The sequence below is a fragment of the Bombina bombina genome, chromosome 6 (assembly GCF_027579735.1).
Source record: "Bombina bombina isolate aBomBom1 chromosome 6, aBomBom1.pri, whole genome shotgun sequence".
Lineage (NCBI taxonomy): Eukaryota > Metazoa > Chordata > Amphibia > Anura > Bombinatoridae > Bombina > Bombina bombina.
This window is the reverse complement of record NC_069504.1, coordinates 585680693-585819040: the sequence shown is the minus strand read 5'-3', so window position 1 is coordinate 585819040 and position 138348 is coordinate 585680693. Positions and strand designations below refer to the sequence as shown.

General features: G+C 37.8%; 2 protein-coding genes across 3 annotated transcripts; both read right to left on the bottom strand.

Annotated features, from left to right (window-relative positions):
• Positions 1–18875: 18875 nt before the first annotated feature.
• On the bottom strand, positions 18876–44142 carry LOC128663302 (uncharacterized). Its single transcript, XM_053717562.1, has 2 exons — positions 44067–44142; positions 18876–19845 (listed from the first exon to the last, which is right to left on the bottom strand). The coding sequence occupies exons 1-2, from the start codon at positions 44118–44120 to the stop codon at positions 19255–19257; spliced, it is 645 nt and encodes a 214-aa protein (XP_053573537.1). The 5' UTR covers positions 44121–44142; the 3' UTR covers positions 18876–19254.
• A 22246-nt stretch (positions 44143–66388) lies between these two features.
• Positions 66389–75575, bottom strand: LOC128663301 (E3 SUMO-protein ligase ZBED1-like). 2 transcript variants are annotated; one of them, XM_053717561.1, is made up of 4 exons: positions 75411–75575; positions 70389–70620; positions 68905–69578; positions 66389–68667 (listed from the first exon to the last, which is right to left on the bottom strand). In XM_053717561.1, the coding sequence occupies exons 2-4, from the start codon at positions 70572–70574 to the stop codon at positions 67545–67547; spliced, it is 1983 nt and encodes a 660-aa protein (XP_053573536.1). In that variant the 5' UTR covers positions 70575–70620; positions 75411–75575; the 3' UTR covers positions 66389–67544. The 2 variants fall into 2 exon arrangements, with proteins under 2 accessions (XP_053573536.1, XP_053573535.1); XM_053717560.1 differs by lacking the exon at positions 75411–75575 and adding an exon at positions 71076–72460.
• Between the last annotated feature and the right edge of the window lie 62773 nt (positions 75576–138348).

Genomic DNA, 138348 nt, shown 5'->3' with positions numbered 1-138348 from the left:
AGTTAACCCCAGACAGGTCTGGGTGCAAGAACCATAGGGAAAATTACAAAACAAATTAATACAACACACAGAGAAAACCCAGCACTCACTTACAAGCTCTCAGCTAAGATTTAAAAGCAAAAATGGAAAGGTTAGTCACCGCATCTGGCCAAATGGGACAAGATCAAGTACCACGTCAATGTCCTTTCCAATACCTGAGACCCTAAAACAGCCACACAATGCAAGCTTTCAAATCCAAACAAACTGAAAACAAGGGAAGGGTGCACAGGAATATGTAACCACCCTAGACATATACAAAACACGGAAGGGAACTGCACTCTCATACCGGACCGGGTACACATCCAATGACCCTGCAACATGCTCAGCCCTGGGTGCCACTGGCACTCACAGGAAGCTGTGCTGTCCCCAGAGCCACAAGCAGTTAACCCCAGACAGGTCTGGGTGCAAGAACCATAGGGAAAATTACAAAACAAATTAATACAACACACAGAGAAAACCCAGCACTCACTTACAAGCTCTCAGCTAAGATTTAAAAGCAAAAATGGAAAGGTGAGTCACCGCATCTGGCCAAATGGGACAAGCTCAGGTACCACGTCAAGGTCCTTTCCAATACCTGAGACCCTAAAACAGCCACACAATGCAAGCTTTCAAATCCAAACAAACTGAAAACAAGGGAAGGGTGCACAGGAATATGTAACCACCCTAGACATATACAAAACACGGAAGGGAACTGCACTCTCATACCGGACCGGGTACACCTCCCATAGCCCTAGGTAAGCACATGGAAAACAAATTAAAATCTATAACAAACAGGGACCTCATATGATGTTCAAGTATATTCTTGAAAAAATGTTTCAAGATCTTTATAAAAATAAAAGACAATAAAAATGAAATTAAGACCCGATAAACGATTAATTGAAGACTGATGAATAGCTACTATTTTGCTGAATATATTACCTGCTTAATTTTGCTGAATTCTATTGACATTATGGACTCATAAGCTGCTTTTGATTTCATGCGGGGCAGGCTCACACATGGGAGTCTACTTCCTGTAATGTAAGAAGCAGTGGTCATCAAACAACTTACACTCTACGCCACCTCAGAGGTGGCGGATTGAAATTATCCAGAGGAAACTCACTCAAAGTGATTGACAGGACCCTCTCTTGTGCGCATGAGGGAAGGGGGCGGCATCACACACTTGCTTGAGTGTGTAATGGTATATAAGAGCAGCGGACGTATAGGGTCGCTGCCCGTTCATCGCAAAGCCATGCAGACAGGATTAGAAGGTAAGAACCTGGTCTGTGCGGCCATAAATACAATGGGCCCACAATATTCATTAAAAATGTGTTCTCTATTATTTTCCATGAAGAACATGTAAAGGGCCTAAGAAGAGTAGCTGGCCAACAACACCAGGGCAGAAAGTCAAGAAACAGCAAGACATGATGGTATTCTTCAAGAAAGTGACAGCAAGGTGTGGACCTCATAATATATGCAACATCAAAGTGTTCCCTAAAATTGTCAAAGGTTGGAACAGCAGTAGTAGTACAAGTTGGCAAACAGTCACCTAGGGAAGCAGGTAATGATGGTAAATATGCATTAACAGCGAGGTTTGTATATCATACTTTGATACAGCATCAGAGTGTTCTTTAAAATTGTCACTAGTTATGAGCAACAAAAGAAGTTCAAATGTGTATGGAGCACCCATGAAGCATTGTATGAAGTAGGGCATGATGGTATATATACATCAAAAAAGTGGTACAAATGTGAAGTCAACAAAGTCACAGCGAGGGGACTTCACACCATGCTGCATCAGAGTGTTTCCTAAAAAAAATCAAGTTGGCGTAGCAGCTCCAGTAGAAATGGGTAGCTAGTTACCCAGGGCAGCTAACATTTTCCACATAATTGTTTATTATTATTATTTATATATATATATATATATATATATATATATATATATATATATATATATATATATATATATATATATATATATATATATATATATATATATATATATATATATACATATTGTATATAGTTTTATTATCAATCAGGAAGTGTTTGAGTTGAATAAAACATTTGCAAAGCATGAACAACTATATCATGCAAAGCCATATTTTAAAATAATGAATTAAAAGATAGCAAAAACGTCATCATAAAGAGGAAAAATGTGATTATCTGCAACCCTGTGTGTGTGTACATATGTGTTTATGTATTTATATGTGCATTTATGTATTTACAGACATACAGTATATACACATATAAACACATAAATACATATGTATATATATATATACATATGTATATATATATACAGGTATATATATATATATATATATATATATATATATATATATATATATATGTGTGTGTGTGCATTGGAGTCCTGTTGAGTCATAGGGGCCTATTTATCAAACCGTCAACTGTGCTGCATTCGTCGGCACCAATACGCTCGCCTGACATTGCCTAACTTCGCTGCCATGAACCTGAATACGTTCTCCATATTTAACAAAAAAGCTGTCAAAAGGCTGCGCACCAAGTACCGGGTGATGAGCAGCGGACTATTGTTAACTAACAGTCATCGCTCTCGCTGCTCTTTGGCTTATTCACAGCTTTATTTGTATACTGTCACTAAACACCCACACTATACAAAACTGTTTAATCCCTATTCCTCTGCTCCCGGAGCCCACCACCAACTACATTATACTTATTAACCCCTAATCTGCCGCCCCCTACACCGCCGCCACCTACATAAAGTTATTAACCCATATCTTGCTGCTCCCGGAGCCCACCACAACTAAATAAATGTATTAACCCCTAAACCGGCAGCCACCACATCGCCATAAACTAAATTAACCTATTAACCCCTAAACCTAACAACCCGCTAACTTTATATTAAATATTTACTCATCCCTATCTTATAATAAATTTAAACTTACCTTTAGATTTAAATTAAACTATATTAAACTAAAAATTAACCTATTCTAACTATTATAATAACATTACATTAAACTGTATTAAATTAATAATTAACCTACCCTAACTATTATAATAAAATTACATTAAACTATATTAAATTAATGATTAATCCAACCTAACTTTTAAACTAAAATTACATTAAACTATATTAAAATGAAAATTAATCTAACCTAACTTTTATATTAAAATTACATAAAACTACAAATTAAATTAAATATATTATATATTTAAACACCTAACCCTACTCAAATAATTTAAATCTACACTAAAAAATTACAAAGTTACAAAAAACTAACGCCTAGATTTAGAGTTCTGCGGCCAAAGGGGTGCGTTAGCTACGCATGCTTTTTCCCCCCGCACCTTTTAAATAACGCTGGTATTGAGAGTTCTCAGAAGGGCTGCGTTAGGCTCCAAAAAGGGAGCGTACAGGCATATTTACTGCCACTGCAACTCTCAATACCAGCGGTGCTTACGGACGTGGCCAGCTTCAAAAACGTGCTCGTGCACGATTCCCCCATAGGAAACAATGGGGCAGTTTGAGCTGAAAAAAAAAACCTAACACCTGCAAAAAAGCAGCATTCAGCTCCTAACGCAGCCCCATTGTTTCCTATGGGGAAACACTTCCTAAGTCTGCACCTAACACCCTAACATGAACCCCAAGTCTAAACACCCCTAACCTTACACTTATTAACCCCTAATCTGCCGCCCCCGCTATCGCTGACCCCTGCATATTATTTTTAACCCCTAATCTGCCGCTCCGTACACCGCCGCAACCTTCGTTATCCCTATGTACCCCTAATCTTCTGCCCCTAACACCGCCGACCCCTACATTATATTTATTAACCCCTAATCTGCTGCCCCCTACCTACAATTATTAACCCCTAATCTGCCGACCGGACCTCACCGCTACTCTAATAAATGTATTTACCCCTAAAGCTAAGTCTAACCCTAACACTAACACCCCCCTAAGTTAAATATAATTTAAATCTAACTAAATAAATTAATTCTTATTAAATAACTTATTTTAATTAATTAAATAAATTACCTACAATTACCAAAAAATTGAATCAACTAAACTAAATTACAAAAAAAAAACCCACTAAATTACAAAAACAAACAAACACTAAATTACAAAAAATAAAAAAAGATTTCAAGAATTTTAAACTAATTTACACCTACTCTAAGCCCCCTAAAAAAATAACAAAGCCCCCCAAAATCCCATGACCCTGCAACATGCTCAGCCATGGGTGCCACTGGCACTCACAGGAAGCTGTGCTGTCCCAGAGCCACAAGCAGTTAACCCCAGACAGGTCTGGGTGCAAGAACCATAGGGAAAATTACAAAACACAGAGAAAACCCAGCACTCACTTACAAGCTCTCAGCTAAGATTTAAAAGCAAAAATGGAAAGTTTAGTCACCGCATCTGGCCAAATGGGACAAGCTCAGGTACCACGTCAAGGTCCTTTCCAATACCTGAGACCCTAAAACAGCCACACAATGCAAGCTTTCAAATCCAAACAAACTGAAAACAAGGGAAGGGTGCATAGGAATATGTAACCACCCTAGACATATACAAAACACGGAAGGGAACTGCACTCTCATACCGGACCGGGTACACATCCAATGACCCTGCAACATGCTCAGCCCTGGGTGCCACTGGCACTCACAGGAAGCTGTGCTGTCCCCAGAGCCACAAGCAGTTAACCCCAGACAGGTCTGCGTGCAAGAACCATAGGGAAAATTACAAAACAAATTAATACAACACACAGAGAAAACCCAGCACTCACTTACAAGCTCTCAGCTAAGATTTAAAAGCAAAAATGGAAAGGTGAGTCACCGCATCTGGCCAAATGGGACAAGCTCAGGTACCACGTCAAGGTCCTTTCCAATACCTGAGACCCTAAAACAGCCACACAATGCAAGCTTTCAAATCCAAACAAACTGAAAACAAGGGAAGGGTGCACAGGAATATGTAACCACCCTAGACATATACAAAACACGGAAGGGAACTGCACTCTCATACCGGACCGGGTACACCTCCCATAGCCCTAGGTAAGCACATGGAAAACAAATTAAAATCTATAACAAACAGGGACCTCATATGATGTTCAAGTATATTCTTGAAAAAATGTTTAAAGATCTTTATAAAAATAAAAGACAATAAAAATGAAATTAAGACCCGATAAACGATTAATTGAAGACTGATGAATAGCTACTATTTTGCTGAATATATTACCTGCTTAATTTTGCTGAATTCTATTGACATTATGGACTCATAAGCTGCTTTTGATTTCATGCGGGGCAGGCTCACACATGGGAGTCTACTTCCTGTAATGTAAGAAGCAGTGGTCATCAAACAACTTACACTCTACGCCACCTCAGAGGTGGCGGATTGAAATTATCCAGAGGAAACTCACTCAAAGTGATTGACAGGACCCTCTCTTGTGCGCATGAGGGAAGGGGGCGGCATCACACACTTGCTTGAGTGTGTAATGGTATATAAGAGCAGCGGACATATAGGGTCCGCTGCCCGTTCATCGCAAAGCCATGTAGACAGGATTATAAGGTAAGAACCTGGTCTGTGCGGCCATAAATACAATGGGCCCACAATATTCATTAAAAATGTGTTCTCTATTATTTTCCATGAAGAACATGTAAAGGGCCTAAGAAGAGTAGCTGGCCAACAACACCAGGGCAGAAAGTCAAGAAACAGCAAGACATGATGGTATTCTTCAAGAAAGTGACAGCAAGGTGTGGACCTCATAATATATGCAACATCAAAGTGTTCCCTAAAATTGTCAAAGGTTGGAACAGCAGTAGTAGTACAAGTTGGCAAACAGTCACCTAGGGAAGCAGGTAATGATGGTAAATATGCATTAACAGCGAGGTTTGTATATCATACTTTGATACAGCATCAAAGTGTTCTTTAAAATTGTCACTAGTTATGAGCAACAAAAGAAGTTCAAATGTGTATGGAGCACCCATGAAGCATTGTATGAAGTAGGGCATGATGGTATATATACATCAAAAAAGTGGTACAAATGTGAAGTCAACAAAGTCACAGCGAGGGGACTTCACACCATGCTGCATCAGAGTGTTTCCTAAAAAAAATCAAGTTGGCGTAGCAGCTGCAGTAGAAATGGGTAGCTAGTTACCCAGGGCAGCTAACATTTTCCACATAATTGTTTATTATTATTATTTATATATATATATATATATATATATATATATATATATATATATATATATATATATATATATATATATATATATTGTATATAGTTTTATTATCAATCAGGAAGTGTTTGAGTTGAATAAAACATTTGCAAAGCATGAACAACTATATCATGCAAAGCCATATTTTAAAATAATGAATTAAAAGATAGCCAAAACGTCATCATAAAGAGGAAAAATGTGATTATCTGCAACCCTGTGTGTGTGTACATATGTGTTTATGTATTTATATGTGCATTTATGTATTTACAGACATACAGTATATACACATATAAACACATAAATACATATATATATATATATACATATGTATATATATATACAGGTATATATATATATATATATGTGTGTGTGCATTGGAGTCCTGTTGAGTCATAGGGGCCTATTTATCAAACCGTCAACTGTGCTGCATTCGTCGGCACCAATACGCTCGCCTGACATTGCCTAACTTCGCTGCCATGAACCTGAATACGTTCTCCATATTTAACAAAAAAGCTGTCAAAAGGCTGCGCACCAAGTACCGGGTGATGAGCAGCGGACTATTGTTAACTAACAGTCATCGCTCTCATCGCTCTCGCTGCTCTTTGGCTTATTCACAGCTTTATTTGTATACTGTCACTAAACACCCACACTATACAAAACTGTTTAATCCCTATTCCTCTGCTCCCGGAGCCCACCACCAACTACATTATACTTATTAACCCCTAATCTGCCGCCCCCTACACCGCCGCCACCTACATAAAGTTATTAACCCATATCTTGCTGCTCCCGGAGCCCACCACAACTAAATAAATGTATTAACCCCTAAACCGGCAGCCACCACATCGCCATAAACTAAATTAACCTATTAACCCCTAAACCTAACAACCCGCTAACTTTATATTAAATATTTACTCATCCCTATCTTATAATAAATTTAAACTTACCTTTAGATTTAAATTAAACTATATTAAACTAAAAATTAACCTATTCTAACTATTATAATAACATTACATTAAACTGTATTAAATTAATAATTAACCTACCCTAACTATTATAATAAAATTACATTAAACTATATTAAATTAATGATTAATCCAACCTAACTTTTAAACTAAAATTACATTAAACTATATTAAAATGAAAATTAATCTAACCTAACTTTTATATTAAAATTACATAAAACTACAAATTAAATTAAATATATTATATATTTAAACACCTAACCCTACTCAAATAATTTAAATCTACACTAAAAAATTACAAAGTTACAAAAAACTAACGCCTAGATTTAGAGTTCTGCGGCCAAAGGGGTGCGTTAGCTACGCATGCTTTTTCCCCCCGCACCTTTTAAATAACGCTGGTATTGAGAGTTCTCAGAAGGGCTGCGTTAGGCTCCAAAAAGGGAGCGTACAGGCATATTTACTGCCACTGCAACTCTCAATACCAGCGGTGCTTACGGACGTGGCCAGCTTAAAAAACGTGCTCATGCACGATTCCCCCATAGGAAACAATGGGGCAGTTTGAGCTGAAAAAAAAAACTTAACACCTGCAAAAAAGCAGCGTTCAGCTCCTAACGCAGCCCCATTGTTTCCTATGGGGAAACACTTCCTAAGTCTGCACCTAACACCCTAACATGAACCCCAAGTCTAAACACCCCTAACCTTACACTTATTAACCCCTAATCTGCCGCCCCCGCTATCGCTGACCCCTGCATATTATTTTTAACCCCTAATCTGCCGCTCCGTACACCGCCGCAACCTTCGTTATCCCTATGTACCCCTAATCTTCTGCCCCTAACACCGCCGACCCCTACATTATATTTATTAACCCCTAATCTGCTGCCCCCTACCTACAATTATTAACCCCTAATCTGCCGACCGGACCTCACCGCTACTCTAATAAATGTATTTACCCCTAAAGCTAAGTCTAACCCTAACACTAACACCCCCCTAAGTTAAATATAATTTTATTCTAACAAAATAAAATAATTCTTATTAAATAAATTAATCCTATTTAGAGCTAAATACTTACCTGTAAAATAAACCCTAATATAGCTACAATATAAATAATAATTATATTGTAGCTATTTTAGGATTAATATTTATTTTACAGGCAACTTTGTATTTATTTTAACCAGGTACAATAGCTATTAATTAGTTAATAACTATATAATAGCTACCTAGTTAAAATAATTACAAAATTACCTGTAAAATAAATCCTAACCTAAGTTACAATTAAACCTAACACTACACTATAAATAAATTAATTAAATAAATTACCTACAATTACCAAAAAATTAAATCAACTAAACTAAATTACAAAAAACCCCCCCCACTAAATTACAAAAACAAACAAACACTAAATTACAAAAAATAAAAAAAGATTTCAAGAATTTTAAACTAATTTACACCTACTCTAAGCCCCCTAAAAAAATAACAAAGCCCCCCAAAATAAAAAAATGCCCTACCCTATTCTAAAATAAAAATTGAACAGCTATTTTACCTTACCAGCCCTTAAAAATGCCCCAAAGAAAACAGCTCTTTTGCATTTAAATAAACATACAATACCCCCCCCTCAACATCGGAACAGCCAATAGAATGCAAGCTCAATCTGATTGGCTGATTGGATCAGCCAATCCGATTGAACTTGAATCTGATTGGCTGATTCAATCAGCCATTCAGATTTTTCCTACCTTAATTCTGATTGGCTGATAGAATCCTATTCAAAAATATAGGCACACTATATAAAAAACTAATTAGAAGTGTTCCTTTTTTTTTTTTTTTTTTTCTTCTCTTCTCCCTCTTCCCCCCCGCACCACCCTCACTCTGTGCAATAACGCATTCAACTCTTCTTCCCTTATCTCTTTTTCTTTGTTGCTTTTTCCTTTTCTTTTTTTTTTTTCTCTTCCTTTTCTTCTTTGCAAGATTTTTTTGATATTAAGTTAGGTCATGTGTTTATTGATAACTTGAGGGCAAATAAATACACGAAATGTTAGTTAAATTTGGAAAATATAACAGGAGACGTCCTAGCACATACTGAGGGCATAAAAGATGTTGTATAGGTGCAGAATTGATTCATACTGTACAATATTGGCCTTTTCAACGATGATATATAAAACAGGTGCTAGGAATTCTATATATTGTTGTGTTCTGCAATCTTTTGATGTAAAAATCAATTAATTTTCTGTTGTTGTCAAAGAACACCCTGTATTAATTTGTAACAGATTGTTAATGTCTCCGTTTTGAATATCCCTCAATAAAAATGATTATATAAAAAAAAAAAAAAAAAAAGAATCCTATCAGCCAATCGGAATTTGAGGGATGCCATCTTGGATGATGTCATTTAAAGGAACCTTCCTTCAGACTTAGGATGTTGTTAGAAGAGGATGGATCCGCGACGGCTGCTTCAAGATGGTCCCGCTCCGCGCCGGATGGAAGAAGATAGAAGATGCCGCTTGGATGAAGATGTTTGCCGGTCCGGATCTCCTCTTCTTGCCAGATAGGATGAAGACTTCGGACCCTCTTCTGGACCTCTTCTTGCCGGATAGGAGGAAGACTTCGGACCCTCTTCTTGACAGATCGGTGATACCCGGCGTGGTGAAGACAAGGTAGGAAGATCTTCAGGGGCTTAGTGTTAGGTTTTTTAAGGGGGGTTTGGGTTAGATTAGGGGTATGTGGGTGGTGGGTTGTAATCTTGGGGGGGTATTGTATGTTTATTTAAATGCAAAAGAGCTGTTTTCTTTGGGGCATGCCCCGCAAAAGGCCCTTTTAAGGGCTGGTAAGGTAAAAGAGCTGTTTAATTTTTATTTTAGAATAGGGTAGGGCATTTTTTTATTTTGGAGGGCTTTGTTATTTTTTTAGGGGGCTTAGAGTAGGTGTAATTAGTTTAAAATTCTTGTAATCTTTTTTTATTTTTTGTAATTTAGTGTTTGTTTTTTTGTAATTTAGTTTAGTTTATTTACTTGTATTTTAGTTTAGATATTTGTAGTTTATTTAATTTATTGATAGTGTAGGTGTATTTGTAACTTAGGTTAGGATTTATTTTACAGGTAAATTGGTAATTATTTTAACTAGGTAGCTATTAAATAGTTATTAAGTATTTAATAGCTATTGTACCTAGCTAAAATAAATACCAAGTTACCTGTAAAATAAATATAAACCCTAGTGGGTTTTTTTTTTTTTTTGTAATTTAGTGTTTGTTTTTTTGTGTAATTTAGTTTAGTTGATTTAATTGTAGATAATTGTAGGTAGTTTATTTAATTAGTGTATTGATAGTGTATTGTTAGGTTTAATTGTAACTTAGGTTAGGATTTATTTTACAGGTAATTTTGTACTTATTTTAACTAGGTAGCTATTAAATAGTTATTAACTATTTAATAGCTATTGTACCTAGTTAAAATAAATACAAAGTTGCATGTAAAATAAATATTAATCCTAAAATAGCTACAATTTAATTATTATTTATATTGTAGCTATATTAGGGTTTATTTTACAGGTAAGTATTTAGCTTTAAATAGAATTCATTTATTTAATAAGAATTATTTTATTTCCTTAGATTTAAATTATATTTAACTTAGGGGGGTGTTAGGGTTAGAGTTAGACTTAGCTTTAGGGGTTAATACATTTATTAGAGTAGCGGCGAGGTCCGGTCGGCAGATTAGGGGTTAATACTTGAAGTTAGGTGTCGGCGATGTTAGGGAGGGCAGATTAGGGGTTAATATTATTTATTATAGGGTTTGCGAGGCGGGAGTGAGGCGGTTTAGGGGTTAATACATTTATTATAGTAGCGGTGTAGAGTAGGGTTCTCTTATATATAGAATTTTTTCATATTTTATTAGACATGTGATGTGTTATACCCAGTACTTTGTGTGGAGTGGCTATATTCCTCCCATATAAAGTTTATAGCTAAGAAGTCATCAAGTCTCTTTGTAACAATGTTGTAGTTTATTGTATGAAGTGTTGCATATTGTATGTAGTGTTGTAGTGTATTGTATGTAGTGTTGAGTATTGTATGTAGTGTTGTAGTTTATTGTATGTAGTAGTGTAGTGTATTACATGTAGTGTATTGTATGTAGTGTTGTAGTTTATTGTATGTAGTGTTGTAGTTTATTGTATGTAGTAGTATAGTTTATTCTATGTAGTGTAGTGTATTGTATGTAGTGTTATAGTGTATTGTATGTAGTGTTGTGTATTGCATTTCGTATTGTGTATTGTATGTAGTGTTGTAGTGTATTGTATGTAGTGTTATGTATTGTATGTAGTATTGTAGTGCATTGTATGTAGTGTTGTAGTGTATTGTATGTAGTGTTATGTATTATATGTAGTGTTGTGTATTATATGTAGTGTATTGTATGCAGTGTTGTAGTGTATTGTATGTAGTGTTGTGTATTGTATGTAGTGTTGTAGTGTGTTGTATGTAGTGTTGTAGTGAATTGTATGTAGTGTTGTAGTGTGTTGTATGTAGTGTTGTAGTGTAATGTATGTAGTGTTGTGTACTGTATGTAGTGTTGTGTATTGTATGTAGTGATGTAGTGTATTCTATGTAGTGTTGTAGTGAATTGTATGTAGTGTTGTAGTAAATTGTATGTAGTGTTGTAGTGTGTTGTATGTAGTGCTGTAGTACATTGTATGTAGTGTTGTAGTGTGTTGTATGTAGTGTTGTAGTGTATTGTATATAGTGTTGTGTACTGTATGTAGTGTTGTGTACTGTATGTAGTGTTGTGTATTGTATGTAGCGTTGTGTAATGTATGTGGTGTTGTAGTGTATTGTAGATAGTAGTGTTGTAGTGTGTTGTATGTAGTTTTGTAGTGTGTTGTATGTAGTTTTGTGTATTGTATGTAGTGTTTTAGTGTTGTATTGTATGTAGTGTTGTAGTATGTTGTATGTAGTCTTATTATTATTATTATAATCGACAGATTCTGCAGCGCTGCCCATGGGTACAAGGATAACAGTACAGTGGAGAAACAATACGATAAGACACAAAATTTTACAGACAAATACAGGGGGAATTGATGGCCCTATTCCCGTGGGAACTTACAATCTAGATGGGTTGGAGGATGGGAAACAGGAGGTGGGGACTGCAGAGGTGAGAATGATATTAGTGAGGAGATAGAGGGGAACTGTTCATTAAGTGAAGTTAGTTTGTTGATAAGTTGGGTGATAAGCTTCCCTGAACAGAAAGGTCTTTAGGGAACGGAGGAGAGGTTAGGGGCAAGTCTGACATCTCGAGGAAGTGCGTTCCAGAGGGTTGGCGCCGCACGAGAGAAGTCCTGTAGTCTAGAATGAGAGGAGGTGATGGTATAGGGCGCAAGAAGCAGGTCGTTGTTGGATCTTAGGGGACGGACAGGAGAATATTTGTTGATGAGTGAGGACAGGTAGGATGGGGCAGCATTGGTGAGGGCTTTGTAGGTAAGGGTGAGAATTTTGAATTTAACTCTGTTATGAATGGGGAGCCAGTGAAGGGACTCACAGAGAGGTGCAGCAGAAACAGAGCGTTGAGAGAGGTGGATTAGCCGGGCAGATGCATTTAGGATGGATTGGAGGGGAGAGAGGTGGGAGAGAGGGAGGCCAGTTAGTAAGTTGCTACAGTAGTCAAGTAAAGAAATTACCAGGGAGTGGATGAGCTGTTTGGTACGGACAAATTTTGGAGGTATTGCGTAGGTGATTGCAGCAGGATGAAGAGAGCAGTTGGATGTGGGGAATGAAGGACAGATTTGAGTCAAGCGTGACTCCAAGGCAGCGGACTTGGGGTGATGGGGAGATAGTGGTGCCGGGCCCGTCAACAGTGATAGAAAAATTAGAGACTGGAGTGGAGCTAGAGGGGGGAATTAGAAGTAGTTCGGTCTTGGACATATTTATTTTTAGGTGTTGAGAAGCCATCCAGGAGGAAATGAGAGTTGACAGAAGGAGAGAGTGCAGGGGTGGAAAGGTAGATCTGGGTATCATCAGCATAGAGGTGATAGCTGAAGCCATAGCTGTTGATAAGTTTACCCAGTGAAGAAGTTTAAATAGAGAAGAGTAGAGGACCCAGTACAGAGCCTTGAGGTACTCCAACAGACAGGGGCAATAGAGAGGAGGAGTCACCAGCAAAAGAGACAGAGAAGGATCTGTTAGAGAGATAAGAGTGAATCCAGGAGAGGGCAGTGTCACAGAGACCAAGAGAACTGAGAGACCATAGGAGAAGGGGATGGTCAACAGTGTCAAAAACAGCAGATAGGTCAAGTAAGATGAGTATAGAGTAGTAGCCTTTGTTTTTAGCAGAAATTAGATCGTTAGTAACCTTGGTGAGGGCAGTCTCAGTTGAGTGTTGGGGAAGCCAGATTGCAGGGGTTTGAGCAATGAGTTGCAGGACAGGAAGTGGGTTAGGTGATTGAAAACTAGTTTTTCAAGGAGTTTTGAAGCTAGTGGGAGCAGTGATATGGGGCAGTAGTTTGCAGGGGAGTTAGGGTTGAGGGAGGGTTTTTTGAGGATGGGGGTGATCTTCGCATGTTTGAAGGAGGCAGGGAATGAGCTGGTAGAAAGGGATAGGTTAAATATGTGAGTAAGAGCCGGAGTGAGAGTGGTAGACAGAGGAGAAATTAGATGTGAAGGAATAGGTTCAAGTGGGCAGGTAGTGAGGTGTGAGGAAAACAAAAGGGAAGCCACTTCACTCTCAGTGGTTGGGAGGAGGGTGTAGAGAGTGGCAGAGGGGGGACTGGGAGCGGAGTTGGGAGATTGCAGGTTTATGTTGGGATGTTTCCTCATATTGCAAGTGTTTTATTGAGAAAATAGTCAGCAAGGTCTTGAGCACTGAATTCAGATGAGGGGGGTGGTACAGGTGGGTGGAGGAGAGAGTTGAAAATGCAGAAGAGTCTTTTAGGATTTCAGGAGTGATTGGATATAAGAGAAGTGTTGTATGCAGTGTTGTAGTGTATTGTATGTAGTGTTGTGTATTGTATGTAGTGTTGTAGTGTGTTGTATGCAGTGTTGTAGTGTATTGTCTATAGTGTTGTATCATATTGTATGTAGTGTATTGTATGTAGCGTTGTAGTGTATTGTATGTAGCGTTGTAGTGTATTGTATGTAGTGGTGTAGTGTTTTTATGTAGTGTCTTAGTGTGTTGTATGTGGTGTTGTAGTATGTGAAATGTAGTGTTGTAGTACCTAATAAAATGTATACCTAAATACATATGCTAAAAGCAATCATTGATCCAATCAGCCAATAGAATGCAAGCTCAATCCTAGAATTCTATCAGCCAATCGGAATTCAAGGGACACCATATTGGATGAAGTCATTTAAAGGAACCTTCATTCTGCAAGAAGACTTCAATTGAGGAGGATGCTCCGCGCCGGATATCTTGAAGATGGAGCCGCTCTGCACCGGATGGATGAAGATAGAAGATGCCTTCTGGATGAAAACTTCTGCGGGCTTGGATGAAGACTTTGGCTGCTTGGATGAAGACTTCTGCTGGCTTCGATGAGGACTTCTGTCGCTTCGTTGAGGATGGATTCGGGTCTTCAAAAACTGTAAGTGGATCTTTGGGGGTTAGTGTTAGGCTTTTTTAAGGGTTTATTGGGTGAGTTTTATTTTTAGATTAGGGGTCCGGGCACTTGAAAAAGAGCTAAATGCCCTTTTAAGGGTAATGCCCATCCAAATGACCTTTTCAGGGCAATGGGAAGCTTAGTTTTTTTTAGTAAGGATTTTATTTGGGGGGTTTATTGTGTGGGTGGTGGGTTTTACTGTTGGGGAGTTGTTTGTATTTTTTTTTTACAGTTAAAAGAGCTGATTTATTTGGGGCAATGCCCCACAAAAGGCCCATTTAAGGCCTATTGTTAATTTAGTTTAGGCTAGGGTTTTTTTTTTATTTTTTTATTTTTTTTATTTTGATAGGGCTATTAGATTAGGTGTAATTAGTTAAAATATCTGATAATTTCTTTTTTAATTTTGTTTAATTTAGTGTTAGTTTTTTTTGTAATTTAGGTAATTGTATTTAATTTAGGTAATTGATTTAATTGTAGTGTAAGGTTAGGTGTTAGTGTAAGACAGGTTAGGTTTTATTTTACAGGTAAATTTGTATTTATTTTAGCTAGGTAGTTAGTAAATAGTTAATAACTATTTAGTAACTATTCTACATAGTTAAAATAAATACAAACTTGCCTGTGAAATAAAAATAAATCCTAAGCTAGCTACAATATGACTATTAGTTATATTGTAGCTAGCTTAGGGTTTATTTTACAGCTAAGTATTTAGTTTTAAATAGGAATTATTTAGTTATTAAGATTTATTTTAATTACATTAAAGTTAGTGGGTGTTAGGGTTAGATTTAGGGGTTAATAACTTTAGTATAGTGTAAGATTAGGGGTGTTTAGACTCGGGGTTCATGTTAGGGTTTTTGGTGTAAACATAAATTTTGTTTCCCAATAGGAATCAATGGGGCTGTGTTACGGAGCTTTACGATGTTTTTTTGCAGGTGTTAGACTTTTTTTCAGCCAGCTCTCCCCATTGATGTCTATGGGGAAATCGTACACGAGCAGGTAAAACCAGCTCACCGTGGCTTTCAGCAGCGCTGGTATTGGAATGCGGTATGGAGCTCAATTTTGCTCTACGCTCACTTTTTGCCTGTTAATGCCGGGTTTTTGTAAAGCTGTAATACCAGCGCTGTAGGTAAGTGAGCGGTGACAATTACTTGCAAGTTAGCACTGCACCTCTCTTAACGCAAAAATCGTTATCTAGCCTTTAATTAATAATGTATAATAACAACTTATTTATATAAAAAATAAAAGAAATCACTACATCACCAGATCATGCATCATATACTGTATGTTCTTCTTTGGCTGGGGATTCCCATCAACTTCAGCCCGAACGATATAGAATATCTGGGAGTGTCAGCTTAATATCCAAATGGCACAACTGCCCTTGAATTGAGAAGTCCAATGAATCTAAGTCCCAGATCCTTTATATACACTCTAATAATACATTCGTTTTTGGAAAACTGTCTGTCTCTTATTTCTGTCCAGATGTATCCGGTCCAACAAATGTCTCAACCACGGATGAGTCATTTGTTCTTTTAGAATTCATATTGTTTTGTTCAGCATTTTTTCAATCAAAACAAGTTATATATAAGCTTCAAATCTATGCCATGTCAGCAACTAAGGATTTCTTTAATCACTACATAGATTCATATAGGCGAAGAAAACTGGTTAACAATAATCACAATCTATGGCCTGCCATATCACATTTGTATCATATTCGGTCCTTGAACCAATCTTATTGACCATATGAATAAGCCATGACTTTCAAAGGTCTGCAGAACATTCGATAAGCCAATTAGCAATTCCATAACGTTAATATACAAATTAGGATTGTTATCACCAATACTGGGTGAATAATCCAATTCAGCATCTGAGTAGCTGATGGTGAATATCCCATAAAAAAATCATACTAATGATGTTGTGTTGATGTTTCAATAGTTGAGCCTATTTTAAATAAATCCTGCCCAATTATAGTTGTGTATATAACTTGAGGTTGCAAAGTCTTATTCAACAATTTCATATGTGTCTTTACCAATTCTGATCTACTCATGATGTAATGTAATGCTGAAAAAGATAAATTCCAATTAGGAATCATCATTATATTTGGTAGCCATAGGGATCTCATATTTATATGAAGTACTGGATGTAATATATATGTCTTATCTTCCCATTTAAAAATAGTAAGATTAGATATACATCCAGCAAAAGGTAATTGCATATGAGGTATTACCTGATCATAAGTAATTAAACCTAGTGTTTGCGAAGCTATTTCAATCAACATTTTCCATTGTATAGGTAGGATTGTCCAATCACAGACGTTAATAGTATTTTGCAATCAACATGGTGTATATAGTCTGGAATGACAGTACATACCACTACTTCTATCATCTCTTCACATAAATTAAAATCATGTGTTAAATTATTAGTATCAATATGGGTACCTTTAAAACTGAGGCATCCAATATGCACCTCCTACAATCATAGGTAAAGCTATAAATTTGCACATATCTATGTCGGTAATCCTATATAATAAAAGGGCAGGTATGTTTTTTAGATGCAGTCATGCACAGTAGAGACTGCACAAGGACAAACATACCTGGCCTTGAGCAGCTGAGGAGTGCACACTGCAGAAGCTGCCTGGTGGGGGCATGGCCGGGTGTGCCATGATGGGGGCGTGGCCTGGCATGCCATGATGGGGGCTTGACTGGATGTGCCGTGATGGGGGCATGACCGGCGGGTGTGGCAAGGGTGTGTGGCCAGACTGGATTGCACATGAAGGGGCGTGGCCGACGGGAGAAGCCGTGGTGGCAGCGGCATGGTCAAGTGAGAGAGAAAAACAGAGGGGAGAGCAAAACAGAGGGGAGAATGGAGGGGGAGAGAGACCAAAAGAGAGGAGGAAAAGAGCAAAAGAGAGGGGGGAAAGAGAAAAAGCGAGCAAAAAAGAGGAGGGAAAGAGAAAAAGCGAGCAAAAAAGAGGAGGGAAAGAGAGAGAGAGCAAAAGAGAGGGGAGAGAGAGCAAAAGAGGGGAGATAGAGCAAAAGAGAGGAGGGAGAGAGAGAGAGCAAAAGATGGGGGAGAGAGAGTGTAAAAGAGGGGAGAGAGAGAGCAAAAGATAGGGGGAGAGAGAGAGCAAAAGAAGGGGGAGAGAGAGCAAAAGAGAGGGGGAAAGTGAGAGAGCAAAAGAGAGGGGGAGAGAGAGAGAGCAAAAGAGAGGAGAGAGAGAGCAAAGGGGGGGAGAGCAAAAGAGGGGGGAGAGAGCAAAAAGAGAGTGTAGAGAGAGAGCAAAAGAGAGGGGGAGAGCACAAAAGAGAGGGGAGAGAGAGTGCAAAAGAGAGAGGGGAGAGAGCACAAAAGAGAGGGGGGGAGAGTGCAAAAAAGAGGGGTGAGAAAGAGCAAAAGAGAGGGGGAGAGAGAGCAAAAGACAGAGGAAAGAGAGCAAAAGAGAGGGGGGAGGGATAGAGAGTGCAAAAGAGGGGGGAGAGAGAGAGAAAAAGAGGGGGAGAGAGAACAAAAGAGGTAGGAGAGAGAGCAAAATAGGGGAGAGAGAGCAAAAGAGGGGGAGAGAGCAAAAGAGGGGGAAAGAGCAAAAGAGGGCGAGAGAGAGTAAAAGAGTAGGAAGAGAGCAGAAGAGGGGGGAGAGAGCAAAAGAGGGGGAGAGAGATAGCACAAGAGGGGGAGAGAGAGAGCAAAAGAGGGGGAGAGAGAGAGCAAAATAGGGGGAGAGAGAGCAAAAGAGGTAGGAGAGAGAGCAAAATAGGGGAGAGAGAGCAAAAGAGGGAGAGAGAACAAAAGAGGGAGAGAGAGCAAAAGAGGGGGAGAAAGCAAAAGAGGGAGAGAGAGCAAAAGAGGGGCAGAGAGCAAAAGAGGGGGGAGAGAGCAAAAGAGGGGTAGAGAGAGAGCACAAGAGGTGGAGAGAGAGAGCAAAAGAGGGGGAGAGAGAGGAAAAGAGGGGGAGACAGAGTGCAAAAGAGGGGGGAGAGAGGGGGCAAGGGTTGGAACCGTAGTACTTTAAAAAATTGACCCATGTACACGGGCTTTAGGACTAGTATTATATAATTTTACATTTCCTTTACATACTGTATCATTAAAATTGATTAAAGCACTTTCCAACTGTTCAATTATTGTTTCCATAATTCTAAATTACCAGTCATCAATCTAGTTTGAGCAGCATTTTTTGTTGGATTTGATTTAATGTTTTAATACTAGATATTGTCCAATGAATAAAGGAAGATAAATTATTAGTCAAATACTCCCCCCAATAAGTCATGGCATTAACTAAATCTAATACATCAAAACTAATATCTAATTGTTTTTTTTGTGTCTTAAAAGTATTAGGCATCCATCTAGGCTGATATCTTAAAGCCTTGTTCATGCCTTGTCCCACATTATGTAATCTATTTGCTAAAGTTTCTATATCAAATTCATTCAGTGTTTCTGCAATTGTACCGTATGATCCTAAAAAGGTATCATACCATGTCCTTCGAGTTCATATTTTACACTCTTGTTGGTGGAAATTGAACTTCTACATCTACAAAGATCTCTTGTACATTTAATACAACCTTTCTACAAGTTGAATGTTTCCTGGATCAATAACTGTACTATTCTTATTAATTAAAATAATATATTGTGCCCATAAATTTCGATTACTTATTTCGGAAGCATTATAACACACACATACATTCAAGTTTGACATATTATACACAAGTATTTCCTCGGTAGACGTATACGATAGATCTGTGGTACTATTTTGTGCTAATGTTTGTATAGTTTGTATTCTTTCTTGAACAGTTGTCCATATATACCCCAAATGGATTCCAGCACAGCGTATTGTAGTCAGATTTTGGATATGTATAGTTCCAGTATCATTATATAAACAGTAATTCGGTTGATACTTTTGTCCTGATGGGGGTTTCCAAAGATATTGTGGATTAACAGTCACATTGGCTATATTACAAAAGGTGTTGTCATCACACGTGTAATCATCCTGTTTTTGAATTTGTGTTTGATTCACCCATCCCCACCTAACAGTTTGTTTTAACAGTTTCTGTACATTCTCTTCTCCTGGTGTTACGGCTTGTGCCCCAAAATGCTTTCCATGAAGGCCAAAAATAAGAATCCATATACTGAATTTCAGCCATATCTGTAAAAGGTAAAACACAATTTTATTCTCGAAGTTAACATATGTTCTCAGGTATATATTCCCATTGTTCTTTACCTGGCCTCATTACTAATAAAGTTTTATCATTGCATACAGCAATTACTTCAGCCGCATCTGGCAATCCTTGAAGATTTTAAATCCATATTTTAGCACCTACATTTTTAATATTTGATGAACCAAAGCCCTTATCCCCTCTCACTGGTAAGGTAGTTGGGGGTTCACCCTCTTTCATAGTTGCCATGAACAATGGAATTATCAACAATTGAATATGTAATATTTGTTTTCCATTGTTCACTAAAATTACTTTAATTTTTTCCTTGATAATCAGCATCTAAAACTCCTCCTAGTACTGATATACCCCTCATGGATACGCTCGATCTTGAGGTCAATTGCCCATAGTGTTCAGGAGGTATCTGGCATCCTATTAGTTTTAATTAATTCTACCTCTCCTGGTTACAGTTATACTAACTATTGCCCCTTTAATTTTCTTTTTTAGGATTGACATAAATTAAAGTAGCCTCCGCCCCAGTATCCACTAAAAGGCGAACTCATTGTACATTACCTCCTTTCCAATGTATATGTAAATTTTACATAGGGGCGGTTATCAATAATCTGTAAAGCTTGTGAGAGATTATCTCTCTATCGTCCATATTCTCCCTTATTTAATTTTTTTCAAATGCTGTTTTTAATAAACCATTCCTTCACTCTACCAAACCTGCTGCTTGCGGTTAATATGGAATGCAATATAAATGAATATGAATCCTGCTGCCCTCAGCAAGTTCAGTGATTTAATTAAGTCACACATTCTTAGAAGAGCTCAGGTAAAATAAACAGCATATTTTCCCTGGCAGCATCAATGTTCACTGTAGTTTATTGTCAAAACATTCATAAATTAAAATAAACACATATATAACCTATGTATCTAAGAATGAGCCTCTCTGGCTTTATACACACTTCCAATGCACTTTAATGAGAGCACCTGAGCAACTATGTGGGATGGGGTTCTAGAAACCATGAGAATGGTTAGTCTTCCTTTAAATACAAATACAAATGTTTCTGCACACCTTAAAAAATTATTTTATTAATATTACTTCTTAGGGGTACAAGCAACCAACCAAATAATTACACAAAATAGACTATTGCCACACATCCCATTCTATATTATATAAACCTTTTAAATATTGCAAAATTAAAAAAAGAATTCACCTAAGCTCATATTTTGCTTAAGCCAGTCACCAATTTACAAGTTGTCCCAATGCTGACTGGTCCTAACACTGCAATGTAATGCCTTTCTGGACTGTAACATTCCTGCTGTAACTATATATTTCCTGATTTTAACTTTACTAACTTTCCCTTTTCGTTTTTTTATATTTATTAGCTGCTTCCTTCATCACAGCTACTTCAGCTACATGTTGATAAGTACTCAACTTATCTGAAAGCAACCTATTGTTGCATTGCGCTACCTTAATATTACCCTTTTATTCAGAATTTAAATATGTTTTTCTAATTTTAAATTACACTTACGCCAATCTTCTACTTTCTTAGGCCTAGATTTAGAGTTGGGCGGTAGCCGTCAAATCCAGTGTTAGAGGGTCCTAACGCTGGTTTTTACCGCCCGCTGGTATTTGGAGTCAGTCAGGAAAGGGTCTAACGCTCACTTTGCAGCCGCGACTTTTCCATACCGCAGATCCCCCTACGCTATCTTTTCAATGGGATCTTTCTAACGCTGGTATTTAGAGTCGTGGCTGAAGTGAGCGTTAGAAATCTAACGACAAAACTCCAGCCGCAGAAAAAAGTCAATAGTTAAGAGCTTTCTGGGCTAACGCCGGTTTATAAAGCTCTTAACTACTGTGCTCTAAAGTACACTAACACCCATAAACTACCTATACACCCCTAAACCGAGGTCCCACCACATCGCCGCCACTCTATTAAAAATTTTTAACCCCTAATCTGCCGCTCCGTACACCGCCGCCAGCTACGTTATCCCTATGTACCCCTAATCTGCTGCCCCTAACATCGCCGACCACTATGTTATATTTATTAACCCCTAATCTGCCACCCCCGCTATCGCTGACACCTGCATATTATTATTAACCCCTAATCTGCCGCTCCGTACACCGACGCAACCTACATTATCCCTATGTACCCCTAATCTGTTGCCCCTAACACTGCCGACCCCTATATTATATTTATTAACCCCTAATCTGCCGCCCCCAACGTCACCTCCACCTACCTACAATTATTAACCCCTAATCTGCCGACCGGATCTCACCGCTACTCTAATAAATGTATTAACCCCTAAAGCTAAGTCTAACCCTAACCCTAACACCCCCCTAAGTTAAATATAATTTAAATCTAACTAAATAAATTAATTCTTATTAAATAACTTATTACTATTTAAAGCTAAATACTTACCTGTAAAATAAACCCTAATATAGCTACAATATAAATTATAATTACATTGTAGCTATTTTAGGATTAATATTTATTTTACAGGCAACTTTGTAATTATATTAACCAGGTACAATAGCTATTAAATAGTTAATAACTATTTAATTACCTAGTTAAAATAATTACAAAATTACCTGTAAAATAAATCCTAACCTAAGTTACAATTAAACCTAACACTACACTATCAATAAATTAATTAAATACAATACCTACAATTATCTACAATTAAACCTAACACTACACTATCAATAAATTAATTAAATACAATAACTACAATTATCTACAATTAAACCTAACACTACACTATCAATAAATTAATTAAATAGAATACCTACAAATAAATACAATTAAATAAACTAACTAAAGTACAAAAAATAAAAAAGAACTAAGTTACAAAAAATAAAAAAATATTTACAAACATTAGAAAAATATTACAACAATTTTAAACTAATTACACCTACTCTAAGCCCCCTAATAAAATAACAAAGCCCCCCAAAATAAAAAATGCCCTACCCTATTCTAAATTTAAAAAGTTCAAAGCTCTTTTACCTTACCAGCCCTGAAAAGGGCCCTTTGCGGGGCATGCCCCAAAGAATACAGCTCTTTTGCCTGTAAAAAAAACACATACAATACCCCTCTTCCAACATTACAACCCACCACCCACATACCCCTAATCTAACCCAAACCCCCCTTAAATAAACCTAACACTAAGCCCCTGAAGATCTTCCTACCTTATCTTCACCTCGTCGGGTATCACACCGATCCGTCCTGGCTCCGATGTCTTGATCCAAGCCCAAGCGGGGGGCTGAAGATGTCCATGATCCGGCTGAAGTCTTCATCCAAGCGGGAGCTGAAGAGGTCCATGATCCGACTGAAGTCTTCTATCAACGGAATCTTCAATCTTCTTTCTTCCGGATCCATGTTCATCCCGCCGACGCGGAACATCCATCTTCACCGACAAATTCCCGACGAATGACGGTTCCTTTAAGGGACGTCATCCAAGATGGCATCCCTCGAATTCCGATTGGCTGATAGGATTCTATCAGCCAATCGGAATTAAGGTAGGAAAATTCTGATTGGCTGATGGAATCAGCCAATCAGAATCAAGTTCAATCCGATTGGCTGATCCGATCAGCCAATCAGATTGAGCTCGCATTCTATTGGCTGTTCCGATCAGCCAATAGAATGCGAGCTCAATCTGATTGGCTGATCGGATCAGCCAATAGGATTGAACTTGATTCTGATTGGCTGATTCCATCAGCCAATCAGAATTTTCCTACCTTAATTCCGATTGGCTGATAGAATCCTATCAGCCAATCGGAATTCGAGGGACGACATCTTGGATGACATCCCTTAAAGGAACCGTCATTCGTCGGGAAGTAGTCGGTGAAGATGGATGGATCCGCGCTGGAGGTCTTGAAGATCAGCCGGTCGTCATCGGATTGAAGAACATAGAAGATGCGGCTTGGATGAAGATGTTTGCCGGTCCGGATGTCCTCTTCTGCCCGCTTGGATCAAGACTTCAGGATGGACGTCACTCTTCAGCCCCCGCTTGGGCTTGGATCAAGATTTCGGAGGCTTGGATCAAGACTTCGGTGGACGGATCGGTGAACCTGGCATGGTGAAGATAAGGTAGGAAGATCTTCAGGGGCTTAGTGTTAGGTTTATTTAAGGGGGGTTTGGGTTAGATTAGGGGTATGTGGGTGGTGGGTTGTAATGTTGGGGGGGGTATTGTATGTTTATTTTTACAGGCAAAAGAGCTGAATTATTTGGGGCATGCCCCGCAAATGGCCCTTTTCAGGGCTGGTAAGGTAAAAGAGCTTTGAACTTTTTTAATTTAGAATAGGGTAGGGCATTTTTTTATTTTGGGGGTCTGTTATTTTATTAGGGGGCTTAGAGTAGGTGTAATTAGTTTAAAATTGTTGTAATATTTTTTTAATGTTTGTAAATATTTTTTTATTTTTTGTAACTTAGTTCTTTTTTATTTTTTGTACTTTAGTTAGTTTATTTAATTGTAGTTATTTGTAGCTATTGTATTTAATTAATTTATTGATAGTGTAGTGTTAGGTTTAATTGTAACTTAGGTTAGGATTTATTTTACAGGTAATTTTGTAATTATTTTAACTAGGTAGCTATTAAATAGTTATTAACTATTTAATAGCTATTGTACCTGGTTAAAATAATTACAAAGTTGCCTGTAAAATAAATATTAATCCTAAAATAGCTACAATATAATTATAATTTATATTGTAGCTATATTAGGATTTATTTTACAGGTAAGTATTTAGCTTTAAATAGGAATAATTTATTTAATAAGAGTTAATTTATTTCGTTAGATTTAAATTATATTTAACTTAGGGGGGTGTTAGTGTGAGGGTTAGACTTAGCTTTAGGGGTTAATACATTTATTATAGTAGCGGTGAGCTCTGGTCAGCAGATTAGAGGTTAATTATTGTAGGTAGCTGGCGGCGACGTTGTGGGGGGCAGATTAGGGGTTAATAAATATAATATAGGGGTCGGCGGTGTTAGGGGCAGCAGATTAGGGGTACATAACTATAATGTATGTTGCGGCGGTGTACGGAGCGGCAGATTAGGGGTTAATAATAATATGCAGGTGTCAGCGATAGCGGGGGCGGCAGATTAGGGGTTAATAAATATAACATAGTGGTCGGCGATGTTAGGGGCAGCAGATTATGGGTACATAGGGATAACGTAGCTGGCGGCGGTGTATGGAGCGGCAGATTAGGGGTTAATAATAATATGCAGGGGTCAGCGATACCGGGGGCAGCAGAATAGGGGTTAATAAGTGTAAGGTTAGGGGTGTTTAGACTCGGGGTACATGTTAGGGTGTTAGGTGCAGACTCAGGAAGTGTTTCCCCATAGAAAACAATGGGGCTGCGTTAGGAGCTGAACGCTGCTTTTTTTTTCAGCTCAAACAGCCCCATTGTTTCCTATGGGGATATTGTGCACGAGCACATTTTTTAAGCTGGCTGCGTCCGTAAGCACCGCTGGTATCGAGAGTTGCAGTGGCGGTAAATATGCTCTACGCTCCCTTTTTGGAGCCTAACGCAGCCCTTCTGTGAACTCTAAATACCAGCGGTATTTAAAAGGTGCGGGAGAAAAAAAGCCAGCGTAGCTAATGCACCCCTTTGGCCGCAGAACTCTAAATCTAGCCGTTATGTTGTTTCCTATATGCTGTACACATTATCCATATCCTCCGTGCAGCAGGCTGTTCTTTTCCTCTCTCAACAGGCACTTCCTCTAATGTTTTAACTGCATCAACAAGATTAGCTTCTGTAAGAGTCAAGTCCCATAGTTCACACAACCACGCTCCTTTAGCTACCTCATGTGCCACATCATTATAAGGTAAATCATCCCACCCGGGAATAGTAACGTCTTTGACAATGTTAACTCTTTTGTTAAACATCATTACCCCTAAATAAAACCTTTCTTTTGTAAATAAGTTCGTTATTTATTTATGATTTGACAGCATAAAACCCGCAACCAATACGAGTATTTCAACATGCATTTGTTATGATTATTATGTCACTGATCGTCAGCACCTTATTGAACTATACAGGTTTAGCTGCACAGATTGATATCTAAGACAACATTTTATAGATGACCTTCAGGAGAGGTAATTTTTATTAATAATTATTATTTAAAAAAAATAAAAATTGTCTTTATCTAGAACTATCTCTGTCAATCAATATTTTTTAAAATGTCTTTCAAACTCTCTTTCTCTCTCTATTTATGTGGTGTGTAATAAATGTTTTATATATATATATATATATATTTATACAAAATTCAAATTCTATAGTCAAGATTATACTTAAATTTATTAAAATTTAAAAATGTTAAATTTTTATTTTCAGGGTGTTTTGAAAAATAGCATATCATGCTTCTACACGTTGGATATATGGTTACCTAGGCTCTGGCAATCGACGTCCTATACCTTCTTGTTTTGTTACATGTATACAGAGACATTACCCTGTTCCAGACAACATTTATATGGGTTATCATACAGTAGATTGTTATGGTCCAGCAGAAGATTCAGTTGAATAATTTTAAACAAAATTAAAAAAAAAAAAAGGTTCTTATTTCAATAACTATGTATATGTTTTACATGTTGTTTTACATTTATTTATTAATATTTGAAATAATTTAATACATTTTCTTGTTGTTAAAGGCATTGGATATTGCAAATTGAAAATGAGTACACGTAATTTTTATTTAATTTAACATTTAGTTATATTGTAAAATGTGCATCATTATCTTATGATCTGTTTTTTTTTTTAAAATAGTACGTATTGCTAAATAAATTCTGATTGGTACATGCACACTTTTTACTATAAAAATTGTCGGATACTATGTGCTTCAATATCTCTTTGTATTGCAATGGTGTTCCTTTAGGAAATGATAACAAGACAATCAATCAAATTTTATAATAGAAGCAAATTTAAAAAACATATTTAAAAAAAAAAAATAAAGTGTTTGTATTTAATTTCACTTAAAAAGGGATAGGAAGCACAAAAAAATATTTTATGATTATTATTGAGAATACAAATTTAGAACTACTGGCAGCTACCTGAAAACAAATTATTTGCCAATCGTAAAAGACAAATTAGTCCATGCACCAATTAGCAAGTGCTCCCAGTGGTGAAGGATATGTGCATATTCTTATTTACTAAGTTAAACTACTATAACAAAGCAGATTTGAAAATAGAAGTACATTTAAAATTGTCTTAAAATTACAAGCTCTATCAAAAGCATGCAAGTTTAATTTTGACTTTCCTATACCTTTAAATATTGTTATATCATTTATTATTATGCCTTTTTAAAAGTATGATAATACATTTTAAAATGTTAGAAATATATATATTTTATTTTAAATTCTGTTTATTCGTTATAAATATTTAATAAATATTTTATTTTTATCATCAAATTTACTTTGTTCTATTCTTATTTGAAAGATAATACTAGGTAGGCTGATATGCTATTTTCTAAGCCCTTGAAGGACGCCTCAACTTTGAATGCATTTCACAGTTTTAACAACTAGAGGGTGTGTGTTTCATATAGATAACATTGTGCTCATGCACGTGAAGTTATTTATGGTTAAAACTCATTGCTTGAAATGCCAGTTTGTTAAAAGATCTGAGATAAGGAGGCAGTCTGCAGAAGCTTAGATACAGGGGGCGCGATCTGCTATAGATCGTAGTTTGCAGCGTAAGCGAGGGAACCCCCGCCACCTGTAGTTTCAGCTCACAACTCGAGCTATCCAATATACGGCGCCGTCAGATGCTAAAGTGCCACAAGTCTGACAAACCAGCGATGTCCTGAAATCTGCGTAGGTACAAATTTCTGGAGTCGCCAGTGACTTACGGCACTTTAAAAACTGCTGGCGCCTACAAAACCTGACTAAGTTATAAAATCACCCATACTGTCTAACACGCCTCCCAAACATAGCCCGACACGTCTAACCCTCTATCCTCTATCCCCCCTCACTCTCCTAATAATAAAAAATGTATTAACCCCTAAACCACCGCTCCCGGACCCCGCTGCCACCTAATAAAGTTATTAACCCCTAAACCGCCGCTCCTGGACCCCACCACCACCTACATTAACTACCCCCTAATGTGAGCTCCTACCCCACCGCCAGCTACTTTAACTACCCCCTAATGTGAGCTCCTACCCCGCCGCCAGATATATTAAAATTATTAACCCCTGATCTAATCCCCCTACCCCGCCGCCAGCTATATTCAAATTATTAACCCCTAATTTAATCCCCCTACACCGCCGCCAGCTATATTAAATTAATTAACCCCTAATCTAATCCCCCTATACCGCCGCAAGCTATATTAAATACATTAACCCCTAATCTAATCCCCCTAAAGTAATCACCTCTATTACAAGCCCTTAAAAGGGCCTTTTGCGTGACATTGCCCCAAAGAAACAGCTCTATTGCCAGCCCTTAAAAGGGTTTTTTGTGGGGCATTTCCCCAAAGAAATCAGCTCTTTTACCAGCCCTTAAAAGGGCTTTTTGCGGGGCATTGTCACAAAGAAATCAGCTCTTTTGCATCTAATCTAAATCCCCCTACACCGCTGCCACCTATAATAAATGTTTTAACCCCTAATCTAATCCCCCTACACCGCCGCCACCTATATTAAATAGATTAACCCCTAATCTAATCCCCCTACACCGCCGCCAACTATATTAACTATATTAACCCTAATTATATTAGGGTTAATATAGTTAATATAGTTATTATATTATATATATTAACTATATTAACCCTAATTATATTAGGGTTAATATAGTTAATTTCGTTATTATATTATTATATATATATATATTAAGTATAATAACCCTATCTAACTCTAACATCCCTAACTAAATTCTTATTAAAATAAATCTAATTAATATTAATATTATTAAATAAAATATTCCTATTTAAATCTAAATACTTACCTATAAAATAAACCCTAAGATAGCTACAATGTAATTAATAATTACATTGTAGCTATTTTAGGGTTTATATTTATTTTACAGGTAACTTGGTATTTATTTTAACTAGATACAATAGCTATTAAATAGTTAGGGGTTGAAGTTTTTGGAGCAAGTGCAGTATACAGGGGCATATGTGTGAATACATATCAGCAACCACGGTAACACGCTAACAGGTGCTGCAATTCTTTTGTGGTGATAATAGCTATCTAGTTAAAATAATTACTAATTTACCTGTAAAATAAATCCTAACCTAAGTTACAAATACACCTACACTATCAATAAATTAAATAAACTACAAATATCTAAACTAAAATACAATTAAATAAACTAAACTAAATTACAAAAAAAAAAAACACTAAATTACAAAAAATAAAAAAATAATTACAAGATTTTTAAGCTAATTATACCTATTCTAAGCCCCTAATAAAATAATAAATCCCCCCAAAATAAAAAAAATTCCCTACCCTATTCTAAATTAAAAAAAGTTTAACAGCTCTATTACCTTACCAGCCCAAGGGCTTTTTGCGGTGCATGCCCCAAAGAAATCAGCTCTTTTACCAGCCCTTAAAAGGGCTTTTTGCGGGGCATTGTCACAAAGAAATCAGCTCTTTTGCATCTAATCTAAATCCCCCTACACCGCTGCCACCTAAATAAATGTTTTAACCCCTAATCTAATCCCCCTACACCGCCGCCACCTATATTAAATAGATTAACCCCTAATCTAATTCCCCTACACCGCCGCCAACTATATTAACTATATTAACCCTAATTATATTAGGGTTAATATAGTTAATATAGTTATTATATTATATATATTAACTATATTAACCCTAATTATATTAGGGTTAATATAGTTAATATCGTTATTATATTATTATATATATATTAAGTATAATAACCCTATCTAACTCTAACATCCCTAACTAAATTCTTATGAAAATAAATCTAATTAATATTAATATTATTAAATAAAATATTCCTATTTAAATCTAAATACTTACCTATAAAATAAACCCTAAGATAGCTACAATGTAATTAATAATTACATTATAGCTATTTTAGGGTTTATATTTATTTTACAGGTAACTTGGTATTTATTTTAACTAGGTACAATAGCTATTAAATAGTTAATAACTATTTGATAGCTACCTAGTTAAAATAATTACCAATTTACCTGTAAAATAAATCCTAACCTAAGTTACAAATACACCTACACTATCAATAAATTAAATAAACTACAAATATCTAAACTAAAATACAAGTAAATAAACTAAACTAAATTACAAAAAACAAACACTAAATTACAAAAAATAAAAAAAGATTACAAGATTTTTAAGCTAATTACACCTATTCTAAGCCCCTAATAAAATAATAAAGCCCCCCAAAATAAAAAAGGGTTAATATAGTTAATATAGATATTATATTATATATATTAACTATATTAACCCTAATTATATTAGGGTTAATATAACCCTAATTATATTAGGGTTAATATAGTTAATATCGTTATTATATTATTATATATATATTAAGTATAATAACCCTATCTAACTCTAACATCCCTAACTAAATTCTTATTAAAATAAATCTAATTAATATTAATATTATTGAATAAAATATTCCTATTTAAATCTAAATACTTACCTATAAAATAAACCCTAAGATAGCTACAATGTAATTAATAATTACATTATAGCTATTTTAGGGTTTATATTTATCTTACAGGTAACTTAGTATTTATTTTAACTAGGTACAATAGCTATTAAATAGTTAATAACTATTTAATAGCTACCTAGTTAAAATAATTACCAATTTACCTGTAAAATAAATCCTAACCTAAGTTACAAATACACCTACACTATCAATAAATTAAATAAACTACAAATATCTAAACTAAAATACAAGTAAATAAACTAAACTAAATTACAAAAAAACAAACACTAAATTACAAAAAATAAAAAAAGATTACAAGATTTTTAAGCTAATTACACCTATTCTAAGCCCCTAATAAAATAATAAAGCCCCCCAAAATAAAAAAAATTCCCTACCCTATTCTAAATTAAAAAAAGTTTAACAGCTCTATTACCTTACCTCTATTATATTATTATATATATATTAAGTATAATAACCCTATCTAACTCTAACATCCCTAACTAAATTCTTATGAAAATAAATCTAATTAATATTAATATTATTAAATAAAATATTCCTATTTAAATCTAAATACTTACCTATAAAATAAACCCTAAGATAGCTACAATGTAATTAATAATTACATTATAGCTATTTTAGGGTTTATATTTATTTTACAGGTAACTTGGTATTTATTTTAACTAGGTACAATAGCTATTAAATAGTTAATAACTATTTGATAGCTACCTAGTTAAAATAATTACCAATTTACCTGTAAAATAAATCCTAACCTAAGTTACAAATACACCTACACTATCAATAAATTAAATAAACTACAAATATCTAAACTAAAATACAAGTAAATAAACTAAACTAAATTACAAAAAACAAACACTAAATTACAAAAAATAAAAAAAGATTACAAGATTTTTAAGCTAATTACACCTATTCTAAGCCCCTAATAAAATAATAAAGCCCCCCAAAATAAAAAAAATTCCCTACCCTATTCTAAATTAAAAAAAGTTTAACAGCTCTATTACCTTACCAGCCCTTAAAAGGGCTTTTTGCTGTGCATGCCCCAAAGAAATCAGCTCTTTTACCAGCCCTTAAAAGAGCTTTTTGCGGGGCATTGTTACAAAGAAATCAGCTCTTTTGCATCTAATCTAAATCCCCCTACACCGCTGCCACCTATAATGTATGTTTTAACCCCTAATCTAATCCCCCTACACCGCCGCCACCTATATTAAATAGATTAACCCCTAATCTAATCCCCCTACACCGCCGCCAACTATATTAACTATATTAACCCTAATTATATTAGGGTTAATATAGTTAATATAGATATTATATTATATATATTAACTATATTAACCCTAATTATATTAGGGTTAATATAGTTAATATCGTTATTATATTATTATATATATATTAAGTATAATAACCCTATCTAACTCTAACATCCCTAACTAAATTCTTATTAAAATAAATCTAATTAATATTAATATTATTGAATAAAATATTCCTATTTAAATCTAAATACTTACCTATAAAATAAACCCTAAGATAGCTACAATGTAATTTATAATTACATTATAGCTATTTTAGGGTTTATATTTATCTTACAGGTAACTTAGTATTTATTTTAACTAGGTACAATAGCTATTAAATAGTTAATAACTATTTAATAGCTACCTAGTTAAAATAATTACCAATTTACCTGTAAAATAAATCCTAACCTAAGTTACAAATACACCTACACTATCAATAAATTAAATAAACTACAAATATCTAAACTAAAATACAAGTAAATAAACTAAACTAAATTACAAAAAAACAAACACTAAATTACAAAAAATAAAAAAAGATTACAAGATTTTTAAGCTAATTACACCTATTCTAAGCCCCTAATAAAATAATAAAGCCCCCCAAAATAAAAAAAATTCCCTACCCTATTCTAAATTAAAAAAAGTTTAACAGCTCTATTACCTTACCAGCCCTTAAAAGGGCTTTTTGCGGTGCATGCCCCAAAGAAATCAGCTCTTTTGCCTGTAAAAACACACAATACAACCCCCCAACATTACAACCCACCACCCACATACCCCTATTCTAAACCCACCCAAACCCCCCTTAAAAAAAAATAACACTACCCCCCTGAAGATCTCCCTACCTTATCTTCACCCAGCTGGGCCAAACTCTTCATCCGATGTCTTCAATCAAGCAGCAAAGAAGAAGTCTTCCATCTGGGCTATGTCTTCAATCAAGTGGCATCTTCAATCTTCTTTCTTCACTCCTCTGACGCGGAACATCCATCCGGCACGACGACTTCCCGACGAATGAGGTTCTTTTAAATGACGTCATCCAAGATGGCGTCCGTCGAATTCCGATTGGCTGATAGGATTCTATCAGCCAATCGGAATTAAGGTAGGAAAAATCTGATTGGCTAATTGAATCAGCCAATCAGATTCAAGTTCAATGCGATTGGCTGATTGGTTCAGCCAATTGAATTGAACTTGAATAGCTGGCGGTGGGGTAGGAGCTCACATTAGGGGGTATATAATGTAGCTGGTGACGGTGTAGGGGGATCACATTAGGGGGTTATACTTTTAATGTAGGTGGCGGCAGGGTCTGGGAGCGGCAGTTTAGGGGTTAAATACTTTATTAAGGATTGAGGCGGGGGATCGCGGTTGACAGGTAGATAGACATTGCGCATGCGTTAGGTGTTAGGTTTTATTTTGCAGGTAGTTTAGGGAGTTACGGGGCTCCAATACACAGCGTAAGGCTTACTACGGCTGCAATTTGTGGCGAGGTGAAAATGGAGTAAGATTTCTCCATTTTCGCCACGTAAGTCCTTACGCCGTATATTGGATACCAATCTGCGCGGGTTTGGTATACCTGTCTATGGCCCAAAAAACTACGGGCGAAGGCAGAAATATACGAGCGTAACTTCTAGGTTACGCCGTATATAGGATACCAAACCTGCGCAAAATTCGGCATCGCCGGCTTTTGCGGGCGACGCTGCATATCGGATCAGGCCCAAGGTATTTATAGCGTTAAACAGTAAATTTTTATAACAGTGTTTGATAAACAAAAAAGATGAATGCTAAATAAAGGTAATATATATATTTTCTAACAATTACAATTAATTTTTTTTTGTTTACTATTTCTTTTAATTATTTTCAATTCGTATTTCATTTATCCAATGAAATGTCAATGAGTGTTTGGTAAGCAATTTCAAAAATTCCATCAGGTAAACATGATCACTGTTAGCAAATGAAAAAAATAGAAATTTTTACAATTCCGTGTCCCTTTCTAATGACTAAAAGGCCTGTTCCACGATTTCTCACCCAAAATAAACAAAGAAGCCAATGTTTGTTGACCTTCAGCTACCAAATATAACATACTGTAAATTTCTTCAGGTAATGAATGTGGCATTTTGATATGATCAATTTGATACAAATATCCCAAAAATATAATACAAATAAAGCACCACAAGATTATTATTTAAATGTTTATATGTGGTACTTGTAGAAGAAATAATCTACAGTGTCAGGTAATACAGGGAGTGCAGAATTATTAGGCAAATGAGTATTTTGACCACATCATCCTCTTTATGCATGTTGTCTTACTCCAAGCTGTATAGGCTCAAAAGCCTACTACCAATTAAGCATATTAGGTGATGTGCATCTCTGTAATGAGAAGGGGTGTGGTCTAATGACATCAACACCCTATATCAGGTGTGCATAATTATTAGGCAACTTCCTTTCCTTTGGCAAAATGGGTCAAAAGAAGGACTTGACAGGCTCAGAAAAGTCAAAAATAGTGAGATATCTTGCAGAGGGATGCAGCACTCTTAAAATTGCAAAGCTTCTGAAGCGTGATCATCGAACAATCAAGCGTTTCATTCAAAATAGTCAACAGGGTCGCAAGAAGCGTGTGGAAAAACCAAGGCGCAAAATAACTGCCCATGAACTGAGAAAAGTCAAGCGTGCAGCTGCCAAGATGCCACTTGCCACCAGTTTGGCCATATTTCAGAGCTGCAACATCACTGGAGTGCCCAAAAGCACAAGGTGTGCAATACTCAGAGACATGGCCAAGGTAAGAAAGGCTGAAAGACGACCACCACTGAACAAGACACACAAGCTGAAACATCAAGACTGGGCCAAGAAATATCTCAAGACTGATTTTTCTAAGGTTTTATGGACTGATGAAATGAGAGTGAGTCTTGATGGGCCAGATGGATGGGCCCGTGGCTGGATTGGTAAAGGGCAGAGAGCTCCAGTCCGACTCAGACGCCAGCAAGGTGGAGGTGGAGTACTGGTTTGGGCTGGTATCATCAAAGATGAGCTTGTGGGGCCTTTTCGGGTTGAGGATGGAGTCAAGCTCAACTCCCAGTCCTACTGCCAGTTTCTGGAAGACACCTTCTTCAAGCAGTGGTACAGGAAGAAGTCTGCATCCTTCAAGAAAAACATGATTTTCATGCAGGACAATGCTCCATCACACGCGTCCAAGTACTCCACAGCGTGGCTGGCAAGAAAGGGTATAAAAGAAGAAAATCTAATGACATGGCCTCCTTGTTCACCTGATCTGAACCCCATTGAGAACCTGTGGTCCATCATCAAATATGAGATTTACAAGGAGGGAAAACAGTACACCTCTCTGAACAGTGTCTGGGAGGCTGTGGTTGCTGCTGCACGCAATGTTGATGGTGAACAGATCAAAACACTGACAGAATCCATGGATGGCAGGCTTTTGAGTGTCCTTGCAAAGAAAGGTGGCTATATTGGTCACTGATTTGTTTTTGTTTTGTTTTTGAATGTCAGAAATGTATATTTGTGAATGTTGAGATGTTATATTGGTTTCACTGGTAAAAATAAATAATTGAAATGGGTATATATTTGTTTTTTGTTAAGTTGCCTAATAATTATGCACAGTAATAGTCACCTGCACACACAGATATCCCCCTAAAATAGCTATAACTAAAAACAAACTAAAAACTACTTCCAAAACTATTCAGCTTTGATAATAATGAGTTTTTTGGGTTCATTGAGAACATGGTTGTTGTTCAATAATAAAATTAATCCTCAAAAATACAACTTGCCTAATAATTCTGCACTCCCTGTAGAGTACATTAAGAGGAATATCAAGTGACTACTGGACTGCTGCAGACTTTTTTAAAATTTTTACTAACAATATAATTTTTAAATAAACTGTATGCCTTAAACATTCAATAAATATTTGTTAGCTTTATTCTTGTATTTGAAATCAGTGATTTTGTTATTTGAAAACACAACCCAAAAAAATTGGATGTGCTTGCAGATAAATCTTATATATAAATTATCTTATAACTTTATATAACACACAAATGTCTCCTTATTATATCTCTATCTGTATAACAAATCGCAATAAAGAGAACAAATTTAAAAATAACATTTTATTACTTACCTCTCCTACCCCCGCTAGCTATGTTTACATAACTTATCTATATACAATACTTAAGTATTTCAATTTAAAAAATTAGTGTGTTTAAAACTAAAAAAATAGTTATTTGAAATTCAAAAATAAATGATCTATTTGTAAAGAATTAAATACACTCCTGAGGTAAAATGTATAAATGGGAAGATATTAAAGAGGATGAATGTGACAGTGCATTTTTTGCTTTATTTTTGAATAATTAAAAAAAATATTGAAATTAAAAAAAAAAAAATTTTAAAAATCAAACATTATAGGCAGTCATTTATTAAATGTATTATGGCTGGTTCAAATTGACCATTTTTATTTATTTATTTTAAACAAAACATGGGTAAAAGATGATATGTAAAGACTAAACTTGACTGATAATTGGTCTCCTTTCACACACATTTAATAGGCTACTACCCTATCTCTTAAAAAATGAGCATAAAATAGAACAGCAATCGAACAAATCAGATGGAAAAAAACAAATACGTTATAAAATATTAAATGAAGCTGTAGACCAACAAAAATCAACGGCTAGATTTAGAGTTTTGTCAGTAAAGACCCGCGTAGCTTACGCATGCTTTTTTCCCCCCGCACCTTTTAAATACCGCTGGTATTTAGAGTTCACAGAATGGCTGCATTTTCAGTGCGTTAGGCTCCAAAAAGGGAGCGTAGAGGCATATTTACCGCCTCTGCAACTCTCGATACCAGCGGTGCTTACGGACGCGGCCAGCTTCAAAGACGTGCTCGTGCACGATATCCCCATAGGAAACAATGGGCAGTTTGAGCTGAAAAAAAACCTAACACCTGCAAAAAAGCAGCGTTAAGCTCCTAACGCAGCCCCATTGTTTCCTATGGGGAAACACTTCCTAAGTCTGCACCTAACACTCTAACATGTACCCCCAGTCTAAACACCCCTAACCTAACACTTATTAACCCCTAATCTGCCACCCCCGCTATCGCTGACACCTGCATATTTTTTTAAACCCCTAATCTGCCGCTCCGTACACCGCTGCAACCTACATTATACCTATGTACACCTAATCTACTGCCCCTAACACCGCCGACCCCTATATTATATTTATTAACCCCTAATATGCCAACCCCAACGTCGCCTCCACCTACCTACAATAATTAACCCCTAATCTGCCGACCGGACCTCACCGCTACTATAATAAATGTATTAACCCCTAAAGCTAACTCTAACCGAACCCTAACACCCCCCTAAGTTAAATATAATTTAAATCTAACGAAATAAATTAACTCTTATTAAATAAATTATTCCTATTTAAAGCTAAATACCTGTAAAATAAACCCTAATATAGCTACAATATAAATAATAATTATATTGTAGCTATTTTAGGATTAATATTTATTTTACAGGCAACTTTGTATTTATTTTAACCAGGTACAATAGCTATTAAATAGTTAATAACTATTTAATAGTTACCTAGTTAAAATAATTACAAAATTATCTGTAAAATAAATCCTAACCTAAGTTACAATTAAACCTAACACTACACTCTCAATAAATTAATTAAATAAAATACCTACAATTACCTACAATTAAACCTAACACTGCACTATCAATAAATTAATTAAATACAATACCTACAAATAAATACAATGAAATAAACTAACTAAAGTACAAAAAATAAAAAAGAACTAAGTTACAAAAAATAAAAAAATATTTACAAACATTAGAAAAATATTACAACAATTTTAAACTAATTACACCTACTCTAAGCCCCCTAATAAAATAACAAAGACCCCCAAAATAAAAAAAATGCCCTACCCTATTCTAAAATTAAAATAGAAAAGCTCTTTTACCTTACCAGCCCTGAAAAGGGCCCTTTGCGGGGCATGCCCCAAAGAATTCAGCTCTTTTGCCTGTAAAAAGAAAACATACAATACCCCCCCAACATTACAACCCACATACCCCTAATCTAACCCAAACCCCCCTTAAATAAACCTAACACTAAGCCCCTGAAGATCTTCCTACCTTGTCTTCACCATGTCAGGTATCACCGATCACTCCAGGCTCTGAAATCTTCATCCAAGCCCAAGCGGGGGCTGGAGATCCATCATACGACTGAAGTCTTCTATCAAGCGACAGCTGAAGAGGTCCAGAAGAGGCTCTAAAGTCTTCATGCTATCCAGGCAGAAGAGTAGATCCGGGACCCGGCAACCATCTTCTTCAAAGCGGTGACAAGCGGCTCCATGTTGAAGACCTCCGGCGCGGATCCATCCTCTTCTTGCGACGTCCTAAGTCCGAATGAAGGTTCCTTTAAATGACGTCATCCAAGATGGCGTCCCTCGAATTCCGATTGGCTGATAGGATTCTATCAGCCAATCGGAATTAAGGTAGGAAAAATCTGATTGGCTGATGGAATCAGCCAATCAGATTCAAGTTCAATCCGATTGGCTGATCGGAACAGCCAATAGGATGCAAGCTCAATCTGATTGGCTGATTCAATCAGCCAATCAGATTTTCCCTACCTTAATTCCGATTGGCTGATAGAATCCTATCAGCCAATTGGAATTCGAGGGACCACATCTTGGATGATGTCATTTAAAGGAACCTTCATTCGGACTTAGGATGTCGCAAGAAGAGGATGGATCCGCGCCAGAGGTCTTCAACATGGAGCCGCTTGTGACTGCTTGGAAGAAGATGGTTGCCGGTCCGGATCTACTCTTCTGCCCAGATAGGAGGAAGACTTTGGAGCCTCTTCTGGACCTCTTCAGCTGTCGCTTGATAGAAGACTTCAGCCGGATGATGGATCTCCAGCCCCCGCTTGGGCTTGGATGAAGATTTTGGATCCTGGAGCGATCGGTGATACCTGGCATGGTGAAGAGAAGGTAGGAAGATCTTCAGGGGCTTAGTGCTAGGTTTATTTAAGGGGGGTTTGGGTTAGATTAGGGGTATGTGGGTGGTGGGTTGTAATTTTGGGGGGTATTGTATGTTTTTTTTTACAGGCAAAAGAGCTGAATTCTTTGGGGCATGCCCTGCAAAAGGTCCTTTTAACCCCTTAACGACCGAGGACGTGCAGGGTACGTCCTCAAAAAAAAGGCAGTTAATGCCTGAGAACGTACCCTGCACGTCCTCGGTTTGGAAAGCAGCTGGAAGCGATCCTGCTCGCTTCCAGCTGCTTTCCGGTTATTGCAGTGATGCCTCGATATGGAGGCATCCTGCAATAACTTTTTTAAGCCATCCGGTGCAGAGAGAGCCACTCTGTGGCCCTCTCTGCACCGGAGATCGGTGGTTCCCTGCGTTGGTGGGTGGGAGCCGGACCGGGAGGTGGGTGGCGGCCATCGATGGCCCTGGTTATGTGCAGGGGGGGCGGGATCGTGGGCGGGGATGAGCGGGGGCGCGCACGGGCGCGCACGCGTGCACGGGGGGCGGGGGCGGGCGCGTGCACGGGGAGGGAGCGGGTGGGAACCGCTACACTACAGAAAATGTGTTAGCAAAAATGTTTAAATGCCCTAATATTTGTTAAAATAAAAAAGATCAGCAAGGTGGTGGGGGTTTGTCTGTGTGGGGGGGGAAGCTACACTACAGAAAAAACACAAATAAATATAAAAAAGCCCTTTTTTTTTGCAAACTGGGTACTGGCAGACAGCTGCCAGTACCCAAGATGGCCCCCAATGAGGCAGAGGGGATGGTCAGAGAGCGGTTTTGGGGGGGATCAGGGAGGTTGGGGGCTAAGGGGGGGATCCTACACCCTAGCATATGTAAATATGCTAAAAAAATTTATTTATTTTTTTAAAAAACCCTTTTATTTTAGTACTGGCAGACTTTCTGCCAGTACTTAAGATGGCGGGGACAATTGTGGGGTGGGGGAGGGAAGGGAGCTGTTTGGGAGGGATCAGGGGGTGGGATGTGTCAGGTGGGAGGCTGATCTCTACACTAAAGCTAAAATTAATCCTGCAAGCTCCCTACAAACTCCCTAATTAACCCCTTCACTGCTAGCCAGAATACACGTGTGAGGCGCAGCAGGATTTAGCGGCCTTCTAATTACCAGAAAGCAACGCCAAAGTCATATATGTCTGCTATTTCTGAACAAAGGGGATCCCAGACAAGTATTTACAACCATTTGTGCCATAATTGCACAAGCTGTTTGTAAATTATTTCAGTGAGAAACCTAAAATTGTGAAAAATTTTACTTTTTTTTCAATTTGATCGCATTTGGCGGTGAAATGGTGGCATGAAATATACCAAAATGTGCCTAGATCAATACTTGGGGTTGTCTACTATACTACACTAAAGCTAAAATTAACCCTACAAGCTCCCTAAAAGCTCCCTAATTAACCCCTTAACTGCTGGGCATAATACACTTGTGGTGCGCAGTGGCATTTAGCGGCCTTCTAATTACCAAAAAGCAACGCCAAAGCCATATATGTCTGCTATTTCTGAACAAAGGGGATCCCAGAGAAGAATTTACAACCATTTATGCCATAATTGCACAAGTTGTTTGTAAATAATTTCAGTGAGAAACCAAAAGTTTGTGAAAAAATTTGTGAAAAAGTGAACGATTTTTTGTATTTGATCGCATTTGGCGGTGAAATGGTGGTATGAAATATACCAAAATTGTCCTAGATCAATACTTTGGGATGTCTACTAAAAAAAATATATACATGTCAAGGGATATTCAGGGATTCCTGAAAGATATTAGTGTTCTAATGTAACTAGCGCTAATTTTGGAAAAAAGTGGTTTGGAAATAGCAAAGTGCTACTTGTATTTATGGCCCTATAACTTGCACAAAAAGCAAAGAACATGTAAACATTGGGTATTTCTAAACTCAGGACAAAATTTTGAAACTATTTTGTTTTTGGTGGTTGTAGATATGTAACAGATTTTGGGGGTCAAAGTTAGAAAAAGTGTGTTTTTTTCAATTTTTCCTCATATTTTATATTTTTTTTTATAGTAAATTATAAGATATGATGAAAATAATGGTATCTTTAGAAAGTCCATTTAGTGGCGAGAAAAACGGTATATAATATGTGTGGGTACAGTAAATGAGAAAGAGGAAAATTACAGCTAAACACAAACACCGCAAAAATGTAAAAATAGCCTTGGTCCCAAACGGACAGAAAATGGAAAAGTGCTGTGGTCATTAAGGGGTTAAGGACTGGTAAGGTAAAAGAGCTTTTCTATTTTAATTTTAGAATAGGGTAGGGCATTTTTTTATTTTGGGGGGCTTTATTATTTTTTTAGGGGGCTTAGAGTAGGTGTAATTAGCTTAAAATTGTTGTAATATTTGTATTATGTTTGTAATTAATTTTTTTATTTTTTGTAACTTAGCTTTTTTTATTTTTTGTACTTTAGTTAGTTTATTTAATTGTATTTATTTGTAGGTATTTTTTTTAATTTATTTATTGATAGTGTAGTGTTAGGTTTAATTGTTGATAATTGTAGGTATTTTATTTAATTTATTTATTGATAGTGTATTGTTAGGTTCAATTGTAGATAATTGTAGGTATTTTATTTAACTAATTTATTGATAGTGTAGTGTTAGGTTTAATTGTAACTTAGGTTAGGATTTATTTTACAGGTAATTTTGTAATTATTTTAACTAGGTAGCTATTAAATAGTTATTAACTATTTAATAGCTATTGTACCTGGTTAAAATAAATACAAAGTTGCCCGTAAAATAAATATAAACCCTAAAATAGCTACAATATAATTATAATTTATATTGTAGCTATATTAGGGTTTATTTTACAGGTAAGTATTTATATTTAACTTAGGGGGGGTGTCAGGGTTAGGGTTAGACTTAGCTTTAGTAGTTAATAAATTTATTAGAGTAGCGGTGAGGTCCAGTCTGCAGATTAAGGGTTAATACTTGAAGTTAGGTGTCGGCGATGTTAGGGAGGGCAGGTTAGGGGTTAATACTATTTATTATAGGGTTATTGAGGCGGGAGTGAGGCGGATTAGTGGTTAATACATTTATTATAGTGGCGGTGAGGTACGGTCGGCAGATTAGGAGTTAATAATTGTAGGTAGGTGGAGGCGACGTTGTGGGCGGCAGATTAGGGGTTAATAAATATAATATAGGGGTCGGCGGTGTTAGGGGCAGCAGATTAGGGGTACATAGGGATAACATAGGTTGCGGCGGTGTGCGTTCGGCAGATTAGGGGTTAAAATTTTTTATTAAAGTGGCGGCGATGTGGGGGGCCTCGGTTTAGGGGTACATAGGTAGTTTATGGGTGTTAGTGTACTTTAGAGCACAGTAGTTAAGAGCTTTATGAACCGGCGTTAGCCCAGAAAGCTCTTAACTCCTGTTTTTTTTCTGCGGCTGGAGTTTTGTCGTTAGATTTCTAACGCTCACTTCAGCCACGACTCTAAATACCGACGTTAGAAAGATCCCATTGAAAAGATAGGATGCACAATTGAGTAAGGGGATCTGCGGTATGGAAAAGTCGCGGCTGGAAAGTGAGCGTTAGACCCTTTCCTGACTGACTCCAAATGCCAGCGGGCGGTAAAAACCAGCGTTAGGAGCCTCTAACGCTGGTTTTGACGGCTACCGCCAAACTCTAAATCTAGCCGCAAGGTAATACCAACAATTTGGTCATTACACAACAAATAAAATGTGTGCAGTTACAGAGATTGCATCTACAAATGTACATAAATAATATATTTATCTAAGTGTGATTACTAATGTAATGCATGGAAGAAAAAAAAATATGTTACAAGAAAGACTGATCAGCATTGAAAAAACATAAATATAATACAATTGATTGAATTTACACAAATAAAGCCTTTATCAAAAGAGACTCATCATTATCATAATATCATGGAATTTAAAGTTATATTAAAGCACTAACGCCTAGATTTAGAGTTTGGCGTTAGCCATCAAAACCAGCGTTAGGGGCTCCTAACTCTGGTTTTGGGCTATCGCTGGTATTTGGAGTCAGTCAGGAAAGGGTCTAACGCTCACTTTCCAGCCGCGACTTTTACATACCGCAGATCCCCTTACGTCAATTGCGTATCCAATCTTTTTAATGGGAACTTTCTAAAGCCGGTATTTAGAGTCTTGGCTGAAGTGAGTGTTAGAAATCTAATGACAAAACTCCAGCCACAGCAAAAAGCCAGGAGTTAAGAGCTTTCTGGGCTAACGCCGGTTCATAAAGCTCTTAACTACTGTGCTCTAAAGTACACTAACACCCATAAACTACAAATTCTGATTGGCTGATCGGAACAGCCAATAGAATGCAAGCTTATATTTATTAACCCCTAATATGCCGCCCCCAACGTCGCCTCCACCTACCTACAATAATTAACCCCTAATCTGCCGACCGGACCTCACCGCTACTATAATAAATGTATTAACCCCTAAAGCTAACTCTAACCCAAACCCTAACACCCCCCTAAGTTAAATATAATTTAAATCTAATGAAATAAATTAACTCTTATTAAATAAATTATTCCTATTTAAAGCTAAATACTTACCTGTAAAATAAACCCTAATATAGCTACAATATAAATAATAATTATATTGTAGCTATTTTAGGATTAATATTTATTTTACAGGCAACTTTGTATTTATTTTAACCAGGTACAATAGCTATTAAATAGTTAATAACTATTTAATAGTTACCTAGTTAAAATAATTACAAAATTACCTGTAAAATAAATCCTAACCTAAGTTACAATTAAACCTAACACTACACTATCAATAAATTAATTAAATAAAATACCTACAATTACCTACAATTAAACCTAACACTACACTATCAATACATTAATTAAATACAATACCTACAAATAAATACAATGAAATAAACTAACTAAAGTACAAAAAACAAAAAAGAACTAAGTTACAAAAAATAATAAAATATTTACAAACATTAGAAAAATATTACAACAATTTTAAACTAATTACACCTACTTTAAGCCCCCTAATAAAATAACAAAGACCCCCAAAATAAAAAAAATGCCCTACCCTATTCTAAAATTAAAATAGAAAAGCTCTTTTACCTTACCAGCCCTGAAAAGGGCCCTTTGCGGGGCATGCCCCAAAGAATTCAGCTCTTTTGCCTGTAAAAAGAAAACATACAATACCCCCCCATCATTACAACCCACCACCCACATACCCCTAATCTAATCCAAACCACCCTTAAATAAACCTAAAACTAAGCCCCTGAAGATCTTCCTACCTTGTCTTCACCATGCCAGGTATCACCGATCACTCCAGGCTCCGAAATCTTCATCCAAGCCCAAGCGGGGGCTGGAGATCCATCATCCGGCTGAAGTCTTCTATCAAGCAACAGCTGAAGAGGTCCAGAAGAGGCTCCAAAGTCTTCATGCTATCCAGGCAGAAGAGTAGATCCGGACCCAGCAACCATCTTCTTCAAAGCGGTGACAAGCGGCTCCATGTTGAAGACCTCCGGCGCGGATCCATCCTCTTCTTGCTTTTCTATTTTAATTTTATATAAAATAATTTTTTATTGAGGGAAAAAAAAATTCAAATCAACAAACAGTTTGCTCAGTCAAACACTTGGCATACAATAGATACATATTGAAATATCGTAGACAAGTAAACATAAGAACACATTCAGGGATAAATCACATATCACATCAGTGCTTTCCCAAGGTGGGACATAGTTCAAATAAACAGGGACTAGGGAGCAAACCTAAAGTACCCTCTTTTTTCCCCCAAGGCAGCTGAGGCCACTATTGGACCCCAATAGATTCAGTTACTATTCTGAGGGCTCTTGGGTAGTGCAGGCCCAATTAATGCCTACACTCTATAAGCTCCTTCATATGTCGCTAGGACCGTGGGTAGGTCCGGGAAACTAGAAATAGATTGAAGGAGATGTTGGACTCAAACATAGCAATATTAGATATATATACACTAATCATTAAAACAGAGAAATAAAGCTGCAGACACTGCTTCACCATTAAACCTGAAAATTAGTAGGTAAAGGGATATGACCAACCACAGAGAGGTCCAGCTAATTCTTGTGAAAAGCGTAAAAACAATTATAGTAATTTCCTTAGATCCTCTACCGCTGAGGCACCCTCTTAATTGATCAATCATAGACATTAAACACATGTATGAGCTAGTATCTATACCAAAGTTTTAGGGGTATACAGGTTGCTAACTTTGGAACACAGAACAATGATTATAATACTTCTTTAAATTGTGAGAACCGGAGAACCATTCTTATTATGAATACAGGCACAAATCTTAACATGGGCTTCACGGACAGGACAGAGGCTGCCTAACTCTGTCAAATAGAGAGTGTGGACTAGGTATCCCTTACCACACAGTGGAGAGGAGCAAAAAAAAAAAGGGGGGGGGGGGCTTCAGGGCTGGGGATGGAGTCCTCTATTTGGAGTGAGCCATATAGTCTAGCTTATATGTAATGCTAGTGCTTTCATCAGCACATCATATAGTATCAGGGGAGGGCTATCAAAGTTCTAAATTTTAAGGGAACTGGCTGAATACAGGTGTATGTGGAGAAGAGCCACAAGAAACATATAATAAGGGCTGTTGAAATGTGAGCTATAGTGAGTGTCTGTATACAGAATAAAATTGAGCAGTTCACCAGCATAAACACCATGATCTCAACCAGCAAGGGCCCCACATAAAGTACTCATATATCAGCTTGACAGGACCCTGAAATTATAGCTCATAGGTTTAACCCACAAATCATTTAAGTCAGACATTAATATATTGTCAGGGCTTGGTATAAAAGAGGAGAAACACTCAGGACATCACTTCATGGCACAGGTTCAGACACTAACCAGTAAGCATGCATACATCAGGAGGATATGCTGTTCACTATGTATAGTTAGAGATTAGATTAGAAAAGAGCCAAGGGCAGACAGTGATAGTTTCACAAGTACAAGGGACATAACAATTGCACATTTAGATCAAAAGAGCTAAACTGACCCTTATACTCATAAATTTAGCAACTATAAAATAGATTATTTTTCAACATTGAACACAGAATAACCAACTAGCAAGCTTAAGCTATAGAAAGAACAGTTGAATATACTGATAGCTAGTCCTCAACTGGGTATCAGACACCAGGTCTTCATGCATACGGTGGTATTTTTACCCACAGTAAAGAAGAGGGGAAGAAAGAAGGCAGATCAGTATAGTTCCTAATCGTCACAGTAGAACAAGTCAGGCATTAAAAAATTCAGGTTGTATAGTCTGCCTATCCTGTTTGCATAGAAGCAAAGTTAACACATCCCAGGTGTGACTTCTTGGCCTGCAGGTGAAAGAAGCGTTTTTCTTCTAGGCCTTCAGCCCTTAATCTCACAGTGGCCGCATCAAGTCTTAGGGGTGTAGTGATTGCAGGACACTTGTAGGAGGCCCAGGTGCTGCAAAGATATCGTACGTACCCTATTTGAGTCGGAGATATCATCATCCGGACATCCAGACCCTTAGTGGACTTCATGCCCGTGGCTGCCCTTTTGAATATTCCACTAGCTGTCTGTTGGATGCTAGCTGCGTCTTCCGAAAAGGCGATAGTGGCCAGAGGTACCAGTTCACTGTTCCCTTGTGAATAGACAGGCTCGCGCTGCCTGTGCATTTGGTCTCCTTTGCTCTGCCCGCTAGTCCCCGCGTAAGTCAGGGAGTCCAGCATGGCCGGCCCCATACGCATGCTGCTTAGCTTTTCTTCCAGAATGTCAAATCTCCCAAGTATTTGCCGCTCAAAGTCCGACATCAGTCTGTAAAATGCAGCACCAGCCATCTCCATACCCTGAGCTTTCTGTCCTCTGGCACTTTAAATAGGGAGATTGTTTGAGGCTGGCAGTTCCCCTGCCAGCAGCTGGAAAATGGCTGCTTCTCTGAAGTGCCAGTAGTAATCGGCACAGAATATGCTTGAATTCTAGGCTGGCTGGAGATTGGAGGTCCCTGGGCTTCTTGAATTCGTTCCACAAGCCTGTAGACTCCTTATTGTAGCACAAAAAGCTGGGCTGAGCAGTTTGGTATATAATTATTAATAGTATATAGCCGGAGCTATCCAGACACACAACCGCTCAGTTCCCAGGCTTGCTCCGCCCCCCCATCTTAATTTTAGAATAGGGTAGGGCATTTTTTTTATTTTGGGGGGCTTTGTTATTTTATTAGGGGGCTTAGAGTAGGTGTAATTAGCTTAAAATTGTTGTAATATTTGTATTATGTTTGTAATTAATTTTTTTTATTTAATTTATTTATTTATTGATAGTGTAGTGTTAGGTTTAATTGTAGATAATTGTAGGTATTTTATTTAATTAATTTATTGATAGTGTAGTGTTAGGTTTAATTGTAACTTAGGTTAGGATTTATTTTACAGGTAATTTTGTAATTATTTTAACTAGGTAGCTATTAAATAGTTATTAACTATTTAATAGCTATTGTACCTGGTTAAAATAAATACAAAGTTGCCTGTAAAATAAATATAAACCCTAAAATAGCTACAATATAATTATAATTTATATTGTAGCTATATTAGGGTTTATTTTACAGGTAAGTATTTAGCTTTAAATAGGAATAATTTATTTAATAAGAGTTAATTTATTTCGTTAGATTTAAATTATATTTAATTTAGGGGGTGTTAGTGTTAGGGTTAGACTTAGCTTTAGTAGTTAATAAATTTATTAGAGTAGCGGTGAGGTCCGGTCGGCAGATTAAGGGTTAATACTTGAAGTTAGGTGTCGGCGATGTTAGGGAGGGCAGATTAGGGGTTAATACTATTTATTATAGGGTTATTGAGGCGGGAGTGAGGCGGATTAGGGGTTAATACATTTATTATAGTGGCGGTGAGGTACGGTCGGCAGATTAGGGGTTAATAATTGTAGGTAGGTGGAGGCGATGTTGGGGGCGGCAGATTAGGGGTTAATAAATATAATATAGTGGTCGGCGGTGTTAGGGGCAGCAGATTAGGGGTACATAGGGATAACGTAGGTTGCGGCGGTGTGCGGTCGGCAGATTAGGGGTTAAAATTTTTTATTAGAGTTGTGGCGATGTGAGGGGGCCTCGGTTTAGGGGTACATAGGTAGTTTATGGGTGTTAGTGTACTTTAGAGCACAGTAGTTAAGAGCTTTATGAACCGGCGTTAGCCCAAAAAGCTCCTAACTCCTGTTTTTTTTCTGCGGCTGGAGTTTTGTCGTTAGATTTCTAACGCTCACTTCAGCCACGACTCTAAATACCAGAGTTAGAAAGATCCCATTGAAAAGATAGGATACGCAATTGACGTAAGGGGATCTGCGGTATGGAAAAGTCGCAGCTGGAAAGTGAGCGTTAGACCCTTTCCTGACTGACTCCAAATACCAGCGGGCGGTAAAACCAGCGTTAGGAGCCTCTAACGCTGGTTTTGACGGCTACCGCCAAACTCTAAATCTAACCGCAAGGTAATACCAACACTTTGGTCATTGCACAACAAATAAAATGTGTGCGGTTACAGAGATTGCATCTACAAATGTACATAAATAATATATTTATCTAAGTGTGATTACTAATGTAGCACATGGAAGAAAAAAAATATGTTACGAGAAAGACTGATCAGCATTGAAAAAACATAAATATAATACAATTGATTGAATTTACACAAATAAAGCCTTTATCAAAAGAGACTCAGCATTATCATAATATCATGGAATTTAAAGTTATATTAAAGCACTAACGCCTAGATTTAGAGTTTGGCGTTAGCCATCAAAACCAGCGTTAGGGGCTCCTAACGCTGGTTTTGGACTACCGCTGGTATTTAGAGTCAGTCGGGAAAGGGTCTAACGCCCAATTTCCAGCCGCGTCTTTTCCATACCGCAGATCCCCTTACGTCAATTGCGTATCCAATCTTTTCAATGGGATCTTTCTAACGCCAGTATTTAGAGTCTTGGCTGAAGTGAGCGTTAGAAATCTAACGACAAAACTCCAGCCGCAGCAAAAAGCCAGGAGTTAAGAGCTTTCTGGGCTAACGCCGGTTCATAAAGCTCTTAACTACTGTGCTCTAAAGTACACTAACACCCATAAGCTACAAATTCTGATTGGCTGATCGGAACAGCCAATAGAATGTGAACTCAATCTGATTGGCTGATTGGATCAGCCAATCGGATTGAACTTGAATCTGATTGGCTGATTCCATCAGCCAATCAGAATTTTCCTACCTTAATTCCGATTGGCTGATAGAATCCTATCAGCCAATAGAAATTCGAGGGACGCCATCTTGGATGACGTCCCTTAAAGGAACCTTCATTCTGTGTTAGGACGTCGGAAGAAGAGGATGGATCCGCGCCGGAGGTCTTGAAGATGGAGCCACTCGTCGTCGGATGGAAGAAGATAGAAGATGCCGCTTGGATGAAGATGTCTACCGGTCCGGATCTCCTCTTCTGCCCGGATAGGATGAAGACTTCTGCACGATGATGGACCTCTTCAGCCGCCGCTTGGATCAAGACTTCAGCCCGGTGATGGACATCTTCAGACCCCACTTGGGCTTGGATGAAGACTTCGGAGGCTCTTCTGGACCGATCGGTGATACCTGGCGTGGTGAAGATAAGGTAGGAAGATCTTCAGGGGCTTAGTGTTAGGTTTATTTAAGGGGGGTTTGGGTTAGATTAGGGGTATGTGGGTGGTGGGTTGTAATGTTGGGGGGGGGGTATTGTATGTGTTTTTTTACAGGAAAAAGAGCTGAATTCTTTGGGGCATGCCCCGCAAAGGGCCCTGTTCAGGGCTGGTAAGGTAAAAGAGCTTTGAACTTTAGTAATTTAGAATAGGGTAGGGCATTTTTTTATTTTGGTGGTCTTTGTTATTTTATTAGGGGGCTTAGAGTAGGTGTAATTAGTTTAAAATTGTTGTAATATTTGTATTATGTTTGTAATTAATTTTTTTTATTTAATTTATTTATTTATTGATAGTGTAGTGTTAGGTTTAATTGTAGATAATTGTAGGTATTTTATTTAATTTATTTATTGATAGTGTAGTGTTAGGTTTAATTGTAGATAATTGTAGGTATTTTATTTAATTAATTTATTGATAGTGATGGACATCTTCAGACCCCGCTTGGGCTTGGGCTTGGATGAAGACTTCGGAGGCTCTTCTGGACCGATCGGTGATACCTGGCGTGGTGAAGATAAGGTAGGAAGATCTTCAGGGGCTTAGTGTTAGGTTTATTTAAGGGAGGTTTGGGTTAGATTAGGGGTATGTGGGTCGTGGGTTGTAATGTTGGGGGGGGTATTGTATGTTTTTTTTCCAGGCAAAAGAGCAGAATTCTTTCGGGCATGTCCCGCAAAAAGCCCTTTTAAGGGCTGGTAAGGTAAAAGAGCTTTTCTATTTTTATTTTAGAATAGGGTAGGGCATTTTATTATTTTGGGGGGCTTTGTTATTTTATTAGGGGGCTTAGAGTAGGTGTAATTAGCTTAAAATTGTAATATTTTTATAATGTTTGTAAATATTTTATTATTTTTGGTAACTTAGTTCTTTTTTTATTTTTTGTACTTTAGTTAGTGTATTTATTTGTATTTAATTAATTTATTGATAGTGTAGTGTTAGATTTAATTGTAGATAATTGTAGGTATTTTATTTAATTAATTTATTGATAGTGTAGTGTTAGGTTTAATTGTAACTTAGGTTAGGATTTATTTTACAGGTAATTTTGTAATTATTTTTACTAGGTAACTATTAAATAGTTCTAGTACTATTTAATAGCTATTGTACCTGGTTAAAATAAATACAAAGTTACCTGTAAAATAAATATTAATCCTAAAATAGCTACAATATAATTATAATTTATATTGTAGCTATATTAGGATTTATTTTACAGGTAATAAATTTATTAGAGTAGCGGTGAGGTCCGGTCGGCAGATTAGGGGTTAATACTTGAAGTTAGGTGTCGGTGATGTTAGGGAGGGCAGATTAGGGGTTAATACTATTTATTATAGGGTTATTGAGGTGGGAGTGAGGCGGAATAGGGGTTAATAACTTTATTATAGTAGCGGTGAGGTCCGGTCGGCAGATTAGGTGTTAATAATTGTAGGTAGGTGGAGGCGATGTTGGGGGCGGCAGATTAGGGGTTAATAAATATAATATAGGGGTCGGCGGTGTTAGGGGCAGCACATTAGAGGTACATAGGGATAACGTAGGTTGCGGCGGTGTACAGAGCGGCAGATTAGGGGTTAAAAAAATATGCAGGTGTCAGCGATACGGGGTAGGCAGATTAGGGGTTAATAAGTGTAAGGTTAGAATTGTTTAGACTTGGGGTACATGTTAGGTTGTTAGGTGCAGACTTAGGAAGTGTTTCCCCATAGGAAACAATGGGGCTACGTTAGGAGCTGAACGCTGCTTTTTTGCAGGTGTTAGGTTTTTTTTCAGCCCAAACGACCCCATTGTTTCCTATGGGGGAATCGTGCACAAGCACGTTTTTGAAGCTGGCCGCGTCCGTAAGCACCGCTGGTATTGAGAGTTGCAGTGGCGGTAAATTATGCTCTACGCTCCCTTTTTGGAGCCTAACACAGCCATTCTGTTACCTCTCAATACCAGCGGTATTTAAAAGGTGCAGGGGAAAAAAACCCAGCGTTAGCTATGCGAGTCGTTACCGACAAAACTCTAAGGCCTAGATTTAGAGTTCGGCGGTAAAAGGGCTGTTAACGCTCCGCGGGTTTTTTTCTGGCCGCACCATAAATTTAACTCTGGTATCGAGAGTTCAAACAAATGCTGCGTTAGGCTCCAAAAAAGGAGCGTAGAGCATTTTTACCGCAAATACAACTCTCGATACCAGAGTTGCTTACGGACGCGGCCGGCCTCAAAAACGTGCTCGTGCACGATTCTCCCATAGGAAACAATGGGGATGTTTGAGCTGAAAAAAAACCTAACACCTGCAAAAAAGCAGCGTTCAGCTCCTAACGCAGCCCCATTGTTTCCTATGGGGAAACACTTCCTACGTCTGCACCTAACACTCTAACATGTACCCCGAGTCTAAACACCCCTAGCCTTACACTTATTAACCCCTAATCTGCCGCCCCCGCTATCGCTGACCCCTGCATTACACTTTTAACCCCTAATCTGCCGCTCCGTAAACCGCCGCCACCTACGTTATCCCTATGTACCCCTAATCTGCTGCCCTAACATCGCCGACCCCTATGTTATATTTATTAACCCCTAATCTGCCCCCCACAACGTCGCCGACACCTACCTACACTTATTAACCCCTAATCTGCCGACCGGACCTGAGCGCTACTATAATAAAGTTATTAACCCCTAATCCGCCTCACTAACCCTATCATAAATAGTATTAACCCCTAATCTGCCCTCCCTAACATCGCCGACACCTACCTTCAATTATTAACCCCTAATCTGCCGACCGGAGCTCACCGCTATTCTAATAAATGTATTAACCCCTAAAGCTAAGTCTAACCCTAACACTAACACCCCCCTAAGTTAAATATAATTTTTATATAACGAAATAAATTAACTCTTATTAAATAAATGATTCCTATTTAAAGCTAAATACTTACCTGTAAAATAAATCCTAATATAGCTACAATATAAATTACATTTATATTATAGCTATTTTAGGATTAATATTTATTTTACAGGTAACTTTGTATTTATTTTAACCAGGTACAATAGCTATTAAATAGTTAAGAACTATTTAATAGTTACCTAGTTAAAATAATTACAAATTTACCTGTAAAATAAATCCTAACCTAAGTTATAATTAAACCTAACACTACCCTATCAATAAAATAATTAAATAAACTACCTACAATTACCTACAATTAACCTAACACTACACTATCAATAAATTAATTAAACACAATTGCTACAAATAAATACAATTAAATAAACTATCTAAAGTACAAAAAATAAAAAAGAACTAAGTTACAGAAAATAAAAAAATATTTACAAACATAAGAAAAATATTACAACAATTTTAAACTAATTACACCTACTCTAAGCCCCCTAATAAAATAACAAAGACCCCCAAAATAAAAAATTCCCTACCCTATTCTAAAATACAAAAATTACAAGCTCTTTTACCTTACCAGCCCTGAACAGGGCCCTTTGCGGGGCATGCCCCAAGAATTTCAGCTCTTTTGCCTGTAAAAAAAAACATACAATACCCCCCCCCCAACATTACAACCCACCACCCACATACCCCTAATCTAACCCAAACCCCCCTTAAATAAACCTAACACTAAGCCCCTGATGATCTTCCTACCTTGTCTTCACCATGCCAGGTTCACCGATCCGTCCTGGCTCCAAGATCTTCATCCAACCCAAGCGGGGGTTGGCGATCCATAATCCGGTGCTCCAAAGTCTTCCTCCTATCCGGCAAGAAGAGGACATCCGGACCGGCAAACATCTTCTCCAAGCGGCATCTTCTATGTTCTTCCATCCGATGACGACCGGCTCCATCTTGAAGACCTCCAGCGCGGATCCATCCTCTTCTTCCGACGACTAGACGACGAATGACGGTTCCTTTAAGGGACGTCATCCAAGATGGCGTCCCTCGAATTCCGATTGGCTGATAGGATTCTATCAGCCAATCGGAATTAAGGTAGGAATTTTCTGATTGGCTGATGGAATCAGCCAATCAGAATCAAGTTCAATCCGATTGGCTGATCCAATCAGCCAATCAGATTGAGCTCGCATTCTATTGGCTGATCGGAACAGCCAATAGAATGCGAGCTCAATCTGATTGGCTGATTGGATCAGCCAATCGGATTGAACTTGATTCTGATTGGCTGATTCCATCAGCCAATCAGAAAATTCCTACCTTAATTCCGATTGGCTGATAGAATCCTATCAGCCAATCGGAATTCGAGGGACGTCATCTTGGATGACGTCCCTTAAAGGAACCGTCATTCGTCGTCTAGTCGTCGGAAGAAGAGGATGGATCCGCGCTGGAGGTCTTCAAGATGGAGCCGGTCGTCATCGGATGGAAGAACATAGAAGATGCCGCTTGGAGAAGATGTTTGCCGGTCCGGATGTCCTCTTCTTGCCGGATAGGAGGAAGACTTTGGAGCACCGGATTATGGATCGCCAACCCCCGCTTGGGTTGGATGAAGATCTTGGAGCCAGGACGGATCGGTGAACCTGGCATGGTGAAGACAAGGTAGGAAGATCATCAGGGGCTTAGTGTTAGGTTTATTTAAGGGGGGTTTGGGTTAGATTAGGGGTATGTGGGTGGTGGGTTGTAATGTTGGGGGGGGGGTATTGTATGTTTTTTTTTACAGGCAAAAGAGCTGAAATTCTTGGGGCATGCCCCGCAAAGGGCCCTGTTCAGGGCTGGTAAGGTAAAAGAGCTTGTAACTTTTTAAATTTAGAATAGGGTAGGGAATTTTTTATTTTGGGGGTCTTTGTTATTTTATTAGGGGGCTTAGAGTAGGTGTAATTAGTTTAAAATTGTTGTAATATTTTTCTTATGTTTGTAAATATTTTTTTATTTTCTGTAACTTAGTTCTTTTTTATTTTTTGTACTTTAGCTAGTTTATTTAATTGTATTTATTTGTAGCAATTGTGCAATTAATTTATTGATAGTGTAGTGTTAGGTTAATTGTAGGTAATTGTAGGTAGTTTATTTAATTATTTTATTGATAGGGTAGTGTTAGGTTTAATTATATCTTAGGTTAGGATTTATTTTACAGGTAAATTTGTAATTATTTTAACTAGGTAACTATTAAATAGTTCTTAACTATTTAATAGCTATTGTACCTGGTTAAAATAAATACAAAGTTACCTGTAAAATAAATATTAATCCTAAAATAGCTATAATATAAATGTAATTTATATTGTAGCTATATTAGGATTTATTTTACAGGTAAGTATTTAGCTTTAAATAGGAATCATTTATTTAATAAGAGTTAATTTATTTCGTTAGATAAAAATTATATTTAACTTAGGGGGGTGTTAGTGTTAGGGTTAGACTTAGCTGTAGGGGTTAATACATTTATTAGAATAGCGGTGAGCTCCGGTCGGCAGATTAGGGGTTAATAATTGAAGGTAGGTGTCGGCGATGTTAGGGAGGGCAGATTAGGGGTTAATACTATTTATGATAGGGTTAGTGAGGCGGATTAGGGGTTAATAACTTTATTATAGTAGCGCTCAGGTCCGGTCGGCAGATTAGGGGTTAATAAGTGTAGGTAGGTGTCGGCGACGTTGTGGGGGGCAGATTAGGGGTTAATAAATATAACGTAGGGGTCGGCGATGTTAGGGGCAGAAGATTAGGGGTACATAGGGATAACGTAGGTGGCGGCGATTTGCGGTCGGAAGATTAGGGGTTAATTATTTTAAGTAGCTTGCGGCGACGTTGTGTGGGGCAAGTTAGGGGTTAATAAATATAATATAGGGGTCGGCGGGGTTAGGGGCAGCAGATTAGGGGTACATAAGTATAACGTAGGTGGCGGTCGGCAGATTAGGGGTTAAAAATTTTAATCGAGTGGCGGCGATGTGGGGGGACCTCGGTTTAGGGGTACATAGGTAGTTTATGGGTGTTAGTGTAGTTTAGGGTACAGTAGTTAAGAGCTTTATGAACCGGCGTTAGCCAGAAAGCTCTTAACTCCTGCTTTTTTCAGGCGGCTGGAATCTTGTCGTTAGAGCTCTAACGCTCACTGCAGAAACGACTCTAAATACCAGCGTTAGAAAGATCCCATTGAAAAGATAGGCTACGCAAATGGCGTAGGGGGATCTGCGGTATGGAAAAGTCGCGGCTGTAAAGTGAGCGTTAGACCCTTTAATCACTGACTCCAAATACCAGCGGGCGGCCAAAACCAGCGTTAGGAGCCTCTAACGCTGGTTTTGACGGCTACCGCCGAACTCTAAATCTAGGCCTAAATCTAGCCGTAAGTGTTGTGTCTAGATTTACCCTATGGAAATCTAATCTTGTGCATATTGCAACCATTTTTTAAATAATTATGTGATTTGTGTACTCTGTACTCCATATACAATGCATTAGTTAAAAAAAATAGATTTTGAATAAGGCTCTGTTACAGAGCATATGCTGTAGCCAGATGGAAACATCTATTTGTGTGAAAAGAAAGGTGAAAATAAGAGATATTGGTGCATACGTAACTTAATTGTTATTAACTTTAAACTGAAGGAATATTTTATACACATAACAATATAAATTAGACAAGAAAAACTATAGTGAGTTAACTTGACAAATGCAGATTTAATAGTTTGTAAGCAGATACTATACTTGCATTATAGCCTAACATAGTAAAGATATTACCCTTGGGTAAAGTTATACTTTATAGCCATAGCTATACATGATAATTCCTTTGTGTGTGCTATTAAACAAATTGAATTCATGGCTATACCTGCTGATTCCTGTGTCTGTGTGTGAGATGAAACAAAGTGAATTCAGGGCTATACCTGATTCCTGTGTCTGTGTGTGGTATTATACAAACTTAATTCAGGGCTATAACTGCTGATAAGTGTGTCTGTGTGTGGTATTATACAAACTTAATTCAGGGCTATAACTGCTGATAAGTGTGTCTGTGTGTGGTATTATACAAACTTAATTCAGGGCTATAACTGCTGATAAGTGTATCTGTGTGTGGTATTATACAAACTTAATTCAGGGCTATACCTGCTGATTGCTGTGTCTGTGTGTGGTATTATTCAAGCTTAATTCAGGGCTATAACTGCTGATAAGTGTGCCTGTGTGTGGTATAAAACAAAGTGAATTCAGGGCTACACCTGCTGATTCCTGTGTCTGTGTGTGGTATTATTCAAGCTTAATTCAGGGCTATACCTGCTGATTGCTGTGTCTGTGTGTGGTATTATTCAAGCTTAATTCAGGGCTATACCTGCTGATTGCTGTGTCTGTGTGTGGTATTATTCAAGCTTAATTCAGGGCTATAACTGCTGATAAGTGTGTCAATGTGTGGTATAAAACAAAGGCCTAGATTTAGACGGCTAGATTTAGAGTTTTGTCGATAATGACCCGCGTAGATAACGCTGGCTTTTTTCTGGCCGCACCTTTTAAATACCTCTGGTATTGAGAGTTCACAGAATGGCTGTGTTAGGCTCCAAAAAGGGAGCGTAGAGCATATTTAACGCCACTGCAACTCTCGATACCAGAGTTGCTTACGGACGTGGCCAGCCTCAAAAACGTGCTCGTGCACGATTCCCCCATAGAAAACAATGGGGCTGTTTGAGCTGAAAAAAAACTAACACCTGCAAAAAAGCCGCGTTCAGCTCCTAACACAGCCCCATTGTTTCCTATGGAGAAACACTTTCTACGTCTGCACCTAACACTCTAACATGTACCCCGAGTCTAAACACCCCTAACCTTACATTTATTAAACCCTAATCTGCCGCCCCCGCTGACCCCTGCATATTATTTTTAACCCCTAATCTGCCGCTCCGTACATCCCGCCACCTACATTATACCTTTGTACCCCTAATCTGCTGCCCCTAACACCGCCGACCCCTATATTATATTTATTAACCCCTAATCTGCCCCCCACAACGTCGCCTCCACCTGCCTACACTTATTAACACCTAATCTGCCGAGCGGACCGCACCGCTATTATAATAAAGTTATTAACCCCTAATCCGCCTCACTAACCCTATAATAAATAGTATTAACCCCTAATCTGCCCTCCCTAACATCACCGACACCTAACTTCAAACATTAACCCCTAATCTGCTGACTGGAGCTCACCGCTATTCTAATAAATGTATTAACCCCTAAAGCTAAGTCTAACTCTAACACTAACACCCCCCTAAATTAAATATAATTTAAATCTAACGAAATTAATTAACTCTTATTAAATAAATTATTCCTATTTAAAGCTAAATACTTACCTGTAAAATAAATCCTAATATAGCTACAATATAAATTATATTTATATTATAGCTATTTTAGGATTTATATTTATTTTACAGGTAACTTTGTATTTATTTTAACCAGGTACAATAGCTAAAATAGTTAAAATAATTACAAAATTACCTGTAAAATAAATCCTAACCTAAGTTACAATTAAACCTAACACTACACTATCAATAAATTAATTAAATAAAATACCTACAATTACCTACAATTAAACCTAACACTACACTATCAATAAATTAATTAAATACAATATCTACAAATAACTACAATGAAATAAACTAACTAAAGTACAAAAAATAAAAAAGAACTAAGTTACAAAAAATAAAAAAATATTTACAAACATAAGAAAAATATTACAACAATTTTAAACTAATTACACCTACTCTAAGCCCCCTAATAAAATAACAAAGACCACCAAAATAAAAAAATGCCCTACCCTATTCTAAATTACTAAAGTTCAAAGCTCTTTTACCTTACCAGCCCTGAACAGGGCCCTTTGCGGGGCATGCCCCAAAGAATTCAGCTCTTTTTCCTGTAAAAACACACATACAATACCCCCCCCAACATTACAACCCACCACCCACATACCCCTAATCTAACCCAAACCCCCCTTAAATAAACCTAACACTAAGCCCCTGAAGATCTTCCTACCTTATCTTCACCATACCAGGTTCACCGATCGATCCAGAAGAGCTCCTCCGATGTCCTGATCCAAGCCCAAGCGGGGGGCTGAAGAGGTCCATGATCCGGCTGAAGTCATCATCCAAGCAGGAGCTGAAGAGGTCCATGACCCGGCTGAAGTCATCTATCAACGGCATCTTCAATCTTCTTTCTTCCGGATCCATCTTGCAGACCTCCGACGCGGAACATCCTGCTGGCCCGACGGACTACCGACGAATAAAAGCTCCTTTAAGGGACATCATCCAAGATGGCGTCCCTCGAATTCCGATTGGCTGATAGGATTCTATCAGCCAATCGGAATTAATGTAGGAAAATTCTGATTGGCTGATGGAATCAGCCAATTAGAATCAAGTTCAATCCGATTGGCCGATCCGATCAGCCAATCAGATTGAGCTCGCATTCTATTGGCTGTTCCGATCAGTCAATAGAATGCAAGCTCAATCTGATTGGCTGATCGGATCGGCCAATCGGATTGAACTTGATTCTGATTGGCTGATTCCATCAGCCAATCAGAATTTTCCTACCTTAATTCTGATTGGCTGATAGAATCCTATCAGCCAATCGGAATTCGAGGGACACCATCTTGGATGACATCCCTTAAAGGAGCCTTCATTCGTCGGTAGTCCGTCGGGCCAGCAGGATGTTCCGCGTCGGAGTTCTGCAAGATGGATCTGGAAGAAAGAAGATTGAAGATGCCGTTGATAGAAGACTTCAGCCGGATCATGGACCTCTTCAGCTCCAGCTTGGATGATGACTTCAGCCGGATCATGGACCTCTTCAGCTCCCGCTTGGATGATGACTTCAGCCGGATCATGGACATCTTCAGCCCCCCGCTTGGGCTTGGATCAGGACATCGGAGGAGCTCTTCTGGATCGATCGGTGAACGTGGTATAGTGAAGATAAGGTAGGAAGATCTTCAGGGGCTTAGTGTTAGGTTTATTTAAGGGGGTTTGAGTTAGATAAGGGGTATGTGGGTGGTGGGTTGTAATGTTGGGGGGGGTATTGTATGTGTTTTTTTTACAGGCAAAAGAGCTGAATTCTTTGGGGCATGCCCCGCAAAGGGCCCTGTTCAGGGCTGGTAAGGTAAAAGAGCTTTGAACTTTTTTAATTTAGAATAGGGTAGGGCATTTTTTTATTTTGGGGGTCTTTGTTATTTTATTAGGGGGCTTAGAGTAGGTGTAATTAGTTTAAAATTGTTGTAATATTTTTCTAATGTTGGTAAATATTTTTTTATTTTTTGTACTTTAGTTAGTTTATTTCACTGTAGTTAATTGTAGGTAGTTTATTTAAATAATTTATTGATAGTGTAGTGTTAGGTTTAATTGTAGGTAATTGTAGGTATTTTATTTAATTAATTTATTGATAGTGTAGTGTTAGGTTTAATTGTAACTTAGGTTAGGATTTATTTTACAGGTAATTTTGTAATTATTTTAACTATTCTAGCTATTGTACCTGGTTAAAATAAATACAAAGTTACCTGTAAAATAAATATAAATCCTAAAATAGCTATAATATAAATATAATTTATATTGTAGCTATATTAGGATTTATTTTACAGGTAAGTATTTAGCTTTAAATAGGAATAATTTATTTAATAAGAGTTAATTAATTTCGTTAGATTTAAATTATATTTAATTTAGGGGGGTGTTAGTGTTAGAGTTAGACTTAGCTTTAGGGGTTAATACATTTATTAGAATAGCGGTGAGCTCCAGTCGGCAGATTAGGGGTTAATGTTTGAAGTTAGGTGTCGGTGATGTTAGGGAGGGCAGATTAGGGGTTAATACTATTTATTATAGGGTTAGTGAGGCGGATTAGGGGTTAATAACTTTATTATAATAGCGGTGCGGTCCGCTTGGCAGATTAGGGGCTAATAAGTGTAGGCAGGTGGAGGCGACATTGTGGTGGGCAGATTTGGGGTTAATAAATATAATATAGGGGTCGGCGGTGTTTAATAGCTAAAATAGTTAAAATAATTACAAATTTACCTGTAAAATAAATCCTAACCTAAGTTAGAATTAAACCTAACACTACACTATCAATAAATTAATTAAATAAAATACCTACAATTACCTACAATTAAACCTAACACTACACTATCAATAAATTAATTAAATACAATATCTACAAATAAACTAACTAAAGTACAAAAAATAAAAAAGAACTAAGTTACAAAAAATAAAAAAAATATTTACAAACATAAGAAAAATATTACAACAATTTTAAACTAATTATACCTACTCTAAGCCCCCTAATAAAATAACAAAGCCCCCCAAAATAAAAAATGCCCTACCCTATTCTAAATTACAAAAGTTCAAAGCTCTTTTACCTTACCAGCCCTGAACAGGGCCCTTTGCGGGGCATGCCCCAAGAAATTCAGCTCTTTTTCCTGTAAAAAAACACATACAATACCCCCCCCCCCAACATTACAACCCACCACCCACATACCCCTAATCTAACCCAAACCCCCCTTAAATAAACCTAACACTAAGCCCCTGAAGATCTTCCTACCTTGTCTTCACCTCACCGGGTATCACACCGATCCGTCCTGGCTCCGATATCTTCATCCAACCCAAGCGGGGGCTAGACATCCATCATCCGACGGCTGAAGAAGTCCAGAAGAGGGTCCAAAGTCTTCATCCTATCCGGGAAGAAGAGTAGATCCGGACCGGCAACCATCTTCTTCCAAGCGGCATCTTCTATCTTCATCCGATGAGGACTGGCTCCATTGTGAGGACCTCCAGCGCGGACCCATCTTCTTCCGACGACGACTTCCTGATCGGAACAGCCAATAGAATGCGAGCTCAATCTGATTGGCTGATCAGATCAGCCAATCGGATTGAACTTGATTCTGATTGGCTGATTCCATCAGCCAATCAGAATTTTCCTACCTTAATTCCGATTGGCTGATAGAATCCTATCAGCCAATCGGAATTCGAGGGATGCCATCTTGGATGACGTCCCTTAAAGGAACCGTCATTCGTCGGGAAGTCGTTGTCGGAAGAAGATGGGTCCGCGCTGGAGGTCTTCACGATGGAGCCAGTCCTCATCGGATGAAGATAGAAGATGCCGCTTGGAAGACGATGGTTGCCTGTCCGGATCTACTCTTCTTCCCGGATAGGATGAAGACTTTGGACCCTCTTCTGGACTTCTTCAGCCGTCGGATGATGGATGTCTAGCCCTCGCTTGGGTTGGATGAAGATATCGGAGCCAGGACGGATCGGTGTGATACCCGGTGAGGTGAAGACAAGGTAGGAAGATCTTCAGGGGCTTAGTGTTAGGTTTATTTAAGGGGGGTTTGGGTTAGATTAGGGGTATGTGGGTGGTGGGTTGTAATGTTGGGGGGGTATTGTATGTGTTTTTTTACAGGAAAAAGAGCTGAATTTCTTGGGGCATGCCCCGCAAAGGGCCCTGTTCAGGGCTGGTAAGGTAAAAGAGCTTTGAACTTTTGTAATTTAGAATAGGGTAGGGCATTTTTTATTTTGGGGGGCTTTGTTATTTTATTAGGGGGCTTAGAGTAGGTGTAATTAGTTTAAAATTGTTATGTAATATTTTTCTTATGTTTGTAAATATTTTTTTATTTTTTGTAACTTAGTTCTTTTTTATTTTTTGTACTTTAGTTAGTTTATTTAATTGCAGTTATTTGTAGGTATTGTATTTAATTCATTTATTGATAGTGTAGTGTTAGGTTTAATTGTAGGTAATTGTAAGTATTTTATTTAATTAATTTATTGATAGTGTAGTGTTATGTTTAATTGTAACTTAGGTTAGGATTTATTTTACAGGTAAATTTGTAATTATTTTAACTATTTTAGCTATTAAATAGTTCTTAACTATTTAATAGCTATTGTACCTGGTTAAAATAAATATAATTTATTGATAGTGTAGTGTTAGGTTTAATTGTAGGTAATTGTAGGTATTTTATTTAATTTATTTATTGATAGTGTAGTGTTAGGTTTAATTGTAACTTAGGTTAGGATTTATTTTACAGGTAAATTTGTAATTATTTTAACTATTTTAGCTATTAAATAGTTCTTAACTATTTAATAGCTATTGTACCTGGTTAAAATAAATACAAAGTTGCCTGTAAAATAAATATAAATCCTAAAATAGCTATAATATAATTATAATTTATATTGTAGCTATATTAGGATTTATTTTACAGGTAAGTATTTAGTTTTAAATAGGAATAATTTATTTAATAAGAGTTAATTAATTTTGTTAGATTTAAATTATATTTAACTTAGGGGGGTGTTAGTGTTAGGGTTAGACTTAGCTTTAGGGGTTAATACATTTATTAGAATAGCAGTGAGCTCCAGTCGGCAGATTAGGGGTTAATGTTTGAAGTTAGGTGTCGGCGATGTTGATTAGGGGTTAATACTATTTATTATAGGGTTATTGAGGAGGATTAGGGGTTAATAACTTTATTATAATAGCGGTTCGGTCCGCTCGGCAGATTAGGGGTTAATAAGTGTAGGCAGGTGGAGGCGACGTTGTGGGGGGCAGATTAGGGGTTAATAAATATAATATAGGGGTCGGCGGTGTTAGGGGCAGCAGATTAGGGGTACATAGGGATAATGTAAGTAGCAGAGGTTTACGGGGCGGCAGATTAGGGGTTAAAAATAATATGCAGGGGTCAGCGATAGCGGGGGTGGCAGAATAGGGGTTAATAAGTGTAAGGTTAGGGGTTTTAAGTCTCGGGGTACATGTTAGGGTGTTAGGTGCAGACGTAGGAAGTGTTTCCCCATAGACAACAATGGGGCTGCGTTAGGAGCTGAACGCGGCTTTTTTGCAGGTGTTAGGTTTTTTTTCAGCTCAAACAGCCCTATTGTTTTCTATGGGGGAATCGTGCACGAGCACGTTTTTGAAGCTGGCCGCTTCCGTAAGCAACTCTGTTATCGAGAGTTGCAGTGACGTTAAATATGCTCTACGCTCCCTTTTTGGAGCCTAACGCAGCCATTCTGTGAACTCTCAATACCAGAGGTATTTAAAAGGTGCGGCCAGAAAAAAGCCAGCGTTAGCTACGCGGGTCGTTACTGACAAAACTCTAAATCTAGGCCAAAGTGAATTCAGGGCTATAACTGCTGATAAGTGTGTCTGTGTGTGGTATAAAACAAAGTGAATTCAGGACTATACCTGCTGATTCCTGTGTCTGTGTGTGGTATTATACAAACTTAATTCAGGGCTATAACTGCTGATAATTGTGTGTGGTATAAAACAAAGTGAATTCAGGGCTACACCTGCTGATTCCTGTGTCTGTGTGTGGTATTATACAAACTTAAAGAGACAGTACAATGTAAAATTATTTTTCCATTAATGTATTTTCAAAAACTTGATATACCAGTTGCAGAGTATAAAATATTTGAGAAATTGCATTTTCAGGTTTATTTTTGTATATGAAGTAGCTGGTTTTGTGCTTTTAAACCACAACCTATTACAATGGGTTGAGTTTTAGGTAATATCAGATCTCATTATGTTATCACTTTGTATACACCAATTTGCTTCCGTATCTTTTATTTGTCTGCAACACCAAAGCTCAATACTTAGAGAGAACAATGGACAAGTATCATTTTATTACTTAACTATCCTGCATCCCACTGAGAGTGTAATCTCTTCTGCTGGCTGTGTTTACTTAGGCTTGTCAATAGCGTATACTCCAGAATCAAAACTTTCAGTATAGGTGGCTATACCACAGGCTAAATTAGCTATTTCAAATGCTGAAATAGGAGTAAAGGAGCTTCTTGTAAACAATTGAATACACTATAGCAGGTAAAAAGGATTATTGGGAATAATTTAAAGGGGAGAAAATTTTTGGGTGAACTGTCCCTTTAATTCAGGGGTATAAATGCTGATAAGTGTGTCTGTGTGTGGCATAAAACAAAGTGAATTCAGGGCTATACCTGATGATTCCTGTGTCTGTGTGTGGTATTATACAAACTTAATTCAGGGCTATAACTGCTGATAAGTGTGTCTGTGTGTGGTCTAAAACAAAGTGAATTCAGGGCTATACCTGCTGATTCCTGCGTCTGTGTGTGGTATTATATAAACTTAATTCAGGGCTATAACTGCTGATAATTGTGTGTGGTATAAAACAAAGTGAATTCAGGGCTACACCTGCTGATTCCTGTGTCTGTGTGTGGTATTATACAAATTTAATTCAGGGCTATATCTGCTGATAAGTGTGTCTGTGTGTGGTATAAAACAAATTCAATTCAGGGCTATACCTGCTGATTGCTGTGTCTGTGTGTGGTATAAAACAAAGTGAATTCAGGACTATACCTGCTGATTCCTGTGTCTGTGTGTGGTATTAAATTTAGGGCTATACCTGCTGATTCCTGTGTCTGTGTGTGGTATTATACAAACTTAATTCAGGGCTATATCTACTAAGTGTGTCTGTGTGTGGTCTAAAACAAATTCAATTCAGGGCTATACCTGCTGATTGCTGTGTCCGTGTGTGATATGAAACAAAGTGAATTCAGGGCTATAAGTCTTGATTACTATGTCTGTGTTTGGTATAAAACAAATTCAATTTAGGGCTATACCAGCTGATCCCATATGTCTTTGTGTGTTATGAAACAAACTTAATTCAGGGCTATACCTGCTGATTAGTGTGTCTGTGTGTGGTATTAAACAAACACATCTATACCTGCTCATTACTATGTGTGCTAAGAAAAGTAACTGAATTCCTATAGCCTTCACTCAAACAGCACTGCTATTTTTTAGTCTTTAAGTAATGGTATCCTGATGTTATATAAAAATATACCTTTATATTGAGTAAAAGTGCCCCAAATCGCCTGTTACTCGATATTTTGTATTTAGTAATACACCCAGAGTGCTAGATTCCAAATTTGATAAAACATAAGCTTATGTATTATTTATAATTGTTATAATTCAAAACAATTCAAAATATATCTAGAATTCAAAATATATCTTAACCTTTTTTTTTTGTTTCTGTGATGTATAGCATGTTTGTAACACAGCTGTATTTTGTATCCCTGTCTACCAGTGTTAATTTTGGCAGCAAATTTTGATTTAGTTTTAGTCGTAGTCTTTTGACTAAAATGCCATTTTAGTTTTAGTCGTATTTTAGTCATCTGAATTGTTTTAGTTTTAGTCGAATTTTAGTCGACTAAAATCGTACTGGCGATTTTAGTCGACTAAAATTCGACTAAAACTAAAATCTAATGGGTTAAATTGTGCATTATTTAAGCATTTATCTAGAATTTCCAATCCAAACTCATTATATATATATATATATATACACTCCTGGATTAAAAATGTTATTATTTATGGTATTGGTATTAAGGTTCGAAGTTCGAACATAGTACATACAAAAGAATACAGACACAAATTTACTTTTAGCCGTTGTGGTAACGTCTTTATAAATAAAAGTAAGTTTCATAAACAAACACAAGAATATTGTTTTTTTGAATTTTTACAAACAGAAGTGCAACTGTACTGTTCAATCAATGTAATAATGCCATTGCACATTATTACCTGAATATAAAACCTTTTACAGTTCAAGTAAGTAACTTGTTATTGTTAACAGTACCCAAGTCCCAACAAAACAATTCTGCAGCCAGCAAGTGCTACAAGGCAGCAGCAGCAAAGGCACAGACAGCAAAATAAAAGCAAGTTTCATAAACAAACAAGAATATTGCTTTTTGAATTTTGACAAACAGAAGTGCAACTGTACTGTGTTCCCATTGCACATATTATTACCTGAATATAAAACCTTAACAGTTCAAGTAACTTACTAACTTGAACACAGTACGCAACAAAACAATTCTGCAGCCAGAGCCAGCGAGTGCTACAAGGCAGTAGCAAAGGCACAGACAGCAAAATAAAAGCAAGTTTGATTTTGCTCTGCTGCCTTGTAGCACTAGCTGGCTGCAGAATTGTTTAGTTGTGTACTGGTAAACAATTAACAAACAAGAATATTGTTTTTTGAATTTTGACAAAGAGAAGTGCAACTGTACTGTAATCCCATTGCACATATTATTACCTGAATATAAAACCTTTTAACAGTTCAAGTAACTTGTTAACCTTAACCGTACACAACAAAACAATTCTGCAGCCAGCTAGTGCTACAGGCAGCAAAGGCACAGACAGCATAACTACTAAAGTAATTAACCAATACTAGAGGGGTAATGCTTATTTCTATAATAAGAATCAGTTACTAACTGACTCACTGGACGTGGACTGTTCACAATTTTTCACATCTTCACAGTTTATTGTTTCAAATTTCAACAATTCTAATTCTCAGATACATTCAAAGAAAAAGTGCAGAGGCTACAAATACAATGCTAGCAGCTGTACTGTATGGAACTATATAACAATCACCACTTTTTATAACTCCTCTCTCTGTCTCAGCAAGCATTGACAATAGAGGTAAATATGTATCACACTAAGAACACCCCACTAACTTACAATGAGATGCATATTGTTGCTATAGGAAGTGCTGTTAATACAGCAGATAATACTATTTATTCAGTGCTAAATTTGACAGCAAGTGAACAGCACCTATAGCTTATCTATCTACTAGGGGCTGGAGTGGATTTACATTTCTGGCACCACATTGTAGACAGGTGCAAGGTAGGGAACCCTTACGCTGAGGTCCTGCTGCCAACTCCCCTAGGGGCAGAACCTGGGCCTGCCTGACGTAAAAAAATGATATGTGCCTACTCTGCCTAATTATAAATCTGTCTGAGACGTTTGTATAGGTTTAGGAAGTGCTGTCAGGAGTGAGTGAATACTATTCACTGCTAGATTCATTGACATGACATGATTCATCCATAGCAACAATATGCATCTAATTGAAAGTTACTGTAACTAAACTTACTGGTCTATTTTTCTTTTTCTTTAGTGTGATATATTTACCTCTATTATCAATGCTAAGAGAGAGAGAGAGAGAGAGAGAGAGAGAGAGGAGTTTATTGGTGGTGGTTGTTATTATAGTTCCACAGAAATTCTAATCCACACACACACTCACTTATGGTATTGTAGCACTAGCCTTATGCATTTTTTCTATGACTGTCACTGTATTTGACAATTAGAACTGTTGAATTATTGATTCTTCCTATAGCAATAAGCAGTGAGTGAAACACAACCCAAACCCACAAGTATAGGTATGCTAAAAATGCTTAACATGTTATAAGTAACTGGAGAATAAAAACATTTCTATTTGTTTCGATTCATTTTAAGGAAAGCACTTCGTGCCAATATGACCCTTGCTCTATTCCGCCGGCCTCGAGAGAGGTCACCTGTGACACTGAATATTCTCTCTGCAAAGGCTTGAGAAGCTGGCATAGCCAACAGGTCTAATGCAAAAGGTTTTAACTGGTGATAAAAAGTATCATTCTTTGACAGCCAAAAATCTGTTCCAGTGTCGTCATCAGTGATGGGTTGTTGCAAAAGCTCTTCCTCCCTATATTTTCTGATCTGCTGCTCTATGTTGTTTGGGGAGGTCCTCTGCCTGGGTCTTCTGCGGCATTTTGAGAGAAACCGAAAGACTCTGTGCTTTGATGTGGATGGTGGGGCTTCTTCCTTTGATTTCTCAATATTCTCCTCTTCTGCAACTGCAAGTGCATCATCTTCTTCAGACAGATCCTCATCTTGTGTGTGGGGCAATGCTGATTTTCTTATCACATACTCCTCTGCCTGTTTAAGAAGTTCCTGAATATTTTCATCAGCCACATCAACAAGGGTTTCACAGACAGTAGGGTTGACAAAACAAGCAGCAGCTGCAAGTGGGGAGAACCTTTCATCTGTTGTATCTAAGAATGAAGCAAAACGCTGGTTTACATTCCCTTTCATTTTTTGTGCAATTGTGGCAAGGTCTTGGTAGCTAGTGTTCTGTTTAAAGTCATCAAGGTGACTGAGCAGATCAAAGAGGGCAGGGACAACCAGGGACATGGACATGGTGTCACTCTGGAGGGTTTTAGTATGTTCTGCAAATGGCAGCAGTAGATCATGCAATGATGTGAGCTTTTGCCATTCACTAGGGAGAAAGCTGTCCCATCCCATGTTGTTTGCGATTTGGCAGACCGAGTCTTTCACTTTGATGAGTCGTGCGATCATGTTGAATGTACTTGACCAGCGTGTGGGGCAGTCATTTAAAACAATAAGGCCACACTGCTCCAATATCTTCTGTGTTGCAACGGAAGACTTGCGGAAGAGTTTCACTACTGACCTTGCTTTATCAAGGATTCTCTTAACACTTGCCTCCTTCTGCACCATGTGGACCACAAGTTGTAAGGTATGCACCACACACGGTGTCCGGTCCATGTCGATCTGTTGGTACCTAAGAGGACAGAGCACAGTCAAATAAGCATAAAGTATAAAAAAGTTTTCCATTCAAGTTTTTAAACCCTCAATATCTTAATTATGGATGGGAATACTTTACACAAGATTACAATACAAAGTGTAAATGGAAAAATAACAACAAAAGATACAGCCCGCCCCCAACATCAATCTCATATCCATGTTAAAATTGACTGTCATCATGAAAAAGATTGAAAAAATAATAAAAATGGCTCACCGCAAATCATCAATTTCAGACTCAGACGACTCAGAGTCACTTTCCGTTATGGGGGAGTCTTCCTCACTAAAGCTGGGTGGTTCTTCTGCTGCTGCTGTGGTGTGTTTAAATGCTGCCACCATATTACTCCCATTGTCTGTTATCACTGTAAGGATCTTCTTCTTTGGTATGTCCCACTCTTGCAAGCATTTGTCCACACATGATTTGATTGACTGTGCAGTGTGTGGGTGTGCTACTTGTTCAAGGGCCAACAATATGTGATCAGCTTTATTTTGGTCAACACAAAAGTAGCACGCACTTATACCAAGGAATGAAGCTGTTAGTCCTTTTTTTGTCCACAAATCAGTGCAAATAGATACTCTCCGGGCAGCAGCCAGTCTCTTTTTGAATTTTTGTTTTTCATCTTCATAATGTTTGTCAATCAGATTATTTATTTTAGTTTTCTTTGGAACACTCAGTCTCCTATCTACGGTCGCCATCATGTTAACAAAGTCCTCATCTTCAATCGTTCTGACTGGTAATCCAGTGCGCCCAATCCATTTTGCTATGGCATCCTCCCTGGCCTGTTGTTCCTTAGAGTCAATTTTGTATTTTGAAGCACTTACAAGAGCTGTGTAAATATTTTGCTGTGGTGCACTGGCTTGACTTGGCCCATCATTGGATGTTTTCTGTATCTGTGGGGGTGAATAAGGTGGGGGGAAAAAATCTAATAATTCTGATTTTTCTTTCTCTCACGGTCACCCATCCACAGCACCAAGTTCAATTGTCTCTTTCTATATATATATATACTACATTTATGTCCCTTGCTTCCTGAGTCCCAGTTCCACCATATGTCACTCTCAAAAGGGTTAGTTATCTCATCAATCAATACAGGACAGCAGTGGTTTCTTTAGGCTTGTATTGGGACATAAAACAAGTGGGATAGGATAGAGACAAAATATAATTAATAATATGTATTTTAATTACTTTACCTGCAATTTTATACTGCCGTGCCAGTAGTCGACATTAACCCTTTCTTTTTAGTTTCTGAATTGTAAAGCTCTAACTCCCCCCACATCCCACACATTTCCTTCTATATATATTGTGTGTTTTTGTTGTTGGTGGAATTCCAAAATGCATAGGGATTATCCATAATATCTACTGGAGCATGCCTAGAGAACTAGAAGCTGTGTGTGAACTCAGTTAAAATACAATGCCTGTGACTGTAAAACACTGTGGGGGTGGAGTTGGCTGCTCCAGGCCAGGGGGCAGCTTAGCTATAATGTAATTCATTTTGCTTAGTTTTGATAATTATTAAAAAAAATTAGCCCGTTTAGCTTAGGATAATGGATATGCAGTTGAACAGATCTATTCTGAACCTGGACCAAACCAACCTGTTTTATGTCCCTTTAAGTTTAGTGAAAAGAAAACACCAGTTTGGCCTACCTGACTAAATAACTTTATCTTAAACAACCATTTAAGTGTGACTGTGCAGTGCATAGTACCTTTGTATGAATTTCGGGATGACTCATCTGCAAATGACGCTTCAAGTTTGTTGTATTTTTACCAGTGATTGCCACTCCACATGGTTTGCAAAGGGTCTTGTTCTCCTTAGCATCAAATGTAAAATGCATCCATAGATCTTCTCTTCTCTTTCTCCCAGACACTAACATTTCTGTGACTAGTGTCATCTGTATCTGTACAGTTTGTGCAGCAGTGTATGCTACCTGTTGGTGACTGGTGTTACCCAAAAAGAAAGATATTACTAGTACTAGACAAAATGGTAATAATACAGAAAAATGCTGTAATTGTTAAAGCAAGGGTCAGTCAGTCAGCTCAGCAGCAACCCCTCAGCCCCCACTCTGCTACTATTTCATTTTCAGGCCCATCAGATCAGATCAGATCAGTGCCCCTTCCTTATAAGTCACCTGCGCCACCCACCCAGGCCACCATTGAGCTGAGCCTGCCATGCCGATGCCAGATCCTCCTATAATATATATCCTTCCTAAATAAATACATGGACTTTGCAGTGACAGACTGTGAGATACACACTACACAGACAGGAAGCCTGACACCTAAGAGTAGGGTAGGAGGATGCATTGCATGGCGACATAACCATGTGGCACTGGCAACGTGAACCGAACCGAGATCTTATACTAAAAATTCAGTAGACAAACACACAAGTCACTCACCACGTCACATTCAATTTCCACTCTCCAGACATGGAGGAATTCCAATTCCAACTCTTCCTCTTCTCTTCTGTGGTTTGCACTCAGTTGCACTGCAGGGCGTTGTTCCAGAAGTCCCGACTCCCTTAGGCAAACAGAGGGATCCTGCAGCTGCGCCTGCGTCTCTCACTCTCTCTCCCAGACTCCCATGCGTGGCTGCGTGCATCTCACTCTAACAGACAGCGGTGGGTGGAGCTCAGAGGAAACTAAAAAGCGGAGGTTCAGGTGACGTCCCTCCCTCAGACCCTCACATTTTCGTTTCGGTTTCGTCCAATGACGAAAATTGGAATTGATTTTCGTCATATTTTTCGTCAATTGACTTAATGATAACTTAATTTTCGTTAACTTTTCGTCACTAAAAACGGCCGCTGACGAAAACATTTGACGAAAATATTTTCGTCAACGAAATTAACACTGCTGTCTACATCCCCTATGTTCTGACTGGCCAGTGGAAGTTTGGCAAAGGAAATACTGACATGTCAATCTATATTTAGTTGTTACGCCCCTAATTACATATTATGTAAATCAAGGAAAGAAACAAATAATATTCATGAGTGCAAAGGGGCTGAATACGAAGTAAACTGTGATTTACTAGAAATCGTAGAGGGACTAATTACACATTTATTGAATGGAGAATCAGACTCTGCAGCAGTGAACTATTTACAATAAATAACGGTATGATTTTTATATACTTGTTATTTTTGGATTTAATTTTAAAACACACTGAGATGATGCTGGTTTATTAAGGAACAAATAAATATGTGAATTAGGTCATCTGTTTTCTATACCTTTAAGTAAAGATTTTCTTGTATGATTTGTTATGTGACTTGGATAGGTGCTGTATTAAATAAAGTTGTTATACCAATTCAAATATTTCTGAAGATTCATTTATATATCGTTATTTTTCCATTTTTCTTTTTTACTAAATTTCTCCACCTTTCTAATAGTTTTTATATATAGAGAGAGATATAATCTTTTGAAATTTTAGTTCCCCCTCTTCCATCAACTTAAGCATTTTTTAGCACAAAATAAGATTTTATTTTTTTCTCTTGATTTTAAAAGCAAATCAACAAAAATTTCTTATTAGTTTAACTTTAAATTTAAACAACTTTTTCCAAAAAATGTAGGGCTAGATTACAAGTGTTGCATAAAATATTTTTTTAGCGAAAGCGATATTTGCACTCATCTGAGTAATATCAGCGCACACAATATGCACTGGTATTACAAATTGAGCACAATGTAAACACAAGCTCGTGTTCACATTGCTGGAAAGCATTGCGCTCACGAGAGCTCACTTCCATAGGCTCCAATGGAAGCCTCGTTCTCATGCTGTCAGACACAGCATGAGAACTAGCACAGTGAAGGAGGTAAGTCATGCAGCAATGGCAGCAAATTGTAAATATATATGTATATGACTATATACATATATATTTATGTGAAAAAGAAAGAGAACAGCAGTCCTGAGATAGAACAAAAGCTAGAATAACTTCCATGCCTGTTCATTTATATTTGCAACTCAGGGTGCGCGTTCTTTTAGCACACTATGCCCCTTCACAGAGAAAAAATATCCTGTAGCATATCAGTCTGACCCTGCCCAATGACAGTCCAGCGCCGAAATACCAGGCAATTCCTCTCTGAACAAGGGAAGCAACAACCCCAGACAATCGTTTCGGCCTTCTGTGGGCCTCCTCAGTGAAGTGCAGTTGTATCTCTCCAAGGGCATGTGTGCACGGGCTCCACGTCTGGCTTACCCATTACTCTTAGGGAGACCCAAGAGTAATTTACATAAATGTGAAAAAAGAGAGAGAACAGCACCCCTGAGATAGAACAAAAGCTAGAATAACTTCCATGCCTGCTACAGGATATTTTTTCTCTGTGAAGGGGCATAGTGTACTAAAAGAACGCGCACCCTGAGTTACAATATAAATGAACAGGCATGGAAGTTATTCTAGCTTTTGTTCTATCTCAGGAGTGCTGTTCTCTCTCTTTTTTCACATATATATATTTATGTGTTAATATGTGTATATACACATAATAACACACACACATATATATATATATATATGTATATATATATATAGATAGATATATATATATATATACATATACATATATATATATATATATATATATATACATACATACATACATACATACATACATACACATATATATATATATATATATATATATATATATATATATATATATATATATATATATATATATATATATATATATATATATATATATTTACTGAGAACACACAGTTCCCATAGACTGCAATGTAAAGTCACTTTTCAGTACTGTTTTTTCCATTTCCCAAACCTGCTTTAAACGTTAAACACTTAGAAATGCTTATTGCAGTTATTATTATTTTTTTATTTTTTTTAAAAGATGCTACTATCTTTTTTAATAAAGTATATTACATTTGATTTTTGGGGCATTTAGTGGACATTTATAAAATGAACCAGATTTTATAAGCGCTAATTGCTACCGGGAGCTTGCGGTCGCAATAACAGCCACTTGTAATTGCTGATTATTTATCGACTGCCCGTAAATGAGCAAATTTGCTTGTTTGCAGCCGCGTGATGAATTAGAGCTCGACTTATAACCTAGCCCTCAATGGTCCAGATTATAAATGTAGCGCAAAGTATCGCTTTTGCTTAAGCGATATTTGCGCTCTTCTTTGTAATACCAGCGCACACTTCCATAGGCTCCAATGGGAGACTCGTTCTCATGCCATCAGACACAGCATGAGAACGTAGCACGGCGAAGGGGGTAAATCGTGCAGCGATGGCCAGCAAATGTACATATATATGTATATGATTATATTTGTAGAGACTGGTGCACTCTCATGAACAAGTATATCAATGCCAGGGTGCTGAATGCAGGTAAGGATATCGAAGATGGAAGATAGCACTCACTAGTCTTGAAAATACCAAGTGATAGCTCCCCTTCATCAGACCAACAACCAAAAGTGAATTACAAACATTTATACCCCTTAAGACCCTCCCCCAGTGTGCAAAAAAAAAAAGGCCAAGATAGTTGTCAAGGCAACCAGCAACAGTTATACAGAAACATAAAAAAAAATACAAAAAATAAACGGTACAGTGCTGATTAAAAACAAAATAGAAACAAAGATAGAAACATGAATACTGCAGCTCTCAACCTTGTCATAAAATGTGCCTCAGATAGGTATAAATATGTATCCCATATTAATTTAACATCAAATGGCTATGGTTCCTTATGTGGAAACTACACACCATAATACATTTTGTATACGTAATGACAACCACTGTTTGTAGGAAAACTGGGATCATACCCCGCTAAGCCTGGGTAAAGATGCCTATCTAACACAGAAATGACAGGTAGAGAGATTGCTAAATCGTAAATATTTAAACCATATTTGTAGTAGGATAGAAGGATAACATCGTACTTACTCGCAGGAGCGGTTCACGGAATACCACTGACTGACAGCAAGAGCGCAAGCGCACTAATGTCAAAGGTAAATTCATAGGGATCCGTGTACAGGCACTCGCAGCGCCTGATAGGTTGAAAGGGGCACGCCTTTATATGATTTTATATATATATATATATATATATATATATATATATATATATATATATATATATATATATATATATTTATTTATGTGTTATTATGTGTATATACACATATTAACAAATAAATATATAAGTACACAAGCATATACATAAATATTTACTGGGAAGACATAGTTTCCATAAACCGCAATGTAAAGTTACGTTTCAGTGCAGTTTTTTTACTAACACCCCACAGAAAATGAACACTTAACCAAACAGTTAAGTTTGGGGGTTAATTTTAAAAACGCTTGTGGAAGCAATAACCAGACATATGTAATAGCACTCCAATTGTAATCTAGCCCAATATGTTTAACAGCTGCTTTTTTAATACAAAATAGAAAAATGCTACGCACAGTATCCCAGTCATTGAAATGTAATCCTTGCTGCTCTGCCAAACATAAAGACAAACAAGGCAGGTGCACAAATAGTCTGATTTCTACTCCTTTGTAAAAATAATTATATATAACATAATTGCATCTAAAATTTAATGGATAAAAAGATAAACATTAAAATGTGCATGGCCACATTTTAATTTTACATAGAAACAATTTTGCAATATCATTCCATTAACAAAAATGCTCTTAATATTTTACTGTTTCAGCTTCATACACACATATGCTGTAAGTGTTCCGTGTCCCAGCATTCAAACACCGCACCTTTAGCTTGTATGACATAAATAACGTTTTCACTGACCTCTCTGAGCAGGCTTGTTATTTAAATCCTAATCCTCTAGTCATGTGCATATACCGTTGGAACAGTAATAACTTTTACTATAAACACTTTGCTAATAGAAGAACTTTACAAAGATGTGTCTATTTACTAGTAAAATGCATTCATGCACATTTCAGTTTTGACCTTTCTATGCCGTAAAGCCAAAAAAAAAAAAAAAGTTTCAAGGCAGTTGAATTATAGCAAGTAAACACCAGGGTGTGCCCTTTATCAAGAACCAACCAAACAGGTTCTTCACTCATATAGGAATGAATACTGCTTAGAGGAATGTAGTATTAAATAATGTTATATCTTGCTCTAAGAGTTTCAGGAAATAAAACCTGCCTTTCCATCTTAATATGGGAAGAGTCCACAGCTGCATTCCTTACTTTTGGGAAATACTGAACCTGGCCACTAGGGATGGGCGAATGTGTTTATATTCAAATTCGAATGTTAGAACATATGTTATTGTAGAAATTCTTAAAAATTCGATTTTTGAATGTTATTTACAGTTTTCGAATGTCATTTTCGAATTCGAATATTACATTTATAAAACATTATTGTAGACTAGAAACACTATTTCATGTCACATTCAAATCGAATATCACATTCGAATTCGAATATTACATTTAAAAAACACAGTATTAGACTAGAAATACTATTTCAAATTCAAATGTGACATTCGAATGTCACATTCGAATTTGAATGTCACATTCGAATTTGAAAATTACATTTAAAACACAGTATTAGACTAGAAATACTTTTTCAAATTCGAATGTGACATTCAAATGTAGCATTCAAATTCGAATATTACATTTATTAAACACAGTTGTAGACTAGAAATACTATTTCAAATTTGAATGTCACATTCAAATTCGAGTATTACATTTCGAAATTGAATGAATAGATAGCTAAACATTATATAATTCAAACAAATATTTTCGAATTTTATTGAAAAATTAGAAAATGAAAATTCGAAATAGAATGTTTGAATGTTATATAAACATTCGAAATTCAATTAGAACGAACGAATGTATCAAAATTTGTTTTAAATTTCGAATTTTTAGAAACATTTACCCATCCCTACTGGCCACCAGGAGGAGGCAAAGACACCCAGCCAAAGGCTTAAAAACCACCCCCACTTCCTCATAACCCCAGTCATTATTGCCTTTCGTCTCAGGAGGTTGGCAGAGAAGTGTTAGAAGTAAGGAGTGAAGCCTTTCTGGGGCATGTACGGGATTTGTCCTCTTTGGAGTTATTGTCCCAGTGTCTATCGCAGTGAGAGGTTTGGGATACTATTCAAACCTTTTCGTGGTTCCTTAAAAAGGATTGAACTTCCCGTCCGATTCTGGACCTAAAGTGCTTAAGCAAGTTTTTATATGTCCCCTCGTTCAAGATGGAGACAAAAAGGGCCATTCTTTCCCTTGTTCGAGAGGGGCAGTTCATGACCACGATAGATTTGAAGGATGCTCCCTTCATGTAACAATCCTCTAGGACCGCTTCCAGTTCCTAAGGTTGCATTCCTGAACCAGCACTTCCAGTTTATTTCCCTTCCATTTGGTCTAACTACGGCTTCAAGACATTTTTTGAAGAGTGGACCATTCGTAATCTCTCCTCTGTCTTATTCGTTTCCATGGATGGAAGATAATCTAGAGAGAGTTCTCTAGTGTCAAAACCCGGGTACAATAATAGTCTCCATAGACATGAGAATATTTCTATTAGACCAGAGACGTTACAAGCTGGCTTCAACACATCTTGCCCTCCAGATCTCCTTAAGTCCATCTGTGGCTCGGTGTATGGAGTTGCTTGGTCTCATGGTGTCCAGCATGGACATAATTTCCCTTGCCAGGTTTCACCTCAGACTGTTGCAACTGTGCATGCTGAAGGAGTGGAATGACGATCATTTGGATCTGTCTCAACAGATTTCTCTGGACAACCAATCGAAAGAATCGCTCTCTTGGTGGTTCTATATGAATCACTTATCCTGAGGGACGTCCGTCTTAAGACCATCATGGGTGATTGTGACTATGGTTGCAAGTCTGTCAGGGTAGGAAGCTGTTTGGGGTGCCAGGAAGGCACAGGACCTAGGATCTTTGGGCAATATACAATGCTCTGAAGGCTTGGCCTCTGCTGGGTTCGTCCCAGTTATTTAGTTTCCAATCAGACAATATATCCTCGGTGGCTTACATCAACCATCAGGGGTGAAAAAGAAGCTCCCTAGTTATGAGGGAAGTATCTCAGATTCTGGTGTGGGGGAGACCCACATTTGTTGGCTGTCAGCGATCCACTTTCCGGGTGTGGACAACTGGGAAGCGGATTTCCTCAGCAGACAATCCTTTCATCCGGGGAATGGTCTCTCCATTCCGAGTGTTTGCAGAGATTTGTTAGAGGAAGATCTTATGATGTCTCAATACCAAGCTAACCAGATATGGGTTGAGGTACAGGGATCCTCATGCGGAGCTAACAGATGCATTAGCGGTGCCTTGGAGGTTCAATCTAATTTATCCTTTCTGGTCATTACCACTACTTCTTAGTGTAGTGTCTTGAGTCAAGAAGGTGTCAGTGATACTGATTGCTATATCTTGACTGCAAAGGATATGTTCATGGATATAGTGGGGATGTCATCATCTCCCCCATGGAAGTTACCTTGTCGCAGAGATCTGCTGACCAAGGTTTCTTTGTTCATCATTGTCTAGATTCTCTGAGGCTGACTGCGTGGATATTGAACACTTAGTCCTAGCCAAGAGAGGGGTTTCTGAGAGAGTTATTTTTATTCTCATCAAGCTCGTAAGCTGGTTGCTCTTTACATCTATCATAAGGTGTACAGGACCTACTTATTCTGTTCTCCAGAGTGAACTGGAGAAGGGCCATCTGCAAGTCCCCTGATGGGACAGTTTCTGGCCCTGTCTGTGTTACTGCACAAAAGGTTCATTGAGCTTCCAGATGTGCAGCCATTTGTTAAGGCTCTTCTGGGATCAGACCTGTGTTTAGATCTAATCTCCTCCTTGGTGTTTAAATCTTGTTCTTAAAGTGTTGCATCGGGCTCCGTTGGAGCCTATGCCTGAAGTAGACACAAAATTGCTGTCTGGGAAGGTTCCTTTTCTACTGGCTATTGCTTATACATGCAGAGTATCTGTGATTGCTGCTTTGCAATGTGTCCCTCTTTATCTGGCTTTTCATGTCGATAAGACTGTTTTACGAACCACATTAGGTTTTCTTCCTAAGGTTGTGTCAATTCGCAACATCAATCAAGAGATTGTGGTTCCTTTTTTTATGCCCTAATCCTCCTTCATCGAGGGAATGTTTACAATGTATTTTTGGATGTGGTTTGTGCCTTGAAGTTCTATCTTCGGGCCACAACTGAATTTAGACAAACCTCTTTTTCTGTTTGTTCTCTCCCCGGGAAGTGTAGGGGTCAGAGGGCTTCTTCGACTTCCTTGCCTTTTTGATTGAGGAGTGTAATCCATTTCGCATAGAAACGGTGGGGCATAAGTCTGATAATTTCATTCCATCTGTATGGGAAGAGTCCACAGCTCCCGCCCGTGTTCTCCGGTGGGTGGCCCTAAATTTAATTTTTTTCTTCTGGTACCTTTTTCACCCTGATATTTCTCCTACTGTTCCTTGTTCTCTCTGCAGAATGACTGGGGTTATGAGGAAGTGGGGCGGTATTTAAGCCTTTGGCTGGGTGTCTTTGCGTCCTCCTGGTAGCCAGGTTCAGTATTTCCCAAAAGTAAGGAATGCAGCTGTGGACTCTTCCCATACAGATGAAAATGAATTTATCAGGTAAGCATAATTTATGTTCTCTTACGATCAGGCTAACATTCGGCTAGATTACGAGTTGTGAGTTAGGCTTAAAAAGCAGCATTGGGCGGTCCTAATGCTGCTTTTTAACGCCCGCTGGTATTACGAGTCTTGCAGGTACAGGCTCACCGCTCACTTTTTTGGCCAGACTTGGAAATACCGCAAAGCCACTTACGTAAATTGCGTATCCTCTTTTTTCAATAGCGGTACACCCTCTCCTGTCAAGACTGGTACTGCATTTTAAAGTCAGTAGTTAAGAGTTTTACACTACAACGCCGTAGCATAAAACTCTTAACTAAAGTGCTAAAAAGTACACTAACACCCATAAACTACCTATTAACCCGTAAATCGAGGCTAATCTGCCGAACCGGACATCGCCGCCACTATAATAAATATATTAACCCCTAAACCGCCGCAACCCCACATCTCAAACATTTGTTAAATATTATTAACCCCCAATCTTCCGTCCCCAACATCGCTGCCACTATATTAAAGTTATTAACCCCTAAACCTAAGTCTAACCCTAACCCCCTAACTTAAATATAATTTAAATAAATATAAATAAAATTACTATAATTAACTAAATTATTCTTATTTAAAACTAAATACTTACCTATAAAATAAACCCTAAGATAGCTACAATATAACTAATAGTTACATTGTATCTAGATTAGGGTTTCTTTTTATTTTACAAGCAAGTTTGTATTTATTTTAACTAGGTACAATAGTTATTAAATAGGTATAAACTTGCCTGTGAAATAAAAATAATCCCTAGGCTAGCTACAATGTATCTATTAGTTATATTGTGGCTAGCTTAGGGTTTATTTTAAAGCTAAGTATTTAATAGTAATAGTAATTTAAATAGGAATAATTTCGTTAATTATAGTAATTTTATTTAGATTTCTTTTAATTATATTTAAGTAAGGGAGTGTTAGGTTTAGGGTTAGACTTAGGTTTAGGGGTTAATAACTTTAATATAGTGGCAGCGACGTTGGGGGTGGCAGATTAGGGGTTAATAAATGTAGGTAGGTGGCGTCGATGTTAGGGTCCGCAGATTAGGAGTTGATAATATTTAACTAATGTTTGTGTGTCGGGAGTGCGGCGGTTTAGGGGTTGATATGTTTATTATAGTGGCGGCGACATTGGGGGACAGCAGATTAGGGGTTAATAAATGTAGGTAGGTGGCGGTGACATTGGGGGCGGCAGATTAGGGGTTAATAAATATAATGTAGGTATCGGCGATGTTGGGGGCAGCAGATTAGGGGTTCATAAGTATAATGTAGGTGTCGGTGGTGTCCGGAGCGGCGGATTAGGGGTTAATAATATAATGTAGGTTGCGGCGATATCAGGGGCGGCAGATTAGGAGTTAATAAGTGTAAAATTAGGAGTGTTTAGACTCAGGGTTCATGTTAGGGTGTTAGGTGTAGACATAAAATGTATTTCCCCATAGGAATCAATGGGGCTGCGTTAAGGAGTTTTACGCTGCTTTTTGGCAGGTGTTAGATTTTTTTCAGCCGGCTCTCCCCGTTGATTCCTATGGGGAAATCGTGCAGCTCACCGCTAACGTAAGCATCGCTGGTATTGGAGTGTGGTAAGGAGCAAAATGTTGCTCAATGCTCACTTCTTGTCTGGGTTGTAAAAACCCGTAATACCAGCGCTGTCTGTAAGTGAGAAGTGAGCATAAACTGCTTGTTAGCACCGCACAGCCTCTAAATCAAAACTCGTAATCTAGGTGATTGTGTCTATGTTTTGAGATTATATATTGCTAATAGCAGAATTTAAAGGGACAGTCTGCTTCAGATTTTTTTTTTTTTTTTTTTTAAAATACAGATAATCCCTTTATTACTCATTTCCCAGTTTTGCATAACCAACACTGCTATGTTAATACAATTTTTATGATGACCTTGCATCTAAGCCTCTACAGGCTGCCCCAACATCGCTGCCACCATTAATCCTATGTGAGCTCAGGAGCGTGCATGTGCTATCTGGCAGCAGTGTTTGCAACAATGTTAATAGAAATAATGTACGTAGTTGTAAATACTGCTGCATAGAATGCTACAGACATTCTATGGCAGCAGTATGTGCAACTATGCATAACATGGCTGTAAATACTGTTATAAACACTGGCTATAAACCATTGCATGCTCCTGAGCTTGCCTAAGATTACTCTTTAACAAAGGATTCCAAGAGAACTAAGCAAAATTGATAATATAAGTAAATTGGAAAGTTTAAAACTGCATGTTCTATCTAATTCATGAAGGTTTAATTTTTACTTTACTTTCCCTTTATAGACATGAAGGTAAAAATTAAACTTTCATGATTCAGACAAAGAAAATGATTAATAATACTTTTTCCGTGGGAACGAGAGAGAGAGAGAGAGAGAGAGACAGAGAGAGAGAGAGAGAGAGAGAGAGAGATATTATCACAGGTAGCATTATTTTTTGTGTTATTTTTCTCTAATATTTATTATATTGTACAGCCTAACCCCATTTTGAAATAGGTTATTTTGATATATGCTAAAAATTGTCTACTTCGGTAAAACGTGTATTACAGATGGTTAATTTAAACAATATTTATCTTTATTTCTGATTGTGCCTTTGTGCATTGCTTTTTATTAAATAAAGTCCTATTCCATTCTATTCCACGTATTAAATCAGTTTCTGGCATAGATCATGATGGGAAGACCCACATCCTAATGGGTGAGTAAAAAAAAAAGTTAAGACCAAGAGGAAGGTGTCTTAGGGAGACCCTGGCTAGTTAAATGGAATCTGAACTCAATTTCTTTTTTCATGATTCAAATAGGGCATGCATTTTTTTTTTTTTTGTAAATAATTTTTATTGAGGTTGAAGATATACATATAAATGTGTACTCTTACAATAGTGATTACATCATTAATCCGATCCTGTTACATCACAAGATAAATGAAGAACAAACCTCATATTTTTTCTTACAACCTAAGAATAACATGAATTATATCAACAGTGCCATATAAAAATGTGCAAATATATAAACTCAGTTGTAGACTTCCATTGAAAAAAGGGGGGGGGGGAGGGGGGGAGATTATAAAGATAAATACATATCAACAAGCGTTTTCTGGATAATAGAATGTTCTCAGGTGAGGCAGTTTACTCCACTAGCAACATCATATAAGGCAGCACCAGTGCACACCAAGGCACAACAAGTTTTTAAAGATAAGCGGGCACTGTCATGGGCATTATTAGAAACATATATTAACATTGTGGGCGAGGGAGGGAGGGAGAGGATGCATCCCATATATGAACTAGTATGTATGTGTCTCTACTGTCATCTAGTAGTCTAGTTTGTGGTGTGTGCTTCTCCATTTCTCCAAGTTAAAAGCATGAGCTCGTGAGTGTCAGTGGAGCCCTGCACCAGATGGTGATATCTTTCAAGTTGTAATAACATAGTGACCTGTTTTTTCCATTCCATCAAGGTCGGGGCAGTCTGTGATTTCCAATTTTTAGGGATCAGCATTTTAGCGCTATTTAGCATGATCATTAGTAAAGCTTTATGTTCTTTTCTATCAACCCTGGGCAGTGATAAATATAACAAGATTTTGGGGTCGTTTGGCAGGGAATAGCCCAAAACATTTTTGATATGAGAGAGTATCTCAATCCAGTATGTATCTAATCTGGGGCAGTCCCACCAAATGTGTATCAATGAGCCCTCTCCTCCACAGTTTCTCCAGCACTTCCCCGATGTTGACCTGTATATGTGGTGTATTTTGATGGAAGTAAGGTACCACCTGGAGAGAAACTTATAGTTTGACTCTTGAACTCTGGCTGAAATTGATGATTTTTTGATAGCTTGGAAAGCTTTCTGCCATTCCTTGTATGTAATGTCTGTGTTCAATTCTCTGTCCCAGGCTTTAACATACGAAGGTAGGACCTGTCTATCTCCAAGTAGGAGGAGTTTGTACAGTTTCGAAATTGCATGTTGTGTGTTTGTGTTTTGCAAACAAAGTGATTCAAAGGGAGTAGTAGGTCTTGTGAGGTGTTGCTTGTGTTGGTGCGTAGATAAGTAATGAGTCAACTGGGCATGTGTAAACCAGTTTATTGGCACCTCGGGTAGTTGTTCCTGTATTTCCTCAATTTTCTTAAGTTTGTGTTTGTCTGTTATTGAGTAAAACACTCTCTTGTCTATGCGTGCGGTCTGTTTCAGTCTAGATTCTCTGAAATCCCAGGGTAATTCGGGATTGTTGCAAATAGGAGTGAGCGGTGAAGTGGTGCATGAAATGTGTCTCGAGGTATTGAGAATTCTGTCCCATGTCTAGTAAAACTCCAGTAGGAGAGGATAATCTGTCACAACTTTTGGCCTATGTTTCTTGTTAAGCCATGCTGTCAAGCCTGCGTTGTTTATGCTCATTATGTCGCAATCCAATTGAACCCACTCTTTGTTTGTGTCATTTTGGCACCAGTCCAGTAATCTATGTAAGGCAATTGCCTGTTTATATATAGCAATATGCGGGACCCCCAACCCTCCTCTGTCTTTTGGAAGGTATAACGTACGTCTTGCTACCCTTGGCTTGACTTCTCTCCATATGTATTGGTCTATGAGACCTTGTATCCTGTCTAGATAATGTATTGGAAGAGGAATTGGAGTTGTCTGCAACAAATAGAGTATCCTAGGCAGGACATTCATCTTGACTACATTGATGCGTCCCAACCAGGAGATGGATTTATTCCTCTAACTGGACAGGTCCGCTATCATACTGTTTTCTAATTGTTTGTAATTGGCTTGAAACATCACCTGTGGGTCTGGGGACAAGTATATTCCTAAGTATTTCATCTTTATCTGTTGTCTTTTTAAGGGGCAGTTCAGTAATAGCCTAGTTAATAATTCAGTCTTGTATGTGACATTTAAGAATTCAGACTTGTTGAGATTAAGGTGGAAATTTGAGACTTTGCCAAAGTCTGCAAATGCTTCAAGCACCTTTGGTACAGATACACCAATATCAATGAGTGTGAGTATGACATCATCAGCGTATAACGCCAATTTATGTTCATACATTGTAGCATGAATACCGTTAATTTGAGCGTTTGACCGGATAGACTGTGCCAATGCCTCAATAGTAATGGCAAACAGAGCAAGCGAAAGCGGGCAGCCTTGTCTCATTCCATTTTGGATGCTAAACTTATCAGAGAGAATGCCATTTACCTTTACCCGAGCAGTCGGTTTACTATAAAGTGAGAATATTAATGCTATGAAAGATTTGCTAAAATTCATCTTGGACAGGGTCGCTTTCAGAAATTGCCAGCGCACCCTGTCAAATGCTTTCTCAGCATCTGTCGAAATTAGTGCTAGTGGGATCTGCTGGGCCTGAGCATGTGTCATGAGTTGTATGATCTTTAGGGTGTTATCCCGGGCTTCCCTCCCAGGCACGAAGCCCACCTGGTTGGGATGGACCAAAGCGGGTAGGCATTTGTTTATTCTAGTGGCTAAAATTTTGGCAAATATTTTGATGTCCGAATTCAATAAGGAAATGGGTCTAAAATTCTCAGGTCTATCGGGTGGTTTGCCAGGTTTTGGAAGGACTGTGATGTGGGCCACCAACAGCCTTTCTGTAAAGCCTCCCTCTTTCAGGGTTGAGTTAAACAGAGAGGTGAGGGGTTGTATTAGGTGGTGCATGTATGTTTTGTAGTATTTTATACTCAGTCCATCAGGGCCTGGGATTTTACCAATGGGCATACTTTTGATGGCCAGTTTAGTTTCCTCAGTGGTTATTGGAGCATCTAAGAGTTCTGTGTCTTCCCCACTCAATTTGTTAAGCTGAAGAGTTTCTAGAAATTGGTTAATGTCTCCTTGACTACTGTCGTTGTCCAAATTGTATAGTTTTTCATAATAAACTCTAAAGGTTTCAGCTATGTTTTTGCTGTCTTTATGTACCTCTCCGTCTGTACCTATTATGGTATGCACATGTGTGTTTAGTTGCTTTCTTTTAAGTGCCTTCACCAGCGATGAGCCTGCTTTATCATTAAGGTCGTAATGTTTCTGTTTTAGAAGGGTGGCTTTTCTCTTATACATTTTAGTAAGGTGTTCGTGTAGGTCGCTCCTAGCTTGTGTGAGGGATGTCAGTATAGGTGATGATGTGGGGTGTTGTTTGTGTTCTTTTTCCCAGTATCTGATCTGAACTAAACTAGAGTTTAAGAACTGTCTATTGTCCTTGGCTTTGATTTTTATAAACTCCCCTCTCACTACACATTTATGGGCCTCCCATATTGTTGTGTGGGAAATGTCATCATTCGTGTTTTCCCTAAAGTAGTGTGACAGGGTTGTGTCAATGTCCGCACTGGTCAGATGGTTGCTCAGCATGGTTTCATCTAGCCTCCAGTAAAGAGTTTTACGGGTATGGAGGGCCAGTTGATCTTGCATTGCACCGGGGCATGGTCGGACCATGTAAGGGGTAGGATCGTGGAATTGTCTATCATAGATAGGCCTATCTGGTCACTTACGGCTAGATTTAGAGTTTTGTCGGTAAGTACCCGCGTAGCTAACGCCGGCTTTTTTCTGGCCGCACCATAAAAATAACTCTGGTATTGAGAGTCCACATAAAGGCTGCGTTAGGCTCCAAAAAAGGAGCGTAGAGCATATTTAACGCAGCTTCAACTCTCGATACCAGAGTTGCTTACGGACGCGGCCAGCCTCAAAAACGTGCTCGTGCACGATTCCCCCATAGGAAACAATGGGGCTGTTTGAGCTGAAAAAAACCTAACACCTGCAAAAAAGCCGCGTTCAGCTCCTAACGCAGCCCCATTGTTTGCTATGGGGAAACACTTCATACGTCTGCACCTAACACCCTAACATGTACCCCGAGTCTAAACACCCCTAGCCTTACACTTATTAACCCCTAATCTGCCGCCCCCGCTATCGCTGACACCTGCATATTTTTATTAACCCCTAATCTGCCGCTCCATAAACCGCCGCTACCTACATTATCCCTATGTACCCCTAATCTGCTGCCCCTAACACCGCCGACCCCTATATTATATTTATTAACCCCTAATCTGCCCCCCACAACATCGACTCCACCTGCCTACACTTATAAAATCCCCTAATCTGCTGACCAGACCGCACCGCTATCATAATAAAGTTATTAACCCCTAATCCGCCTCACTAACCCTATAATAAATAGTATTAACCCCTAATCTGCCCTCCCTAACATCGCCGACACCTAACTTCAATTATTAACCCCTAATCTGCCGACTGGAGCTCACCGCTATTCTAATAAATGTATTAACCCCTAAAGCTAAGTCTAACCCTAACACTAACACCCCCCTAAATTAAATATAATTTTAATCTAACGAAATTAATTAACTCTTATTAAATAAATTATTCCTATTTAAAGATAAATACTTACCTGTAAAATAAATCCTAATATAGCTACAATATAAATTATAATTATATTATAGCTATTTTAGGATTAATATTTATTTTACAGGTAACTTTGTATTTATTTTAACCAGATACAATAGCTATTAAATAGATAAGAACTATTTAATAGCTAAAATAGTTAAAATAATTACAAAATTACCTGTAAAATAAATCCTAACTTAAGTTACAATTAAACCTAACACTACACTGTCAATAAATTAATTAAATAAAATACCTATAATTATCTACAATTAAACCTAACACTACACTATCAATAAATAAATTAAATACAATACCTACAAATAACTACAATGAAATAAACTATCTAAAGTACAAAAAATAAAAAAGAACTAAGTTACAAAAAATAAAAAAATATTTACAAACATAAGAAAAATATTACAACAATTTTAAACTAATTACACCTACTCTAAGCCCCCTAATAAAATAACAAAGCCCCCCAAAATAAAAAAATGCCCTACCCTATTCTAAATTACTAAAGTTCAAAGCTCTTTTACCTTACCAGCCCTGAACAGGGCCCTTTGCGGGGCATGCCCCAAGAAGTTCAGCTCTTTTGTCTGTAAAAAAAAAACATACAATACCCCCCCCCCAACATTACAACCCACCACCCACATACCCCTAATCTAACCCAAACCCCCCTTAAATAAACCTAACACTAAGCCCCTGAAGATCTTCCTACCTTATCTTCACCATACCAGGTTCACCGATCGATCCAGAAGAGCTCCTCCGATGTCCTGATCCAAGCCCAAGCGGGGGGCTGAAGAGGTCCATGATCCGGCTGAAGTCATCATCCAAGCGGGAGCTGAAGAGGTCCATGATCCGGCTGAAGTCTTCATCCAAGCGGGAGCTGAAGAGGTCCATGATCCGGATGAAGTCTTCTATCAATGGCATCTTCAATCTTCTTTCTTCGGGAGCCATCATCTTCCATCCGACGCGGAACATCCTCTTCTCCCGACGGCTACTAGCCGAATGACGGTTCCTTTAAATGACGTCATCCAAGATGGCGTCCCTCGAATTCCGATTGGCTGATAGGATTCTATCAGCCAATCAGAATTAAGGTAGGAATATTCTGATTGGCTGATGGAATCAGCCAATCAGAATCAAGTTCAATCCGATTGGCTGATCCAATCAGCCAATCGGATTGAACTTGATTCTGATTGGCTGATGGAATCAGCCAATCAGAATATTCCTACCTTAATTCCGATTGGCTGATAGAATCCTATCAGCCAATCGGAATTCGAGGGACGCCATCTTGGATGACGTCATTTAAAGGAACCGTCATTCGTCGTTCAGTCGTCGGCCAGGATGGATGTTCCGCGTTGGGGGTCTTCAGGATCCTGCCGCTCCGCTCCGGATGGATGACGATAGAAGATCCCGCTTGGATGAAGACTTCAATCAGATGGAAGACCTCTTCTGCCCCGCTTGGATGAAGACTTCTACCGGATGGAGGACCTCTTCTTGCTCCGCTTGGATGAAGAATTTGGCTCGGCTGGGTGAAGACGACTCAAGGTAGGGAGATCTTTAGGGGCTTAGTGTTAGGTTTATTTAAGGGGGGTTTGGGTTAGATTAGGGGCATGTGGGTGGTGGGTTGTAATGTTGGGGGGGGGGTATTGTATGTTTTTTTTTACAGGCAAAAGAGCTGAACTTCTTGGGGCATGCCCCGCAAAGGGCCCTGTTCAGGGCTGGTAAGGTAAAAGAGCTTTGAACTTTAGTAATCTAGAATATGGTAGGGTATTTTTTTATTTTGGGGGGCTTTGTTATTTTATTAGGGGGCTTAGAGTAGGTGTAATTAGTTTAAAATTGTTGTAATATTTTTCTTATGTTTGTAAATATTTTTTTATTTTTTGTAACTTAGTTCTTTTTTATTTTTTGTACTTTAGTTAGTTTATTTCATTGTAGTTATTTGTAGGTATTGTATTTAATTAATTTATTGATAGTGTAGTGTAAGGTTTAATTGTAGGTAATTGTAGGTATTTTATTTAATTAATTTATTGATAGTGTAGAGTTAGGTTTAATTGTAACTTAGATTAGGATTTATTTTACAGGTAAATTTGTAATTATTTTAACTATTTTAGCTATTAAATAGTTCTTAACTATTTAATAGCTATTGTACCTGGTTAAAATAAATACAAAGTTACCTCTAAAATAAATATTAATCCTAAAATAGCTATAATATAATTATAATTTATATTGTAGCTATATTAGGATTTATTTTACAGGTAAGTATTTAGCTTTAAATAGGAATAATTTATTTAATAAGAGTTAATTAATTTCGTTAGATTAAAATTATATTTAATTTAGGGGGTGTTAGTGTTAGACTTATCTTTAGGGGTTAATACATTTATTAGAATAGCGGTGAGCTCCAGTCGGCAGATTAGGGGTTAATGTTTGAAGTTAGGTGTCGGCGATGTTAGGGAGGGCAGATTAGGGGTTAATACTATTTATTATAGGGTTAGTGAGGCGGATTAGGGGTTAATAACTTTATAATAATAGCGGTGCGGTCCGCTCGGCAGATTAGGGGTTAATAAGTGTAGGCAGGTGGAGGCGACGTTGAGGGGGGCAGATTAGGGGTTAATAAATATAATATAGGGGTCGGCGGTGTTAGGGGCAGCAGATTAGGGGTACATAGGGATAACGTAGGTGGCGGCGCTTTGCGGTCGGCAGATTAGGGGTTAATTATTGTAGGTAGCTGGCTGCGACGTTGTGGGGGGCAGGTTAGGGGTTAATAAATATAATATAGGGGTCGGCGGTGTTAGGGGCAGCAGATTAGGGGTACATAAGTATAACGTAGGTGGTGGTCGGCAGATTAGGGGTTAAAAAAATTTAATTGAGTGGCGGCGATGTGGGAGGACCTCGGTTTATGGGTACATAGGTAGTTTATGGGTGTTAGTGTACTTTAGAGCACAGTAGTTAAGAGCTTTATGAACCGGCGTTAGCCCAGAAAGCTCTTAACTACTGACTTTTTTCTGCGGCTGGAGTTTTGTCGTTAGAATTCTAACGCTCACTTCAGACACGACTCTAAATACCGGAGTTAGAAAAATCCCATTGAAAAGATAGGATACGCAATTTACGTAAGGGGATCTGCGGTATGGAAAAGTCGCGGCTGAAAAGTGAGCGTTAGACCCTTTTTTTAATGACTCCAAATACCGGAGGTAGCCTAAAACCAGCGTTAGGAGCCTCTAACGCTGGTTTTCACGGCTACCGCCCAACTCTAAATCTAGGCCTTAGAATATAGTCTATTCTACAGTATGTGCCGTGTGGACAAGAGTAAAAGGTAAATTTTATATATATATATACACACCCAATTTATAGGGTATATATAGTACAATAATATATACAATAGGGGCGCTATCTATATATGCCAAATATATAGATACACCAAGATAATGATAACCACAGTTCACAGTATATTACATTTATATAGGCATACAAGCATATATGTAGATGGTTACAGAAAAAAAGAAGAACCTGTATAGATGATAATATCAAAATAAACAGTTCAGAGTCCAAATAATAAATTCTATCAAAGTCCCCAATGACTATGGGGGTGTGTAAGGCAGCTCTCCTCGATGTATAAGGCCGTCCACAATGAATTAATCTATAAAGAAACAGAGAAGGCGCCACATAGCATAATTCCGTATGGTATACCAAATAATAAATTGCAGCTCAATTGCACTCACGTGTAGGAAAGCACCAAGATGTGGTGCTGACTGGGCAGACCGGAACCTCAGAGTTGCCCGGTAAACTCTCCTCTCAGGCTAAAGCTTCCAGCAGCCAAGTTAGTAGTCACCAACAAAGGTAAGGTGTGTGGATGTCAGGAAGGCACTTTAATTCCTCAGGGAATTGGAGGCTTGCTCCAAGCAGGGATATCCAAATAAAAAGCGAAGTAGCAAGTATGTATCAATAAAAGTGTTTATTTTAACACATTAAAAACACAGCTACGCGTTTCTCAGTATCATGTACTGTTTCCTCAGGCTGAGGAAACAGTACATGATACTGAGAAACGCGTAGCTGTGTTTTTAATGTGTTAAAATAAACACTTTTATTGATACATACTTGCTACTTCACTTTTTATTTGGATATCCCTGCTTGGAGCAAGCCTCCAATTCCCTGAGGAATTAAAGTGCCTTCCTGACATCCACACACCTTACCTTTGTTGGTGACTACTAACTTGGCTGCTGGAAGCTTTAGCCTGAGAGGAGAGTTTACCGGGCAACTCTGAGGTTCCGGTCTGCCCAGTCAGCACCACATCTTGGTGCTTTCCTACACGTGAGTGCAATTGAGCTGCAATTTATTATTTGGTATACCATACGGAATTATGCTATGTGGCGCCTTCTCTGTTTCTTTAAAGAGTAAAAGGTGTAGTCTTTTTTACTCGGGTTGATGTTTCTCCAAACGTCATGTATTTTTAAGAGTTGAATCTGTGTGTTTACCGCTTTGATGGTTCTCTTTGGTGTCCAGGATCAGCCAGTGGAAGTGTTTATTGAGGGGTCTAAAGGAAGGTTAAACTCCCCGCCCAGAAAGAGTGTGCCTTTTGAGTGTTCGAGCAGTAGCTGTGATATTTGCTTAAAAAGAATAGATTGGCCAGTGTTCGGTAGATATATGTTTGCTAATGTCACCGGGCTGTTATACAGAAGGCCGGAGATAATGAGGTATCTACAATTCGGGTCCTTAATGGTATGAGTGGGTTGGAAGTTAACTGTGTTACTAAAAAGTATTCCCACCCGCCCTTTTTCTCCTTTCCTGATGCCAAGTAGGCTGATTTGTATCGGTGATGGATAAACCCTGGTTCCCTTCCTGATTGAAAATGTGTCTCTTGGACAAAAATGATGTCCCCTGAAGCGTGGTGTAGTTGAGTAAAAGCTACTGACCTTTTATATGGGCTGTTCAGTCCCTTAGCATTGATAGATATTAGGGTAATAGGCCTAGGGCCGTTGTCAAGTTTGTCAGTCATTCCTGTTTAACTATTTAGTCATTTATATTTCTCCTATAAGGGGTAGACAGTAGTAGATGTTATTGTGTAGGGGTCCGATCTTATATAAGAGTGTAGATATGTTGTCTCCGCTTTGCTAAACACTGAGTCCCCCCAGAACCCCCTGTGGGTGAGTGGAGTGTGCTGGCAACAATATACAGCTTAGCAACTGTGTGCAGTAAGTAGGTAAAATTACATTTCAAAATTACTCTAAAAAGAAAATTATGAAATAGTAGTTAATGAACTCAGTAGTATACAATAATACCTGAAAACAAATCAAAAAAGTTATAACAATGGTTAGGTGGGTAATATCCCACAACTGTGTTCCTATCTAGAATTATAAACATATATTGTCAAGAAAAAACTTACAACCTTTAGCCATTTGCAGGAAAAAGAGGGGTTTGAAGTCCCAGCAGGAGGCAATGGTAGTCTAGTCGGCATCTTTGTCAATGCCTGTGTCTCTGCTGGTGTGGGCCAGGGGGGAGTTGTCGGCAGCTCTTTGGTTTGCTCTTGTCCTCAAGTGGCTCCTCCCAATAGGGAAGATGTTTGCTGTCAGGTCACTGTTAGGTGTCTCTGCTGATCTAATGTTGATCCGTAAAGCCTCGCAAAAGCGGGGTAAGTCGTCTTGGGATCTGTATATAGCTGTTGTGTCCCCTTTAGAGGCAATGATGCTCATGGGGAAACCCCATCTGTATTGAATGTTTTGATCAAGCAGTACTGTGGTGATGTGGCTGAGGTCTCTCCTCTTCTGCAAGGTAGTAGGGCTAAGGTCTGCGAATATTTGGATTCTATTCCCAGCGTGAGTGAGGTCTTTCTTCTGCCTGGCATATTTCATTATTTCCTCTTTGTCTTTAAAGTGAAGAAGCTTCAGGATGACGTCTCTTGGTGGAGCTTTTGGAGGGGGTTTGGTTCGCAGGGCCCTATGTGCCCTTTCAATGATGATATCAGGTGCCCCTTCATTTCCTTTGAGGGTTTTTAATAGGCTTTGGAGACATCCTTCTAGTGCTGTTGGCTGTATACTCTCCGGAATTCCTCTGATGCGGAGGTTATTCCTTCTTCCTCGATTGTCTAAGTCTTCTACCTTTTCAATTAAATGGTGAATGGTATCTTCTTGTTCATAAGCCAATCTAGATACGTGCTGGATGTCATTAAAGGTGGTTTTATGATTCTCTTCTAAATTTGTGACTCTCTGTGCTACCCTGGTTAGATCTTTCTTTAGTTCCCCGTACCAACTTTTGACTTCAGACATCAATTCCTTAACATCATCTTTGGTGCAGAGTGTCCTCAAGTCTTGTTTAGTGAAGTCTGCGGTGTTCGTTGCCTGTGAGGATTTGTTCTGCATGTCAGCTTTTGGGATGCTTTGAATGGGTGGTTCAATAACTGGGGTTTGATTTGGTTCAGTTGGTTTTAAATAATTTTGCATTGTTCTAGCAGTAGGCGCATATGCTCCGCTGCTGTTTCTTTCTTTCCCCTACGGCCTCCGATAAGTTTTACCCCCTGCCAGGAACTGTTATATTAGGTATTGGTGGCTATTTTTATTAGGAACTACAGTTGTGGGCCTAGGAGCTATGCAGTCAGGCAGCCATCTCTCTAAGCGGCCAAGCTCAGCCCCCTCCAGGGCATGCAATTTTAATCAACTTTCTAATTTATTATCCATTTTTCTTTATTCTCTTGCCATTTTTTATTTGAACAGCAAGAATTTACTTTTATAATCCGGCGCATTTTTGGTTCACAACCAGGGTTGTACTTGCTGATCGGTGGATAAATGCACTCACCAATAAACAAGTGCTAAATAGTAGAATACAGCAGCCCTAAAGCATAAAGAGTCTCAGGGCAAAAAAAGTAAAAAAAAAAAATACCTTTATTATTACATGGTTAAAATAGTACACAACACCAAACTCCCTGACTAGTTTTGTGCTCAATTGAGCACTTAATCATAGGGTGAGTTTGGTAGGTGTTAACTCCCCCGATTTAAAGGGACAGACACACCTGTGAGTGAAAAAATAAAACATAATACAAATATATATAAAAAATACAAATGTATATGTATACATCACAAGAGTTATTCAAAATTACATGCACTATGTTAATGAAGAAGAAAAGATGAGAAATCAAACATTAAATTGCTTATGCATCCAATTTGGTTATGATGACACCATTAAGCATATAGATAACTTAATGATTTTAAAATGTCAATAACTAGAACCTTCTACTAAGCAAACTGAATATGCCCAATACAAATGAACATTTCTAAAATAAACATATATTTAAGCAGATGTTAAACAACCTCAAAAGATGATATGGATATTTTAACCCAGCATAAGTACAAAGTTGCAATATCACTGCACTTTATAATAAATATAATTGTTTAAATGATGCTGTAAATTATTTTCATGATGATATAATAATACTTAATTTGTACTTAATATATTTAGGGCATAATATTCAAAAAATCTAAGATATTTTATTATGTACAAATCTGTATATATGGTAATGACCAAAATAGAATAGAATAGAAGTCACTCAACAAAGTAACTCATGTCCCTTTCACGGTTCAAACCTAGGGGAGTCATGGTCCTAAGTTTGTAAATCCAATATAATTCTTGTTTCAACAATAGTTTACACCTATCACCTCCCCTAGGTGGGAACATGATGCGATCAATCACTTGTACGTTCATATTGAAGACATTAGTCATATGTGTTTGATTAAAATGTTTTGCTACTGCAGACTCCTTCACATATTCCTTAGTGTCTCTAATATGCTCCCTAATCCTAGACCGTAGTTCTCTGGTTGTTTGACCTGTGTATTGTAGGTTACAATAATTGCACTCAAGAAGATATACTGCAAAAGAAGTTCTGCAGTTAGCATAAAATTTATGCATAAACTCTTCTCCCGTTTGTGTGCTCTTAAAACCATTGCCTACACTTATAAAACCACAGGTAATACATGGACCATAGCCACACTTATAGGTCCCTTTCCTCTTGATCCAATCACTCCTATCTGTCCGTTCTGAACAAACCAAGCTGGGAGACAATTTTGAAGATAGTGTTGGTGGTCTTTTTGACACAAATTTACACTTGCCAGTATATGACCTCAAGGTCTCATCTTCATTCAATAGATGAAGATTTTTCCTCAGAATAGAACAAACTTGATTATACTGGCTTGAGTATTCGGTCGAAAAAACCACAGTATCTTGAGTTACAATACTCTGTTTACCAGACCCCTGGACCAACTCCAGTTGTGATTTGGACCTCACCTCATTATAACTCTGATGAAGTTGAGATTCATCATATCCCCTCAATTTTAAATGCTCAATCAATGCTCTGGCCTGATCATCAAATAAAGCATCAGAGTTGGTGTTCCTACGCATTCTCATTAGTTGACCTCTTGGAATTGAGCGCACTAAGTGGGGAGGGTGACAAGATTTTGCATGCAGGATTGTATTACCTGCTGTGCTTTTTCTAAATGTATCACTAATGACCATTCCCAAATCAACGTCTCCCTCTAAAGTCAAATCAAGAAAGTTTGCTACGGTTCCATATATACCACCTACAAAACTGAGATTAAACTCATTGTGACCTAAGTAGGTGAGAAAACTTTTATGATCAAATGGTTCCTTAACTACAAAGATCAGATCATCTATAAAGTGCATATAAAAGATGATCTGACTCTTGAATGGGTTATCATAAGAAAACAAATATCTGTCCTCCCAACACCCCACATACAGATTTGCCAACAAGGGAGCAAATTTAGCCCCCATGGCCGTTCCGCAAATCTGCATGTGGAATTCTTTGTTAAACATAAAAAAGTTGTGCTTGAGCAAGAAATCAATAATCTCGCACAAGACCAAATTAGTCTCTTCAGTAAACCTGGTGTGACCATCAAAGAAATACCTGATGGCTTGCACACCCATATGATGGGGGATGCTGGAATACAACGCAGTGGTGTCCACCACTACCCATTTGTAATCCTTTTCCCATTTGAATAATTTCAACAACTGCAATAAATGTGTGGAATCTCTAAGATAACTCTTTAGATTCCTCACCAGGGGCTGCAAAATCGAATCTATCCATTCTGAAATGGGTTCAAAGAGAGACCCAATCCCCGAGATGATAGGACGTCCCGGAGGTTGGGTCATACTCTTGTGGGTTTTCTGCAGATAGTGGAAAATAGGAATCCGTGGATTCTCTGGAACCAACATCTCTACCTGTTCTCTGGTGAGGAGTCCAATAGCAACAGTTTGTTCCAACAATCTCATTAATTTTGTCCTAAATAAAAATGTAGGATTAGAGCTGATCTTCCTATATGTATTTGAGTCACACAGCTGTCTATTACTCTCTAGAATGTAGTCGCTCTTGTTAAGAACGACCACATTCCCACCTTTATCCGAATTACGGATAACAATTTGATCATTGCTTTCAAGAGAGATTAATGCAGCTCTTTCTTTTTGTGTCAAATTATATTCCCTCTTTTTTTTTTTTTTTTTCTGTTTCACACCATCTTCCAATGCCAATATCTCTCTCTCAATTTTTTTTCTGAAATAAATTCAATGTAGATCCCCTAAACTGGGTGGGATAAAACCGGGAGGAATGCTTAATTGGGGCTGGAATATCTCTATCCTGTAAACTATGTTCACCCTCCATTTCACTAAGATTTTGCAACAAAATATTGTCTTCAAAATTCAACAACTGGTTAATATATTCCCCTGTTGCAACATGCTCATTAGTGTTATTCACCTCTGCAAGATCTATATTTAGAACTGCGTTTTTGCGCCGAAAAAAAACCTTTTCAAGGTCAACTTCCTGACAAATCTATTGAAATCCAATAATGTTTTGAATGCCGAAAAGGTGTTTGTAGGTGCAAAACCCAATCCTCTAGATAATAAAGCTGTTTGTTCAGAAGTTAAAGTAATATCAGACAAGTTAAGAACAGTTAGTCCTTCTTGTTTGACTTGACCCTCCTTCCTGACTTTCTTGCTTCTCTTCCCAGCTCGTCTGATTTTTTTCCTAAAGGGATTTCCGAATTTTCTTTAACTTTATGTCGAACATCCCTTTCGCCTTCTTTGGGACCACTCTGGCCCCCTCCATCAGAGACCTGTGAAGGAACGGAAGAACAGGAGGAAAAAGAAGAGGAGGAAAGTAGAGAAGAAGAGGATGAAGAGGAAGAGGAAAAAAGAAAGGGGAGCAGATGCTCCACTGTCATCCGACATGTTTGAATCTTGCTCAGAGTTTTTTGTAGAAGAAAACACCAATCTTCGTTCACCCTTTTTCTTCAGTATGGACTTGGGGACCACACTGGAGGCTCCATCTTGATCATCATTAGCTTTATCATGTTTTTGAGGAGTTTTTTTCTTGTTTTTTCCAAAACCTCTTTTAAAATGTTGTCCTCTAGGTTTATGTTGGAATTGTGTTGTACCAGTTGTATACTTTATTGTTGGCATAATCTTCCAGGTCACGACTAAATTTTGTGCCTTTTCTCTTGGCCAATTCTTCATCTGATTTCTTTATTTTATTCTTCAAAGTGGTTTTATATTATTTATACTTATCATCAGATTTCAATACTGTAAGGTCACTCTTCACAATTGATATTTCCTCCTTTAATTTGCTCCTTTTGAAATTCTTCTGTTAACAATGTCCATCAATGTTAATGAACATGTTGTTAATGCCTCATTCCATTCATCCATCAAATCAGGATTTTCAAGATCAAAAGATGGATACTTCTTAATCCGTAGACCACGGGGAATTTTCTTGGCATCAATATAATGATCAAATGACACCACATCAGTCTCAAATCATTGAGTAATAGTTTTTCCAACGAAAAGAAAGAATTTCTGAGCGTATTAGAAGTACCTCCTGAGGTCTCATTTTTCAAGAAAATGTTATCAAAAAAAACTCTTTCTACGTTCCACATTGAAAATGGATCTGTTGAAACATTTTCCCCCTCCATAATCATATAAAGAGAAAGTAACAAAAATGTGTACTTTTATACCAGAAAAAATGATTATGTGTATTGCCCTTTAAGTGTAAGCATATAACGTATGCAACACCAAATACTTGATTTAGACTCTTAGCTCCCTGCAATAACCTGCAAAATCCCTGCTGCGCCCCTTCCACCACTCTGTTTACAAGTAGTTGTATAAACGTGCCTCAGCTTCAGATGTAGTTTAGACATTTAAAGCCATGTTAGTAAAATACCATGAAAAAACAGAGCCGTTCGTCAGCCAATACAAATGGCGCTCCGGTTCAGAGAAAACTTTACAGTTCATGTATATATAACATTTGTAACCAACAATCTTACTTGGCTTATTTATATTGAAGAAACTATTCACCTCCTCGAGTTACCAGGTTCCGTTCGAGCTGGCAGGAAACACCGAAAGTCCAGACACACACCAACCAAGCCACTGCAGACGCGGTAATCCCGGCGTGGACAGTGAACGGGGGCAGACTGATCTAAGCAGGCAGGCAACAAGAGACAGGGGTGCTTGCTGTTGTATACGGCCAGTGTGCCGAAAAATAGTGTAAAATAGTAGAATACAGCAGCACTAAAGCATAAAGAGTCTCAGGGCAAAAAAAGTAAAAATAAAAATACCTTTATTATTACATGGTTAAAATAGTACACAACACCAAACTCCCTGACTAGTTTTGTGCTCAATTGAGCTCTTAATCATAGGGTGAGATTGGTAGGTGTTAACTCCCCCGATTTAAAGGGACAGACACACCTGTGAGTGAAAAATAAAACATAATACAAATATATATAAAAAATACAAATGTATATGTATACATCACAAGAGTTATTCAAAATTACATGCACTATGTTAATGAAGAAAAAAATATGAGAAATCAAACATTAAATTGCTTATGCATCCAATTTGGTTATGATGACACCATTAAGCATATAGATAACTTAATGATTTTAAAATGTCAATAACTAGAACCTTCTACTAAGCAAACTGAATATGCCCAATACAAATGAACATTTCTAAATTAAGCATATATTTAAGCAGATATAATAATAATAATAATAATAAACAAAGTGCTGTCCAGTGTACTGAACCAAAAATTGTCTGGCTCCTTAGTTTAGATGCCTTCTTTTTCAAATAAAGATAGCAAAAGAACAAAGAAGAAATGATAATAGGAGTAACTTAAAAAGTTGCTTAAAACTGCATGATCTATCTGAATCATGGAAGACAAAATGTGGGTTTAGTATCCCTTTAAATGAAAATTAAACGCAAAAAATGTAAAATATTTCTGTCGTAGCAGATTTTTTTAGGAATAGGTGTCTAATAGCTGATGTGTAATACGCAATTATAAAAATGCCTTTAAATGTATTCTATGAAAGGTGATTTAAACTTGGGAGAACTGGTAAGGAGCTACACAAATATATAATTAATATTTTATATCACAAAATGAATACAACATATAAATATACAGTGAAAATGGATGGAATATCTTATTCTGGCATTTCAGTTTTCAAAACATGCATTTGATAAAATGAATTACACATTTGGTTGACAAAATGTAGTCCGTTAATGAAGATTAGATCAACCATTAAAAGAGAGGAACTAACTTGTTTTGTATACTGTGTAACTGGGTCACATAGGGTTTCTAACCTGGATTCCAGCATGTAAAAGACCTACAGATGTAGGGAAATAAACTCTAATAGCCTAATTTAAAAAAAAAAAAAAAATTGGATAGACACTTGAACACTAGCACACACATTTCTTCATATAGTTCACCAATGACACCTTATAAATACAATCCTGATCTTTCCTTGCAAAAGAAAATAACTCATTCTTTCTTGGGAAGTCATCTAACTGAATGCATTCTGAAAAATGCCTTTTCAGAAGGGAAGCTGAAATCTCAAGGACAACTGGAAGAAAAAAAAAAATAGAAAGATTTTATCATCTTGGCTTGGTTATGCCCAGATAGTACATTAGCACTCATAAACAAAGACAAAATCTGTCTCGATTTCCAACTGTTTTTAAAAGTCTTTGCTTGATGTAACCTTTACGGTGATATACTATTTCCCTAAATTATAACCTCCTAACACCTAGTGGTGAAAGAGCACTTCCGTCTTATCCCTAAAAGAGGAACAATAATTTAGGTTTGCAAATAAACCATATATGAGAAATGGTCTTTATGAACCATAAAATCAGCGTCCTTCTTAAAGAAATGAATGTTATGCTCCTATATAGATGATAACTTACACCTAGTTGGCTCAAACACCTTTGTAAATAATCAAGTGGAAAGTGCTGGAGTGGATGTGGGGCAGATGCTATGCTGTTTCTTGTGGCAATGTAAAAAGTTAGAGAATTTGTTGACTTTATATTATCTTTATAATTAAAGCCCTATTAGATGATCGGAGGAGCCTAGAATTGTACTATTTCTCTCCTTACCCAAGAGAAAGGACAAGTAAAAAAACAGAATTTATGCTTACCTGATAAATTACTTTCTGCAACGGTGTGTCCGGTCCACGGCGTCATCCATTACTTGTGGGAAATGTTCTCCCCCACAGGGAAAGGCAAGGAGAGCACACAGCAAGAGCTGTCCATATAGCTCCCCCTCTGGCTCCGCCCCCCAGTCATTCGACCGACGGTTAGGAGAAAAAGGAGAAACTATAGGGTGCCGTGGTGACTGTAGTGTATAAAGAAAAAATTTTTCAACCTGATTAAAAAAACCAGGGCGGGCCGTGGACCGGACACACCGTTGGAGAAAGTAATTTATCAGGTAAGCATAAATTCTGTTTTCTCCAACATTGGTGTGTCCGGTCCACGGTGTCATCCATTACTTGTGGGAACCAATACCAAAGCTTTAGGACACGGATGAAGGGAGGGAGCAAATCAGGTTACCTAAACAGAAGGCACCACGGCTTGCAAAACCTTTCTCCCAAAAACAGCCTCCGAAGAAGCAAAAATATCAAATTTGTAGAATTTGGCAAAAGTGTGCAGAGAAGACCAAGTCGCTGCCTTACATATCTGGTCAACAGAAGCCTCGTTCTTATAGGCCCATGTGGAAGCCACAGCCCTAGTAGAGTGAGCTGTGATACGGTCAGGAGGCTTCCGTCCGGCAGTCTCATAAGCCAAGCGGATAATGCTTTTCAGCCAGAAAGAGAGAGAGGTAGCAGTAGCTTTTTGACTTCTCCTCTTACCAGAGTAAACGACAAACAAGGATGAGGTTTGTCTAAAATCTTTTGTTGCTTCTAAATAGAACTTTAAAGCACGAACAACATCTAAATTGTGCAATAAACGTTCCTTCTTTGAAACTGGATTCGGACACAAAGAAGGAACAACTATTTCCTGGTTGATGTTCTCGTTGGAAACAACTTTTGGAAGTAAACCAGGCTTAGTACGCAAAACAACCTTATCTGAATGGAACACCAGATAGGGTGGATCACACTGCAAAGCAGATAATTCAGAAACTCTTCTAGCAGAAGAAATAGCAACCAAAAACAGAACTTTCCAAGATAGTAACTTAATATCTATGGAATGTAAAGGTTCAAACGGAACCCCTTGAAGAACTGAAAGAACTAAATTTAGACTCCAAGGAGGAGTCATGGGTCTGTAAACAGGCTTGATTCTAACCAAAGCCTGAACAAAAGCTTGTACATCTGGCAAAGCTGCCAGTCGTTTGTGCAACAAGACGGATAATGCAGAAATCTGTCCATTTAGAGAACTAGCTGACAATCCTTTATCCAAACCTTCTTGGAGAAAGGAGAGAATCTTTGGAATTTTAATCTTACTCCAGGAGAATCCTTTGGATTCAAACCAACAGATATATTTTTTCCATATTTTATGGTAAATCCTTCTAGTCACAGGTTTTCTGGCTTGGACCAGAGTATCAATCACAGAATTTGAAAACCCACGCTTGGATAAAATCAAGCGTTCAATTTCCAAGCAGTCAGCTGCAGCGAAACTAGATTGGGATGTTCGAATGGACCTTGTACTAGAAGGTCCTGTCTCAAAGGTAGCTTCCATGGTGGAGCCGATGACATATTCACCAGGTCTGCATACCAAGTCCTGCGTGGCCACGCAGGAGCTATCAGAATCACCGAGGCCTTCTCCTGTTTGATCCTGGCTATGAGCCTGGGGAGGAGAGGAAACGGTGGAAACACATATGCTAGGTTGAACGACCAAGGCGCCACTAATGCATCCACTAGAGTCGCCTTGGGATCCCTGGATCTGGACCCGTAGCAAGGAATCTTGAAGTTCTGACAGGACGCCATTAGATCCATGTCTGGAATGCCCCATAATTGGGTTAACTGAGCAAAGACCTCCGGATGGAGTTCCCACTCCCCCGGATGGAAAGTCTGACGACTCAAATAGTCCGCCTCCTAGTTGTCTACTCCTGGGATGTGAATAGCAGATAGATGGCAGGAGTGATTCTCTGCCCATTGGATTATCTTGGTTACTTACTTCATCGCTAGGGAACTCTTTGTTCGCCCCTGATGATTGATGTACGCAACAGTCGTTATGTTGTCCGACTGAAATCTTATGAACCTGGCTTCCGCTAGCTGAGGCCAAGCCAGGAGCGCATTGAATATAGCTCTTAGTTCCAAAATGTTTATCGGGAGAAGCGACTCTTCCTGCGACCATAGGCCCTGAGCTTTCAGAGAGTCCCAGACCACGCCCCACCCCAAGAGGCTGGCGTCGGTCGTGACGGTGACCCACTCCGGTCTGCGGAAACTCATTCCCTGAGACAGGTGATCCTGGGTCAACCACCAGAGAAGTGAGTCCCTGGTTACCTGGTCTACTTGAATTTGGGGAGACAAGTCTGTATAGTCCCCATTCCACTGATTGAGCATGCACAGCTGTAATGGTCTTAGATGAATTCGAGCAAAAGGAACCACATCCATTGCTGCGACCATTAGTCCTATTACTTCCATGCATTGAGCTATGGAGGGTTGAGGAATAGAGTGAAGAACTCGACAAGCTTTTAGAAGCTTTGTCTTTCTGACGTCTGTGAGAAAGATCTTCATTTCCACAGAATCTATTATTGTTCCCAGAAAAGGAACCCTTGTGGACGGTGACAGTGAACTTTTTTCTATGTTTACTTTCCACCCGTGAGATCTGAGAAAAGCCAACACAATGTCTGTATGAGCCCTCGCTTTGGAAAGAGACGACGCTTGGATTAGGATGTCGTCTAGATAAGGTGCTACAGCGATGCCCCTCGGTCTTAGGACCGCTAGAAGGGACCCTAGCACCTTTGTGAAAATTCTGGGAGCGGTGGCTAAACCAAATGGAAGAGCCACAAACTGGTAATGTTTGTCCAGAAAGGCGAACCTCAGGAACTGATGATGAGATATGTGGATTGGGATATGCAGATACGCATCCTTCAGATCCACGGTAGTAAAAAATTGACCCTGCTGGATTGTTGGTAAGATTGTCCGAATGGTTTCCATCTTGAAGGATGGAACTCTGAGGAACTTGTTTAATATCTTTAAATCCAGAATTGGCCTGAAAGTTCCCTCTTTTTTGGGAACCACAAACAGGTTTGAGTAAAACCCTAGACCTTGTTCCCCGGAGGGGACTGGGTTTATCACTCCCATCTTTGATAGGTCTCTTACACAATGTAAGAATGCCTGTTTATTTATCTGGTCTGAAGATAAGCGAGACAGGTGGAACCTTCCCTTTGGAGGAAGTCCCTTGAATTCTAACAGGTATCCCTTGGAAACTATCTCTAGTGCCCAGGGATCCAGAACATCTCTTGCCCAAGCCTGAGCGAAGAGAGATAGTCTGCCCCCTACCAGATCCGGTCCCGGATCGGGGGCTACCCCTTCATGCTGTCTTGATAGCAGCAGCAGGTTTCTTGGTTTGTTTACCTTTGTTCCACCCTTGCATGGGCTTCCAAGCGGGTTTGGGCTGGGCCGCGTTACCTTCTTGTCTAGCGGCAGTGGAGTTATTAGCCGGTCCGTTCCTGAAATTGCGAAAGGAACGAAAATTAGACTTGTTCTTAGCCTTAAAAGGCCTATCCTGTGGGAGGGCATGGCCCTTACCCCCAGTGATGTCTGAAATAATTCCTTCAATTCCGGCCCAAAAAGGGTCTTACCCTTGAAAGGAATATTCAGTAACTTAGTCTTGGATGACACGTTTGCCGACCATGATTTTAGCCAAAGCGCCCTCCGCGCTACTATAGCAAAACCTGAGTTTTTCGCCGCCAATTTCGGTATTTGAAAGGCGGCATCCAATATAAAGGAATTAGCTAACTTTAATGCGTGAATTCTGTCCATGACTTCTTCATAGGAAGTCTCTTTTTGGAGCGACCTTTCTAGTTCTTCGAACCAAAAGGACGCCGCTGAAGTGACAGTAATAACACACGTAGCTGGTTGAAGGATGAACCCTTGCTGAACAAAAATCTTTTTAAGCAATCCTTCCAATTTTTTATCCATAGGATCTTTGAAAGCGCAGCTGTCCTCTATAGGAATAGTTGTGCGCTTCGCTAGTGTTGAAACAGCTCCCTCAACCTTCGGGACCGTTTGCCATGCGTCCCTTCTAGGGTCTACTATGGGAAACATTTTCTTAAATATAGGAGGTGGGGCAAAGGGTACACCTGGCTTCTCCCACTCCTTTTCCACTATGTTCGCTACCCTCTTAGGTATTGGAAAAGCGTCGTCGTGCACTGGGACCTCTAAAAATTTGTCCAATTTGCACAACTTCTCTGGTACTACCATGGAATCACAGTCATCCAGAGTAGCTAATACCTCCTTAAGCAAAGCGCGGAGATGTTCTAGCTTAAACTTAAATGCCACTAGATCAGGTTCTGCCTGTTGAGAAATTTTTCCTGAGTCTGAAATTTCACCCTCAGACAGCCCTTCCCTCACAGCCAATTCCGATTCATGTGAGGGTAAAATAGATAAGGCATCGTCAGCGTCTGATTGTTCATTATTTTTATCTGTATTTAAAACTGAACAATCACGCTTTCTCTGAAAAACTGGCAGTTTGGATAAAAGATTTGCTATAGAATTATCCACTACTGCTGATAATTGTTGCATAGAAATAAGCACTGGCGCGCTAGGTGTCGCCTGCGCGGGCAAAGCTGGTGTAGACACAGAAGGAGAGGATGTAGAGCTATCCCCACTACCTTCATTAGATTCTTGGGCAACATTATGAAAAATAACAGAGCTGTCCTGATTTTGTTTGGACGCTATGGCGCAATTATCACAAACACTCGAAGGGGGAACCACATTTGTCTCTATACACACAGAACATAGGTTATCTGATGGAACAGACATGTTAAACAGATTTAGGCAGGCAAACAATGCAATAAAAACGATTTTAAACAAAAACGTTACTGTCTCTTTAAATAATAAAATGACACATTTATTTCTGAATGTTCAAAAAACTATGAAGGCAATATCCGATTTTTCTGAAATTTGGACCCCAGTGTCTTAATGCTTAGAAAGTATTGCACAGCAAATATGGAGACTCTAGCTCTTAAAACAAGCAAACCGGAGCTAATTGTTGGATTTAACCGTTTTTACACACCACAATCCCAGCTACAGCCTTGCTGCAGCTTTTTACCTTCCTTAGGGGTCACCATTCACAGAAAAAAGCCTTTTGGAGTCACTTTCTGAACCACAGGACCCTCTCACATGAATCTGCATGCACTGCCTTGAAATTCAACTGCACAGCTGAAGTGCCAAAATGAGGCTTCCTCCCTCAACCAGCATAAAAAACAAAAAGGGGAAGCCTGTTATCTTTTTTGCTGAGGTGAAAGAAAAATGGCTTACCGTTTCCCCTGAGGGGAAAAATGACTGTCATCTAGCATTAACCTGTGTTGTTAGAAGGAGACTAGTCATACCTGAAGCAGATGAGTCTGCAAACTGTTACCCCCAACTGAAGTTCTCTTGTTTCAACAGTCCTGCGTGGTAACAGTAATGGATTTTAGTTACTTGTGCTAAAATCATAGCCCTCTTAAACAGAAATCTTCATCACTTTTCTGTTATAGAGTAAATAGTACAAGCCAGCACTATTTTAAAATAACAAACTCTTGATAGAAGAATAAAAAACTACAACTAACACCACAAACTCCTCGCCATCCCCGTGGTAGATGCTACTTGTTCAGAGCGGCAAGGAGAATGACTGGGGGGCGGAGCCAGAGGGGGAGCTATATGGACAGCTCTTGCTGTGTGCTCTCCTTGCCTTTCCCTGTGGGGGAGAACATTTCCCACAAGTAATGGATGACGCCGTGGACCGGACACACCAATGTTGGAGAAAAGTATTTACTATCTATTATGCTAAATGAGGCAAAGGCCCTGGTACCATAAAGGTGGAGGTTTCTTGGGTGCAGATGCTAGCGACCTGACAGCTGCACTTGGAGTCTCTGCTGCAGTTTTTAGAGATATCACTACTTGCAATAAGGTAAAATGGAAATACATGAACTAATATTAGATATGTGGATGCCAGCTGTCAATAGGGTAGCTAATTATCAAATATTTTTAATATTTACCTTCAACCTGACCACAGCTGCTGCACTAATATAACAATTACCCCAACCTCCATTTTTTCCTCTCTCTTGTTCTTTCTCTTTCTTCCTTCTCTCTCTTTCTACTACCCCTCTTCTTTTTACCATGTGGAAACCCTATGGAATTTATATTTTACATTTCAGACAGCAGTTATCAATATTAACACAGTTTTCTGTTAAAAGAGTATATACACTGTACTTATGGACTTTATCCTTTGGTTAAAAATTTGTTTCTGGCTTTAATAACAAATACAAAAGTGAAACAATATGAGTCTTTTGAGCTAAGCAGAGCTTATGTGCTCTAACGTTAAATTACAGACACTCCAATAGATGTTATCTTATCAATATAACATACAAACTGGTGGTGTCCCTTCTTTTATATATTGTATCTTGCCTTATCCTTTTTGTGTACAATTATATGTTTATCCTAATAGGTATTGTAGTTTCTTTATTCTCTAATAAAGCGTATTAAAAATAAAATAAAATAAAATAAATCTTATTATTTCATTCCTTCATACCCCTTTATTTTTGTCCTGTATTGTATCATAAATAAAACCCATTTCTACACAACACTTCGTATTTCTAAGATTTCAAATAAATACAATTCCAGGGAACCTGAGCCTCCATTGAGATAAAATAAAAACTATCAAAAAAATAAATTTCCAGTGCAATGACATGCTAATCAATTTCCTTACATAAGTGGCTTGTATCTTATGTCCTTAAGACATTTTTTCCAGCCCCACTTCACTATCACATATCCTAACAGCCAAGCTCCTTTCCTATTCACAGAACATTTCTTGGAAATCTTAGGCAATATAGAAGCTCTCCTGGTGATTCAAGTTAATTGAAGCTGGGAATGCAAAATCTATTTGAGAAACCTTCAAGTTGGAGTGCAAGGAGTGGTGCAAGTACCAGTGGAGACAAGTGCGCTGTTGTGGAAAACAATATTCACAAGAAATGCCTAGAACTCCTAGTAGGCTCAAGTCTAGTGAAAATATTTTTTATATTGTTTATATCCACAATATTTCTACTGTACTATAAATTAATCATCTAGGAAGTAGCAAATCTAAAGTTCTTTTAGTCATGAACAGAGATGTCCTTCACCAAAAACATAGAAAGTGCAAATCAGAATGCCTGACCAAATGATCTCAGTGTCTTGAACTCTTGCAATTGTAAGCTATTAAAGGTATCACCTGTACATCCCCTGTACATTATTTTCTTACAAAAGGATTTTACGTTCTTTGAATACACTGGCTAACACGGGACTGCCCTTTTTTGCATCAAAAATATATTTTCTCCAAGTTCTTTTTAATAAAAATTTATATTGATCCTTTTGTAGGATAAGTAGCATAAGTAATTAAATGCCCTATCCTCCTGGCTTGCTGTATTACAAACATAACCGTCATAGAACTGACTGAACAATAACAATAACTTATAAATAAACACAAGTCACAGAGTCTGGGAAAATACCTGTGGGACACGTTTATTATGAAACATGTGAACTGGCTGAAAGCAACCAAGCAAACCTACACCAGGAGGCAGCAATCTAGCTATGAGAGTAAGCAACCCCCTGCTTGGAAGATGGGCCACACCCGTGAATGCCAACACAAGTGAAGCTAAACTGCACGCAGATGGGCTTAGGGAGTTCTCGGCAACGTCAAGTGGGGGAGGGACCTCCATGTGTGCTCCTGTTGACACTACCCTTCCGCCGGGCAACCGTGACTCTACCTCTGATGGCAAACCAGGTTGTAGGCCAACCACCTAACAAGGGTGTGAATTTAGAAAACTCCAGACCAGTAGGACCAGTGTGACAAGGCGCACGTGCATGCCACTACCTGGGGAGTCAAAACTACCATCCTTGGATTTAAGGAAATGAGACGTGTAGCTCTCATCCGACCTCAGACCCCTTCTGAACACCATAGTGATGTCCAACCTAAAGATTGCCACCTTACCAGATCCAAGGGTGAGATGGTGAGAAGCTGTGAAGACAAGCTTGAAAGAGGTAGATAGTTTACTACAACGCAAATACAGTAGCCCCACACCGGCAACCTTTTCTATATTTAAATTAGCTGACATAAACCATGTTCATGTCTCATTATTTATTGTAGCAGAAAAGTTGGTGCTGTGCAGTGTGTAATATACTAGACAAAAAAGAGGAAGAGACCTCTCCAAAGACTGCACATCATCTTCCAAAAATATGTCTTTTTTGTTTAATGAATTATAACATCAATACAAAAAAAGTACCTTAAACTCAAATGAATGGATACATATAAACTAAATAACACAAAATAAAATAAAAAAGAGAAAAATTGGAACAAATATGATACTTTAAATTATGTTTTTTATTATTATACCACTCTTTAAATCACTTCACTACAGTAGAAAGAAATATCAAAACTGAGTAAAACAACCTGAGTGAAGAACATTTCTATAATAAAATTGTTTATTTTTTATCCCAATTTGTTCTATTACTTTTTATTAAACATCAGATATATAACTAATTTCCACATGCTTAAAAACTTATACAATAAATTCATCACAATATGTGGAATATGATATATTAAATGAATAGGACCGAACATTTATTATGGTGAAGATACACATTATTATAAGCAACATAACAGTTCCAGATGGAAACTTTGTTTCCCCCTATTCTCCTTTAACAAGTTGCAGTTAATATCCATCCAAAGGCATATCGGCACCTTAAGCTTGTGATCTTCTAACTCCTACAGCTATTGCTAAAAAAGCTAATTCAATGATTGGTGGAACTCACCAGACAGACATTTAGACTACCCAATCAAACAGGAGATACGTTTGGGACCGGGTCCTCAACCCGCTTATACTCTCAAACTCCCGGCGGCTCACCGCCTTTGAAAAAGCCCGATACGGGCAAAACCGGTCAGGGGGTTGTAGAGCTTAGGGGAGCTCTATATATTTTTAAACTCTACCTAGAATTGTTGGCCTGTATAGGAGGCTATAGACTTTAAATACTTTAGTGATACTTAGAGAACTATGAACTACTTCACTTTGCTACTTACTAAGCTATCGCTAATTTAGATAAAATAGAATGCTACACACTATTAGCGAGGAACTTTGTTGAAAATCAGCTATTTTAGAGCTGCATACAAGTACTGGATTTCCCTAGGGGGGAATGTTTGATACTAACTCTTACTAACAAACTTGTACAAACAATTATTTAAATTGCTAGCGTGCTGCTAACAGTGTAGTCACTATGAATAATTCTGTGACCACCGCTAGAAAGTGCTAACAGGACAGACAATGCTATTGATTACTTAATAGAAATACTACAAGCGGCTGTAGTGAGTTGTCATATTTTGGCGGCTATAAACATAGACCGGATATATTCCGGTATAGTCATTGGATGGATTGAACTCACTACACTAGTCTTCTATAATTAATTTCACACGAAACTTGTCTCCTATTGTTGTACTTAGTGAGTGTATTTAATACATCAAATATTAATTTTATTTGAGATGAATGACCTATTAATTTTTAAGTAAATATACTCCAATCTGATACACTCAGCTAACACATGGGCTGCAAAATATTACCATAATTGAATGTGATGTTACATGTACAAATAAAGTGACATCACACAGTTGCAATTATCATAAATAAACAGTCATAAGGTATTATATGCAAGTCGCATGCTCTGTAACCTACATGACTTAGTATCAATCTAAGTACAGTATGAAAGTGACACTACATTCATAACAAGCATATCAAAACACTCACAAGAGGCTGAGTGAAAGTCGAATACTTGGAAATCCATACTATCCAGTATCTATCCAAATACTAATTAAATTTGGTATTATATGCAGAAAGAAAGTGATATTACACAATTTTAAATGCGCATTAAAACACTTATTCAGGTTTTCATGTGTTATTTGAACGCTCTGCAATCATATCACCCAGTACTAGTTCAAGCATAATATGAATGTGATGTTATATGTACAATTAAAGTGATATCACACAATTATAAATATCACTTTTCCTATGTTTACTGAGTGTCACTAGTGTTACATATTAATAAAACCCAATCATAAACACAATATCGAAACTGAGATCTCTGATTGTGAACTGAAGATAACACTCTGAATAAATCAAATAACAAAACAAACTTTCTTATCTAAACATTTATTCCTATAAGGGTTTGACACCAAGTGGCATTATAACACTATATATGATGACTCCCATAGTATATTAATACCTTATATCACTACAGCACATACTGTGCCTGATATTGTAATATTGATCCTCCCTACTAACTACTGAATTTGCTAATAGTGGTCACAAGTATAGCTACCTACCTATACAATTTCCTTTTAAATACTTTTGACATATCAAAGGCTTACTGAAGATTAAGGAATAGGCCTCCAATTCTTTGGTTGTTTTTAATTGAGTATTCTATTTTAAATATACAAAATAAAAGTTATATTTTAATTTCCCAATTTCTCCACTTGTAGTCCAGGCTTAGAGTGCTATATGTGCAGTCTTTGGAGAGGTCTCTTCCTCTTTTTTGTCGAGCTTGAAAGAGGGTCTGGGGCCTGTAACCTGACTTCTTATAGGTAAGCCAAATCCCCACCCACACTAATGCAACCGTGTTGCCACTTTACAGCTAGCACACTACTAAGGGCCTTAATTCTTATGTTTGTTCCAGGCTATTGTGCCCTACATGGTCTATATATTTTAATGAAGGAATTTTGTATCCATAGGCTTTGCGTTTTTACATTTTGTGTAGCAGTATTGCTCTCTTTTCTATTCTTATTTTCTTCAAGATAAAAAAACTGTAATAAAAAAATGTATGACATGCAATTACGTTTTTGTATAACTGAGAAATTGTATGATGATGTTTAAATTGATCATATCTGAGTACAACTTACATAGTTTAAAAGTGTGATTTTATTTTTAGCTTTGTATTAAACCATAAAAAAATAACATGTGATTTATATATTTTTTTTTTTTATATTTAATTTTTTATTAAGTTTTCAACAAAAATACAACACATAATTGTTTTTAGACAATAATTAAACAGAGTTAGTGAGGTCTAACATTATGTACAAGATCTGATGACTTATCCATGAACATAACAATTAATCTGAAAATATAGACAGAGTAACGAACAACCTGTCAAACTCCGGGAATTACTCTCTAGAAAATATCAAAAGCCAATAGAATGAGAGCTCATTGCATCAACCAATAGGATTTTTTCACCAATAATTCCGTTTGAATTCTATCAGCCAATCAGAATTCAAGGGACGCCATCTTGGATAACGTCCCTTAAAGGAACCTTCATTCTTCAGTAGCCGTCAACAGAAGAGGATGCTCTGTGATGGATGTCTTGAAGATGGAGCTGCTCCGCGTCGGAAGGATGAAGATAGAAGATTCTGCCTGGATGAAGACTTCTGCCCGCCTGGAGGACCACTTCTTGCCTCTTGAATGAAGACTTCTCTCGGCTTCGTTGAGGACTTCTGCCCGCTTGGATGAAGACTTCTCCCGGCTTGATGAGGATGGATGTCCGGTCTTCAAAAACTGTAAGTGGATCTTCGGGGGTTAGTGTTAGGTTTTATTAAGGGTTTATTGGGTGGGTTTTATTTTTAGCTTAGGGTTTGGGCAAAGATAAAGAGCTAAATGCCCTTTTAAGGGCAATGCCTATCCAAATGCCCTTTTCAGGGCAATGGGGAGCTTAGGTTTTATAGATAGGATTTTATTTGGGGGGGGTTGTTTGTGTGGGTGGTGGGTTTTACTGTTGGGTGTTTGTTTGTATTTTATTTTTTTTACAGGTAAAAAAGCTGATTTATTTGGGGCAATGCCCAGCAAAAGGCCCTTTTAAGGGCTATTGGTAGTTTAGTTTAGGCTAGGTTTTTTTTTATTTTGGGGGGCTTTTTTATTTTGATAGGGCTATTAGATTAGGTATAATTAGTTTAAATATTTGATCATTGCTGTTTTATTTTGTGTAATTTAGTGTTTATTTTTTTGTAATTTAGTTAATTGTATTTAATTAATGTAATTTATTTAATTGTAGTGTAATGTTAGGTGTTAGTGTAAGACAGGTTAGGTTTTATTTTACAGGTAAATTTGTATTTATTTTAACTAGGTAGTTAGTAAATAGTTAATAGCTATTTACTAACTAATCTACCTAGTTAAAATAAATACAAACTTAGCTGTGAAAAAAAAATAAAACCTAAGATAGCTACAATATAACTATTAGTTATTTTGTAGCTAGCTTAGGGTTTATTTTATAGGTATTTAGTTTTAAATAGGAATTATTTAGATATTAATTGTAATTTTTATTTAGATTTATTTTAATTATGTTAAAGTTAGTGGGTGTTAGGGTTAGACTTAGGGCTAGGTTTAGTGGTTAATAACTTTAGTATAGTGGCAGCGACCCTTAGGTTTTATTAAGGGTTTATTGGGTGGGTTTTATTTTTAGCTTAGGGTTTGGGCAAAGAAAAAGAGCTAAATGCCCTTTTAAGGGCAATGCCTATCCAAATGCCCTTTTCAGGGCAATGGGGAGCTTAGGTTTTATAGATAGGATTTTATTTGGGGGGTTGTTTGTGTGGGTGGTGGGTTTTACTGTTGGGTGTTTGTTTGTATTTTATTTTTTTTACAGGTAAAAAAGCTGATTTATTTGGGGCAACGCCCAGCAAAATGCCCTTTTAAGGGCTATTGGTAGTTTAGTTTAGGCTAGGTTTTTTTTATTTTGGGGGGCTTTTTTATTTTGATAGGGCTATTAGATTAGGTATAATTAGTTTAAATATTTGATCATTGCTGTTTTATTTTGTGTAATTTAGTGTTTATTTTTTTTGTAATTTAGTTAATTGTATTTAATTAATGTAATTTATTTAATTGTAGTGTAATGTTAGGTGTTAGTGTAAGACAGGTTAGGTTTTATTTTACAGGTAAATTTGTATTTATTTTAACTAGGTAGTTAGTAAATAGTTAATAACTATTTACTAACTAATCTACCTAGTTAAAATAAATACAAACTTAGCTGTGAAAAAAAAATAAAACCTAAGATAGCTACAATATAACTATTAGTTATTTTGTAGCTAGCTTAGGGTTTATTTTATAGGTATTTAGTTTTAAATAGGAATTATTTAGATATTAATTGTAATTTTTATTTAGATTTATTTTAATTATGTTAAAGTTAGTGGGTGTTAGGGTTAGACTTAGGGCTAGGTTTAGTGGTTAATAACTTTTGTATAGTGGCAGCGACGTTGGGGGCGGCAGATTAGGGGTTAATAAGTGGAGGTAGCAACAACATTGAGGCGGCAGATTAGGGGTTAATAAGTGTAATGTAGGTAGCGACGACATTGGGGGCAGCAGATTAAGGGTTAATAAGTGTAGGTAGGTGGTGGTGACATTGGGGGCGGCAGATTAGGGGTTAATAAGTGTAGGCTGGTGGAGGCGATGTTAGAGGCAGCAGATTAGGGGTTAATAAGTGTAATGTAGGTGTCAGCGATGTCGGGGGCGGCAGATTAGGTGTGTTTAGACTCAGGGTTTATGATAGGGTGTTAGGTGTAAACATAACTTTTCTTTCCCCATAGGTATCAATGGGGCTGTGTTATGGAGCTTTACGCTCCTTTATTGCAGGTGTTAGGCTTTTTTTTAGCTGGCCTTCCCCATTGATGTCTATGGGGAAATCGCGCACAAGCACGTAAAACCAGCTTAAAGCAGCACTGGTATTTGTTTCTGGTACGGAGCTCATTGCTGCCATATTGCCTGCTAACGCCGGGTTTTTGAAAACCTGTAATTGCAGGGCTACATGGAGGTGAGCGTTGGAAATAACTTGCAAGTTAGTACCAAGCCACTCATAACGCAAAACTCGTAATCTGGCCAATTGTTTTTTAAGATAGTTTTTCATTTCTATAATACTAGGGATATATCTACCCTTCCAATTCTTAAAACTTAAGTTCCTGGAGGCCAGTATTATTAAGTTAATAATTTTATTATCGAGAGGTGCTGCCTTCTCATCTAAGAGAAAAATTACTTTCCCTAAGGAAAAAGTGAAGGGAGTAATCTTAAGGGTATTTAGTATCCAATACAAAGTTGGGAGATCTTGGTACAGGACCAGATCATGTGGATTAAATTACATTTTGAGCATTTATTATAATTAGAATTATGCCATTTGCAACCTTTCTCCGGAGTATAATATGTCCGATATAATAGTTTCAAGTGGGACTCTATCCAATTCACAGAAAGTGTAACACAGGAGATCAGAGATAACAACCTTTTTATATGGTCAGGATGATTAACGATTTCATGGGTTGAGTCCATCCATTTCTGAGCAATATTGATCAAGTTCAGATCCCCTGTCTGAGAAGCAAGGTAATCATACCAAGTTGAAATTGTTGAGAGACCATTTTTGGCCAATAGTGGCCAGTCATCCAGCTTACCCCAAGACCAATTCCAGGTAAAATTATTAATAAACATGGATACATAGTGTCTGGCTTGGAGATAAGCAAAAAAAAGTCCTGATTTTTAAGATTAAATTCCTGTTTTAGTTCTTGATGATTTAATGTTTTGAGCAATTTTGATTTAAGAATTGTGCTGTAAAATACAAGCCTTTTCTGCACCAGTTGAGAAGTACTGAGGATTGAATGCCCTCTTGAAATTCTGTATTGCCCAGAGTTCCAAATTTTTTCCATGCCTGGATTACAGAATACATTGAATTAATATGTTTGACCTGCTTAGGGACTAGGTTAAGAGGATAATGAATTAAAGAAATAGGGAAGAAAGGGCATATCATATTTAGTTCTAAGCTATTATCCGTAAAATAGTCCATGTTCATAATTCAGTCTATAGCAATATGCCCGAGAAAAACCAAATTGTAAATATGAAGATCAGGAAGGGAACAACCACCTAGGTTCTTAGGCAGAAATAATTTTTTAGAGGAAATTCCAGGCCTTTTATTCTGCCAGATAAAGTGGCGAATTGTGATATTAAGAGTTTTAATGTCCTTGCTTTTTAAGAGGATTTGGAGATTCTGTAAAATATACAAATTTTTAGGAAGAAGCACCATCTTGAATAAAGCAATGCGGCCTGAGATAGAGAGAGGAAGATTCTGCCAGTTTTTCATAAAGGTTTTAGTTTGACTGATAATTGGGGGAATGTTTAAAGAGTACCATTTTTGGGAATCAGAGGAGATATTGATCCCAAGATATCTGAATAAACTAGTAACTATTTTAAAATGAATTTCTAGAGAAGACTCTTCGTGTCCTAACCTATAAAAGTTCTGATTTCATGGTGTTAACTTTATAGCCAGAAAATTGGCCGAATATATTGATCCATTTGAGCAAATTTGAAATATTTACTGAGGTATTGGATAGACAGACAAGAAGATCATCCGCTTACTTCCTTCATCCCTATTTTGATTCCCTCTATCTGTTGCCTGATCTTGATTGCTAGAGGTTCAATTGCAATATCAAAAAGTAGTGTTGACAGAGGGCAGCCTTGACGGGTACCTCTTTCAAGTACTATAGTAGGAGACTCTGTGTGGTTAATGATTCAATTGGTGGATGATTGGTTATACAGATTCTTGATCAAAGTTGGAAAATTGCTCCTAAACCCAAACCGAACAATTGTATTTAGCAAAAATATCAAGAGAGAGAACAGCACTCCTGAGATAGAACAAAAGCTAGAATAACTTCCATGCCTGTTCATTTCCATTACAACTCAGGGTGCGTGTTCTTTTAGCACACTATGCCCCTTCACAGAGAAAAAATATCCTGTAGCATATAAGTCTGACCCTGCCCAATGACAGTCCAGCACCAAAATACCAGGCAATTCCTCTCTGAACAAGAGAAGCAACAACCACAGATGATCATTTTGGCCTTCTGTGGGCCTCGACAGTGAGGTGCAGTTGCATCTCTCTAAGGGCATGTGTCCACAGAGTGCACATCTGGTTTCCCCATTACTCTTAGGGAGACCCAAGAGTAATTTGCATAAATATCAAAAGAGAGAGAACAGCACTCCTGAGATAGAACAAAAGCTAGAATAACTTCAAAACCAGTTGTATTTAGCAAGTGACCATACTGCACGGAGTCAAACGCTTTCTCAACATCTATGGCAACTATCACAGCATCTAGAAGATCTTTGCCCTTGCTCTCATCTAGATTTTTAAAGTAATCAATAACTAAAAAAAGTTCTCTAATTTTTGCAGCAGAGTTGCGCTTATAGAGGAAGCCAGCCTGGTCCTTGTGAATAATGTCAACAAATTCTGCTTGAAGTCTCTTAGCTAAGATGGATGTAAATATCTTGTAATCTGTGTTAAGAAGGGCTATGGCTCTGTATGTTCTTTTTTTTGTTTGTTTAATAGTTTTTATTGAGTGTATAACATGAAATAACAGGCAGATTATATCACAGTGTCCCACAGAAATAAAAGGAAATTAAAAAATTAACTGAAATAATGTGGTGACAGAGTATAAGTACAAATATTGTCTAATTATACAGAAAATAAATAAACCTCAAGTTTCTTGATAAAGTATATCCCCTTAAAATACGACAACATATAAGATAAAGTAATTTCCCCTATTGATGCATAGAGGCCTCTTTTGGACCCCCTAAAAGAGATATATGACATAGTGGGGAACTCTGGGGAAGAAGTAAAATAACAAATTGAGCCAATCATGGACTCAAGATATGAAATATAATGATGATTACCAATCATTACATAGAGTAAGTTGAACAAATGAAAGTTATATAGAAGGAATCTACAACTTTGGAAAACTATGTCACCCATGTGAGCAATACAGGACTAAAAGCTCCCAGTGTCTAAGTTAAATTAATTACCTTTCAGAATATGAATATCTAACATTGTGGGAACCACATAGTCGCCTAACTTAAGGTGCTACACAGAAGATTATGTACTATAGTCATTTAGAGCTTATGTTATTTAGTTACTATAATAGTGTAGTAGTTCTCAGTAGAGACATTATCTGCATGTTTCTGAGCAAGTCATGTGAAGGGCATGTCAAGTATTTAGGTGTTTTGAGAAGGAGTTAAATATAGGAGATCCCCTGTGAGGGTCCCGTAGTATTTGTGTTAAATGGGTCTAGAGGTTTGGTACTTTCACGGATGGGAGACCACTGTAACATATATTAGGTCAGCAGCCTATAATAAATCAATGTAGAAACAAGATTTACCCCCCGATCGGGTTGATTGACACCTCCCTGTTGGTGGCTCAATGGCTGTGAGTATGCAGCCAGTTCACAAGAGCTGCTGGTGCAATGCTGAATATGGAGACCGTATTGCTCTCCGCATTTAGCGAGGTCTTGCGGACCTGATCCGCTCTGTCGGATCAGGTCCGCAAGACCTTTAAAACATAGGCCTCATAGACTTATCAGCAGGAATAAATGTCCCATACAGTGGAGGTTTATACATTATCATCATTTTGACCCCCTTACTAAACAATATCTTTGGAAGTGTTAGTAGTTTAGCCAACTCCGGTTTTAATGGCCTTCAACCGAAAAAATCTTGGGCCGTCAGTAGCCTGGAGGAGGCTGCGCTTTGTCTGGGAGTTTGATGGTGGTGCAACTTCCATGAAGCCAGCACGAAAGTCAGTCGACCCCTGCTCCACAGTATCCACTGTACGGGTGTGATCCACAGGCTCCTGCAGCACAGTAGGGGTGCGACAAGATCTACTCCGACCTGACCACCCGCCACCCAACTAAAGTAGCGGTTGTGGTATGTTAATTGCTGGTGATGCAAGCTGGGTCTCCTTTCTAGTGGGAGGCAGAGGCAGCATTTCACCATCCTGGGCAACAAAGGGGCTTCGTCTTAGAGCACTGCGAACTCGGGAGCCAGTTTGGCAGGATCAGGCTTGAGGTATGTTGGTTTGGTTAATGAGAAAACAGCACCATCATCCCAGGGTATATTCAGCAGCTCCTTGTGGGTAGAGCATCCAACACAGATATCACTTTGCCCCTTCCATATACAATCAGTGGTTTCAGGGCCCCAGTACTCCACTTCTAGGGCTGAGGGGTCAGATCTAGGTGAGGCTTGTACCTCCGTTTCATCTCCTCCATCAGGCTGATTCTCTGCTCTGTCTGATCCATACCAAGCATGAGGTTGCCATTTGTTCTGTGTGATGTCTCTCTGAGTAGCAGCATTATTTTTTTGGACACACGTAGCTTTTATGGTACGGTCTAATCTTCTGCTTATTCTCTCTTCATGTTCCTCCAGTAGCGATTTAATATAAAAGTAGAGCTCCTCCGTGTTAAAGATAAGTTAGGTGGATTTCTTGAAGACCTCTATATTAGGTTATTGCAACGCAACCACGGCGTTGTACAATGGCAGAGCCCTGAGAAAACTCTACTGGGGGGTTTAGTTGGAGGCCGCAACCTCAACGTAAGCTCTGGCGATCTGGTGCTGGCAGCAATCTCAATGAATTTAGGATCATCAGGTAAAGGATGATTAGATTGATTGCAGTAGTTTTAGTTTCTTGCCAGATGGCGACTTATTCTGATGTTTTGTCAAGCCAAATCTATCAAGTCTGGAGCAGCACACAAAACTGCGACCTATCATGGCCGTCGCCCGGAAGTTCCCACATGATTCTTTTTAACAGGTCTTTTCCTTGTTTAAGAATTAGAGATGTCTGTGAAGTTGCAAAATTCAAGGAAATCTAGCCTTCCTCTACATAAAAATAATTAAACAGTTTTGTTAAGTATGGGGTAATAGATGAGGCTAGTATCTTATAAAATTTGTTGGGTAGCTCATCCGGGCCGGGAGCTTTATCTAATTTGTAAGTTTTTATACACTTCAGATTCTGATATGGGGCATTGATTCTCAAGTTAGAGTCAATGCTAATAGTTTGATTTATGGTATTCTCCCAAAATTCTTCTTTAGCTGAGTTTATCGAACTTCTAAGGGCATATAATTTTTTATAGTAGTCATAGAATGACTCTTGAATCTCTCTTGACGTATAGACTCTTCTCCACTTGTCTTGAATTGACTCAATTTGGGAGGTCTTCTTGTTATTTTTCACAATATTAGATAGTAGCTTTCCTGCCTTGTTACCATGTTTATAGAGTTTTGCCTGATATTTAAACTCTGCTTGTGCTGTATACTGCAATAAGAAAGTATCTCTTTCTTTTTTTGCCCTTGAATATCTTATCCAATTTTCATCGGAAGCGGAGTACAGATATCTATTGTAGGCATTAACTACTGCAGCCAGAATTTCTCTTTCTCTGGTCTCCTTTTTCAGCCTCGCGGTATAGGCAATAATCTTCCCCCTGAGTACTGCTTTTGCCGCATCCCAGAAGGTTGAAGGTTTGGCTACTGACCTTTTGTTAAAATGAGAATATTCATCTATCTTCCCTTTTAACCAAATTTTGAATTTACATTTTTTTCTCAGGTATTTTGAGAAGAAGAAACGCGAGACTGAGGAGGGAGCTTTGTCTGTTGGGATGTCGAGAGAAATCGGGGTGTGGTCTGAAATGCAGATTGGGGATATTGTGGGTTTTACCCCGATCTTGTAAAAGCTTTCATTAATCAAAATAAGATCAATCCTAGAGAAAGATTTGAAAGCTCAAGAATAACAGATATAATCTTATGTGTCAGGATTGTGTGACCTCCAGACATCTCTAACAGCAAGGTTTTTAAAAATAGCATCAAACATTTTAGACTCCAGGTTATCTCTTTTTGTCTTGTTTTGATGTAACCCTCTCCTCAGCCTATCAAGAGGATAATGTGGGGCCATATTGAAGTTACCAGGTGGCCCTCCATGACCTGTAGAATTTTTAATTGGAGAGAGTCCCAAAATTTTGGATCAAAATTATTTGGAGCATACAGGTTACAAAAAGTAGATTTCGCTACCCTAAGTTTTAAAATGAAGAATCGGCTATCCGGGTCAGTTATTGTAAGTATAGTTTCATATGATAAATGTTTACATAGTAAAATTGCAACCCCTCTTTTCCTATCTGTGCTGGGGGTGGCATAAACCTCTCCCACCTAGAAAGTTTTTAATTTCATGGACTCTTCTAAATTTAAGTGTGTTTCCTGAAGAAACGCAACATTAGATCTTAATTTTTTTTAAGATGGGAGATGATCGTTTTGCGCTTTATTGGTGAAGAAATGCCACTAACATTCCAACATTCCATGAAGTGATTATAAGATTATTTTCTTTAATCATTTATTCGTCACAGGCAGTTGGGGAAATAAAAAACAGGACACGGGGGCTTAAAAAAAAAAAGTACACCAACTTAATTAACCCAATTAAAGTCTTACCACTATATATCTCACAAGTTAAAGGAAAAAAGAAAACAACCATTAATTCTAGGTTGACTTAAGCCCTTGCTCAGCAAACATTTTCTCTGCTTCCAGAGCAGAGTTAAAAAATAAAGTTTGACCACCTATAACTACCCTCAAACTGGCTGGGTAGATGACCGTGGCCTGAAGACCCGCCTTTATCATCTTGCCACAGACTGGGGAGAACTTCCTTCTCTTAATAGATGTTTCAATAGAAAAGTCTTGAAAGAGCAAAATTTTAGAATCATTAAGGAATATTGGTTGGTTTTTGCAAAATTGTTGTAAAAACTATAATTTATCCTGGAAATTCAGGAATTTGGCAATGACGGGCCTAGGTTTAGAAAAAAACTTTTAGAGGTCTCAGAGAGTCTCCCTAGTCAGTGCATTCTCTCAATTATAATGGGTGAAGTTAAAGGGGTGATCTTTAATAATTGCGGAAGGGTATGTGTCATATATTTAATCAGGTCTCCCTGCTGATTACTTTTCGGGAGACCAATAACTCTGATATTGTTTCTCCTTGATCTGTTTTCGAGATCTTCTAGCCTGTTCTGTAATTTAGCCAGGACAGAATAATTACTCTTGATATTGGAGTCATGGGAATCTGTCACATCCTCAAAGTCAGACACCCTCTTTTCTTCCTCCTGTAACCTCTTAAAGAACTGTCTAACTTCCATTGTAAGTGATGAAAAGTCGTGCTTAATTTCTGCTCTGAGTGAGTCAAATTTAGGGGTCAGAGCTTTAAATATGTTGGTGACCAGGGTTTGAGAATCCTGAGGATCCATGTGCTTTGGGATGTTAATTGCTTCAGGATGAATATCTACCAGGGTCTCCACAGAGTTCTTATTCCTTCACTCTCTGTGCTTGGCTGCCATGTCTGAATAAGACTTAATAGTGAGGGAAGGTGAAGTGAGGAATTTGTCCATATACCGTGACTTACACACAGAAAAACGAAGAAAAAAAAAAACACGATCCAGTAAGTGAAAAATATATGTATAAATATATATTGTGAGGGGAGGGGAAAAGGGGAAGGGAAGTGATAAGAGGTGAACAAGGGATAGAAAGTGAGTTAATAGGGTGAATTAAGTAGAAGAAGACTAGTGGATGGCAAAAAAGCACTAAACTAACCAATTTGTAATGAGAAGAGAGTTGAAAATGACTTGAAACGTTAAGGGAGAGACCCTAGGTGGAATAGTTGACTAATGTAAAGGTTACCCCTAGTGACTTTCTCTACTATCGCTATCCTGTACCCCTACCCTGTCTGCAGTCCTGAATAATCACACACCTAAAGACTCAATGGATTCAAGTTAGAATATGTATAAATAAATGGAAGAGTCAGAATAGCCTATTTAAGTAATGTTAACTACCTTATTATTCCCCTATAAGAGGGACATCTGCCTAGCAAAATGAGAGACGTAGTGTAGAGAAGTGTCAAAAAGCTATTCTGGTTTAGTTAGTAAGCATAATGTATTGAGAGCTGGGTTTGGAAAAGACCAGCTTTAGTTATCTCTAGCCAAACAATGGAAACTTGAAAACATTGGTATATGTTGTTCTTTTTTTTCCTTTCTTTTAACAAAGTTCCCCAGTCTTAAATTCCTTAGGAAAATGTGGTGGTTTAAAACAGTAAAGGTAGTGCTTTCTGCAGATCCCTTTTCCAAGAAGCTGAATCAGCTGTTTGTGGTAATAAAGTCAAGGCCGCCACAACCCTCCTCCGGGTTATGGCCAGATGTCCCTCATTTCCCTGGGCCAAAAAATACCTTATCCCCCCTCTCGCAGCATCAGTGGGAGGGGGTGTGAGGATTGACAAACCCAGCTAACCAGCCGATAACAACCTGGCAATACCTGGGCTTCTTACCCTGCCACAGAAACAGACGCCCAAGGATGCCCACACAAGAGGCCAGGAGGCTTAGCTGCCCACACACTCCGCCAGCCAAATGAGTCCCCTCCGGTCTCAAGGTAGAACAGTCCCAGGGGCCATGAGTATAGTACCAGAGTGTGCTACCTGGTTACCCGATGGGGCTGGTCCGGAGGAAAAAATGGCGATGGCCCCCCTCACACAGCACTGGTGGGAGGTGGATAAGATCTCTGAGAAAGAAAAACACCTCCAAGCTAGTGTCAGATGCCTTCTTTTCCCTCCAGGAGTAGTGTTATCACTTAGTCCCCCTCTCACAACACCAGTGTGGGGGTCCGCTGCAAAAACGTGCTGTGGTCCGCAAGTGGTAGTCTCCAAACAGTACAAGCGGATCGACGTACTCCGCTACAGGATCAGGGCTGGGACAATCTCCTGTCGGAAGAACAGCATACCTTGCTGATTAACTCCTCCCCTGGAACCCCCAAGTGCTTCATATTTTAATACACTTTAGATTTTAGATATACTTGTTAAAGGGACAGTCTACACCAATTACTTACTCATTCCAAAAGATTCCCTCCTGATAAACCATCTACAACATTTCACATTGGGAAGTCCAGGCAGGATTATAAACATGTTTTCTTTTTGTTTTGAGACATTTTTTAAATATAACATGGCCCCCAAAATCCTCCCCTATATTGTGTGGGGTTTTTATACTTCAAATGTACCATCTAGCAAATGGCCCGAAAATCATTCTTCTGGTGCATGCATAGTGGTTTTCACATTGGATAGCTTTAACATGTGATCTGGAGTTTTGTGCATGTGCAGTGTATAGGTTTAAAATGTAATCCAGAATGTTTCTTCAGCACTTGATTTCTACCACTAGATATTGGATACAGAGACACTGTAAAGCAAAGCAGGAAGATCTGGTGCAATAGTTAAAACATTCCCCTGCTCTTCTGGTTTTTAATGCAACACAATTCACACATTGAGTATACGCAAACACTAATGCCTGACGTCTTCACTTCACAGCACATCATGGGTATGAGTGCAGTGAAAAAAAAAGCTATATAAGGAAGAAGTAGAAGGAGTTTTAGAGCCATTTTAAATTTCACAATGGGGCCAAAAAAAAGGAAATCATTTTTAAAATCTGGTCTGCACTTCCAAATGAGAAACGTTGCAAGAGGATTGTCCGGAGGGAATATTTGGTAAAAGGAAAGTAAGTAATTAATGTAGACTGCCTCTTTAAGTTGTATTACATTTAAACAGTGTCTTAAAACATTTAGGCCTAGATTACAAATGGACCACAATTGATAACACAGGGTGTGTTATCTTGACTCGCACAAAGAAAATCTGTGTATACAAGTGTGTGTATTACTGTATATATTTATGTGTGAAGTGTTTAATGCTTACATTTCAATGAAATAGTATAGCACAGAACTAAATCAAGAACTCCACTACTTGAGCAGATTTGTTGTTCTTCATCAGCTTAGCATTCAAGTTTCATCTAACTCAAATTTTACTGCGTGCCCACAAAGAAGTCTATTATGTGAGGGATTAGACATGCAGATGTTAGTGTGCTCTAGATGTTTCAGTATAGAAGCGAGAAATGATAAATTGGTGAGTGGGATAAGTATAGTAAAAAAAAGAATGTATAATAATATTAAAAATGATATGCATTAAAGGGACAGTTTACTCAAAATTTTTCTCCCCTTTAATTTGTTCCCAGTGATCCACTTTACCTGCTGGAGTGTATTAAATTGTTTACAAGTAGCTCCTTTACCCTTTATTGGCATTTGAAATTTTTGATCTAGCATGTGGTATCCCCACCTATTCTGAAAGTTTGTGGCCGCGCGTACCAGCTATAGATAAGCTTTGTAAACACAGCCAGCAGAAGAAATTACACTCCCAGTGGGATATAGCAGAGATAAGGTAATAAAATGTTGATTTTCCATTGTTCTCTCAAAGTACTGGTGATTGTTTTAAGGACAGATATAAGATAAAGAAGCAGGTATATTTGCACAATGTGATACAGTAATGAGATCGGATTATACCTACAAGCTCAACCCATTTTATTAGGTTGTGGCTTCAAAACACAAAATCAGAGCTTTAATATACACAAATAAGCCTTAAAAAGCTAATTTTCATACATATTTTACTCTGCAGTTGGTAAAAAAAGCAATTGTAAACACATTAAGGGAAAAACTATTTTACAGTATACTGTCCCTTTAAGAATCCATTTATCCTGCTGTTCTTGTAATTTACCTCTAAAAATTGTGCTATCTTTATTATCTTAAGTTTTGCACAGTTCCCGATCAGAATAATTTCTGTAGTAGCCACATCCAGTAAGCTCCTGTTTAACTTGATGTGTCTGTGTGAGTTAATGGTTGATTCTCAGTTCAATGATAAATGATTGCAGAGCATTAAAAACATACACCTAGCTTAAGAGTTTTGCATTCATGTTTTAACGCTGAAAAAATTGCCATTTCAGCGTTAAAACAACAGCGCAGCCATTATGAGTCTTGTCGGATATAGCTATACCGCAAGCCTTTTAGCCTGTAACGCAACGTCAGTCCCGCACTCAAAAAATGACGTTTTTTGCATGGGATTTCCATAGTGCTGCCATTACAAGTTTTGTGGTGAGGCTAAAAAGCTTGCGTTAGACTATACTGACACGATCCGTTCTGCCATCTGACACCAGTAGTTATGAGTTTTACGCAACAAAACTGTTAATCAAAAATCATAACTAAAATGTTATAAAGTACACTAACACCCATAAACTACCTATTAACCCCTAAACCGAGGCCCTCCCGCATTGCAAACACTATTAAAGCTATTAACCCCTAATCTGCCGCTCCCAACATCGCTGCCACTAATTTTTTTTATTAACCCCTATTCTGCCGCTCCCCAACATCATTACCACTATACTAAAGTTATTAACTCCTATTCCCCCGCACCCCAACGTCGCCCACACAATACTAAAGATATTAACCCCTATTCCGCCACTCCCCGACATTGCCATCACTAAATAAAGTTATTAACCCTTAAACTTCTGGCCTCCCACATCACTACCACTAGATAAACCTATTAACCCCTAAACTGCCAGCCCCCCACATCACCAAAAACTAAATTAAACTATTAACCCCTAAACCTAACAACCCCCTAACTTTAAATTAAAATTACCCCATCTTACAATAAATATAAACTTACCTGTGAAATTAAAAAAACTTAAGTTTAAACTATAAATTAAACTAACATTACTATTAGACTAAAATTGAAATAATATCAATTAAATAAATTACAAAAAAATACTAAATTACAAAAAATAAAAAATTACTAAACAAACAAAATTATCCAAAATAAAAACAATTACACCTAATCTAAGAGCCCTATCAAAGTAAAAAAAGCCCCCCAAAAATAAAAAATAAACCCTAGCCTACAATAAACTACCAATAGCCCTAAAAAGGGCCTTTGTAGGACATTGCCCTAAAGAAATCAGCTATTTTCACTGTAAAAAAATAAAAAGACCCCCCCAACAGTAAAACCCACCACCCAGCCAACCCCCCAAAATAAAAAGCCTAACTCTAAAAAAAACCTAAGCTACCCATTGCCCTGAAAAGGGCATTTGTATGGCCATTGCCCTTAAAAGGGCATTCAGCTCTTTTTATTGCCCTTAAAAGGGCATTCAGCTCCTTTAAGACAAGCCCAAACCCTAATAAAAAAAAAAAAAACCCACCCAAAATAACAACCTCTTTGGGTACTCACAGTTGCAGAAGTCCGGCTTGAACGATCTTCATCCCAGTGGCTCTATCTTTATCCAGATGGCTCCATCTTTACCCAGGCGGCACCATCGTCATCCATCAAGGGACAGGCATCTTTTTCATCCCTGCGGAGGCGGCGCGGTCGATGCGCGGAGGTCCATCGATCCGACGTGGAGGTCCTCTTCATGCGATCGTCCGCTGCACACTGAGGATTCAAATGCAAGGTACCCCTTCTATACTGGGGGTACCATTGCATTCCTATTGGCTGAAAATTTTAAATCAGCCAATAGGAATTAGAGTTGCTAAAATCCTATTGGCTGTTCAAATCAGCCAATATAATATAAGCAGCTCTCATTCCTATTGGCTGATTTCGAATGGGTTTTACTGTTGGGGGGGTCTTTGTTTGTTTTTTTTCAGGTTAAAGAGCTGATTTCTTTAGGGCAATGCCCTACAAAAGGCCCTTTTAAGGAATATCTATTTATAAATACTTAGAACATTTAAATACATAGTTAAACACTTTATTAAATATATATATTGGATAATATGTTTTTACATGTTTTCATTTATTCAACTGCAAAGGGCTCCAAAGCACTTTTATACATGTCTATATGTGTGTACATATGTATTAGTATTAATATTTACAAGATACAAAGAGAAGAAATGCTCACTGAAGTTTTTTATGTAAATATTATTTAATATTATAATTTGCATTATGTATGTAATGGGGTATTTTTATTGTAGTCTTATTTCTTTATATGTTTGATTAATATTATATGTATGTATATATATATATATATATATATATATATATATATATATATATATATATATATATATATATATATATATATATATACAGTATATGTATATGTTTTTCTATTAGGATTGCATGTATTTACAGGTGCTGAACATGGGGAGCAACAAACAGCCTAAAGAAAGTAATGGACTTTTTTAGTAATTTGGGCTGCAATTATATCATATAGACCGATTGTCCTGCCTGTCTGTCAGTCTGCCATTTTACTCTGCCCTATGTCTCAATAAAGGATTTCTTTTTAAGTTTATACTTCTCTTCGTGGGTCTGTTAGGTAGTGTCTGCCACCTGTTTTCTTTTGTATATCATATATCCACCCTACAGAGTGGTTGTGTCAGAAAAAGGATTGTGGTACATTGAAACTTTGAAATGAAGGGGCTTAAATAGCCATTAGTATGCAGTCCAAAGATGGGTCAGGTAGAAGAGCAGAGCCCGAAACACGTGTCGTCTGAGAATTAGTTAATATTTGTGCAAGGACCTTTTCGGAGTGCCCATAGGATGACCTTTATTGACATCTCTACTGGTGGTTGGTTTCCTTTGATCTCTAGAGGTGGCCATATTATAAAAAGTGTCTTGTGAGTATGTGATCCTTGAGATAGGAAGGTAATACACACTGTGCGCAGCACATGATTGACGGCTCTGACACTTTATAAAACTGTCACTGATGACACTACTATACTGTGAAAATATGCACTGTGATTTATAAAAGGAAATACGGACACTGTGTGACTTTACATCTATCATAGCGGATTGTGGGTCAATACAATGGAGGATTTTCATTCTTAAAGGGACAGTAAAGTCAAAACAAAACTTTCATGATTCAGATAGGTCATGCAATTTTAAACAACTTTCCAATTTACTTTTATCATCAAATTTGCTTTGTTCCCTTGGTGGTATTTTTAAAAGAAGCTAAACCTAGCTAGGCACAAACTGATTTCTAAACAATTGAAAACCGCCTTCTAGCTCAGAGCATTTTGAAAGTTTTTCACAGTTAGACTGTGCTAGTTCCCATGTGTGATATAGATAACATTGTGCTCACTCCCGTGAAGTTATTTAGGAGTCTTCACTGATTGACTACACTGCATGTCTGTCAAAGGCACTTAGATAAGGAGGCTGTCTGCAAAGGCTTAGATACTACGTAATCACAGAGGTAAAAACCATATTAATATAACTGTTTTGGTTATGCAAAAACAGGGAATGGGTAATAAAGGGATTATCTATCTTTTTAAATAAGAAAAATGTTGGTGTAAACTGTCCCTTTAAGTGCCACTTTTTCTTTTAAAGTCTAAGGGGTATTTCCATAAAGTAGACCACTATTACGTTGCGGTTCATGGTCATATTTAGAACCCACTATATGCTGTAGTCTTGTATCTTTATGCTGGTGGGTGAAAAAAAACTGTGAGATCTGTAGAGCGAAAATCTTTCCAGAATTATGCTATGATTTAAGAGACAATTTCATAAATACGCCCCTGAAACTCCCATGTACAGCCCATTTTTTAAAAAAAACATCAATTACGCTTTGTTTTATGTACTTATAATTATGAATTTCTATGCTTTTTTCACATACTGGTACATATACAATATTTAATATGGTTTATTCCTGTGTAATTTACATACAAATGTTACATTATTGATAAAATATGATAATTGGTGAATAATTGTATTACAACTGTTGGGGGGTTGTTTGTATTTTCTTTCAGGTAAAAGAGCTGATTTTTTGGGGGGCAATGCCCTGCAAAAGGCCCTTTTAAGGGCTATTGGTAGTTTATTTTAAGCTGGGTTTTTTTTTTATTGTGGGGGAGCTTTTTTATTTTGATAGGGCTATTAGATTAGGTGAAATGTGTTTTTTTGTGTAATTTAGAGTTGTTTTTTTTTTGTAATTTAGGTAATTGTATTTATTTTAGGAAATGCATTTCATTGTAGTGTAAGGTTAGGTGTTAATGTAAGACAGGTTAGGTTTTATTTTACAGGTAATTTTGTATGTATTTTAGCTAGGTACTTAGTAAATAGCTAATAACTATTTAGTAACTATTCTACCTAGGTAAAATAAATACAAACTTGCTTGTAAAATAAAAATAAACCCTAAACTAGATACAATGTAAATATTAGTTATATTGTAGCTAGCTTAGGGTTTATTTTATAGTATTTCTTTTTTAATATGAATTATTTAGGTAATGATAGTACGTTTTATTTAGATTTATTTTAATTATATTTAAGTTAGGGGGTGTTAGGGTTAGACTTAAGTTTAGGGGTTAATAACTTTAGTATAGTGGTGGCGATGTTGGGGGCAGCAGATTAGGGGTTAATAACTGTAATGTAGGTTGCGGCGATGTTAGGGACAGCAGATTAGGGGTTAATAATATTTAACTAGTGTTTGCGATATGGGAGTGCGGCAGTTTAGGGGTTAATATGTTTATTCTAGTGGCGGCGATGTCTGGAGCGGCAGATTAGAGGTTAATAATTTTATTTTAGTGTTTGCGATGTGGGAGGGCCTCGGTTTAGGGGTTAATAGGTAGTTTATGGGTGTTAGTGTACTTTTTAACACTTTAGTTATGAGTTTTATGTTACAGCTTTGTAGCGTAAAACTCATAACTACTGACTTTAGATTGCGTTACGAATCTTGCGGGATAGGCTGTACCGCTCACTTTTTGGCCTCCCAGAAAAAGCTTGTAATATCGGCGCTATGGAAGTCCCATTGAAAAAAGACTTTACGAAAACTGCGTAAGTTAAAAAAAAGTGTGCGGTGCCCCTAAACCTGCAAGACTCGTAATACCAGCGGTAATGAAAAAGCAGCGTTATGAGCCTTAACGCTGCTTTTTCACCCATACCGCAAAACTTGTAGTCTAGCCGTATGAGTTTTAAATGACAAATGACTTTTTGGACTTTTGTAATGTATGTATCTCCTTCCTATATGAAAATGTAGTATACACCCCCTTACACCCCTCTGTTTTCAGAGTAAACATTGGCTTTATAGAATTCCACCAGGGAAATAGAAGGACTGGCGGGCATTCTTATAGAATCTCACCAGCCCGTATAGCTATAGACTGAGAATCGGCCCCTTAGTTTGAAATCATGAAGTATTCAACAGTAACATTAAGGGGATATGAAACACAGACAGAGCATACAATTGTAAAAGTTTCCTATTTACTTCTATTATTAAATGTGTTTTGCTTCCATAATTTGTTTTGTTGAAAAGATACTTAGGTCGGTGTCTGGAGCACTACATTGCAGGAAATAGTGCTGCCATCTAGTGCTCGTGCAAATGGATACAATTCTTGCAAAACTACTGTCATATAGTGCTCCAGACACGTGCAGGCTCCTGAGCTTACATCCCTGTTTTTCAACAAAGACACCAAGAGAACAAAGACAATGTGATAATAGAAGTAAATTAGAAGGTTGTTTAAATTGTCTTGCGCTATCTGAATCCTAAAATAAAAAAATGGGTTTCATGGTTCTTTCATTCTTTCTTTTTTTCTTTCTTTTTTTTTTTTTAACTGTTTCAGTATAGAAATGATAAATTGGTGAGTGGGATAAGTATAGAAAAAAAAAGAAAGAAAAAAGAATGTATACAAATATTAAAAATGTTCTACATTAACAATCCATTTGTCCTGCTGTTCCTAAAAATTGTGTTATGGTTATTATCTTAAAGGGACATTAAACCCAAATATTTTCTTTCATGATTCAGATAGAGAATACCATGTTAAACAACTTTCTAATTTACTTCTATTATCTAATGTGCTTCATTCTCTTGATATTCTTTCCTGAAAAGCATATCTAGATAGGCTCAGTAGCTTCTGATTGGTGGCTGCCCATAGATGCCTCGTGTGATTGGCTCACCCATGTGCATTGCTATTTCTTTAACAAATGATATCTAAAGAATGAAGCAAATTAGATAATAGAAGTAAATTGGAATGTTGTTTAAAATTGCATTTTCTACCTGAATCATGAAAGACATTTTTTGGGTTTAATGTCCCTTTAAGCTTTACAGTGTTCCCAATCAGAATCCTTTCTGCAGTAGCCACATCCAGTAAGCTGTTTAACTTGATGTGTTTGTGTGGGTTAATGGTTGATTCTCAGTTCAATGATTAAATGATTGCAGAGCATTAAAAACATTAACTGTTAACTAGAGGAAGAAATGTGTTTAAAAAATAAAAACAACAAGGAAGTAGAAATCAGCAGTTTTTTTTTTTTGTTTTTTTTTAAAGAAATCAGTTGCAATACACCTGGGAAATAAGTAACAATTTGAAACCCAGAAATCTTTAAAAGCAACTTCAAGGGACTGGATTTCTTACCCAGAATACCGCAGTGTTCTTTTGTCTATAATTCGTATTACAATGAGAAAACAGTGTTTTAATGTTTCAAACTCTGTACAATGATGGTGGGCAATTAAAGGGATCTAACTTTAAAAGTAAAAAAAAAAAAAAATAGAAACCACAAACAAGTAAATAATATGAAGGTCATAACCAATAGCAAAATGAGGGTCCTCCATATTTATGTGGTCTTTCCGTGCCACACTCATGATACCTACATAGGCCTAGATTACTAGCGGAACGTTATTGATTGTGCAGCATGGTCTATCAATGTTCACGGGCACACACTCAAAATAGCACCCAATTTGGTATTACAAGTCCATTGTAAAACAGAATTACCAGAAAAAGTTTAGCGTGGCCGACATCTCTTTTGCACACACTATACTTACAGGGACAAGCAAAACACAATATTACAAGTTGTGATTTATGTGTTGCCCTTGTAGCACTATGAAGTTTAGCTTGACTTGAGACTTGAAGTAAAGTGTTAGGGCTAGAAGAAAAGTATTACACACATATGTGCATGTATGTTTATGTAAATATTTGTATGTATGTGTATGTATGAGTACATATGTATTTCCACACACACAAACATACACATATATACATACACACATAAAAATATATACACATAAATATAAATACACATGTAAGCCCTTCCCAGTCATACACACCTTGCTAAATATCATATTAATTTAATACAATGTTAACACTATTTTTTTTTAATTGAAATGGCACTGTTCTTTACTCAGGGTAAGATGTTATTTTTATTTAAAAAAAAAAAAAAAATAATATATATATATATATATATATATATTTATATATATATATTTACAGACATATATCAGGAAGAAAAAATGCAGTACCACACTCCGTAAAAGTAAAATATACATAGAATATTCAAAGAATAGTGACAGCCTGCCACATGTATGGAGAGAAAGCGCAGCACGTGGGTTTACGCATTTCGGCAGATTGCCGTAATCATAGCCTGGTGTGTGTGTCTATCCTCCTTACCTTTAAGAACACCTAAAACCTTACTGATAGGATAAAAAATGCGCTTATCCCTCCCTCTAATAAAGAGCACTTAAGGAATACCTGCAACTTGTGGTTAACTATTTGTGTACTCACTAACTCCTGTGTATACACTTGATAATAGGATTTAACATATTTAGAGAAAAAACTTTCCTGAACAAGTTTAATTTTAAAGATTTAGAGAGTTGAGACACTTGATAACTCTATAATTTTGATATTTATATTCTTAATGCATGGGATATATATATAGTAAAACAGATACGGAGATATACAACTTTAAAGTGTTAAGCTAACTGGACTAGGGGTATATTTCTGGGAATTATTGCTGAACTTATTGTTATGTAAAGGGCCAATTTTTGGGGATCCCCATACCTGCCTTTAATATTAGTAGCTGAATAGTTGGGTGACTCTGGGAGAATTGATGATGTTTGGTGCTAACAGAGAATATGGGTTCAGAATATAGTGTATACACAAACAACTGTACACACATGCAACACATATGTATGTACGCTAACGTGCACACATATGTACACAATATACATATATCCATGCGTGCAATAGTGGTGTAAAATGGAATTGTCTTATTCCCAATAGTTTATAATATCGTATCTGGAATTCAGACCTTCTGGGACTCTAGTTCTAAGCCTTAATATCCAGAACATCTCCCTTCTCACCAGGAGTTTATCTAAATCTTTTCCCCTTTTGGGAACCTTTACTTCCTCAATGGCACACCATTTGAGTGTACCAATTTCACCATTGTGGTTTTCAGTAAAGTGCCACACTAGGGGTGTTTGAGATTTGTCTCTCGTGATGGTGGATATATGCTCCCGTATCCGTGTCTTAATGTCCCTGGAGGTAAGACCTATGTATTGAACTCTGCACACTTGACACGTGAGCATATATATCACACTCATAGTCATGGAGTTCATATATGTTTTAATCTGAAAAACCTCTCCTGTCACCTGGGACTTAAATGACTTGGTTTTATCTAGGTACTCACATGGTTTGCATTTTTTGTGACCGCAGTTGTACATACCCCTGCTGGCCATCCAAGTGCCTTGTGATTTAGTCTGTGACTTTAGTTCTGTAGGTGATAATAGTGACCCCAAAGTGGGACACTTCCTCGAACTACACCTTACATCCCTCTTGACCACCTCGATAAGTTTATCGTCAGCGGCCAAAATGGGTAAATGCTTGCAACCTGTGGAAACTGAGCACTATAACTTGTGACAAATGTCACTCCTTTATAGTCCTCTTTTCGTTTCCGTCTCCCTCCAAGGAAAGTCTCTCTTGTCCTAGGCTCCACCTGCATTCTGGCTTTCTTGATTACTTTATGAGAGTAACCTCTCTCTTTTAGCCTCTGTTCCAAGGCAGCTGCCTCCTGATGGTAATCTCCATCGTTTGAGCAATTCCTCTTAAGGCAAATAAATTCGCCCTTTGCTACTGCTGCTGCCGTATGCCTTGGGTGGCAACTTTTACCATGTAGTAGTTTGTTGCCACTAATAGGCTTTCTGTACACTTTAGTGGTGACCTTATTTTCTCTCGTACCCGTCAGTACTAGATCCAAATAGTTGATCGTTGTGGGATTGTGTTCATAAGTGAAACTCATACCCACATCATTATCATTTAGGCTTACCACAAATCCCACGATGTCTATAGGATCCCCTTTCCAGATAAACAGGAGATTGTCAATGTATCTCCCATACATGACGATTCAATCCTTGTAGATGTTTCTATCTCCAAAGATGTGGAAAAATTTCCACCAACCTAAAAATAGGTTGGCGTAAGATGGGGCAAACTTGGCCCCCATCGCTGTTCCACATCTCTGGAGATAGAAAACATCTTGAAACTGGAAGAAATTGTGGGTCAAAAGATACCTGGTCACTTTCAATACATAATCCTGAAATTCTCTTGAAAATTCTGAATAATTTCTAAGAAAGAATTTTATAGCCCGTAGGCCTTCCTCATGAGGGATCGAGGAATATAGGGACACAGCATCCACTGTTATCCACTGATAGTCCTGATCCCAAACTTGTGTTTCCATCATGCTGAGAACATGCTTTGTGTCCTAAATATATGATGGAAGTGATTTCACAAAAGGTTGTAGTATAGTGTCTAACCACTGGGAAAGGTGTTCTAAAAGGGACCCTATTCCACTTACTATAGGACGACCTTGTATATCATTAAGCGACTTATGGACTTTAGGTAGGTGATTGAACAGGGGTATTCTTGGGTTATCTACCACAAAGAATTCCATGGTTTTCAAATCAATGCACCCCTGTTCCATCCCATCATCCAATAAGTGGCGTAATTCTCTCTTAAAGGTCTCAGTGGGGTCCCTCAGCAGAGTGATGTAGTTTCTTTCATTGTTTAATTGTCTCAATGCCTCTTTCACATAGACATCCCTATCCAATATTACTACTATCCCCCCCTTGTCCAAATTTTTGATGACAAGTTCAGTATCTTAATTGTTTTAATGCTATTCTCTCTTCACCTTTCAAATTATGTCTAGTGGGGACAGTGCTGTCTTTAAGGGCAATCAGATCTTTCTCCACTCTGTTGAAAAACGTCTCTATGATGGTCCCTCTAGTCTGTATGGGATAAAACACAGACTTGGGTTTAAAACTGATCCCTTTATTGATATGGCCATGTTCACTGCTTGAATCAAATTGCAGACCTTGTAATGTTACCTCATCACATGTTTCCTGGAAGCTTAATTTTGTAGGTTCTGTCTCCATGTCTCTACATATATTACCAGAGACATCAGTGTCATCCCCTCCACCAAAGTGTTTTTTTAAAGTTATATTTCTCACTAGTTTGTTAACATCAATGATGGTCTGGAACACACTGAAGTCTGTGGTTGGGGAAAAAGACAATCCATATTGCAAAACATTAAATTGTTCCATAGTTAGATGTTTTTTAGATAGGTTAATCACATTGCCTACTTGTACTTGGTTTGTGTTTTTTGCCCCCTGAATTGGTATCTCTCCTGTGATTTATTTGTGTTGGGAACTGTCTTCAATGCTGTGTCCATTGGAAAAACCTGCTCAATTTCCATGGCTTCTGACCTCTGTGTTTCTCTGTTTGTGGGTGTATATCTAGTTTCTCCCTGTTTTGGGGCCGATTTTTTCTGATATTTAGCAAGGTGCCCCCTCAATTGGTATCTCTCCTGTGATGTATTTGTGTTGGGAACTGTCTCCAATGCTGTGTCCATTGGAAAAACCTGCTCAATTTCCATGGCTTCTGACCTCTGTGTTTCTCTGTTTGTGGGTGTATATCTAGTTTCTCCCTGTTTTGGGGCCGTTTTTTTCTGCTCCCTTGCTCTTATTGTATGGGCAGTGTTCACTCCTACATTTTCTATAGTATTTTTTAAAATACCTGTGTATGCAACTAAAGCTTCATCATTATCTGATGATTTGTCATCTGAGGAATACCCTTTTTCACCTTCTGATGCACTGTCTGAAAAGGAAACTGCCTTTGAATTACTCTTGCCCTTTTTCCTTAATTTTTGTTCTTTTTCTGTTTGTTTAAAGTGCCATGTCTGTTGTAGGTGCGTTGTTTTCTATTCCAAATGTAGACTGTTTTATTCTCATAGTCAGATTTATCTCTCAAATATATTTGTTCTCCATGACTATCTTTTTGTTGTTAGCTACAGTGTTCCTCAAAATACTGTCAAATCTCAGAAAATCAATATCTTCCCTTCTCTTATTCATTTCAAGCTGTGTATCATCTATCTGTTTCCTAATTTCTGTTAGCTGTTTCTGTTTGTATTCCACCAACACCAACATCAACCTTGATGAGCACTCTGAGAGTACCTCATTCCAAGATTCAATAAACTCATAATCATTAATGTCCACTTCGAAAGTAGGAAACTTCTGAGACCCCTGGGTATCATTTTCAACCTCATATATCTATCTAGTGTCCATAGGTCTCATTGTAATCTGGTTTCCTTTAATAACAATCTTTCCATGGCGTCAAAGAGACTACTTAGAGTTAATATCCCCTTGTCATTAGAGAAAATCATGTCACAGTCAATAGTATTAGTATTCCTTGCTGCTGCTGGCATTAGAGCAAAAAACTGTTGCTGTTGGCTGCTGTCCATCTTTTTTTATCTTAATAGGACCTGCTCCCAATACACTTTCTATAGCTGATCCCTGGTGCTTAGCCGTGAGCACTATAGTAAACTAATACAAAAGTCCAGTACAAGTGGGATCAGCTAATGTGGGACTACTCAGGAATCTATTTAGATTGATTCCCAGTGTTTGAACAATGTCCATTGGATGTGACAATACTTAGATAATAAAGACTTTGATTAGTCCATACTTTTGACTTTGTATAACACAATTCCCCCTTTACCACCTTTTCCCAAAAGGTGCACAGTGATATGAAAACAGTCAGTGTGGCTTATCAGTTGGAAGCTTCGGCTTATGTGGGATAAACTTATAACTTTATGGTCACATTCGTATGCTTATTAGCTTGTGACACGCTGCTGTAAGAAATCGAGTAACGATTCACTCACCCACTTAGCCGCAATTCCTCGTCCTCCTCTGTGACCCACTAGACTCTTGTCGTTTGTCGTTTCCTGTGTGATGACGTCACCGCTATGGGTGTGTGTTTCCACGTCTGCCGTGATTGGCTGTTACACCGGGTACTGTGTCTTTGGTCTGTATCTGCCTTCACTCTCGGAACTGGATTCGGATGCCTTTTCCCTCGGACCTCCGCTTGCGGTCTCGGCTCCTACTTCTTCAGACTCCTGTAGGCTTGGCACCTAGACACTCCCATCCGGTAAAACTCCTACAATACCAGGTAACACACAGAAATGTCTTTGGGGGATTGTATGTGTTATTCGCTTGTCATATCCAATTGTAATTCAGGAGCAGGAAAATAAGTGGACTGTGGTATAACGGCTTTAAGTAATAAGGAAGAAAAAATGCAGTACCACACTCCGTAAAAGTAAAATATACCTTTTATTAAAAAATGGTTAAAACTTTTGATTTCAAAGAATAGTGACAGCTTGCCACATGTATGGAGAGAAAGCGCAGCACACGGGCTTATGCGTTTCGGCAGATTGCCGTAATCATAGCCTGGTGTGTGTCTATCCTCCTTACCTTTAAGAACACCTAAAACCTAACTGATAGAATAAAAAATGTGCTTATCCCTCCCTCTAATAAAGAGCACTTAAGGAATACCTGCAACTTGTGGTTAACTATTTGTGTACTCACTAACTCCTGTGTATACACTTGATAATAGGATTTAACATATTTAGAAAAAATACTTTCCTGAACAAGTTTCATTTTAAAGATTTAGAGAGTTGAGACACTTGATAACTCTATAATTTTAATATTTATATTCTTAATGCATGGGATATATATAGTAAAACAGATATGAAGGTATACAACTTCAAAGTGTTAAGCTAACTGGACTAGGGGTATATTTCTGGGAATTATTGCTGAACTTACTGTTATGTAAAGGGCCAATTTTTGGTGATCCCCATACCTGCCTTTAATATTAGTAGCTGATTAGTTAGGTGACTCTGGGAGAATTGATGATATTTGGTGCTAACAGAGAATATAGGTTCAGAATATAGTGTATACACAAACATCTGTACACACATGCAACGTACATGTATGTACGCTAACGTGCACACATATGTACACAATATACATATATCCATGAGTGCAATAGTGGTGTAAAATGGAATTGTCTTATTCGCAATAGTTTATAATGTCGTATCTGGAATTCAGACCTTCTGGGACTCTAGTTCTAAGCCTTAATATCCAGAACATCTCCCTTCTCACCAGGAGTTTATCTAAATCTTTTCCCCTTTTGGGAACCTTTACTTCCTTAATGGCACACCATTTGAGTGTACCGATTTCACCATTGTGGTTTTCAGTAAAGTGCCGCACTAGGGGTGTTTGAGATTTGTCTCTCGTGATGGTGGATATATGCTCCCGTATCCGTGTCTTAATGTCCCTGGAGGTAAGACCTATGTATTGAACTCTGCACACTTGACACGTGAGCATATATATCACACTCATAGTCGTGCAGTTCATACATGTTTTAATCTGAAAAACCTCTCCTGTCACCTGGGACTTAAATGACTTGTATACACATACAAAACATATAAATACATATGTATACATATATAGACATATATAATTGCTTTGGAGCCATTTGCCATTAAGTAGATAAAAATGTAAAAAAACAAATGTATGCAATATTAATATTTAATAATGGTTTTAACTATGTTTGTA

What these genes read in the sequence shown, in the direction of transcription:
- LOC128663302 (XM_053717562.1), bottom strand. Translation starts at nt 44,120, where the DNA reads ATGAAGATTTCGGAGCCTGGAGTGATCGGTGATACCTGGCATGGTGAA. An exon ending in CCTGGCATGGTGAAGACAAG is followed by an intron (nt 19,846 to 44,066) that starts GTAGGAAGATCT and finishes TACCTTTTACAG; the next exon opens with ATATGGCTGAAATTCAGTAT.
- LOC128663301 (XM_053717560.1), bottom strand. Translation starts at nt 71,107, where the DNA reads ATGTCTGGAGAGTGGAAATTGAATGTGACGTG. An exon ending in TGGAAATTGAATGTGACGTG is followed by an intron (nt 70,621 to 71,075) that starts GTGAGTGACTTG and finishes GGGTAACACCAG; the next exon opens with TCACCAACAGGTAGCATACA. An exon ending in ATCCCGAAATTCATACAAAG is followed by an intron (nt 69,579 to 70,388) that starts GTACTATGCACT and finishes TCACCCCCACAG; the next exon opens with ATACAGAAAACATCCAATGA.